The sequence below is a fragment of the Anser cygnoides genome, chromosome 5 (genome assembly GCF_040182565.1).
Source record: "Anser cygnoides isolate HZ-2024a breed goose chromosome 5, Taihu_goose_T2T_genome, whole genome shotgun sequence".
Classification (NCBI taxonomy): Eukaryota; Metazoa; Chordata; class Aves; order Anseriformes; family Anatidae; genus Anser; species Anser cygnoides.
Window position 1 is genome coordinate 45,843,614 of NC_089877.1, and position 144,179 is coordinate 45,987,792.

At 38.1% G+C, this 144,179-nt stretch overlaps 1 protein-coding gene across 4 annotated transcripts; it reads left to right on the forward strand.

Annotated features, from left to right (window-relative positions):
* Positions 1-30,652: 30,652 nt before the first annotated feature.
* On the forward strand, positions 30,653-83,319 carry LOC125182323 (uncharacterized). Of its 4 annotated transcripts, XR_010831933.1 has the most exons (11): positions 30,653-30,772; positions 39,706-39,767; positions 42,030-42,110; positions 46,369-46,480; positions 51,213-51,294; positions 58,554-58,740; positions 60,260-60,489; positions 65,108-65,252; positions 76,106-76,300; positions 79,314-79,454; positions 82,755-83,319. XR_010831933.1 is itself a non-coding variant. In XM_066998216.1 (4 exons), the coding sequence occupies exons 1-4, from the start codon at positions 51,148-51,150 to the stop codon at positions 76,220-76,222; spliced, it is 639 nt and encodes a 212-aa protein (XP_066854317.1). In that variant the 5' UTR covers positions 51,136-51,147; the 3' UTR covers positions 76,223-78,341. The 4 variants fall into 4 exon arrangements, 1 of the variants encoding a protein (XP_066854317.1); XR_007161811.2 differs by lacking the exons at positions 30,653-30,772; positions 39,706-39,767; positions 42,030-42,110; positions 46,369-46,480 and adding an exon at positions 47,082-47,667 and having other exon boundaries at positions 60,260-60,370; XR_010831932.1 differs by lacking the exons at positions 30,653-30,772; positions 39,706-39,767; positions 42,030-42,110; positions 46,369-46,480; positions 58,554-58,740 and having other exon boundaries at positions 51,136-51,294.
* The last annotated feature ends 60,860 nt before the right edge of the window (positions 83,320-144,179 follow it).

A 144,179-nucleotide genomic window follows, 5' to 3' on the forward strand; every position in this document is an offset into this window, starting at 1 on the left:
GTTTAATTATATCCACAAAGTGAACTTTGTTATAAAGCTTGAAATCTTATAATATACAGATCACCTGTTAGAGGATAGCAGGCCTAGTTGATTTGTGTTCAGTTCTTTCCCTTTTGGATTTTCTGCTGCCAGAAAAATGCATTAAGGCATGAGTTGTTCCCTCTCTTGTTCTTGGCAGGTTCCTGCAGAGTGGCTTACTAGTGCTTATTGCTTATCTTGCCCATGTTGGAAGTCAGTCATGAGTGTTTGAAGGTAGAATAAGAACCAAGGCAGATATAAACTAATTGCTTCTGATCCTGACTTGGAAACATGCCCTTGTGACATCCTAGCCTGTAGTATTAGAGATGATGGTGTACATATGGAAATATTCACTCAAGAAGATCTTCTGTTTTCAGTGTCTTGAATGTGAGAAAAGCATTTTCATCAAGGGATTTTAGTATGTGGATGTGAAGAGAGCACTGTTTCTATCAGGTTCTTTACCATGAACTGTATCTTCCTTCAGCGCTTTCATTTTATTCATGAAGCCTTTGGCTTAAAAGACTGTTTCACTCAATAATAAAGCTCAGGATTATTTCTTTAAACTTCTGCATTTCTCTACACTTCTAGATTACTCTAAAGTTTTCACTGCTAATTATTCTCACTTCCTCTTTCAGTTTTCATATTTGAGTGCCATGGTGAGAACATGAACAGTTCAGATGTTTTCTCCAAATGCCTTACGTTTTGAAGTCTTAGAGCCAGAGAATAGTAGCTTGTATCTGCAATATAGCAATGCAAACAGCTTCCTCAAACTGCCTTACTAGTGTATTCAAAATAACTCACAAAATAAGTCTTCGTAAAGATGTTATTGCTTTCAGTCAAAGGTAGTGCTTCCAGAAATGAGAGAATTGCTGTTTGACCCATTAATTCAGTTAACATGTTACTCTCTCAACAAAGTAATAATGAGTGACAGTCAGTGCAGAATTTTCTTCACTTGGATGGGTCCACCAGATAGCTGTCAGACCTTTTAATAGGAAAGGCTGTTACTTATGTGGACTGGGGGTAAAAGAAAAAAAAAAAAAAAAGCTTTAGCGCTTAAAGGCCATTCAGTTACCATGAACAATTTTGTCTATATCATATGACAGGAAGGCCAGACAATAACACCTAGAAGCTAACATAATCATGACTGAAGAAAATTGGAGACAAGTGCATCTCCTTCTGATATATACCTGTTACTTGATACCACCAAGTACTAAAAAGAAAGAATAATGTCAGATTTTTTTACAACTCTATTGTACTTAGATTATTTGCCTGGCTGCTGGCTGACTGGCTAGTTCACTCAGTAGCTTATGTCTTGTCCTTTTTCTAGGCTCTCTGATTTTTGGCAGACTCTCAAAGTCAATTTAGAATCATCTCATTAATCTCTTAAAACAACACATGAAAAAGAAAAAATAATTTAAGACATTATTGTCATTTATATTGATCAAAGACTAGTAGGCACCTCTTGTATCAAAGACATAGTAATCTGTTAAATCAAATTAACTTCTAAAATTTGCTTGCTTTGACTAAGATAATTAAGGAATGTTTCATGAAAACTGGGGGTTCTTAGTTCAACATCTGAATTAGAAGTTGTCATGTAAATGCAGTGTCAAAGTTCAGAAGACCATTATAAAACTGAAGCAAAAAATATTTCAGAGTCTTAGAGTCAGGATCAGAGATTTCCAGAATTAATAAAATTGCTTAGAAGTGTGGGGACTAATTATCTGCATTATGATATATATATTTTTTTTGTATTTTTTCCCCTAGAACTGTCATTAGTTTCAGTAAATTTATGGGGAAAAATGCAGAGTACATCACAAAAATTCTAGGTGGTCTGTGGACATATTTCTTATTTATTAGTACATTTTGAACTGATTTGTGGAATAATACTCTACTTAAGTGGATAGCATTTATTAAAGAAATCAACAACTATAAATACTGATATTCTCCACAGGATTTATTCTGGTGTTCTCTTTGCTAAGTAGGAACTATATACTATCTAGACTTCTGTCCTGGACTAAAAGACAACTGATGTCTGGTAAACGTGCTGGAGGTGAACATATGTGAATAATAGACTGGAAGGTACATTGTGGGTGGAGGACATCTAATACAATCCTCTGCCATTTCAAGTGTTTATCAACTGCTTCTTAGAAGTAGGTTTTATTTATTTATTTATTTATTCTTGCCTCTGGTACTTCTGTCTCTAATATTGTTCTAGAACCTCACTGTTTTTTCTGATGATAATATACTTATGCCAGCCCACACATTTATTCAGGTAAGAGAGAGAACTGATGGGTCAAGAACAATTTCTGAAAAGGATAAAGGTCAGATTTAATGTTTTGCACAAATAATTGTCCCACTTCATTCTAGTGATTCAGCTGTGCTGGCAAAGTTTCTTTGTAAAGTGCTTTTAGCAAAGGAAGTGGCTCTGTAGCTATTTTTGTTCAGTGTATTTCACAGATACTCTTCAACATAAAAACAAGAAAAGCACAAGAGGAAATTTTTATAGCTCTAAGATAAGGAGATGATCATCATTCCTTTTTTTTTTCAACTTTCTCTGGTCTCCTGAGATAAAAACAAGTCTCACCCTAATTTAGATATGTTTTGATCAGTCAGTTTTTAGAGGATTAACCTTCACTTGCAGAAGATTTCTCCTTGTGATCTCTCTTTCCTCCTTATGATCTATTAGGAAATATATAAAATATCCTCAAATTTGATATGACATTTTTCTTTTGAAATGATGAATTATCACCAGTTATTATTTCCTGTCTGGTGGAGAAGAATGCCAGGCATTATTTACTATGTATAAACAGTAAAACGTTTTGTGTACCTCACTGTCCCTTTGCAGCGTTTTATCACTCTGTTTATTAAAATAAATGTTAGAAATTAAAGAAATAATCAGAAAGTTCATACTCTTTATAATCTATTATTTCTTCTGTTCTATGACTTACACAATGTGGCTCAGTTGAGTGGTAGTGCAAATGAGCTAAAATCCAACAGATACTAAAGCAATCTTATGACCTTCATTTTGCCTTCAAATGTGAGGGACATGAGTGACAATTTCCTGTAAAGAACAGCTCTGCCTTGGGACCTCCTGATAAAATTTGGGATGCTACAGGCTGTGAGAATATCTTTAACATTTGTCTATGATATAAAATGCTTTAATACTATATTATACATACATTGCTGGGCCCAAAGAGTTGTGGTGAATGGAGCCAAATCCAGTTGGAGGCCGGTTACTAGTGGAGTCCCCCAGGGCTCAGTGCTGGGGCCAGTTCTCTTTGATATCTTTATCGATGACCTGGATGAGGGGATCGAGTGCACCCTCAGTAAGTTTGCCGATGACACCAAGTTAGGTGCGTGTGTCGATCTGCTAGAGGGAAGGAAGGCTCTGCAGGAGGATCTGGATAGGCTGGACCGATGGGCTGAGGCCAACTGCATGAAGTTCAACAAGGCCAAGTGCCGGGTCCTGCATCTGGGGCACAACAACCCCAAGCAGAGCTACAGGCTGGGAGATGAGTGGTTGGAAAGCTGCCTGGCCGAGAAGGACCTGGGAGTATTGGTTGATAGGCAGCTGAATATGAGCCAGCAGTGTGCTCAGGTGGCCAAGAAGGCCAAGAGCATCCTGGCCTGTATAAGAAGCAGTGTGGCCAACAGGTCTAGGGAGGTGATTGTCCCCCTGTACTTGGCTCTGGTGAGGCCGCACCTCGAGTACTGTGTTCAGTTTTGGGCCCCTCACTACAAGAAGGACATGGACGTGCTTGAGAGAGTCCAGAGAAGGGCAACGAAGCTGGTGAGGGGTCTGGAGAACAAGTCTTTCGAGGAGCGGCTGAGGGAGCTGGGGTTGTTTAGCCTGGAGAAGAGGAGGCTCAGGGGAGACCTCATCACTCTCTACAGTTACCTTAAAGGAGGCTGTAGAGAGGTGGGGGTTGGTCTGTTCTCCTACGTGCCTGGTGACAGGACGAGGGGGAATGGGCTAAAGTTGCGCCAGGGGAGGTTTAGGTTGGATGTTAGGAAGAACTTCTTTACTGAAGGGGTTGTTAGGCATTGGAATGGACTGCCCAGGGAGGTGGTTGAGTCACCATCCCTGGAGGTCTTTAAAAGACATTTAGATGTAGCCCTTAGTGATATGGTTTAGTGTAGGACTTGTTAGTGTTAGGACAGAGGTTGGACTAGATGGTTTTGGAGGTCTCTTCCAACCTAGACGATTCTGTGATTCTGTGATATATGTGTATTTCTATAAAATAGATGTCTCACTTTGTTCTTGGAAGCTGTAATGCACTGATAACCTACCTTTCTGCCCTATGGATTGTTTGTTCTTGGAACAAAAGGCTGTAAGAGAGAAGATTCTTATTGACAACAGTACAAAGATGTTGTGTATTTTAAAGTAGCAGACCAATGGCAGTTCCACATGTGAAGCTTTCCTATCTAATGCTTTTGCTTGTGTTCTCACCTCCAGTGATGCTCGCTGTAATGCTTGTCCGTCAGGAATGCTATTCATGGAGGTCTCCAATGGGCCTTCAGGTGGAAGACTTTCAGAATTAGTGAACTAGAAGTAAAAGTAAAATAACAAACTTTTTCATGTCTACACCAAATTTATCCTATAATTAGCCCACTGAAAACCCACATTTTTTTTTTTCCCCTTGCAACACAGTATTTTCACTTTCCATTTCATAAGGGCTAGAAAGTTCCATGATAGCCATTCAGTGTGATTTCTGGAATAATAAAAGAGAACTCTTCTCTGCTTCCCTTTGTTTCTCTGATGTATGTTTTAGATGACATTATATAAGTGCTTTGTAGTCAAATGGATTTATCTCTTTGTTTCTGAGACAGTTTTTTCCCCAGATAGGAAATCTCAAGTTTTTGCCTGGGCGAATAGTGTTATCAATATTACTTAGTACAGGATGGCATAAGATTGCACAGCCACAGCAAGAAGAAATTGCTGTAGCAGACAATTTACACTATGAGGGTTTGAGCATGACACCAAATCACAAAGACATGACTAATACAGAGGAGGTGTGATCAGATCTAGTCTCTTTTCCAATTGGAACAATGAGGATTTTAAGGTGACCCTCACTTGCACTAATTTAAATAATTGAGTGCACACTCCAGTACATAATTTAAGGAAGACAATTTTCTGTTACTGACAGAAAGCATGAAAAAAAATCACCTGAAAATAAGCAACTTGGGAGTTTCAAAGAATGCAATTTCATGTAAAAGAGGAGTAAACATGAAAAAAAAGTTAACAGGAGAGGTGACTGGAACTGGAATCAGTGACGTATTCAAGACAGAATTAGATAGGATTCATAGTGGACACAGCACAGGAAAGAAAAAAATAGGAATGTGAAACTGAGGGAAAATAGTGAGAAGGGCTACAGTCCTGTATTGTCAGTGTTGGTTTTTTCTATCATGTAATGATGGTATTATTATTCTAACAGCAGTTTACATTAAAAGAGCTTTTGCCAATGTTAACTATCAAGTCTTCCTAATAGAAGATTAGAAATTAGAAGTAAGATAAATTGATTTTTGTAAATTTCCACTGAAACTTAATGAATGCTGAGAAAAAGGAATGGGGGGGAAATGACAGTGGGGGCTTTACAGAATGGAACTTGGGGACAGAGACTGTGAGGTAACTTATAGTATTTACTGAGTATTTGTGCTGTTCAACCTGCCTCGTAACAGTTACCCTTTCACATTTCCCCTGGAGGCTGAAGCCAGGGCATGTCTTTAATCAAGAAGTAAGGCGTATTTTCCTAGTGGCTGAAGCAGAAGACTAGAAATTGCTTGATGGTTCTTCCAGATTACGTACTGACTTTCATATACCATCTCATCTCTGTGCCTTATTTTCCCTGTCTGGAATCTGGTGTTGATGATACCTACTTCACAGGGTTGTAGTGAATTCATTAACTTGCCCAGTTTCAAGCTGCTGTGTTGCAACAACCACATTTAATCCAGATGAAGAAAAAATATACACAAAAAGTTGTGGTTTTTTTTTTTGGGGGGTTTGGGGGAAGAGGTTTTATCGATGATTTCTGTGACTATTGTGATTGTTGTGACCGTTTTTCAGAAACTGGCCATTATAGACATTTTCTTATTTGCTTGTACGCACTCTCACTGATTTCTTCCAACAGCTGATTTAAGAAAAGTAAACAAGTGGTAGTGGATTACGTTTGTCACTTTGCTAGTGCAGCCCTTTGAGTTTCAACTGCCAGCTAGAATTTGTGATTCTTGATTTTTTTCTTCCCCTTACTTTCTGTCACTGGCACAAAATTTCTGACTATGGTTTTTAATGTAAGCATACTTTGATTGAATGTGAAATTCCTTTGGTTTTCAAAAGATGGACAGGGAACAGAAAACAGTGTAAGAAATACATGGTTTTATAGGGAAGCTGGGATTAACATGGTTGATCCTACTCAGTTGTATGCAAGTTCTGCAAGACTGAAAATGATTGGTAATATACAAGGAAAACGAGACCAAAATATTTATAATAATTAGTAATGATTAAAAATACTTAGTTACCCATATTGGGAGGAATTATACATCATGTGGTTTAACACCCTTTCATTTTTGCATAGCTTTGGGTCTTCTTTTTTCCCCCAGCTGATATGATACAATCAAGTCAGTGAAATTCTTGCTTTATTGGTTACAGTACTAAAGCTGATTAAAGAAGTACCAATTTTTCTTCATTTCTGTAAAGCAAAATGAAGAAGACCACAGTATAGAATATTATGGAAGAATATGCCAGCTAACAAGTCTAATGAAGGGCTTTGAAAAAATATGAAATATCACAAAATTCTAGATTTCCTCTAGAAACACAAACTGCGCTTAAATTATGCTCACCTTCTGTCAGATTAATCTTTTACTTACGTTCCTCCAGAAACTCTTCTCCTGATGGTATTCCAGACAGAAGAAATTCCACCTGACTCATTTCCTAGCCCTGCCCATGTCAAGATTTACAATATATTAAAAAAAAATGTGGGGAAAGCTCAAAAGCTCTTTAGTGAAGACTAACTTATTTCTTTATCCACTCTTGTCCTCAGTGGACACTGGAAAATTTTATGATTAAAAAGTGGGACTAAATATAGGTGAAGAATTGGTGGGAAAAAGGGTGGAACCTTTGGCATTGGCTCTACTTGAAATAAAACAATTTTTTTATTCTTTATGTGAATATTGTTAGGGAGCCTTGTATTGGCCAGCACCTGAAGTGCTGATTAAGCAACTGCCAGTGGACCCAAAAGCAGAAGAAAAAGATATGTTTTTCAGTCTGAGGCTTCATGTCAATTTTTTTTCCTCTCCCACATCAAAGACCTAATTTGTGTTCTTCAGTTATTTGATTAAGTTGATTTAAGCATGGATAATAAAGCTGTCTCTAGATATAATATTCTGGTATGGCTGTAACTGCTCAGGAGAGACTAGAATATGTTAACTATTGCTTTGTTTTGTGTCTTGCTGTATTGCCCATTATTGAGGCATGATTTCTTCTTCATTGAGTAGGTCTGGGAGACTAATAACATAGGAAAAAAAAAACTCTAAGGAGCTTGGGGAGAAGACTGCATGTGGGAAGAAAAAATAAAAAGAAAAATCCCTAAAGATTCAGTGTAATCCTGTGAGTTTAGTAAATTGTTGTGAGTGTAAAAAAAAAAAAAAAGAAGAAAAAGAAAAAAGCTATTTCTATATCTGCTGCAGGGAAACATGCAAGCCTGCATGTTAAAATTGCTACATATTTCTCCTTCAAGCTCAAGCTTTTGGACTGCTGTAAGGATTTTGGTTTTTATCTCTACCTGATCATTTTAATTTTTTTATCTATGTATTTGAATTACTTGATTTATGATATTTAGAACCCAATTTTATGATTGGGATTCAAAGCTGTACAAATACCATTAGAATCCTCTCATATAATCTTGGTTTTGCTAAGATATGGAGAGAAAAATTAGAATGGAGCAGCAAAGCAAGAGGTTAAAATAATTGGTTCAAGAGTGAGCAAGAGAGAATATGACATAGTGAGGTACTTGTAACATGCTAGTTCAGTAAAGAGGATTCCATTATTTTAGAGCTAATGTCTTGTTTTAGTAATAGAACTCTTCACAACAGGCATTCTGATCATGTACCACTGGCTTCTCCAGCACTTCCCCAGGCTCTGCTCTTGCACCTTATGTTGTTCCTTTCTACTTCATGCAAGATGTCAGAGTGTGGAAAGTAGACATATAAAATGAGTATATAAAGAGTTACAGACAGTTCAGCTACACAAAGAATAATCTGAATATACAAGAATGTCTGTTTTTCTCATTTATATTGGTCTAAAAAAACAATAATTACCTTAGATTTATGCCAACAGAAATTTGATGTAACATTAGGATCATGCCTTTTGCAACATGAAATCAGTAAGTATTTTCCTTTTGGTCATCCAGCTCTCACCCATACAGCCAAAATTGGACCATTTACAAAGGCTAGGCCTATTAGCATATACAGCTTTAGTAAATTTTACACAGAATAACAGGTCTTCTTAGCAATCATTCCAAACAATAAACAGACATTCTAGGCTATAATAATGTGCTCAGGTATAAGAAGTGGGTGTAGAGGTGGTACTTTTCCAAATGTTACCTATTGGCCATAAGTTAGAGTCAACCATCTCAACCAAAACTAATGCTGGCTGACTTCTGGGGTCTTTCCTCCAGCATTTTTGGAGGAGCTGCCAAGTTCATGGCTGTGTCCCAAATTATATAAAATATGAGGCAATCTAGGCATTGATTCCTAAGACTTTTGGAAAAAGAGTATTTCCAAAGTAAAAGCAGCATCCTTCAAACCTGCAAAAACCTTTTAGGAGGAGTATTGGCTCAATACAAGCAGTGATTTGCTCTGTAATGTTTATTTTCCTCTGTGCTTTTAAAAAGGTTTATAACGACAATAACCTTGGCACAGAACACAAGCTTAATGATGGCTCAGCTTTCTTCAAGCCATCATCTTTTCAGTTGGTCATTAATCCCCCACTGGTGCCAAAGGCTTTTGACTGTGGTGTGTTTAATTCATGGAGGTTACACAGGCTGCTTCCCATGAAAGCTGCAAATGTGAATTCAGGACCAAATTAACTTTACATTTTTTGGCCAGAAATCTTCAGCCTTCATGATATGGATGTCCATGGAGAAAAATGACTCAGACTCTAGGGACTTTGATGAGCATATCTTATGGCAGAAGAATAGAGAGTGGAATGGGAGGGAAGAAGAAAAACCCCGTCTCTTTTTGGTACCCTGGACCATCTTTTATTTGCCTACTCTGAGGCTGGGAAGCTGATTTTTTTTTTTACCTTCTTTACCTTTTTTTACCTTCTTTGAAACTGTGGCTCTCTGTGTCTCTCAGTGCGGCAGTTTTGTCCTCTGTAGCTCCCCATCAAGGCCACAGACCTGTATGGAAAGGGACAGTGCAAGTGCCATGGTGTCCTTCATGGCAGGTGACATTCTTGGCTGCTGGCAGCTGAATCAGAGATGAACTCAGTAAGGAGTGAACTCTTGCCCTCCAGTATAAAGTAACAGAAAGAAAGAGAGGGGCCTGACTTTTGGTCAGGAGATTGCTTTGTAAAAAGTAACATAACCCTCTAGTATCAAGGTCAAAAGCTAATCTTAACTACAGCAGTAACAAGACAGCAGGAACATATTCCAAAGCTATTTAGCAGTGCAGGGTAACACCAGAAAACAAGCATCAGGGTGTAATGAAGAATAGTGCAGAATTCCTTAACACCTCAGTGCTGTTTCTTGAGCAAGCACAATCAGATTTCTTGCTAAACCCTCTCTTCACTGATTTCTATACTGCTTACTTTTATTTTTAAGGTTACAAAAGGTATTTAGTATGTGTGATTAATAAAACGTTTCATTCTCTTTATTTTTAAACTGTTAACGTGTAAGCAAAAAAGATAAAGTATGTGACTTTCAGAGCTGAAAGTCTTCCATCTAAAGCTTGCTTTATCACTTTCTCTATATCAGTTACTATATCTCTCTGAGGAAAATGAAAATTAAAAATCCAGCATTTATCCCCCTCCCACTCCCTCCAAATCTGGTTCTTACATGAGAATATCAAGACTAGGTAAATCAAAAACGTCTCACGTTCAATTGACTATCTGACAATGCCAGTCTGGGCCCTTAAGTAGAACTCCGATAACACTGCTTATTCTTTCATGTTTCATTCTGCAGTTGAATGTGATCTCATCTGAAGCATTTGGATGCTGTACTAATGATGAAGTATGAATTGAGAGGTAGAGAGATTCTGTATACCTGGGATATAATTCCACAGCCACATTTGTAGCCATAGCATTGCAGATGGTGTGAAAATAGTGCTGATTAAAATAATCAGTCTAGCACTTAATAGCACTTTACATTTTCAAATACAACACATTAATGGATTGATCTTTGCCACACCCCATGGGGTATTTTCCTTTGCTTTTCTTATATACGTAAACTGAGAAACTGCACACAGAGGAGACAGACTCTAATTTAATTTGTTGTTATAACAGCTCTTGATCGCACTGAGTATTGCTCTATGAAAGGAATAAAAGCTTTCTGGTGATTTTAATTTCTTACTGAAATCAGCCAGCTCTGGGAGCCCTTAATTTTTTCATATGCAGGTTGGATAAAGTAGAAAAGGTAATGAAGAGATTGGTATTGTCATGAAATAACTCTTTTTTTAGCCCCTCTTTCTTTCTTAGATTGTTTTCTGATCAGTGTAGCAGCAGAGTATGTGCAACATGGGACAGTTAAATAAGGCCTAAGGAGTTTTAGCTGCTGTAGCTAGTGCATTCGACACAGACTTTACAGGTTACCCTCCTCTTCTTCCTTACTTCACATTTTGTTAGGACAGTTGGGAGACAACAGAACAGCTGTCAGGACTGAGCAAGGTCATTTGCAAGGAGCAAAACAAAGGGATATTGTGTTGCTTAATACCAGAAGAATTTTTGTACTGTGGCTAGTGTCTTAGGGATAAAAAATCAAACAAAAAACCAGGCATTATACTGTAGATGGAGGTGGCTTTCGGACTGTCAAGTGTGTTTTTATTACATCATTTATCTCAAATAAGTAATTGAGGTTCAGCAACTCCTGACAGGAAATGACATGCAGACCAGCCTTGTTTTAGGCTGAAGTAGAAGCATCTATCATGTAAATTAACTCTGAACCGTGCCAGCAGGCTACATACATTGAAGGGATAATGGGTGGATGATGTATTTCTTTATCCTAGGCCTTATTTATCTACTTTTTTTTTCTTTTTTTTTTTTTTTAATAACCAGCTGTAGTGATAGTTGCCAAATATCTATGCAATGTAAGAATGTGGTTATCTAAAGGGCTAGAGGATATCTGAAACCATAATCAGGTACTGAAAGATTAGCTGGGGGACAGTCTCAGACGTGCTTGTACATCTGTTTTTTGCCCATATCCACTCAGCTTTGTTTTCCCTTTCTCTGTAAGAAGGCCAGAACCAAACTCAGGATGCCTAGGATTAACACAAAAGATTAGTCTTCTCTGAGTTACTCATTTGCTAAACGTTATCTTTATTTCCTATTTAAATCATCAGGAGCAGATGGTCTACAGGACATATCCATATGGTATAGTCCAATGTTATAAAATCATAGAATATCCTGAGTTGGAAGGGACCCATAAGGATCATCAAGTCCAAATCCTGGCTCCACATAGGACCACCAAAAAATCAGAGAGCGTTTTCTGAACTCCAGGAGGTTTGGTGCTGTGACCACTTCCCTGGGGAGCCTGTTTTACTGCCCAACCACCCTCTCAGTGAAGAGCCTTTTCCCAATATGCAACCTGAACCTTCCCTGATGCAGTTTCGTGCCATTCCCTTGAGTCCTATTGCTGGTCAACAGACAGAAGAGATCAGCGTCTCCCCCTCTGCTTGCCCTCTTGAGGAAGCAGTAGGCCACCCATGAGGTTTGCCCCGCAGTCTTATCTTCTCTGAGATGAACAAAGCAAGTGACTTTAGCCACTCCTCATACTTCTTGCCCTCTACACCCTTTCACCATCTTTGTTTTCCTCCTTTGGACACTCTCTAATAGTTTTATGTCCTTATATCATGGCACCACAAACACAGTACTAAACATAATATTGAGGTGAGGCTGCACCAGTTCAAAGTGGAGTGTCATGTCATGAAGAGATACCTAAAAAAACTGTGTAGCTGTTACTAGAAGCAGTCTATCTGCACTTGAAGGAAGCTGCTGTAACAAAACTCATTGAAAGAACTTATGGAAGGGGAAGTGGGTAATTATTTTCAGGAGCTCTAAGTAAGTTGATTTTGTCCACTGACACTCTCAGACCCACACACAAACTCTAGAATGGGTGTGCCCAAGTGATCTGGCTAGGGTCACTTGTGCCACATGGAAGATGTGCCAGCTGTTGTGTGCTCATCACATTCCAGAGTTCTTGTCTGATGATGCTGAATTAGTCTGGGGACTGATCTTTTATACCTGTTAGGAGCCAACAGTTATTATAGTGTTGTTGTTAGATTCAGAATCTTGCATCAGTGTCCATGAATCTTAGGCAAGACTACTGATTATTTCCTTTTTTTTCCCTTTTTTTTTTTTCTTCTTGCGTGTAATATATGTTTGGAATATATACACAACTGTGTAGCTATAGCCTGTTTTCCTTGTGAGCTAACAAGAAAAGGAATGGCCTGTGACCTTGATGCCATCCTCCTGGTGTTAGTGTAGGATCTCCCCCTGATGACTCGTCTGTGCTATGATTTTACCAGAGTGCAGGCTTTCTGGTCTTGACATGAACAACACACTTCTCATTTTTATTGCTGGGAACAGTGTCCTTTGTTGTCAATGCAGACCATTCTTTTAACACTTGTTTTACTGTTTCTTCAGTTGCTTACACACACACTCAATTTAATTCATGCTTAATTTGTATGGATATTTCCATTACAAGTCTCTATATTTCTATTAGAAGTCTCTATACATTCATCAGGGCAGCTCAGATTTAGAGTAAGTAAACCTGAGCAGAATAGCAAGTAACACGGCCATGGACATGCATATCTGTTTATTGTCTGAGTGGGAAACTATGGTTTAAATCCTAACTCACCTTGAAACAGTTCAACATTCCAACTGTGAGCCATGAACTTGTTTCAAGTCTATTGCTCTTACAAGGTCAACAAAGCAGCAGCAAGAGACTATGCCAAGCTAACCAGTTCACTGTACAGTTAAGTGGACTAGCTTGGACGAGTACCTTCATTCTCAGATTCTTAAATTTTGTTTTCTGCTGGTTTCCCCTTCTGTGCATATATTCTCCAGACAATGCAGTTTCCATTCTTATAGGTGTTCATCATCACATCCACAAGTTCTTAATTGGCAAATCAAGCAAAAAGGGCATGTTTCCTCGTTAGCTCAGTCAACCTGACTGTTCACTGTCACTGAAATGATATGAAACATTTCTTTCTGAACTGGGTTAATACAGCACTATGTCAGAGGTCAGACACCAGTTTCTTTATAGAAGTACACATCTAGTAGTTTGTAGGTTCTATCAAGGATTAGCAAACACAGTATTTTGTGAGTGCGTAATTTACAAATGTAGCTGAAACTACAGAACCAGCATTTGGCAAATAGTGGTAGTAGCTGTATTACCAGTGTGTTAGCAGAGAGTTAAAACCCTTTACTTCTAAAGCTCACAGTTTATGCAGGCAGGCACAAGCTACAGGATTGCATCTCAGTGAATTATGCCTCATTAAGTGTATCTTCAATTTCTGTCCTCTTAAATAGTGTTCTATAGGACATGTTAGAAAAGTCTGTTCCAAATCCATATCTCATCTGTGCATTAATTCAGAAACAATAGCAATCACTCCTCCTAAGCCAAGCAAGAAGTGTTGCTATCCACATAAGAAGGGAGTAAAACTTACTGCCTTGAAACATGAGGAGAGTGAGAGAAGACAGCTGGAATTATTAACAGTTTCATTGACCCATTCATAAATTACTTGAAGGAATGTCCAGAGAGACCTTGATTTTAAGAGGTGACCGAAATGACCACAGGGAGCTATTATGAATCCTTAAAAGTGAGTAAATCTGTATTAAGTGAGTTAATAGCATCATGAGCTTGAGATCACAAGGCTGCTATTATATCCAACAGAACTAAAGCAAATCAAAGTCAGATCTGGTGTTAAATTTAGAAGGGGTTCCTTGCAGGGCTTTATCAATCTGTCCTGTGTTAAAGCTATCTATTTTGAGTTTATATACAGTGCCTGTGAGTAGTATCTTTTATATGGTGAGTGTTACTATTACTGATTTCAATGGGATTGCATAGGTATGAATGTAATTGTACACAGTAAATCAGACAGAAGGATTCAAACTAACTGGTACAATCTTATTCATCAAGAGAGGTACAGTATTTCTTATGGAGGTCCTTTGTTAGGATGTAGAACCATGTAATATTGAACCTGAGGTGTTAGGTATAATGAGTTGGGGGTTCAAAATTGGATTCTAGCAACAAATTCACCCTTTTGTTTAGATACTTTACACTGCTTTTGGTTAGTTTGTTTTATGTTGACTTTGGGACTGGGAAATGTGCATTTTGTAATTATGGTAAATAATTGAAATTATTTTGGTATTTAAAACTAGCATCTTAAAATTATCACTGAAAGCATTTTACGTAAATTTGTATGTGCTGATTTATTATCATTATCGCTCCTTGCTACTTCATAGATTGCCTAGCAATTTCAGAAAAAGAATTCCAAATTATATTGCAATCTATAGCCCAGCATCTGTGAAATGAAAGAGGATCTGACTGATATATGACTGGTATATGGAAGTACATGCATGCTCATAGAGATTAATTTACTGTTGAAGAGCAGCCTCTTGTTATATATATATTAAAAAAATAAAAAAGGTGTATATTCAGAAGATTCTAAACTTTACCCAACTTTATTATTTACTGATACTGGAGAAGTAAGAGAAAATTATTATTCAATTATAAGGCACAGAAATTGAGAGATACAGATGTCTTGCAGTTTTGAAATCTGAATCATCTTGTTGCAAATCCAACAACCACTGCTCTTGGGCGTGTGGATGGGTGGAGTAGAATGAGAAGGAAGAGATGGAGCCCATCCTTTCAACATGGGGTGTTCTGTCACCCCATCTCACATAACTGTTCTTTGAGATGCTAGGACTTCTATGAGAGGTTCAGACTGTAAAACTGCCTTTGCACAGTCTACCTGTTCTTCTAGAAGGTGATGTAGAAATAGGTGAGACAGACCATTAGAGCTCCAGAGAACTGACCAGCTAAGTTCCTGCCTTTGCGTTTCTCACACAGTAATGCAAAGCTGAAAACTACCTTCTAGATTTCTCACCAAGTCTCTTCAAGACATGATGCTTTCTTTGTGCCTTCCAGGATGTGTTCACCACAGAGATAAAAGCTGAGATTGACTCTTCCACAAGGTTTCAATAGGAAAGAAGACCAGGAGCCAGTGAACCAGAATGAGGAGGAAGTCAGAAAACATGCCATTCAATTCATCTTGTAGCACAAAAGCAGGTAAGTGTTTGTGACTCAAAGTGCTCAGAGATCCTTGATGAGTCATTTCTTCACGTACGTGTTGAATTTTAGCATACTATATATTGTAAATAAATGGAGTAGACAGTGATTGAAAACCTTTGGGCTTGTCAGTAAGAAAATGTAACCGATTGGCTCCCCAGTTGAAACCTTCTGGCTGCTGCAGTTCCTCATTGCTCATTAAGACTCTGGATGCTGCATTTTATTTCAACCTATGGTCTTGAGCAGTCACTGTTGCATATCTCACTTTGTGGGGAACAGATCTGCTTAAGCAAACACAACCTTGTTTTTGACAAGGTTGGGTGGTAAGAGGAGCTGTGCTGACATCTACCTGCACTTCTCAAAAACATTTGACTTAGTACCACATGACATTCCAATTAAAAAATTAGAACTATGTAAAATTAATGTAGCACATAATAAATAGATTAAAATTGGCTCATGAGTTTCAAAAAAAAGGAATTGTAAATGAGGAATCATCATCCATAGAGGGTATTTCTAGCAGAGTTCCATGGGGATCTTTTCTAGCCTAATACAAATCTGTGGTATTATTAATGGTTCAAAAATGAGGAAATCGGTGCCGGTAAAATTTGCAGAGGATACATTACTACTGAGAGTAAATAGTGATAAAGTTGGATCAGTTTGACAGATCAATCTAGTTCATTAGGGAAGTGGGGCTTGTTTAACCAGCATAAATGTTAATGTAGCCAGATGCAAGGTCATGTGTTTAGGAACAAAGACGATAGTGCACACACACAGAGCAGGGTACTTGCTTCCAGGGAAACGGTGACCCTGAAAGGAGTTAGAAGTCAGCTAATTGGCTGAACATCTTAGTGTAATGCTGTGACTGAAAACTAATGCGATCCTCAAATGAATAAGCAGAAAATTATTTAATAGGAGCAGGAAGACAGAGACTATGGCTCTACATAGTGATGTGCTCTTACAGAGTCTTGACTGAGACCATTATGTGCATCCCTGAGCTGGAAGTTGAGCCTATCCTGTGGGAGGTGAAAACACTGCACAGCACAGCCCTCTGAATATGACATGCTGAAGTGAAGACACCAAAGGATGTTCTCTGCCACCCATAGATCTGTTTGAGTTGCAAGCTTTCTTGACACGGTATAAACTGTTTAAATGGTAGCATCCAAGTTGCTTCATGTTTTTGCTCTTATGTATCAGTCCCAGCTAGAGAGGAGCAAACAGAACTGTCCAGCACTGAATAGAATGCTGCTGAATTATGAAAGTGCTGAAATGTGACTTGATTCATATTCCAGAAACCTCAAGACCATGGCCTATTTCATGGAGTGGGGAAGATCAAAAAGTGGATGGGGAATAAAACCATGCATTGGCTAAATAATTCATCATATTACCTTGCTAATCAGCTACCTGAGGGGATAACAAATGTATTGAGAGCCTTTTTCCTGCTCAGTACTGACTTTACTGGTCATTTAGATGCTAGCTTTTTTATTGAGTTTACAAATTAGATATTGAAGAAAACACTACAGATAGTGGCAGAACTCAAATGTGTTTCTGTATTTCCTGAAGTCTGTACCCTACTCAGTGTTTTGGAACCATATCTGCAAAATTGAGAAAAGGACACTTTCTAAAGATATGGGATTCCTTCCTTCCCTTCTTCCTTCCCTCCTTTCCTCCTTCCTTCCTTCTCCCTCTCCTTTTCTTTCTTTTCTTCTCACACTAACTTTATCTTCTAAATTAAATAAGTGTCACTTTTAATTCTTTTTAAATATTTAAGTACCCTTAATTTGATGTTGTATGTTTAGATTTAGGGCAATGCTGTTGAAGCCTAACCCCATGTGGAGAGCTTGGCACTGAGATGCTCGTGTTACTATGTATTGCAGAGACCTGGAGAATTTCTTTCTCTCTTACTGAATAGAAGATTTTGAATAACCATGGCAACAGTAAAACCTGCTGTGAAACTTACAGCATGAAGTGTTGCAGATATCTACCTTTGGGGACCAAGGAGTTAGTGAAGAGTATCGCTTCTGTGTTGTTGTTCCCCCCTGTCCCATCACTCCCAGGTTAATACTGGAGAGATGAACATAAAAACAAGTGAACAGTTTCAGACAAATAGTTTGTACTGCAATTTTCTTCTGTTTTCTTTTTATCAGACTGCTCTTGCATTGGTTGTGGATTTTTTCTATGACTTATTTAAAAGAAATCAGTATGAAATATTTAATTTTTAATATCGGGTATTCAGAGCAAACTGCACAAATGCTTGAAGTAGTGCGTGTTTTGCAGGGAGCAAAATGGGACATACAGCTTATGTGGAATGATTTGCCTGGCTTAATTCGATCCCCTTAGGTAGTTTCAGTGGGAATGTGATTGACCTGGTAAGGGGAAAAAAATCACACGTATGCTAAGGTTACCAAAGATCAGCTGGGCTAGATATTCTTTTAGCCTACAGCAAACACAAAATGTTTCAGAGTAGTTGAAATGTTCTTTTCTATGAGGTAAATTGAGCTGTGTTTCATTTGCCTTGAGCTGAGAGCCTGTATCTGAACAGCCACTGGGACTCAGGTGCTGTGTGGCAGCTTAAGTCTGAACTGACTCTGTGCCTAGGTCTTTAGATTCAACTCTCAGGACTTTTAAAATGGGAGCTGGACTGGGTACTAGAGTTGGAAAGTACCTTAGACATTTTATTATGGTTATTTTCTCTCCCCAGCCAGCCTGCTTCATTCACCCTCACAGGTGAGGGAAGAGAGCAAATTTTGCATTATTCCACATTTGTGAATCCAGATTATGTCTGTTGTTAGCCTTACAGCTTTAGCAGAGTTTCTCAGGTGTAACATTTACATAATTGAATTCAGAAATTGTTTAGTTGGTTGTGTCCTTATAGAAATTTCTTCATTTTAAAATGTCTAATTCTGTATTCTGTGCAGACTGAAGTCTTGGGGCAGGTGCTACCTGCCTACCCTCCAAAAAGGCAGAAACATATATAGACACATTCCTTTGGCAATGTCCTACTTGCTGAGGTTTAGTGTTCTGCTAAGCATTTATATGCAGCCTTGTGGCTCCACATGCCTTTGCTTGATTCAATCTATAGTCAGTATAAACTCAGGTCTGCTAACAATGCCCTGGCAGAAGTGCCAGAGTGGCTGCTGAGAAATGAAAATGCTTACTCATGATCATTGATATATTAGAAATCTTCCCTCCTTGTAGCAACTACAGCTTGCATTCAGTTGTTGTAACATCTTCCTTTCTGTCTGTATTCTGTGTAAAGGAAGCAAAGCACGTTACACCCCTGATGACAGACAGGTACTCGCTCCAATGGGCTGTTGGTCAGCTGCTTCTGTAACTTCTTTAAAGCATCCCAGTAGCCAGTACAGATGGTTTTGGATGTGGGAAAGACTTGTATGCTATGAAATATGAAATGTTGGTGTACATGTGCAAAGTGGAAGGACATGATTGACAGGGTAAGAAGTAATGGGCATAAACTGAAACACAGAAATATCTTTCTGAACATCAGGAAACACTTCTTTACCATGAGGGTGACTAGCAAAGTTGTCCAGAGAGGCTGTGGAGTCTCCCTCCTTGGAGATCTCCAAAAACCATCTGGACATGGTCCTGAGTAACCTTTTCTAGGTGGCCCTGCTTGAGCAGAACAGATGTTCAGGGTATCTCCAGAGGTCCTTTCCAACCTCAGCCAGTCTGTGATTCTCTGCTGATAAACCCGTCATGGCCCCTAGCAGGTGACTCATTTAGAAGAAAATCTAAGAGTCTGGCATGTAGTTCTTGTGCTTGGAAGTCCGCCATCACTGGTTGGAGGCAGGGACCAAAAAACAGTATTTGCAGTTGTATTTCAGCTTGCAAATATCTTTGCCTCTCTACATCTGTGCCCCAGGTATAGAAATGTTTCCTTAACAGTGATGCTCTGAACTTCATCAGAGATCTGTGTGATGTGTTTGGAGATCTGCAGATTACAGGCACTACGGGAACGATTGGTCTGTATTATGCTCTGCCATGGGGTTTTCATGTTAGTGTAACTGGTGTGTGGGCATTCACTTAGAGACAGGAGGGTATTTCTCTTTTGCTTGTGGCATCCATTTCCATACAAAAAAATGTGCGTGTGACAGTGCTGAAAAGCCTTTGCTATTCACAAAGCTATTAAAAATCCTTTTGCTGTGCTGAGAATTTTAATTGGAGTTGGATCTGCACAGTTCTTCCACAGATTTTAAAATGCTTATCTGTGCTTGTCTGTTTATGTGTTTATGCCCTTAGACTTCATCACCTAGTACTCACATGGCTCCAGGAAAAGAGGCTCGAAGCTCAGCACACCCCTTTCCTTGCAGGGTTACTGTGGCTGGGAAGGTCGGTGAGGATTTCATCTGCCACCAGAGAGCACTGTAACTATACGCTCCAGCCAGCCGGCCCAATTTCCAGGTCAGGTTCTACCTGATGCTGCCTGTTTCTTTCATCAGCTTTCCCTTAGAGCAAAAAGGTTCTTAAAGGAAACCCTGCAAAGGACAGCCCTGTGCTTTTCCATGCTGCTTTACCTCCATCCTTTTATTCTGTGAGTCCACACATACAGGGTTGAGTCAGCACCCGCCCAAGCGCTAGGCAAGAAGGGACTCCACCTTGTCAAAGGGCAGCTGACCACTTGCACAGCCCCTTGTGTTAAGCTGGGTGTACAGCCAGAATGCATCTGCCTGCAGGCTGGAAAAAAAAAAAAAACAGACACTGCTGTTATTCTGTTGTCTACTATTCCTTGCTATCCCTTGCTGTTGCTCAAACACAAGAAGAAAGGGCAATGTAGCAGCTACCCTAAAGCAGGGAGTTCACTTTGCTCCCTCTCCTCTTCTACAAAATGTTTGTCTGTTTGTTATTCAAAACAACCTTGTTTAAACTTAAAACAAATGTTCTCTATTTGTCATTAACTTGAAATCTTATTACTTCTGTTTCAGACCTGAAGGACTTGAGTGTATTTTCTACTTATTCCCACACCAATATAGCTTCACTTACATCCTTCAAACAGCATGGCTGGCAGCAAAGCTACCAATGCTTTGAGTCCTGACGTATCTAAGGAGCACAGCACTGCTGGCCTTCTGTGATCATTCATGTGGTTTGTATGCATTTTGCCTGACTGAAACCATTGTACCATGCAGGCCTAATGATTACTTTGAAATTGGGCATCTCCCTTTTTCCCTTTTTAGGGATGGCAGAGACCTTTGTAGATGGTACATGTACCTGGCCCTGAAATAACGTATCTGCAGATGTGGAGACAGCCTTTAGGTATTTCCTTCTTGAAAGGCTACAACACCAACAGATATTAATCCTTGGTTTTGTGCATAATAGTTGTGGGCTATTCATCACTGGATGAAAGGAGATCCCAGAAACACTGCACCAGAATGTTGTTGTTCTCTGTGCAATTTTTTGACTATTTCTCATTGTTACAGGCAGTGTCAGAGGGCTTCCTCCATCTCCTCAGTAGCAGGGTAGCAAGGGATTGGAGTATAAGGATTCCTTGGTTCTCATCCCTGGGTTTAAAGTATACATGGGAATAAGGCAGAGGGGTGAGCTGGCTCATTATATCCTCCTTTTTCTGCAGTAACTCAAGTGCTGTGTCTGAGCAATGCTGGCTCAGCTTTTCAAAGCAGTGACCTTCTGCCCTGTGGAGATGAGCTGTTGTCAGAGCTATTGTTTTAGAGTCAGTACACATTCAGGCAGCATCTCTAATAGCTTGGGTACAGTAACACCACAATAGGGGATGCAGTTCATATGGATGGAAACAGGCATTATGTAGCGTCTTTCAGGCTGTAGAAGGTAGAAGTGATCATTTATGTGACATCTTGACACCCCAATGCCTGAGCATATGCTGCTCATTCAGTAATACATGGGTTAAAATAGCATATGCTGGGATAAAAGTCACATCCTGGGTCAAATGGAAGAGAATTTTCCCTTAAATTTAGGTTCTGAGAGTTGAGACAGCATCCCTGTTTCCTACAGCTGTCTCTTTCATGTAACTCTAGGCCCAAATCCTGCTTAATTTATAGGCTCTGACAAGATCTTTGAGCAAGAATGATAGCATGGTTGCAGAGCACAGGCTATCGTTTAGTATCTAAAGTGCCAATTTTCTGACAAAGTGTGTAATCTAATACAGTGTTGTATCATGTCTATGTTTGATAGGGAACCTCTGTGAGTCACCTCAGATTAGGAAGGGGAGAGTTTAAGATGTTATATGGATAATGACAAGGAGAAAAGCAAATAATTCAGGCACAAATCTCCATTCTCTCCCCCAACAGAGATTAAACAAGACAGGAAAGCACAGTCTGCCTGAAATCTGACAAGTATTTTTACCCCGTTTGGTATCAATGTATAGTTCCCTCTCTTCCCCAGGGCTGAGAGAGCTTCACAAACAGGCGCTCGGACACATAACCCCCAAAAGTGTTTTGGGGGCAATTCTTTTAAAACTTTCACAGGGTCCCTTGCTGCCGGGGTTGAACATAGCTTCCTCCAAATCTCGAGCTTCAGAAAGGGTTTTAGTATTACACCGTGAAGATACCACGAGGGAGATTTCTTCTACTGGCTAAGCTAGGGACTTGCTAGGCTGTGATGACAAAAAGGCATATTGCAAAAAGATATGAAAAATGCTTTCTGATTCACTGCAGGCTGAGTCCCAAACCTGATGAAAGCTAAAAATTCTATTGCAGGATTTGATAACTCTTGAAGAAGTTCTGCTGGATGATGAGGGAGAGGGGGACAGGCTGAGATATACTCAATTTACTTGTATGTATAACTTGAAAGCTTAAAATGGGAGTCTTGGTTTTCTTTACAGTCAAAGTACTGCACAAAGCACCTCCTGATAATACAGAAAGCCCATGGTCAGATCAAGTGGAGCTGACATGGATCTGCATCGAGACTTGAAGAAGGATAAAGGACCCCACATTTGCAGCAGCAGAGCTAAAAGGCAAGAGCCAGTTTTATTTTCTCTCGTTCGGAAGCATAATCATATTGGAAATTCTGTCTAGACAAGCAGCAGACAGGCCACAAGATTCTGTTTTGGTTGCTTCTATATTAAATCCTTTTTCCTTTTTTTTTTTTTTTTCCCTCCTGAATTATGAGAAGGAGTTACAAAATCTTCACTTTGAATTGAGACATTTTGTTCCAAAAGCATGACAATTTCCATACATAATTACCTTTGCTTTCAAGCTACCTCCATTAAGAATAACCACTGAGTTGTAGACTCTCAAGATTGATGGAAGATACACAGTTTCTCATTTTAAAGAGCTGGTACATCCTCCAATTACTTTCTCTAATTCATATGACACGTTGCTCTGTTATACAAAGCATCCCTGTGCTACAGGGTACAAAACATAGATTCAGATTTCTGAAGAGGAGAGAACAACTGGGATTCTGATTCAGCTGTTTGTGAAAACATACAAGAGGCAAAATATTGACTGAAAGAATTTTTGAAACCCTCCACTAACTCAGAATCATTGTGATGGAGAAGAAACTTCATGAGAAATTTCATGAGGTAATGAGATACACAAGAAAAAAATGTAGTTACTTGTTTTCCTTTTTTTTTTCCCCCCTTTTGGCTTACTTAGGCTTTGAAATCAAAACACATTTAAGACATGATTCCTATGGATTAAAATAAACTCCTTCTTCTCCCTTGCCTCCACTCCATTTTTAAGGGGACGGTAGGACACTTTATCTTGTCACTATCCCACCTATAGCTTGTATCTGTATTTAGATGATATCTGGTAGATTTGTATGATGATCAGCACTAGATGCAAGCCAATTGCATTTTTTTCAATCTTCCAGCAGTAAATATTAAATCCTTGATGATTTCATATTTAAAGATGACACAAATGCTGACTGATTGGTGGTAAATACCAGAAAGAAGAGGACAGTCATGGGAAGTGGTCTGGATTATCTGGTCAGTACCATTCCCAAGAGAGAGAAAGTTCAAATAAGCTAAGTCAGTGCTCTATCTCTAAGAAACTGAATGCATGCAAAGGTTACAGAATCAGGACCTGTTCCCAGGAAAGTAGTGACACACGCAAAGACACGTGGCTTAAGAGTTGAAAAGCAATGTGACATGAGACTCCCAGAACACTCCGGGGGGTAGGGGGGAAGCTCAGACCCTGGAAATGTGAGAAGGGGTAACAAGTAGGATTGGGGAGGGATTTACTCTGTACACAGTATAGTAAGAGCCAATACCAGAGTATTGAGTCTAGCCAGAGCGTCTATGTTTTAAAGAGAACATTGAAAAATAACTGAAGTGCTGGAGAAAAACCTTATATCAAGAGACTTAAGAGCTCATTCTCTCTAGTTTTTCCTAAAGGATTGACTTGATTGCAGCTTGCAAGTACCTTCATGAGAAGAAAATGCGTGGTGGTAAAGGGTTCTTTAGTCTAGTGGAAAAAAAATATAATGAGAGTCAGAAAGCATTAACTGAAACCAGAAGAAGAAAAAGAAAAAAAAAGCAAAAATTTGAGCAGTAGGAAAAAATAACTCCCATAAAAAATAACCAAGGACAGTGGTGGATTTTATTTTTTTTATTTTATTACTCAAAAGCAAGACTATATTCCTTTCTGGAACGAATCTTTAACAAAAATATGTTTTAGTTAAGAGAAGCTGTTGAAATTTATTTCAGACCAAAATAAAACCATAAGTAGTAAAGGGTATTTGCTTTACCAGAAACTAAACACCTTGGGAGAAATAGAACAACCAGGTCTCTGTTTTGATGGGAGCTGTTTTGGTAAAAACACAAAACAGTTGTCATACACTGCTTAGCTCAAAACTACTTTTTCTTTCCTCTTAACTATTGACTGAAAGGAATGAAACCCTAAAGGGTTCAAGAATCTAAAGATGTTTCCATCTCCCATATTTAAAGGGTTCTGGTTGTCTCAAACAAGATGCAACATGACTCTTTTGCATTCCCTGATTTCTAATGCTACCCAGCTGCATCCTTCATACTTAAGCAAACTCATTTTACTAACTGACTGGTCCTGTTTTGTTTCTGATTTGTGGCTGGGGGTAAATCACTGGTACCCAGTGACTGATAATTCTAAACAACATGCTCCCCTTTCAGTAATGAACACGGATGCTCCAAAAACTTTGATTGTGCTTCCACTTCTTCTCTGTTCTTATTTCAGATGGTAGTGTTGCAGTGGATCCTAGAAAACATTTACTTGCAAGATCTGTAATATTTCTCTGTTCTTAATGGATCATTGCTAATGTTAGTGAATGTGGTAATCACTTCATTCTAGTTTCAGCTTGTATCACAATGTGAACATTTAAAACTAAAGAAAATAAATTACACAAGGAAGATACTCAACAAATGTTCTCATTAATCACATTCTAAATAAAATTGAGTTGTCTGCAGGGAGATTTTTATTTTTATTAAAAGATATTCCACTACTTTTATTGCAATTTCTATGTTCCTTGTTCCGATTACTGAGATAAAAAGATGAAAGTAGTGTATTTGTCTTTGACCAAAGATATTGCTGTACTTTTTAAGTGTAATGCTCAATTTATTATGTAACTGGATTTTAACATGACTGTATTTGCTGAACATGCACTTTCCATAGCTGGAGTTTGCCTGCTTTCTCAGATCTAAGATAGCGCTGAAAGTTCAACCAAACAACCCACCTTGAAGCTGTGCTTGTAATGCTCTATTGCTGCTGACAAACCAGGCCAGCTGGCTAATTAATTAAGGATGAACTAGTTGGTGATGTGCACCTGGAAGTCATTAGTTACCTGGAGGTTACCTATTCATGAGTTTTCCTGTGGAATTTGGAGGTTATTTGTTGCCTTACATTTGTTTCCCTAGATATCTGTTGGTAACGTTCAAAGAAAGTGACCTCTGAGGATCTCAGGCATCATTTTTCTCTTCTGGCCAGGTGCAAATAGTTGTATTTGCTGGTAATATGAGTGCAGATTAGAAGTTGACAGGGAGTGAAAGTGGAGAAAGCATCTTGGGTCACTGTATGTGGTTAAATATCTTCTGCAAAATAATTTATTTTGGGGAAATCAAAACAATAATAATACAATCAAATTATCTATGAAGGTTATATTCTTTTAGGTCATTCCAAAGATGGAAAGAAAAGGTCTTTACGGCGTGATACTTCATACACGTTTTGGTCTCTCTCTCAGAGAGCTACTCCCAGGCTGTCAGCTTCTGAGCTTTCTTTTTTAGTGTACCTGTTATACCTAGCAACCTTATGTTTATCCACAATGTAAGGTCTGATATGTTACCTCATCACAGTTTAGGGCTGAGAAGTTATGACACCAATACACAGCTGATCCGATACAAATCTTCCATTGATCAGAATATACTTATTCTTTTAGATGTAAGTTCTCATAGAAAGTTATCTGATTCATTGAAATTTGGAATGGGAAGCTTCCCAGGTCTAAAATGATACTTATAACTAGAAATAATGTTGAGAAGAAGTCACTTCAGAATAATATGGCAGAAATGAGCATGGGTATACAAGAAGAATGATCAGACTATATGTAGCGCAAATGTAAAATTTTTTGTTAGAAAGTAGTTTTTTTTTTTTCTGTAGTGATAATGTTCCTGCTAGATTCAGATAATGGGAATCTGTCTTAGGATCAATGATTTCTGAGCTGCATTGCACAGCATAAGAAATTAAGCAGACAATTTTAAAGGTATTTATCATAGATCAACAATCTATGATAAGTCATAGAGGTCAACAGAACTCCTTTCCTTCTGTTCTGTTCTAGTCCAGCACAACTCTGTGCATTAAAATGTTGAATTGAATTAGCTAATCTATGTTGGAATTTAAGCTCATGATTTAGTGCAGCTGAACAAGCTCCTACAAGTTATCTGAGCCGTGGTAACTCTTGCTTTTAGTCTGTGTCAAATCAGAGATCATTTAGCTTTGCCCACCATGAAACTATTGGTAATACAATGCAAACGTGCTACTACAGTGAACAATCTATTTTAGAGGCAGATTATAGGATTTCTCTTCTCTTCTCTTCTCTTCTCTTCTCTTCTCTTCTCTTCTCTTCTCTTCTCTTCTCTTCTCTTCTCTTCTCTTCTCTTCTCTTCTCTTCTCTTCTCTTCTCTTCTCTTCTCTTCTCTTCTCTTCTCTTCTCTTCATACTGGTGATTTTAACAGCATTTTTGCTCCCTTTTTGTTTTCTTTTACAGAACTGACTTCAAAGGTCTTGCGTTAGTCTCTGCTACCATCTGTTCTTCTGTTACAACAGCACAAAACATCAAATAGATATATTATTTCTAAAGTCATTGCCAATTTCACCGAAAGAAGAGAAATGCATGAAAAAGAGCAGAACAGAATAACTGAGAAAGTTACAGGAGGAAAAGTTGCAAAATGATGGAGAAGCTTTTATATTTGCTGACAAATTTTAAATGAAGGCTCAGATATGCCTTTCTGAGTAGGTGGCAGTGTTGCTTCCTCCCCTCCCCCCCCCCCTCCCCAATCTGACACTTTGAGTTTCACTTCACTGGAGTCACAAAACACATTCCTTGGGTGCAGAGAGAGAAGACACAGAAAGATGGAGAGTAATAGCACGCATGTAAGACCAGATACTTTTGGGTGACAACAGTTTAATATTCCCCAACGGGCAGATCATTATCTTTTGTATTCTTAATAACAGGAAGGGAAGAGAGGTTCTGATCATGAAATGCAAAGACTCTTCTGCCAGTTACAGCTGAAATATCTGGTTTTGTTGTTGCTTGTGACTTTTATCCTCCTGAAAGACAGAAGAAATGAGACAGACGTGACACCCATGACAAATACTGGTTGCAGACACAAGTTGGCTGCATCCATTTTTTGTAAAAGTCTGTTCCTATTGGTCCCCTGCAAGTAGCAAATAATGAGAGGCTGCACACAGGAGAATTTAAAATCAGTGCATACAAACAGGAAAACTGCATGGAAAGGTCCCTGGGGAGGTGTTAACTTGGGATGCTATAGATCTATCTGTGTGTCATATCAAATTATGTACATGCCATATGATGATGAAGATAAAGATAAAGGTTTATGTTCTTACAAGAAAATAAGTCTTTAAGAAAGATTTGAATGGTATTTGGTGAAGGCCCAGAGCTTTGGGAATGAATAATTATTTAGATATTAAAGCCAAGCTGTGTTGATAACAGTGGGTTAAAGAAGTGAGGGGCTGCTGACAGCAGCGTCATTTAGAAAAAGAGGATAAAGTGTGCAATAGCTTTGCTAAACTTTGAAGGCAGAGATGACAGAGTGGAGATGGTCAGACACAATTCCTCCATTTCTGTGGGTTTAGAGATTCTAAAAAAAAAGAATCCCCAAAGCCTTCATATAAGGATTTTACAACCTATACTTCTTGTTTTGACTGCTATTTGCAGAAGAAAGAAAAGAAAAAAAGCAAGTTCGCTTACTTTTGTGTATGAAGGTGAAGGCCTGTGAAAATTCAGCGTGAAGTTTAGGAAGAACTCTTAATGGTAAGATTTACTGGGACTGTGAAATCATTTCCCCAAATGATTCACCAGCAGCCCCATCACTTGGCCCATTTAAAACTGGACTTCTTAATACAGTAGGGAGTCTTGTGTAGGGACCAATCCTGCTGGAGCATAGAAGCTGTGATGCACCGGCAGCCCTAATGCACATTCCCTGTTTTTAGTGTCTCCCAACCTGCTAAAGCCCTGTGCGTAGCCCAGTTGGTTTGTGAAGAAGGTTTGAGTAATTTATTTTTCTGGCCTAACTAGTCTGGCCACTTTTAGTGATCTGCCATTTCATTTCCTAAAAGCAGCTTCATTCTGACAGTTGTAATCCATGGATTTCTTTAGTATCCTCTTGCTCCACAGTTAATGTATCAGGAGGATATATAGGCTTCCGGCACAGCTGGAAAAGAATAGTCCATTACAATTTCTGTCTCTGTTAATGCTCCTTTGACATTGTGAGAAATTATGTAAAGAGCCCTAGGATTCGTATTCCTGTTGCCAGCGGCCTACAAGAGAGCTTAGACAGGGAGTAGGAAAGTTATGATTTGTAGTGCCATGCTATGCCAAAAGAGGTAGGAAACAACATTCACTCACACTTATACTTGGTCCAAAAGTTGAAAAGGGAGAACTGGGTCATTATTTGCAAACCATTTTTGTTACAAGCCTCAAGTAGCTGCCTGTGCTTCAGGTTAGGTTTGGAAGAAATAAATGAATTCCCAGAGAGCTGAACCTTGTAAGAAGAGAGATTTCCTCTCTTGTTATGTCCTGACTAGGATCTGGCTAGTAATGTTCCTGCTTATTCCACTCAGTGCAAAAATGTAAATGTCAGCAAGGCTTTTGTAACAAGGAATGTACTCACTCCACAGCAACGCAGTACGCCAAAATGGTTTGCATATCACAGTGATAAGCATGTTAGAAAACGATGAGATTGAGAGGCTGTTAAATGCAGTGCCAGTCAAGGCAGCTGGGTCACAAGTGTTCAAACTCACGATGGCGGGTTATCTCACTCGCATCACTTCTTGCTATTCATGAATATTCAGGCCGCTGGATGTCTGAAGAAAGGCTGCTCTTACAATGATCATTGGTAGTGTCATTGATGGGGTTGTGTGTAAGAGCATGTGTGTGCATAGAAATTTTTCTATATTCCTTTGTTATATATTTCAACAATTTCACTCAGTCAGGGATCAGAAAGAATGCCATGAGATTCAAGTAACCCACCACATCTTGTGAATGACAAGCATCAAGGGAAATTTATGTACAACTCAGGTGCAGATTTATCTGTGGAATCAAGATCAGTTTAAAAAGAAGTTCCTACCTTGGCCAGTTAATGTATTCAGGTCAATTATGTTACTTTAATAAACATATTGTACGTGGAAAGAGGTCATATTAGCAGAAAGAAAGATAGCATAGTGATTTGTACAGAGAATGGTGTCTTTAATTAATTAAGTGCGCAGCGGCTTTACAAACCGTATATACTGGTTTTCTGTTGATAAAAAGCAGCTTCTTCTGGTGAGGGGTGTGCCTGCAGTTCAATCTTCTTTCTTTCTCTCAGTATTCTTCCTCTTAGAAAGTCTAGAGTTAAGCTGTCTCACATTCTCCTACCATGAAAAATCTGTGATTTTCCCCCCCGATTATTTAGCTACAAAATGCACCAGTAGCAGAGCACAGACTGAACACCTATGACAGGCTCAGATACCTTCATCTATCAACCCAATATGCTACATTGCATTCTGTATTCATTTTTAAGAATATATTTGTCCCTTAATAAAGCTCTGAAATGGAAATGAGCGCAAGAGTTAAAGGTCTATATTTGCATAGTTTCATCAAATGTTCATCGAGTGTACATTTTCATTTCTCTAAAGTATGTGTTCTCTGTCAGGAAGTCTGAGGTCTGTTGGTGCTGGTGAGCAGAAGGGGGATTTCCACTTTAGTGGGGAATGTTTTTAAATTTGATCTAAGACTGTAGTACAGCGATTAGGTGAAGCTGTATATGTAACCATATGTATGTCTATGGCAGCTTAAACAGATACAAGTTAGTGCTGCTGCAGTTCCTATTACCATTATGACACATATTCCTGCCTTTTCTCCCCTGCTGGCATATAGTTTTCCTGCGGCCACATCAGGGAACCAGAAGTGTTCTGACTGAAAATTAACAGTAGAAAATAAAATTAATTTTCAAATGAGGATGACTTGTGAACTGTGAACTCTAGGGACCCCAAATAAGCAAGCATAGTTATCTGCCAGGTCTTCTGCTTATATCTGCACCTTGGTCAGCCTGTGTTTCTGTCACTAACTTAAACATCCTCATATGGCAACAAAAATTCATTGGACAATGATATTACATGGACTTGAAATATTACTCAGCTACTTCTCAACAGTGCTTCCAGATGAGTTAGAAACACATCCATGCAGGATCAAAAGGAGGAACATAAAAAACTGGCAATTGCTAATGCAACAGTTGTTGACAACAGCATAACCCAGCTGCTTGTGTTGCCTGTTGCTTGATGCCTGAAAATGTCCCTGCTGAGGGAGACTGAACAGCCCCTGGTAGGTTGGTGACTTTTCACAGCGACAGCCACCATGCTCCTGGGGGACCAGCAAGCCTTGCTGTTCTAGCCCCCCCCATCCTATACCAGTTCTCCCTCATCTCTTCTCATATTGCATAATCTATGTCTCTGTTTTAAAGGAAGTGGCCTGGACAATCTCCAGTTTATCATTCTGGGAGGAGGGATGGACCACTAATAAGAAGCCTAGATTCAACATTGCTTCAGACTACATGACCCAGAGGACACCCAGATGCTTCACATAAGGTGAATCAAATCTGTAAATGAAACTGTTGAACTCAAGATGACTGTCATGATGTTTGAGGCCTTATAATTGGACTCTATTTTCCATAACATAAATACAGGAGAATGACTATTAAGAGATCACTAGCTGAAGTACACGGAGTCTGTCAAGCAAGTTGTATTCTTTAAATGTGCTGAGGGTCTACTGTGCTGGCATTTTTCCTTCAGTTTGCATTACCACTTTGAAGATGAATTTTAGTACTTTTTATTGGTAGGGCATTGAGTCTTGGCTGCAAGAAAGAGGGTCAACGTAGCCAGAAGCTGTGAAAATCAATTTTGACTTAACATCAACCCTGTTGCTTTAGCTTTGGGACTCTGCTGTTCCAGACACACATTTGTGGCAGATTGACTGGGGGGTTGTGAAGCAATTACAAGAGCACTTGGACGCTTGGCCAAAGCTGCCAAAGTCTCATTACTTTCCGTCAAAGTCAGAAACCCCAGGTGGGTTGCCACGGGCTTGCAGGCTTGTGGCTTGTCTCACATACTTCTCCATGTCCAGTATCTGCATTCCAATATGTTTGTACAAGGCAAAAGCTCATTAAATACCATGTTGATTTTATTTCTTTTATTGCTGGAATTACCAGCAGTATGTACTGACAGTAACAACATTTCCAAGCCTGTACAGAGGCTAACATTTAATGTTTCTGTGGGTTTCTGTTGAATATATACAGTGATTATCCAGGGACATCTTGAAGAATTGTTTTTGGAGAATTACATGAAAGCAAGCTGGCAGGTACCATAATGAATTGGCAAGTGTTTATATGCCTACCCTATATCACATGTGCCCTCCATGGCTAACAGCTGGTTGTGATCCTCCGTGTACATACAGACAACTGCAACACAGGGATATTTGCTTGAAGGCTGCTGCTACAAGAAATTTCCAGTGGACAAGATGTACAAGAATGATAAAGGGGAAGCTTTGAGTAGGCTTGAGCACATTGTCATTTATCTTATGAGAAGAGAACATGCAGATATTTGGAAAATTACTTACTGAAAGACATTTTTAGCAACATTTACCACATGCGTTAGGCATATGTGACTAAGTAGTTTCCCTACTGACATACGAAACAGTGCCTGCCTCTCTCTGCCACCATGCCCCGTGTGCACCTCTGTCTCCCACAGATACTTCACTATGAGTGTTGCCGTGAGGAGAGCTCTAATGTTTTTATGAGTTGAGAGATAATGAGAATGGACTAAGGCATTAACGTATCTGAGGCAGATGATCATCTCCTGCTGCTACATAACAGCCAAAGCAGTTATTGTCAGAACAGCAGACACTGATCCTCTGACAGTGCTGTATTATGATGTTATCCCAAATGACTGAGATAATTCCATCTGATGAATGCGGGTACATTAGAGTGACAGTTGCCCTGTGTCTTACCTCCTTTTTTCTTCCTTAAGAAAGTAGTGTTCATTCTCAAAAATACTGTATTTGCTTACATAACAGTATTGGTTCACTGCAAACAGATTTTGACCTTAAATTCTGAACGTATTGTGCATCTCTGTTCTCAGTCTCGATAGTGGCCCAAGAGTAAGTCTGCAATTTGTGCACTGTGGCTGTACATAAAAATAACAAAGAGATACTGGGTAAAAATCCTGGATTAGGAAGATTTTATCATCCACTTAAAAAGTTCCAAGTGCTAAAGCTTGGTTTACTTCCATGTGTCTGCTAATGTGTGGCATGTACCTCTGAGTGCCTTACTCATACCCTGAACAATGCAACCTTCCCTCTTTGAGACACTTTTTTTGGCACCTTACTTGAGAGCCAAAATACAACTAAGATATACAGAAATATTTATGGATAACACGCATAAGAGATAGATAGGGTTTACAGAGGTACTAGGCTAAATGTCAGCATGCTCTCCACCCTGAGAAAGCACCAAAAGCATCTTTCCTGTCCAAGCAGACATCAGTCTGCAGGAGAAGGGTCAGCTCCTGTGGCTCCCTGAAGCCAGTCCTCTGTGTTGATGAGATGCCATTTCCCTCTTTTTTCCCTAAGGATTTTGTAACTTTCCATTTTGGTGTTTTTCTTCTTGAATCTCTGAACTACCTGCAGTCCATGTCTCAACAATCCTGCTTCTGTCTGTAATTTTAGCTTTGTTATTCTGCAGGGCTCTGTTTTACAGGCTTTCTCATGGCTGTTTTTCAGAGGTTGCTGAGAAGTCCAAGCCAAGGTGAAACAGACATGTCAGATCAGAGTTGTGCCTTGAATCCTTGGCACACAGAGCTGAGCCATAGAGGAAAGAAGGCTACATAGGGAGTAGGTTACAGCAGGGGTGGCCCACAGATGCCAGGATCCACATATTATGGCAGTTCTTTATCAAATCACTGTTTGTGCACAGTCTGCCAAACCTGACAGAAGTGGGTAGCTGGGAGATTTCGTGAGATACTGCCCATACCAACTGATGCTGTGCATAATTCTGTACATTGGATTAATCTGCAGACCAAGACCAGTTGTTCTCCTCTGGTGCACTGGGAAGGGACGACACTTCCAAAGGCAACCTCTAGCATGGAAAAAGACAGAATATGCACCTGCAGCTGCCAGGGTGACATCTGCCAACCCTGGTTAGTAGAGTTTACAATAACATTTAACACACATATTTGGTAAAAGAGGTACTTCTCATTCATGGATATCTGGGAGGTAAGAGGATGTCCCTAACGTGGATTCTCTAAACTTGCCAGGGACATAGATGAGACCTAATCCCTTTGCCCACCTTGGCACTCCAATTCATTCTCACAGGTGAACATGGAAGGGAAACTCCAAATTGTAAGGGATGCTCTGGAAGATTATTCTGTGGAAATCACCTGATTATCAGCAGAGTATAGCCCTTGTATATAGATAAATGATTCTTTTGAAAATGTTTCATCTTGATCTTCATTTCACATAAGACTCTACCACCAGACTGCCAAAATCTGGTCTACCATCTCCCTACCTCCCCTCTTTCTATTAGTAGCTCAAAGGCCTCCGTTTTCTGACCACCATCACCAGTGTTCCTGATGCACAAATATAACTCTTCATAGTGGCTCACTTGTGAGTGCAGGGGTAAGGACATTAGCTTGAAGATATCGGCCCAGGTCAGGTCTCTGGAAAACCGTGAGAACAAAGTAGGGCAGTGGTGAAGTTGGCAGCTCTCCTGGTGATGAGTACACCAGGTTGGTTTGGTTCTTATCACACAATACATCTGACTGCCAGCAGAGACCCGGGTGTTATTGGTCAGGGTTCTTGTGAGTGCTTGCAAACAGGGTATGGGGAGAGATTTGATGTTCTAGTACATAGAACGGGTCAGATGATTGTGCCCGTGCTTGATTTGTTGCTCTCACATTAGACTAAGTTCCAGGGTGGCAGTGGTGTTTCTTCCTATTATTAGAGAAATGTGAAGATACATACTGCAATCAGTTTGTGAGCCATTCACATCCTGTGGTGATTTGGGTCTGAAGTATCTCAGTAGGGTACCTGCCATTCATGGCTACTGTGTGAATGTGTATAAGAATCACAGTATTCCTGCAAAAGCAGAGAGAAGTGTTGTATATATGCAAATATTGTAACTGATTTAATAGCAAACACCCGGAAAGATGGGCTGCTGAGATAAAGGTGAAAGCCTTGCACTTCCCAGTCACTTGTAGCAAGAAGACTGTATGTTACCTGCTATTGTTTGACCATCTCACTTGAAAAAAAGGGATCCTCTAGTAGGCTTTTGCTACTGCGTCATTACTGTTGTCAGGTGACACTCAGTTTATGTGCAAGCCAAAGTGTGACGTTACTCAGTGTAGGGGACCACCTACCAATTTCACAGCCAAGCCAAAAATCTAATGGAAAGCAGGCTTTGTAGTAAAATCTCTGACACCTTGTACAGACAAGTGTTGCTGGAACACCTGGAGAGCAACTTTCTCTCACGTACTTTTGCTTGTCTTTGTTCAACTGGAAGCAAGAAGGGATGAAAATCACATCTGAGCTTTGCACTTGTAAGTGAAGGTGAAATTTAAAGTCACCTGTCTTGATGGAACTCACTAGCACTTTAGCTGTTATTCAAGGAGCCTTGTTAGTTACTTGATGGTACATGGGCCAAAAGAGAGTCAAGCTCCCTTTCTCAGAGCTGTGTTGCTTCTTCAGCGTTCTTTTTGCCATCTTCATCAGTCTGGAGGTAAGAAGGTGCGGTGTGTTTAAAAGGCATGCATTTAAACAGATGTGCTGAACAAAATGACCCCCATTTTTATGATTTAGAATCATGTTCTTGGTGTTTAAAATGGTAAAGGCAGTGGCCTTAGTTCAGAAATGAAAGATTGAATACGTAGACTTGAAGATACCTGTGCCTTAGATTCATACACTGAACATTTAACAGGGTTGACTCAGGCCCTCTTCCCTTCCAGCATGGACTTGTTGAGCTTAGGGTAATGTGGGACTTTGAAGTATGAGGTGGTTTGCAGATACATGTTGTATATGACATCTGAGGTCAGTGTGTGTAATAGTCTCCCTTGGTATGTTTGGCCCAGGGTATGCTTTCCTGCTTCCCACTGCTGTGTTTATCTTACACTTTATGGCCTGATTTGTCTGTCCCAGATTTCCACCTTCCATTACAGGACTTTTTCTCTCCCTTTACAGTATTTCAAACTTTTTTTCAGTACAGCAAACAGTTTGTTCCCCCCTCTGTCCTTCAAATAAAGTTTTCTTTGGCAATCCTTGTCAGGATAAATTCAATAACTGTTTAACTCAGAAGGATCCCTGAGGAGGAAGCCAAGAGTCAAATGCTACAATTATTCACGTTTTGGTGAGAGGAATCAGACTTCTCAGGAATCATTTCAAACAAAGCAGTAACAGTTTATTCCTGCTGGGTGGAAGCAGGAAGTGTGCTGGAGGGAACCGGACGGCCTCCTGAGCACCATCAGGAAGCATAAAATGGATGGGCAAGGAGAGGAAGAGAGAGAGGCATTAAAGAAGAAAAATGTCTCATTTCCTCCCTCAAACTAATTGGAAAAATGTGTTAGTGGTTGTGGCAATGGTAATTTCTCAAGGTGGTAATAGCTGCAGGCTGTCCTGGAATGGGATTGGCCACAGCTTAGACCTCCACCCAGGAAGGCTGTGTTTAGTGCAAATGATGGCAGCTTTGCTTATAATATAAATGTACACATACATACATATAAACACACCTACATATACATATGTAAGGTTTATTTCTATTCAGGATCTACATATCATTTCTAGTACTTGCATATGCATATATTTGAAGAGTAAGAATGATAAAATATAGCAGAACATCAGCTTGTTTGTTTGTTTGTTTTGAAACTCTCCTTTAATTCACTGTCTGTTCTCTGTTCTCATGCCCACTTCAGGATTAGATCTTACTCCATGAGAGCACAGGGAGGCATGGAGGGAGAACAAAATCAACATGACCATATTAGTCACAATATTTTAGGATAATTTAAAAATGGAACTGCTTATAAATATTGATGGAAGTTCTGAGCAAAAAATGGAAATAAAGGGATTTCCTTTGACATGTCAAGGCATGCTCGTGTCACCCACCCTCTGTAATCTTACTGCAATGCTGGTAAACCACCTTGCATTTCCTTAAAAACAGCACCAGCCTAAATTCAGGTGTCACTCACCTGGGCTGCTCTGATTCCACTACTTAGCTGAAATCCCTTAATAGACTCTATGACAATGAAAAATGTGTATCATAACTCCTCTGTGTCATGGCCTCTAGCCCCAAAATATCACCTTCCCCAGACCAGGGAAGGCCCAGGGCAAGAGTCAGCTTGTGATGATAGTGACTTAAAGGGGGTTTCGTAATACTGGGAGAGCTTTCTGCTCATAAGCATTTTCCTTTATGCTTCCTCAGTGTCACAGGTCTCTTGCACAGGACTGGAGGATAAGAGGGATGCAGGACTTGGATGTTCTTGACCACTGCACTACATGGGAAAAACAACTCTCAAATTCTTATATAGGGTTTCTTATAAAAGCTTGAATCAAAAGTGTTCAATTCCACACCTCTCCACTTATATTTTCTATGCAGCTGAGGATAAAAGCAAAAGGAACAACCCAAATGCAATGCACAGATTCTCTTTTGAATAAAGGTATTGGCACCTGCAGCCATTTCAGCAATCAGATTTGAAATATTCAGCCACTCCGGAAGTACTGATTCATATTCTGTCATCATTTTCTTGGCTTTTCATCCTCCTGAGACAGATAAATGAATCTCTGTGCAGTTTTCTGTGTATGCATGTCTTTTAGGTGAAACCTTTTAAACAGGGATATGGATGAACTAAATGGAACTAGATGATTTTTAAGGTCCCTTCCAACCCAGGCTATTCTGTGATTCTCTGATTCTATGATTGAGTGAAACCATTAAATTAAAACTGAGTTGTGGGTCATGCCATACACACAGGAATGTTAATAGGAGAAGAGAATCTAAAAGTACAGATCTTGCAGAGGTTTGACAGAGGCAGCAGTATACTGAAAAATCACCTACCTAGATTCTTAGCATAGCTTTGCTTTTATTAAGTACAGAAAAGACATGTTAAGGAGAGATCAAACAGTAACTGTTGCAAACTTCCCAACTGCACTGAGAAGCCAGCAACATTTTAACACCGCTGAGCATAGCCCCTTCAAAGCTGAATGTATGTGCAAGTTAGAGAACCCTTTGCAGTAATGCATCACTTTCCACCTCCTTCATTCTCTTGTAAGTGTGAGTACATGGGCCTCAGTTCGGAACATATTCAAAAAGATAACAAGTCCTTCAAATATCTATAGAGAAGCCATATTGTGTAACACTGTGTAAAGAGAGTATCGAAGAAAACCCAGAAAGGAGTGTGAACAGCAGCTTGGGAATTAGCAAACTGAAACAAGAAGATTTCATTTCCAGGCCACAGTGGCTATTTCATCCAGTCTAGAACAGATTCAGAGATGGAGGTTGAGCTCTTCTAGGGTTTTATTAACTTTGAAGGACATGGGAGCTATCTTCAAGTCTTTAATTGAAACCAGCAGAGCATTGCTTCAACTTTGCATCTGAGTACCATACGTCAATAATTTGTCAGCCACTGGAACTATTTGTCTGGGCTGTGCACATTTCAAGGGTTATCTTGAGAGCAAGATGAATCATCTTCGTGGTACCAACTTCTTTTTGTCTGATACCTCTTTTCTACTCTTCCTCTAAATGTGTTGTGTCCTTTCTGTTCTCAGTGTTGGATACTATTTATGCAGTTTTATATTTTATATTTGCTCACAAATTATATCATTGTTTCCTATGACTCCCTTCCCTGGGACTTGCGGGCCAGGTCTTCTCTTCTACAGATTGCAGCAATGAGATCTCTCTTCTGTCACCCCAGTTCAGCCAGGAAGTAACCAGCCAGTTTGGGGATAGTGGGGAGAGTTTGACCTTTTTATATTCTTGGACAAGCTGTACAGTTACTCTTTGCAAGCTGAACAATTACTCTTTGCTCTCTGAAGCAGCTGTCTGGATGGTAAATGCGATGAGTAGGATGAACAGACAGGTGGAGAGATGTCTTTGAGAGAGGATGAGAGACATTTACCTTTACAAGTTTTTCTTCTTTCTTTCTGTGAATCACCCACCTGAGCTCCCTCGCAGAGACCTCACTTCTGCTTTTCACATGTGCTGATCTCTTTTTGGAATGCAGTGACTTTGTTAGTGTGAAAATACTCTTTCTGTATGGAAGAATATATCCAATATAACAAAATAATAATAATAGAGGAGGTCAGAAAGGAGGAGGGATACCACTGCTATTGTTTTTTGCTTGTTTGTTTTGTTTGCTTGTGCTTTTTTTTTTTTTCCTGTTGTTGGTTTGGTTTGGTTTGGTTTGGTTTGGTTTCTCTTAGCTGATGCTTGAAAGCTGCTTGTTAATTCTACTAGAGTTTTGCAACAAGCCCAGGTTTCCTGGGCAGACTCTGCTTTGGGATATTCTGCCAGTGTATGCTGTTTGACACACACGGTATGGCTCTGCTTAACTAGTCATGTTGTACATGCACAGAATGACACTCTGCTTCTGCTTAAGGGCAAAGTTTGGGGAGTGGGAAGTGTGGGGAATTGGAATTATTCAAGCGCATATGACATTTTGCATTTTATTTGGTGTTATTTTAATTTTCTCTCACCTATTACATTGCGGAACAATGGAAAATATCAAAACCTTCCCTGAGGTGCCTGTCTTTCTCATAGGGATGAAACATAGCATATACATTTAAGCAATAAAAATAAAAGTATGTATCTTTTAATCTTAGCTAGTACTTGTTCTGAGAAAAGAAGTGAAGATAATGATTAGGGGAAAGAGCATGGTTGATTTAGTTATGCTATCACTGACTTAAGTTAGGGTGCATGAAATATGGCAATTTGTTTCCCAAATCACTCATTTCATAACCTTCTGTTTTTCTTTCTTTACCAAATTAAAATCCAGCACATGTAGAAAATGCTTCTGTCTTGCACAAAACTGAATTCAAATGCTGCTGGCGAGATATCAGTGCATTACTTATCTGTCTGTGAAAAGTAGCAGGGGCTCTGAAATGCTCTCTGTGTTTAAGAGGGCAAAGTGCTAAAAGAAAAATCAGTCAAATTCTCAGATTCATTATGACCCATAAGCTGCCTGCCAGAAATGAAACACCCGGTAGAAGCCAGCAGTGTGTGTGTGTGCGTGTGTGTGATGGGAGTCAGAAGTGCATTTCTGTGTACACAAGTGGGGGAAGGAAAGCAGAAGATGAAATTTCAGTCATGACTTCCCCTCTATTACCAGGCAGAGAGGTTACATGTTGCCAGGTGAGAGGTAGAAAGGACAATCCTATATGCAGGGTAGAATCTGATTTCTTTAATCTTGAATGGTGTTTTTCTTATTGTATTTCAGTGCTTTAGGCAACTTAACCTGAAGGTTTTAATACTTATCCTCCTTTATTTCTTCAGAAATGTGGAAGCCATCTCCTCTCATGCCAATTGCCCCATCAAGCCTCCTGCACAATGCACAGGTAAGTTGTCCTCTCAGAAGTGGCTACTCACTAAAGAGAGGGATATCCAAGCCTCGGCTGCAGCCCTTCAGCACGTCTCTTCTGTACAGCTGGAGTGGCCAGGCACCCTCATGAGTCCTTGCCAGTGCATACACCTTTGGGTAGCTTTAGTAGGCACAGCCCTGCACACAGCATGGAACTGAAATGGGAAGGCCTACTCAGCACTAAAATCAGAACCCATTGCTCCCAATCAGTCACATGTAGGTTACAATAAAGCATTGCACGGGGAATGTGTATAGAATATTTTCTCTAGGCAACATGTATTTTCCATCCCCTTACTCTTTCCCAGGGTCTCCTCAAGAATTCAGAAAGATGCAGGAGCCCATCTCTACTGCTGATACAGCAGCGCTGCAGTCTGCAACTGAGATACTTCCTCAGGTCCCTGTATAATTATCTCTGTCTTGAGCCATGGCCAGCGTGACACATCTTCATTTCACTAAGGGGACAGGCTGGAATTGGGAATGGCAGAATACATTTATCACATTTTAATAGCGAGGCAGCTCAGGAAGGGAGGGACTAATGAGATATTTCTAAAGAAATTAGCCATCTACTATTACAGGGTTGTCTCCTGCAAGGCGGCTGCAGCAATGACGAATGGCTTATGGCATGGCCCTGTGTTCCCTCCCTGCCTCTTCCCTTCTTCCCCTGGGGGCTCCCCTGGGTGGACCATCTCCCTCTGACTGTTCTCCCACTGCTGGGATGGAGACCCCTTCCTGTGGGATGCTGCCGTCAGGCCTGGGATTCCCAGCAGTTCTTCTGTCTCTGCATTCACTCAGGAGCTGCTTGCAATTGCCGAAAGGTCTCTACTGAAAATTTAATTTAGAAAGGCACTTGAAGAAGTAAGTTCTTTTTCCCCTCTATTCAGTGAAGCATATTAAGAACATACTTATCTCAAGCAAGTGATTAAGGCCTGCTGCCTGTGCAGCTACAAGTGGGTGCTCTTGTTCTGTAGTGAATCAGGTTCTGTAGTGAATTAGGTTCTTGATTCCCAACAGAGGTGATAGCCTTGCATCACCTCATTTACGCACATTCAGATAGTTTTACCCAGAAAAGATTTTTATCTTTCTAATTTCATATCTTTGTCTCTAAGTATTTTCTGAACTTTGTTTCAAAAACAAATATGGAATGAAAAAAAGTTCTTGCAACCATTGAAAATTGTAAATTCATCTCAAACCTCTTACAGGTTTCAGATGTGGCACTCAAGTCTGCTGTAGAAATTCCTGTTTTAGGAATTTCTAAAATAAACAGTCAAAACAATCCTCAGTTGTGCTGCAGCTTGCTTACCTAAAAAAATGCTAGGCTTTCTCTTCAGTTTCAACATACATGTCCTACGTGCTTACCATATATCATAGACTGTATTACAGCATCACAGCTTGTACTCTCTTCCTACACCATATGGCATCATATAGAGCTCTTCAGATGTTAAAGTAAACAGATTTTTGTGTCTATAGACAGAGTAAACAACAAATGACAAAATGGTCTAATCATTTTAAAGTCATTAGTTTTAACTCTGTATCAATCATTCCATATTGCTGGGCTAATAATCCCTAATTATGAGCTGCTCCTGGTGTTAGCACTCTTTTCCATTTAAATGCAGATGTTCCCTGACCTTCTGCTTCCTGTGGAAAGGGAGATAACTCCTTCTTATAAAAGTCAAAGGAAGGAGAAAGTCTGTCCTTGTGCACAGAGCACCATGTGGCAGGCCATTTTCACCCTACCATGCCGTGTCATGTTCCCCTGAAAAGAGCAAATACTTTGACAAGGCTGGACAGTGCTGAGGGCAAGCTGGGCAGAGCACAATTCCTAGCTTTAATTAGCAATTGTAGGCACATCACTGTTAATGCAATGTTGATTGTGATGGCATTTCAGTAATTTGCTGGATATCTTTCTGACAGTTTATACAAGCCAATGGCTGAATGGTCAGCATGAGTGCATTGTAGTGGAACAGAGGAAAGGCCAAATGTCTTTTGCCTCAGGCCTTGAAAAAGCTGGAACTGAACTTATATTTTAAATTCAATTGAAATGCATTGAAGAACGGTATTTGTTACGTATAGATCTTGGTATAGCATGGCTTGATAACATACAGAATTTAATCTACCTCTACCTACAACTTTTCTCAGACCTAATGTGGAATCTAATTGCTTGCAGCAGACAAGCGAAAAGCAATGAAGGATTTCCATGTTGTCAGAGATTCCGCTGTACTTCATCCTCTCTTCTCTACAGGTGGGCTCATAATCCAGCCTGGGTGTGAATGATATGGCAGGTGCTGATGACTTTGTGTCACCTCCACAGGAGCCAGCTGAGGTCAGGAATCTCTAAAGTTGCCTTTGAACAATGCTGCTATGGGGGGGATTGCCAGCCCTGGTCACATCTGTACCTCTGTGCTCCACAGATAGCACTGCATGGGATCTCTAGCTCTATCTTCTCCACTGGCTCTTGTGAATTCTTACCACCTATTTCACATGTTTAGCATTATTGTGTTTGGATCTGTGTGAAGTATTATTGCTTTGTAAGAGTTATCTCATTCCTACATTATCATGGCTAGCTATGCATTGATTGTATTTCCTAATTTTCTCTCATTCCCAAAGGGAATAAAATATATATTGTTTTTATTTGTTCCACGAGAGAGAAACTGACTGTCTCAGGTTAATTTTAGTAGGTTTTTTTTTTCTTTTCTTTTAAATGTACACAAAAATATATTAATTATGAACTTTTTCCCTCTGGAGATGCTGAAAGAAATGGGGTATTCTCACATCAAACTGTGTCGGTTCTTTTCCTTTCAAAATGAAACCCTATTGAAATCAACATTTTTATCAAGAAAAAAGTATCACAGAACAACATTTTCTGCTAAATGCTTTAATGAGAATTTTTTTGACAAAGTAAAAGGAAGAATTGGAAAGATAGTCCAGTTGTGACAGCCATTTCACAGTGTAGAATGGCTTGTCACCAGGGTGCTGACAAATGGTCATGCTTTACTATGATATATACCTGTATAGTGGGAATAGTACTATGATAGTATGACACATTTCATACATTCCACCAAAGATTATCTGGGGGTGAGACCTGTGGTTACTCTGTGCCACATTTACCAGTGGTGTGATGATGGTGGGGTTTCTGTTTTCACAGCCATTGACTTTGTCCACAGAAGGACTGTATATGTATGTGGTTTTGTATATATATATGTGTAGCATTTATATTATTGTGCTGTGTAATCTTAGCCTCTGAAACTTCATTTCCTTACAGGTATAGTTCCTTCAAAAAGAAGCATTTAGATAGTTTGTAGAAAAACAGTTTGGAAAGAGGCCATTTGGGTCAAAGGAGTGGATTATAGGTGAATGGAAATGTGATCACAGTGAGATCTATAGTAAACTTCATTTTGTTTTATTTGCATGCATGTTTAACTTGCTGCTATACCAGGAGCATTAGAAATAATTTTAAACAGGTAACTCATTAAAGACAATTGTTTGACTTTTCACATATTGTTTTGATAAGCAAATGAGAAAACTTCAGGTAGAGGAGACTATTTCTTGTCTTTCTGTGCAGCCATTTGTAAGCTATAAAATCAACATACACATATACTTACAGTAGCCTCTGTTTAGGTGTAATCTGCAGTGTAGGACTGGCTAGGTAAATGAAAGAAATTTCTTCATTCCGTTATCTGACTCTGAAAAAAGCAATTAGAAACACCTGACTGTTTATGCTTCTTTCAGAAAGTGATTCCATTGGCAATTTTACTTTATTGCTTTGCAATGTTTTTCTTTGTGAGCTTAGTTCGTATTATACCATTCTTTTGAATAAAAAAGAAATAACACACTTTTGGAAAATGATCATGGTCCTCAATTAGTATTATTACCTCAATGTAAGAAGGGAAAAGAAGGTTTCCAACTTCACTATTTATCTTTATTCAGAGATCAATGAAATCTATTCAAAATAATGAGTTACTGTAAAAAATGCAGATAAGTAGATAAACTCTAAAAAACTCACATGCTTGTCAAGAAGTTTAAACATTTAGGCCCTCTCCTCTCCTCTCCTCTCCTCTCCTCTCCTCTCCTCTCCTCTCCTCTCCTCTCCTCTCCTCTCCTCTCCTCTCCTCTCCTCTCCTCTCCTCTCCTCTCCTCTCCTCTCCTCTCCTCTCCTCTCCTCTCCTCTCCTCTCCTCTCCTCTCCTCTCCTCTCCTCTCCTCTCCTCTCCTCTCCTCTCCTCTCCTCTCCTCTCCTCTCCTCTCCGTGATTTTTTTAAGACTTCTCGTACCTACTGTCTCCAAAAAGAATGAAAATATCCTAAGATTTTTTTTTTCTTTATAGATAAGTAAACAAATGACCAATTAAAATAATTTGCAGATAGATATTAACTAATATTTCAAACCTCAAAGAAGGGTTTGGGTCAGTTTCTGAACAGTTTCTGAGTTCTAGGCATACATATGAGATAATTTCTTATTTTACCCAGTGCTTACAGAGTCTACAAGAAGAGTAACTTTCTTTCAAATTTGACTTTTTTTCTCTATAACCACATGTACAGTGTGGCTTTGGGGATAACACTTCATTTTGACTGTGATGGTGTGTATATCTCTTAAAGATCAGGTTTTGTGAACCTAAACACAGTTAATGTCTCAGGCAGTTTGACGTTGCACTAGAACAAAGAGGACATTTAAAATGCTGTTGAAAGTGACATAAAATCTATGTTAAACAGAAAAAAAAGAAACCCGCTTAATGATGCAAAAACAAAGACCAAAATAATCTCTAATTTAAGAAAATTCAATACATACCACTCAATAAATGGATTCAAGAAAATTCAAATTTGCATGAATGTACCTGGGAATCCAATTAGATTTAAAAAGACATCTTCCTCTAGTTTAGCTATCAAACTTTCTTTGTTTGCAGTGGCACATAAATGGTAAAGAAGCACACCGAAGTTCATAGAAACATTTCCAGTGTCTTCAGTAGACTGTTCAACCTATTGGAGGCAGAAGAACTGGTTGAGAGAAATCTAGCTTCTCTGAATTAATTTTTAAATGATTTAATTTCAATGAGTTTTGCTAAGACTTAAAATGTTGAAAAATTCTCACTAGACAAATTAAATGCTTGTAAGTAATATTTATTCTTGGAATGCAGCAATTGTTCCTGAAATTACTTTGATAAATGTTGAATTGTACCTACTTTTACTGTCTTGTTCAAAGCTTTTTCAGACCTGTTCAATATTTATTCTTCTTCTAGCGGTCTTTTGACGTCCTGAGATTTTTTATGTCACACCATGTCAAAAGATAGAACAACGTAATTATTACATAGGATGTAAGTTTGTATACTGACGTGCTCAGCAGAAAGCACACTCATACTTCCACACTAGGTGGTCACAAATGGTAATTATTTCTCTCCTCATTATCCCTTTCTCTATTGAAAAAACAAGAGAAGCACTGCAGGGAGGTTGGCAAAGGTGAAAAAATGCCATGTTGTTCAATAACACTTGCTATTTCCATCTAAAATAATTTGCTGATTTTTTTTTTTGAAAAATTGTTTTCATTAAAAAAAAAAAAAGTAGTTTGTCTGGCTTCTTTACCTGGAGCCTCAAGCACCTTTCATTCTGAGGCAGAGTCACTGCCAAACTGGCTCAAGGCCTAGGGTTTCTTGGCTCCCTGTCACAGAGATGAGCTCTGACTTCCTGACTGTGGTATCCATCTTTGGATACAGCTCCCTGAGTTTGTGCACACCTGGGTCCCAGTCTGTTCCCTAGGTCCAATGGGGATGAAACTGGGAAATGGCAGTGAACTGAGAGTGCCCGAGTACGAATCTGGGTCCCCCTGGAAAACTGTATCACTGAGTGGTTTGATTATTTCAAACCATTGGTTGTGGACTTCACTTCCATTTCTCTCATTCTGGAAGCTATAACATTCATTCTGAAGTTAGATAAGGTATTTTTACAAGTCCACAGCTTTCCAAAAATGGAACTTGTGATTTTCAGTTACCTCTAGTTCTTATAACATCCTGTTCCTCTTGATACCTATGCTGAACTTAGGATGCTTTGAACAAGGGGCAACTCTAATCTGTCATTCTTAGCATCAAAGACAGATTTCAATGTCTGATATCAGTCAGTATTCAGTAAAACTGCCAACTGGTTGCAAGCCAGGTTCTTGATTTTGATGGGGTGACAATAAAATCTCTTAATGAGAAGGTTATGCCCCTGATATTTTTGCCAGATACTTCAGTCAGTTTTTGCCAGTTTCCTCAGCAGTTCTGTTCTACTAAATTGTGATGATTCATTGTTGTTTAATTTTTCAGTTTGATAGTATATTTTCTTTTCTAAAATCTCAGCTGCTAACAGCATCTTTCACTGTTATGAAAGGAAAATGTCTGACATAAACATCTCCCTGATGCCTCCTCTGGCAAGGACTAAAAAAAAAAAAATAATTCTGCAATGTCTTCATTTTCTGTAAATTATCCCTCTATTTCTGGGAGTTCATGATTCTTTAGTTCTTGATAGACTGAATAATATGAAGTGAACAATACTGTTGTTTGACTTTGCCTTCTTGTATAATTGCTTTTTAATTTCCCTTTGCTCTTCATTTCAGTTTTCCATGCACAAGTCTACCTCTTGGTAAACACATCAGTACATATGCGGTGCAGGCTGCCTCTCAAAGTGCAGGAAAAATAAGCAGAGAAATTTATAAACTAAAAAAAAAGGTATAGTAAAATTTGATTCTCTCTGATTCCTTTATTTGTGACTGAAAACATCTTTTAATAATGAGGGGAATGAGCTCTACAGCCATCTTCAATTCTTACTGATATATATATTTATCTAAAGGGTTTGGTGATTCTCTCGAAAAAGATTTTTTTTTTAATTTTTTTTTCTCCTCCTTCTAGTGCTGGCATATAGTCAGTAAAGCTGTCAGCCTAGATGTAATGTGAATAATGAGAATAAGCCTACGAATATATATGATTGTGAGAACAAAGCCCAGCAAACTAGGAGAGCCAGCTTTTGCCCTCCACCTTTGCCAGTATAAATAAGAAGAGCTCAGAGTAGGAAGACACAAATACTGGGTATCAAAATCATTAATAATGCAGTTGCCATACGATATATTACTTGTAAATTCCATTTAAAGGGCATGTCACACCATTTAGTACAATCCATTAATCAATACCTTACAGAGAAAGAAACCATCTATCTTGGTCTGTTCCTCAAATCTAAACTTTTAAACAAGGAGAGATTTGTTCAAGTTCAGTATTAACTATTCCAAAACAAAGGAGCTTGATCATCCAAAAGGGGGCAAGGGTGGTTATTTACTTTCAGCTTGGGTTGATTTCAGTATGAAATGAATCATCTGATTTATCTCTTCTCCACTACCACCATGAATATGTTATGGATCTCTGTTAAATTACAATCATCTTCTCCCCCACAAAAATGAAATTAAAATATAAATCAAAGGTTCTTGCTAATGGTGAACAGTGTTAAATAATTATCTTGGAAATATACTGTAACAGTTATCAGAGTAGAACAGCGTAATGGTCCATTTAGCCTCCATCAGACCCTAGTGATAGTTTTATTAGAGACTGGAGTAAATTTCTCACAATGCACCTTCTTGGGCTATATCAGTAAGAGGAAGATATTTTTCCTGACCAAACAGGACACATAAAAGTACTCTAGTAGTCACTGTGCTGAAGAGGATCTGCCATAATCTTTACATTTTTGGACTTCTAAATAACATTGCATGCTGGCATGTGAACTTGTTTGTCCTTCTGTGTTTTTCATGCCTATAATCTTGAGACACTATTCATTCTCTTTCATCTTGTAATCTTGTATACTATGATCATGTATGCACATTCATGAGATCACTGCAAGAAGATAGCTGAGCCAGCAGAGACTCAACTGGGTAAGTTACATTAGCATGTTACATTAGCATGTGATGAACGTTAACTTCTACCTTAGACACAGGGCTGGAATTTCACTGAGCTAATGTAACAGAAACACATTTGTAAGGGACCTAGTTTGTCCTTTGTGTTTATCCATACTTCTGGTTGCAGGATTAGTTGGGGCAGAGGAAGATCATGTCTGTGTGTTACTGCTGGTATGGATGTAGTCACAGTCCATCCCAGAAACAATACAGTGCCTAGTCACTCTTTTAGGCTTCCACCAGTCTGGTCTCCCAAAATAGCTCTGAAGTGAATATGAATTTAGGAGTCTGAAAAAGGAAGGAATGGCCTAACTACTTAGCTGGATCATAGAATCATAGAATGGTTTGGGTTGGAAAGGACTTTCAAAGATTGTCTAGTTCCAACCCCCTTGCCATGGGCAGGGACACATTCCACTAGACCAAGGTGCTCAAAGCCCCATTCAACCTGGCCTTAAACATTTTCAGGGATGGGGCATCCACTGCTTCTCTGGGCAATCTGTTCTTCAGATTTCAGTCTGAAAACAGACTGAGATACAGGAACAAGGGCAAGGACACATGCTACAATTTACTGCTTCCTATCTTCCAGAAAGAAAAAAGTTTTCATTTGGGTGATTCTTTTATTTATTTGTTTGTTTGTTTGTTTGCTTTTCATCTCCTTTGAATCCTCTTCTAAACCAAGAAAAGAGTGGGCTGAGTGGGAACGGGTCAAGGGTTTGTTTCTTTACTTTTGCCCTCTCCCACTTCACTGGTTGACTCCTGGCATTTTATTGAGAAAGCTGCGTAGTGTTTGAACTTCTTATTGATTAAAAATCAGAAAAGAAAAAAAAAAAAAAAAGAAGAATCCATACAGCAAGGTCTATGTATAGATACCACTGTGCATCAGCACAGGGAATACAATTAACCTTAGAGAGCAGTAGCAGTAAAAAGGAACAGAACAAACTGAAATAATAAAGCTGGCTCTGCACTCTACTATGGTGTCACGGACAGATTGTGCTGGAAAGCATCAGCTCTGTGGAGCTTTGGGGTGAGGGGGGTTAATTATCTCTCTGTGAAACATTCATTACAGCACCTGGAACTACACAGAACTCACCGGGCTGCAAGTTCATTGAGAGGTTCATGATCCTTTGGAGCAAACCCAGAGTCATTCTGGCATGAAACCTTTTCACTTTGCTCCCCACTCAACTAGAGCTCTGCCTCCTATATGCTGCAGTGCTGATGCTTTTTCTCTGCTATTCCTGTGATTTTGGCTTTGACTGTCATTTGCTGTGTCTGTGCAATATGTAGCACAATGGGGCCCTGATACTTACATGGAGCCTCTGGGTGGGAGTGTGATACAAATAATAATGTTTCTGAGAAGCCAGGACATTTTGGCTGTGCTGTCTTTCAGATCATGTAATTTCTTCACACCCTTCACTGACTGGCCATATTCCAGTGTGATTTTAAGCCTCTTGTCCTAACCTTTGAAACCCATTTTGCTTTTGCCCTGTCACCCATCTTACCTGTTACTAGTTTGCATAGCTCCTTAATGCTGGTTTGATTGTCCGATTTTTAACCACAAAAAATCATCTGTGCTTTCATTTACTCTCCTACTCTTCCACAGAACAATTCAAGCAGTCAGCAGATCCTTTGCTGTTACAGCCTTCTTTCAGTTTCATACTCGCTCTGATGCCTACCGGAAATCTCATACACAAACGCGGGCAGAGAACTGAGGCTGGAAAATCAAATTAATTGGTCAATATATACATAAAAGACCTTAAAGGATATCTGGCATTGTGCAAGTATAACTCAAACCATAGCTCTGGGGTGTCAGGGCTTCAGGAGTTTCTCACTTCTCCACCATTTCCTTTTCATTTCTGCAGCACAAGGGTCTGTCTTGCTCAGCTGGATATGCTAAGGGGCTGCACTGCAATGAGGCTGCATTGCAAACAGGACCAGTATTCAAAACAATCTCCATCTTTGCCTTTTCAGGCTTTGTTTGGAAAAGTTTTGAATCATCTCTTAAATTATGTAACAGATTGACACAATGGCAGGAATTAATTTCTCTTCAACTCTGAATATGCTAAACTCTGTAAGGGCAGTCTCTGAGGGCTGGGAAATGTAGCTTTGGATTCCTTGAGGTGGAGTACAAAGCTAAATTTACTTCTTCCACCTGATGGTATTATATAAAAGCTAGGAGAAGTCAGAATTTCTTTATTTAAGATAAAGTATTACAACCTGGAATTTGTGATCTGGTCAGTAGACCCTCAGAAATTCAAGTAGATCAGAATTGCTTGAGGAAGAAAGGTAAGACAAGAAATCCAGTATGCGAATCTTCCTAAACTTACCTGAGAGTTTTTGACAAGTCCACTCAGCTGAGTAGCATGAAGCTTGAAATTACTGGGAATCTCCACAGTTTAATTCAGAGGCACCAAAGGAGACTGTGTTCTTCCAAAGTTCAGTCCAAACTGGCTGGGTATTTTGGGAAGCATGTCTGAATTTAAACATGTAAATCCCCACTAATCTTCTCTGCCTGCATGTGAGGTCCTTGCACTTCCCCCCTGAAGTCAAGAATGAAATAATCAAGACACAACAGGGAGAGGAATGGCGACTGTGTCAGAACAGGGGTGAGATCTGCTATGTCAGTGGGAACTAGATTAGATGGGATTTAAAGTTGTAACTCCTGAGGACAGAGTTGACGGGTTTTTGTCAAAGGGTCAGAGAGACTGTATAAAAAGTAAGATGTGAGAGATTGTGAATAAGAAGAGACTAAGGATTAACAATAAGTGAGCAAACAGTAGGAAGGAGTAGAAAAACATAGATGAGAGCTGAGGTACAGAAAAGGTCAGAACTGAGCTCTAACTTGAAGGTAGAAGGAAAACAGGAAAGTCAATAAATATGGAGAAAGACTTTCACTGACAGCATTCCAAAGGGGTTACTTAATATCAAAGGCCACGTTGTGTGGCATTGCCCCATAAATAAGGCCAGTAATCTAGGCTGAAATTACAGGCCTTGGTCCACTTAAGAAAAGATAACCTTGAGAGCAACATGAACAGCTTCAGAAAAGACACTGTAACATTGCTGCAAGTTTGATGTGCATAAGATAAATGTTGAAAGGATTAATCCACACAACATGAAAGACAAATGCAGTGAAAAACTGAAGGGGATGGAGGAAAATGGGCTGAAGGAAAGTTCTGTTCCTTTCCATTTTCTGGAAAATTCAGCAAAATGTAAATGTTGCTATTATAAATAGCATCTTCAGCTAGTAACTGTTTGGGTTTCCTCTCTACTGCACTCTTTTTGTTTTGCATTAGTCCAGCAAGAGTTCCATAATCTCTTTCACTTTCTCTCTCTATCCCTTCACTGTTATCCCAATGTAATGACCTCTTTTTCTTCTCTTCGTGTCCCATTCCATCTTTCCCTTCTGATCACTACCCCAGAGAGACTTGGAAGGCAGTGGGTCAACCAGGGAGGGGTGGCTATATGAGGAGGAGGAGGAGAAATCTGGGACTCCAGAAGTTCAGGACCGCATCTTTTGTGTTTGCCAGGATCTCCCTAGCAGTCCAGCCCAGCTGTCCACTGCCAATCAGCAGCAAATCTCCCTCTCTACCCACAAACACAGGAGCTGAGGTGAGTGAGACTGTAGAATTTAGATAATGACTGCAGAAAAAATTCCATGCATTTGCACAGGAATGAAGAGTCAGTTAGTGGGTCAAAGACTGTGCTAGATAACCTGAAAGATTTTCAGAAATGCTTTAACAACCTTAGAGCCTCATTCTTACTATCTGGTTGTCTCAAAATGAAATTCTAAAACTTCAGCAGAAAACCCCAATGATACATGTGAAAGTTGCTTTGATGACATAAATTACTAAATAGAAATTAAATGTTATTGATGATTTCAAATATTATTACTGTTCTCTGACAGAAATTTAAATGACCTTAAAATACCTTTCAATGCAGTTCACTTTTTCATGAGGTCATGGAGAAGGTAAGCTATCAAAAAGGGAGACAATAGTATTAGTGGCATGGCTGAAATACTTTGGATTATGAGGAATAATTTGGGTTGTAGTGTCTGTCTTGAAAATGCAGACTAGATATTTTCTACTCTATTATTCCATCACATCTTTTTTTAAAGTTATTTCTTTCCTCAGGGTTGACAGTATGATCAGGTCAGAACTTGTAACCCTTCCAAAATGACTTTAAACAGGAAGTACCACCACAAATGAGAGGCAGTAGTAGACTAGGCTGGCATTTGCACTACAATACAGGAAAATAATGCATTTGCACAGCCCAGCAGTTAGCCAGTTCTGCTGTACATGGCAGTGGACTACGAGCCTATGTCTGAGCAGCTGATGAATCTCTGTTGAATTGAATCACAAGTTCTTATATAATGTAATCTGTTCTCATTCATTCATCTTGTGCCAAAAATGTCTTGAAGATGGACAAAAACAGGAGAAAACTAGTTAATGCAACTTTCTTAGCCCGTCACTGAGTTGTGAAGAATCTGTTTCATTGCTGTAAAGATGATGAGGGTAATGATATTGTTTCTAAGTGAGAAATCTTGGAACTCTTCACAGCACTTTTTTTTTTTATTATTATGAAAGGAAAAAATACTACTTTTAGTATTTGGAATGATTTTGCTTCAACTGAAATAGAATTTTAGAGGGCAATAGTGCAATTAAAAAAATAGAAAAAGAAAATTCTACCCTTTCTTTTCCTTCTACTCCAATTGAAAAAAGCAAATGACATAAAGATATACCAAGTGAATGTAGGTAATGCAGCCAGAAATTTCTGGAGCCACTCTGCTCATTTCAAAGGACAAATATTTTTTCTGTGCATTCTAAACAGTGACTAAAAGTATGTGCAAGCTCTTCCTTGCTTTCTCAAAGAATGAGAAAATCACATTCTTAGAGTTTTCTAAATCATGGTCCTAAGATCAGTTGATGACTTTTCCCTAATTTGCCACAACCCTAATTAGTTTATTGACTACTGTAATGCCACTGGTGAATGCCTTATAATTTCATTTAATTAGAAGAAAGCCTTTTAGTTAACAATGGAAATAATTAATCTCTTTTAAAGAAAGGACTAGAAAGGAATAGTTCGCTTGCTCATGTATTGTTTGAATCAAACAAAAAAAGAAAGAAAGAAAGAAAATAAATAACAGGCTCAAAAATAAAGCTAGAAGGGAAAGGAAATACTATCTTCCTCCTCAGTTTTCAAGATTACTTTCTTTTGTTTACAAATCATTTCTGTCAACTTGCTGGTTAAACCATCATTCAGACAACTTGCATTTTGAGTAAGAATCAAGCTAAAAGCATTCATTCAGTCTGGCCTGGTAAATCAATGGAGTAGAAGGTGCTTAGCAGATAAGTTGTGCCTCTCATCTGTCAGTTTGCCTTCTAAACCTCCATAGGCTTAGCAAACTTGTTACAAGCTGAAGTGCTGATTCAAAAGTGTTTGAAATGTTGCTTCAGATGTAAAAGTAGTTTGGATCAGGTTTTAGGCACAGCATCTTTATTTAAGGTATAGAATGGCATTTTCCCTCTTAGATAGGTGCAGTAGTGCTCAGTATGAGGAGGAAGTCAGGGCTGATCTGAAGCTGAACTAACTGCTTCTGCTTCCTTTAGGCTTCTATAAGACAGTTGGCTTGTCTTGAAATAAGCTATGATTGAACTAGTTCTTGTCCAGCTGAAGTATGTGCAAGAGATTTCATCATCAGACTTCTTTTGACCAAAACCAAATTGGGTCAGTTTGTGTGGTCTAGGTTTCAAGTTTGCAGGTACAGAAAATCTGAATAGGTTGGTCAAAAACAAGAAGTCCTATCTCATGAACACCTTTTATTCCAGAGACTGAGGATTACTGGGAACTCATGAATGCACTAGAGACTTTGCTGTTCCAGAGATCTAGATTATCTCCAGAAGGGGCACAGGTTACTGTGACAATATAAAATTCTAAAATTAGAGAAGAGTTCATGGATTTGTGTTGCTTTTCCTAGAACTGAAGATGCAGAAATCTCTCTTCTGTAGATCAGATAGAAATGTATGTGAGCTCTCCAGCCATATTCAAAAGTGTTTTCTTCACAAGCTTCTTCCTTTAATTAGAATAGCAAATGGCGGAAAAGGACCCTTTTACAAGGCAGTATTCACAGATATCACTATACCTGATTCCTTTTTCATAGTGAAAGTCTGTTTTGTTTCCATGTTTAGGCCTAGCTCTTTTCTATACTCACAGGGATAACATGAACCATTCTGACCTCAATTCATCAGTTAATGGGGCTCTACAATAAAGTGAAACTCTCCAGCAGAGAAGAATGCTACAGCCACTGTTTGTGATGTGCAGTGCTGTGGCTTATTCTCTGTTGTCAAGCAGAGAAGGGGATGAACTCTTCGTCTGATCTGTAGGAAGCAAGGTGCTTGGAAGCCTCTGGTAAAACGTTTATTTTGATGAGCTCACTTTCATCTGAGCCTGCAGCATTTGATATTCTTCAGTTGCTCCCTTACTGAACACTGTTGAGTCTGAGGGTGAATTGCCGTTCATATCTATCAAGTGATGTATTTCTGCACTTGTGTAGCATCAGCAATCAAGGATCTCAAAATACTTTACAAACTTTAATGAGTAGGGCTTTACAACACTCCTGGGAGGTGCAGAAGTACTGTTAACCCAATTTAATAGATAAGGAAAGAAAGATGCAGAGAAATCAGCAGTTGCATATTCAGACCCCTGCCTCCACCTGCATGTATATTTTTTCAGATTTATGTTCATACATATAGAAAAAAAGATACCCCTAGAAATGAAAATTAAAAGTTGTATTTACTGGTTCCTTTGGGAGAAAAGGATTTACTGAGAGTACATTTCAGTTTTAAGGCATTCAGGAATGTTCCAAATTTTTGAATAGCCGTAGAGGTACTTACAAAACAAAGCAAAAAATTGTCCCTTGTCATTGAGGTCAGGGTTCCTTAGGAAATTGCTGCTCCAGTTAGCCACTGAGATTTTCTGTTAGTGAAACATAACTTTTTGGGGCAGTAGTTTTCCCTTGAAGCACCACCTGTGAGTCTCCTGGGGACACTAAGTGTTTCTATTTTTCCACTCCTGCTCCTGCAGTTCGGCTGAAAAGCCTGTGACCGGTCTGGGCTGCCTTCCTCCTGGATGAGAACCGCGTGAAATTGCCTTTTAAATGAATCAATACCATTCCTAAAAGCAACAGTAGGGGATGCTGTGGGGTAAAAAAACAATCCTCCCTGCTTCCCACCCCCCCCCAAGCTCCCTCCCGGCCTCTGCATGAGAGCACAAAGCATTTTTAGGAGAAGAAACCCAGCATAAAATTCAAACCAGTTGTGTTTTGGGCGAACATAGAGCATTAATTAAAGGGCCATCCAGGTCACTGTTGAATAATTAGTTTCCATTTCTATTTTCAAATTGGAAATGATAATTTTATTTAATTCCACTGCAAAAGTGATGAGGAGAAGCCAGGTGGCAAGCAGTTTGATTGGATTGTTTCTGATCTTCTAAATGGAAAGATTTGAAAAGTTCAACACCATGGCAAAATGGATATTTTCCACATTTGTATCAGTTAATTAGTTCAGACTGAGGGACGACGCATCACATAAAAAAGACCTTCCTCCGGGCATTTACCGAATGTCTGGAAACCATGAACTGAATGTTTCCGAGAAGTTAGGAGCACATCTGAAAGAAAATCTTTGTTGACAGAATCCCAGAAAAATAATCTCCTGAAAATCAAATATAATTAGTTATTAGAGTCTACGTATTTACAAATGATCAGGGGTAGGAGAACATATTCCTTTATCAAGCTCTTAGTACTGAAATCTACTTCATCTAATTCATCTTACTACAGAGGCTTCTGAATGCTTTACTGTTGCCTTATCATAATCGGAGATGTGATAAGGCTGTAGAAATCCTGGAAGAATCTCTGATAATGGTCCTTGTAGCTATGATAAGGGTAATCAAATGCCAGGTTTCAGGGCTTAAACTAACTGCCTGTGGAGGTCGGAAGGAAATGTTTCTTCCCACGTGCTGTGCTGCAACAGTTATCAGGGTACATAACACACATTGGAGTGAGATGGTGTCCCAGAATTAAACTTTTCTGTGAAATTTTGTTTGCCATTTATTTATTGCCATCTGGCAGGGCACCAGACCTGCTGGACCATGTAACTAACTTGGTATAACAAATCTTATGGGAAAGCAATTCTATTCAGACATGCAATACAGTGTTAATCCTTAAATTTTTTGACAACAGACAATATGTTCTGACAAAGGCTGTCTTATTAACTCTGCTAATAAATGTGCCTGTGCTGGAAAGGATAAATAGATTACCTCAACGTGAGCTACTACTAGAGAAGAAATATACATTTCATGCATGCACTGGAACTGCCATGCCCTTTGAGAATGATGAGGTGTTTTTTTTCACACTGAATTCATGCTGCATGTCATGCCTAGTTGCTACATACACCTGATGACTGGGGAAACCTGTACTCTTTCCTAGACAGTTTCCCAATACATATTTTAAAGTCACATCTGCATGATTAAAAATGTCATACCCTATCATTTACATGAACGATTCATACCTGAATCAAATTTGTTCCTAATATAGGTCCAGTGATAACAATGCAGCTTAATCCATGCATTCAGATAGCTGATTCATTCCAGAAGATAAGGTGCTGAAGAGAAAAATTAGTGTGCTGTCTCCTTTTAAATTGGTTGAATCATGTAAGCTTATGAAACACCCAAGACTCAAAACCCAGTAGCAGTAGAGGGACGAGGATTTCTTTTTGACATGTTTTTCTCATGCAACGATTGATTTGCTTGCTGATCAAATCTGTGTGCTCCCATTGCTGCAGGCATCAATTTCTCTTATCAGTTGGCTGTGCATCTATCCACAGTTTATGCAGTGGTGGCCATAGGCTAACATACGTGCTGCCTTAAATCCCTGTAATGTTGGTACTTCGCTGGACTGAAGTCATTGAACACTGAAAAGAAAATTATGAATGACAGCCATTAAGTAAACTCTGGTTATAGTTTTAGCTGGATGATGTATGTTTTTTTTTCCTGCTTATAATAGACATGGTAGCAGGCTTGAGGCAAACAGAAATAAAGTGTTCTTTTACATGGCATGTAAAAATATGCTGGTTTATGTATGACCCAGAAGCCATTGCCATATACTGTGTGTAACAGGCCATTGGAGGACAGGCCCCCTGCTGGCTGTTATATGAGGGCCTGAGTGTGGGCCCTTGGTGAAGAAACCCCTTTCATTCCCTAAGCAATGTGTGTACGTGAAAGGATACAGGATGGCATGAGTGGCTCCGTGCATGCTCCTGTGCTGTGGAGGAGTAGGCAGAAGAAGCATGACCAGGGGTTCCCCCTTCAGTCCCTAGGGAGATGCTATTAAATTGTGCCTCTCACCCTTGGTCCCTGCCTGAGTTACCTTACATTTGCACTATTTTCCTATGAAAAAAAAAAAAAAAAACCAAAACAAACAAACAACAACAACAACAAAAAAACCACATCCATTTGCTACTGACCCAACTACAAATAAATTTAGCAGAGAAGTAACTGAATGTATTATAAATAAACCATTACTCAGGTTTTAAAAGCGTCCTTTTATAAGCTCCTTCAAAATGCAGATGTTATCTATGGGCTGTGGAATGATGGAAAAAAAAATCTTTTGAATAGGAAGAATGAAATAAAAGGAGGAAAACTGAGAAGAATAAGAATATAAATCAATAAAAAGAAAGTTTGTGATGGGCAATACTCTGGCTTGGAGCAGAATTCAAACAATATCATATCAAATATGTGTTTATTCCAATTAACTTTATGACAGGCACATTCAGGCAGATTTAAATGCAGCTTTTAATTGGTGTACTTTCCAGGGCATGGTAGGTGTTTGATCATTTTAGATAGCAGAACAGCAGAAGGGAAAATTAAATTGACAGAGTGCAGAGAGGGAAGATGAAAGTTACGTGTGGCGTGGAACAATAAACTATTACTACAGATGTTAGTAATTAGATCACATCTATTTGTTATTGATTTTTTTCCCCCTTTCTTGTTACAGTTATTTATTTTGATTGGAATTCATTGCCAATTCCCCAAAGTGATACAGGCTGAAGTCTGACTCTGACTCCTTGGCTGTACCGATTTTTCTCTGGTGCTGGATGCAAGACCAAATGAGCGACCTTCCCTTTAGAGCTCTCTAAAAATGGGGGCATTCCCCAGCGAGTAACAGAAGACCTGAGCACAGCAAAGACCTTTGCTAGCTGCCTGCCTACCCTGGCAATCACAGTGCATGTGCCCGGCTTTACCTGCTTCTTAGGTGCTATTGACTTTGAGTAACCCAAGGTTAAACACGTGCTAAGTGCTTTGCTTTACATGCTGAGCCTGAACCAGGGGGAGGGAGTGGTGACAGGTTCGTTAGTTCTGATACCAGCCCTACAGTCCCCTCCTGGTGCTGCGCTCGTATCCAGGCTGGCAGTGATCAGAACAGCCGCACTGTCAAGCAGCTATGCGAAGTTCCTTAGGACAGCTCATTACCAACAAGGCATCCTCTCACGTGCCTGGAAAAATAAAGGCTCCGTATTTGCATTTTCCAAAAGGCTGTTTGCTGCAGAAATTTGAGGCAATCCACGGACCTTGCTTGTTGATGCTCACTGAGAACATTAATTGTCTCCAATCATTGTTAGAGCATCTGTTTCACATTTTGACAAGTGCACTTATCTCCTCCTTCACTCCTACCCCTCCCTTTCACATTCCTCGACTAAAGATAATGAATAAATTACAGAGATATGACAAACGTGTTGATAATCAAGATGAAAAACAAATGAACTGGAAGTGGCTGTGTTTCTACACGAAGCTGTAAATTACTTTCTTTTCTTGTGCAGTGAAACTTCTGGTTTGGCATCTAAAAATACCAGCACAAGAGACGATTATTAGAAGTGTTCTGGTAGAGTGCTTTCAACAGCAAAGCCTGCTGGCCTCTCACCTTGCTGAGGAGAAGATGAGGATCCAAGGAGGAGCCAGGAAGGGCTGAAAACAACATGAGAACCAGACAGCTGGAGGGTCAGAGTGGTGAGGAAGGAGTTAAAGCATTTAATTCTAATTAGAATTTAATGAGTTGGCATTATGCTTATGAAAGCAAAGGACTGGGCAGAGGCAGCTACAGTGACAGAAGATAAAAAGTGGAAAGTTTTGTTTACCCACCTTCCCCAGCAGCTCAGACCTCCTGCACAAGACCCCAGGCATTTCACAACCCCTTTCCCTGAAACAGCTTTTCTACAGCAGATTCATGCTAAATGCTCCCACTGGTGCACAAGGCAATGAGTGTGGCAGCCTGCCTGCTGCTCATGTCTATGGTGTATGTATATCAGTAGTGGGCAGACAGTGAGCAGCTGCACCTTGGACGTGGTACAGCATCTTCACCGCACTGGGCAGTACCAGTGGTAGTTGCAGTCCCATCACGTTTCGCCCAGTAAACCCACATTTGGTACTAGTTGGAAGCACAGGTTATTTTGACCGTCAGGCTCCAGACACATTTAATGGACTAGAGTGCTTCTAACCTTCACTATCTTCTCCTATTCCAGCTGTAGGGTCTGCACACAGCCCAGGCAGTGAATTTGTCCCCTTATCTGCAGCTTTTTTCCTTTTATCAGCAACTGAATCTGCTCACAATTCTTCTAAATGATGAACTTACGAAAGCTACAATATTAGTTTAGTTTCATGTCTCTCCAGGACAACGCTAAAGAAAAAAGAACTGTGCATGTGTTGCAAGACCAGCTTCTGCATCTACAAATTGGCATAAAATCAGGCTTTGCAGCAAAATTATGTTGGTTTATACCCTTTTAAAAATTGAATTGCTTAAGAATATATTGAAAATTTGCATGGGGATATTAGAATTCCCAGCCTCCGTATTTTAACCACTATCCCTTTTGAGCTGAAATGGATGCACTATACCGTTAAATAATTAAATTAAATTAAATGCTATTTACCTAAAAGTTTCCACAGCACCTTTTGCCAGAATATGGAGGGTTATGAAGCCTATTAATCTAATTCATCTTTTGGTTTTAAAAATTTCATAAACTTGTGGCATTCTTGCTCATTAAAATTCAAAACTGGATAAAAAAGGAATAATTTCAGCTCACATTATTTTTATATGTGGAGAAGATTGAGACATATGTAGAAAACAATCCCTACATAAATAGATTGTGCCATTATTCCAGTAGAATTACTTTATTTCTGCAATGTAATAATTACTTGGGGTGGGCACAGTGATGGGGATGATTATAATTAGCATTTTTCAGCATTGTGCCATTTTAAAAGACCCTTGCCAAGCTGTTGGGGGATATATTTCTAAGTACCATCAACCTCATGACACAGATGAGTAAACTCAAGCATACATGAATTAACAGCACACTTACAGCAGATAAAGACACTGAAAGAATTCATCTAGGGACTTCCCAACTCAAATGTAACATTTTCGTCCAGGCCTGAAATAAGTTAATTACCTTTCAAGTTCATTAATAACATAAGTCTATAATTTGAAGGCTATTCCAGCATCTCTCTGTGTTATTCACTGAACTCCTATCTGCAGTTCACAGGAGGATCCTCACTGTTGGTGGATGCAGGCACGTCCCTGCTGCAGACCTGGCTGGTGGTGGGACAGGAGATGGGGACACCCGCAGAAACATCACTGAAAGCCCAGGTGTGTAGCCACCCCCAAAACCCCACTGTCTACAATGGTTTTGCTAACAGTACCTTGGTTTTCCAGCCTTCACCCAGAGCAAGAGCAGAACTATGGCACAGTCGTGTTGGCCTGTTGAGGTAATGACATGTTGACATATTGAGAATTACATACAGTCTACTTCTTGAGCACACTTTGCTTCTTCCTAGCTTATAAATTCTTATACAGATTGCCCTGCGTTTTCTCTTTTAAATTCTTGTCTGGGCTGTAGCTGTTGGCACTCTAGGAACACAGATTGCTGCCTTGATCCGAGGTGACTTTTGAATGTGTCAGGCACAGGAGCCGAAGGACTCCACCAGCTTTCAGCAGTGCAGGGTCTCCTCTGCCACTGAGTGCACCTCCTGCTCAGCAGAGTGTTTCCGACTCAGTTGTTCATTTCATTCAGCACCTTTTGGGTTTCAACACAGAGCTCCTTCCTGTGGAACTCTTTGGCTTTCAGTAATAGCTTTCTCCCACAATGTTAACGGATAAGAAATGTAGATGTTATTATAAACGCGTGGTGGTTCCTGAGAAATCTGTGTGAAGCTCTTTGCCCTGGTGGCTATAGAACATCCCTGCCTGGGAGGGAGACAGGCTTCACTGCACTGGGGCTAGGAAGTGGTAAGATGGGCTATTTAGCAGGGACAAAGAACTGTGCAGATGGGGTATTGCTCTGGCGCTGAATGTAAGAAAACTAGTTTTGTAGATGATCATAAAACACCTTCTCGCTGCTGCCTGGTGCTGCAGTAGAGCTCTGAGTGCAGTAATTGTTCTACAGAGGTGGGCAAACAGCACAGCACCACAGCCATTGTCCCTGAAATTTCCCTTTTCATTGGAACAACAATGAAAACTCACATTGTGTGGTGTGGGGAGCTGCAAGCCAAGATAATGTCCATTGTAAACACAGTGCAGTATCAGCAGAAGAGGTCTCCAATCACCTCTGAATTCTGACTAGATCTGGAAGTTTCAGATAAGAGTAACCATGTTTTCTTTGAGATAATCCCCTTAATATCCAGCCAAAGAAGTCTGCTAAAACTTTAGAATACTTGTTTGAATACAGTATTTTAGTCCTTAAAGTTCATAGATACTGCACTTCTTCCCCTTTACCCTAGGATAATACACCTCGATGGCATTTGCGCTACACAAATATTTTTCTCTTGAGCCTCTTTAGGAACACACAGGAAACACAGACTCCATTAAAATTGGTTAACCAAACGTGTATAGATCAAGACTTGTTTTCCCATGAAAAAAATACTAAGGATCTCCTCCTCCCTTCCTGTATGAAATGAGAGTTCAAAGAAGCTATACTTTCAGATACTATAATTAGGTTTAACTTAAAAAAAAAAACAAAAACTCTTTCCTCTTAGTTAATATAAGACTTCCTCGAGAAAATTTCAAATGCATTAAAGAGTGATTTTCTTGTTCATTTCAAAAAGCTTCTCTTTAATTTAAAAGTTAAAAGACCTTTAAGGCCAATATTAGCGATGGAAGTACAGCTGAACTTTTTTGAGGGGAGGATAACTGTAATATCAACAACTTGTTAGACAGGAAGAATGGTTCAATGGGTAGGAACCTGTCTTTGGACTCACAGAACAGTGAATTTTCTTTAGAGAATACCAAATTAATGATTAATCAGTTTTAGGAAATGAGAGTGTTTGTGGGTACAGCTTCCTGTTTTAATAGGTTTTCACAAAATTAAAAAAAAAAATCAAAATATTTCATTCTGACAATTTTCAAACAAAAAGTTTTGGCATTTTAAAATGGTATTTTTGTTTTGAATTTAAAATTAGCTGAAGTCATAAAATATGGTAAATAGCTTTTTCTTTGGCAGAAAAATTTGTCTTTCATTGAGAGAAAGGTTTAGGTCAATGAAAGATATGCTCCATCTCAACATACATGCTGCACACCCCTCTGTTTCCCTGGAAGTCTTTAATAACTATTTTTGCTATCAGGATAAACTGAAAAATATGTTCAATTTTCCAGCTACTATATCCAGTATCTCCATACAGTTTTTAGAAGCTTTGGATTTAATTACTGGCTGTGCAGTAGAGTCCCTGGGTAACATAGGTGGACTCTGACATGGATTTGCAAGAACATTCACATGAAATTTATATCTGATTTAGGCAACAAAGTTTAAAATCTAATCCTTGAAAATACTTATGAAGTTTTCCTGAGGGAGTTTACCTCCCTTTCCACTGCAGTGTGGGCATCTGTAGTCCCAAAGAACTGGGGATTATTCTGTTTTCTTCCAGAGCAACGTAAGTCAGACTATGTTGATGCCTAACACTAAAAATGATCTTTTGCCATATGCAGCTGGTGATATTCAAGATTTACACAGGAAGAAATATAATCTTACAGAGACCTGCTGAAATCTTCTCATACATATCAGAAAGTGACCCAGTGGCCTCCAGAAGAGGAAGACAGCAGAGTCCTAAAACAGCATGACTAAAGCTGTCCTGTCCAGTGGACAAGTAACCAAGTCCACTATTCCATATTCATGATTACGTGGTGGGTAATTGATATAGGATAAATACTTGGGCTTAAGCTCTGCTAGCATGCTAAATAGTAAACAAGACATTTAAAGATAGTCCTTTCTGAAAACATTTACTATCTAAATGAGGCAGGAACAAAGTATGTTCCATATTCTCGATAGTGAGGGTCTTCTTTTCTTTCAGTGCTCTCCTTGGGATGGATTTGAAAGAAGAGGGAGGTGTAGCCTGAGGCATGTTAATTTGAGAAGAACTAGGAACTGGTGCTCTTGATCCATACGGGAAGAAGGGACCCCACCCGTACATAGCATCCAGCAGGCAATGCTTTTTTTTCAGGAAACTCTGGCATAAAAATCAAGATCAAGACCAAAAGATAAAATTTCTCAACTCAGAAGTGGTCCTGTTGGGAAACATGATGATGTGGAAAATGTTTATACTGCACTTACATATATTGTGTCTGGTCTGGCAAAAGAGAGAAGCTTTCCCTCTCCAGGACTATCCATAAAAAATGCTTCACCTGTATACAGGTGACTTGAAATTAAAACAAAATGCCTCATCAAATAGAAGTAACACCATCCCATATTGTCAGTGACTAAATTCCAGTTGTTAGGTCTCAGTTTGAAGTGCGTTATATTTTAATTGCATCCAGCATATGGTCCAGGTTTAGTGGAGCAAAAGAAACATAAAATCCTAGGAAAAAGCTATTTAAACACAATAATATCCAAAGTTAATTCTATGTTATAGCCAGTGTGGGGAGATGGTTTTCTACTTTTTAATATTAACCACTAAAAATTTTCTGGCAAGATTTTTCTATTTAAAATAGAAAATATTTTTAAAAGTGAGCTTTAAAAGAGACTATGTTGCTACAATAAACAATAACTTACATCTATATAATGATTCTTAATGCTTTACAAAAAAAATACTGTGAGTTTTAGTATGTATTTCATATCTTAATAAAATAATTTAGTCATAATACTTTTTTGGCTAATATTACCTCTGCTAATAACACTTCTTAGCAGTTCTTGCTAACAGTACTTACATGAGGTACCTACAGCTTTTATATCCTTTTATTTTTATCTTTTCTCAGCATTTTTTTTTCCAGTTGTCAGTTTATTTTTTTTAGGTAGTAAATTCTGCTTTATTTTATTCTAATGAGAAAAAAAAAACATACTCTAAGTAACTTAAAAAAAAGAGAGAAATCTGAAAATGAGATGAAAAGATCTTTGTTGTTCTGTCTTGCTTGCCCACCACAACTTTTCCCCTTCTCAATAGCAGCTGAAAGTTATAGTTGTTGAAATGCTATAAGTACGTTTGAAGCTCAGGTTCAAAACATTGTTAGCCTGTTCATTTAATGATTTATAGTTAATGACTGGAACTTATGGCATTAGCAGTTCATTGAATTAGTTACTAAAACTTGGCTAAAAAAAAGGGTTGTATAATGAATTTACATTTTCAAGGCAAAATCTTCTGGCCATTCATTTTGAAGTAATGTATTGAGACTAAATACAGATTCGTTTTATTTTTAAATAGAGACATATGAAAACTCTGTGTCAAAAAGTATTGGCTTTATATAAAAAATATTTCCACTGGCAAATTTGGATCAGAATCCAAAACCGTAATTCAATTCTGTTCCCAAGCAGTATATTTCTGCAGGAGTAATCTAAATTTACTGTTACCCATCATATTGCAGCATTCTTCCATGAAAAGGCACTATCAGAGTCATTAGTGGAGAAGCTGTGAAAGATAAAAGGAGAAAAAGCCCTTTGCAGCCAACTGATCATTTATTGAAATTACGAAAGGATGTTTGACCTCTTATTACATAGCGGAATTAGTTCAGAACTGTGCACTTTGTTCTATAAAATGGAACCTCTATACATATATACATATATATATATACACACACATTTTCAAAGCCACAGTTGGTGAAAGCAGGATTCCAGATTTGTTGTGCAGAAGTTAGAAATTCTGATCACATTTACTTCAAAGTAAAATCAACGACACATCCTCTTCCGTCACCAGAAGGATTCTGATAATGTTTAGACATTGATAAATGTTTAGTTTTCTTTTATTTCATTCTATTTGAAACAATCGATTTTGCTAATTTTTGTATAAAGAGAAGTGATGTGTTCTCAGATAAAATTTTTCCCCAGAAACTTCATGTCATGAGTGGGTGACCTTGTGTCACTGCCATTACCAACTCAAAGACAGTCATATAAATTTTTTATCCTAGATCAAAAAAGCAACCCCAAGTGTACTCTAGGAATGACATCCTCTGGAACAGGACCTTTCCTGAGGGAAATAATGCTTGGAGGAGGTTGCTGGCCTGGGGCAAAGCTTCCAGCATTCAGATTTTCCTACCAGTCATCAACTTCCAGGTAAAGCCTTTTGCTTTGATCAGTAATTCTCAGTTCTTTCTCTGCATATTCCCTTTATGTCTTCTGTAATATATTTTCTTCTTGACAGAATATTTGCTGTGCATTTTAGGAAGACAGGTCTAGTTCTGAAGATTACAATACTTTATATTAAGCTGTAATATTAATTGTATGTTTTTTAAAATTTCTTATTGTTGCTGATTGCTAACGGTGGTGTTACTCATATTTCAGTCTGCACTGCGTAGATGTCCAAAGTCCAAATACAGTTATCAGTTGCCTTTTGCAAAGCATTTTACAAAGATGACAGGGAAAAAAAATCTCTTCTCTTACAACTGACAGTTAAGAAAAACATTTCCTCTCAAGACAGTATTTGTAAATATGACAATATTTAAAGCACATGCTTAAGATCTGTTGAGGAGTAAGGCTCATGATTTGAATGTAATAGTATTTAGCCACATATTGAAAGATAAGTGTGAGCTCAAATGCCATCCAGAATGGGTAAAAATTGAAGCTCCTATTGACAGGCTAGACGACCTCAAATCAGGACAAGAACAAAGCTATCCTTGAGAAAATTAGGTTATAGTTTTACCTGCTTTTGAAGATAACATTCCTAGTGTAAGCACTCCCCTTCTCCCTTTACATCAAAGTCTTCACTGTGCTAGCACAGTAATTTGGGCACCCGTGTCATGAATCAGCTCTGTGTTTTTCACACATATGGATTTTTTTTTTTTTTGAGGAGAGATACTATTTTTCTCTTTGATCAGTATTCTAATCTGTTTCATCGTGTACAAGTAAGAGCAACATAAACAACAGTACTGGAGGAAGATAATGGAAGTTTCGTGTTGCTGCAGCTAAACGTCTGCTTTATACTGAATGAGCTTCAGTGACTTATTGAAGAATTGCCTTAGAAGTCTGTGGTAGATTCAGGGAATGAATGCATCTCAGAACTTTGTAGAAAACGTCTCACTGGCTGCAACAAGCTAAGTATTTTATCCAAAGTTTATCGGTACAAAAAAGACAGGGAACTCCTGGAAAGAGTCCAGCAGAGGGCCACAAAGATGATACGGGGCCTGGAGCATCTTCCCTGTGAGGAAAGGCTGCGAGACCTGGTTCTGTTCAGCCTGGAGAAGACTGAGAGGGGATCTTATCGACGTGTATAAATACCTGAGGTGTGGGAGACAGAGGGATTTGGCCAACCTCTTCTCAGTGGTTTGTGGGGATAGGACAAGGGGCAATGGCCACAAGATTGAGCACAGGAAATTCCGCACCAGCATGTGAAAGAACTTCTTCACGGTGAGGGTGACAGAGCACTGGAACAGGCTGCCCAGGGAGGTTGTGGAGTCTCCCTCTGGAGATATTCAAGGCACGTCTGGACGCCTACCTGGGCAGCCTGCTCTAAGGAGCCTGCTTTGGCAGGGGGGTTGGACCCGATGATCTTTTGAGGTCCCTTCCAACCCCTTTGATTCTGTGATTCTGTGAAGTTTTCCTGTGAGCATTGATTATGTGCAACATAGGCTGTCCTCTGTTGAAAATAATATTATCCTTGAAATTTATCTTGGTTTCACAGACCAAAACAATTCTACTCAATTCATTACTCAGCAAGCAATTCTTCATCTTGGTTGTTCACCAAATCATTCATTTTCAAGGTACATTAACAATCTGTACAAGACTGAGACAAAAATGCCAACATCACCATAGTATCAGTTGAGGATCATTATAGAACAGTCCAAAACCCAAGTTTTTTTCATTTGTTAAACTTAGTTACAAAACTTGATGTTAAATATTTTGTAAATTTAGTTCTTTGAGAATAAAATTACTGTCCAGTTTTCTGAGAAGTTAATTAAAATTCCACAGACAAAAAATTGCAGCTGATAACAGGTACAGCATGGCATCAAAATGACTGTTGTGGAGTCCTTTAAAATGATACACATGCTCAGGCATCTTGTAGCAATCACATTTTAGAAATAGAAAATAATTTACTAATGAGGAGAAAAGGAAGAGGTGACGCCAAATCATGAAGTACCAATTCATCAGAATTAAATATTTTACTAGAGCATTTATAAGAGCCATGCTAATCTGAGTTAGCTTTCTTTCACATTTTGAAAGGAAAAAAATTAATAATGCCCTTCCAAAGATTAATAAATTTCACTGAAGGTCTTAGAGAACTTATGGACTGTTTGTCTCTTTCTATGACTATAGACAGAGCCTAGGTGTTTAAAATTCAGTTTCTCTTTAAATGATGAATTTCTGCTGAAATAAAAAAAAATACTTTGTAAGTCTGTTCAGTAGAAAATTTGTCTTTTCTGGGAAAAAAAATCAGATACATTTAATTTTAATGTATTAACCCACAACTATAATAAAAGAATAGGAAACACTGACATTTAAAAAAAATTATAAATGAACAGGAACACTGGCTCCTTAACAATTCAGCTCTGTCAGGGTACAAGAGTAGACTGTTTGACAGCGATGAAGATGCTGACTTCCCCAAGGTCCTTCTGATCTTCTCTGCCCTCTAAAAATGCTGCTTACAAAAACCCACCTTTAATCAATCGATAAGCAGATTGATTTGTTCCCACTCCTCCCCAAATGTGAAATGATCTTTCCAGAGAGTGGCAACTCAATAACAGGATTAATTTCATCATTATCTCCTCCAAGTAGGGTGGTAAAATACTTTAAGAGGGAAACTAAAAATGTGAAAAAATAAAACTAGGGCTATATGCTAAAAAGTTCTAATGTCCTACAATTTAAATACAGCTAATACATCCTCTGAAAAGGTGGGATCTAATTTGTTCTTTGAAATCTTACTCAAGTCAAGAGTTACTGAAAATGAGGTACAGCAATGACAAAGCCTCAGCATGTGTCAGTTTCCCATTTAGCTTATCCATAGCCATACTTCCAAAGAAATTTATGGAATATGCATCATATGATGATGCAATTGTATTGATGATTAGTGTTGTGACAAAGAATCTTACACCTTCCCTCCACCCTTCTTTTTTTTTTTTTCTTTGATGTTTCCTTTCTGTGTCTCTTTGCTCACTGGTAGACTTTCAAGCTTCTGTACACAGAGAATGAGAAATTTAAGGATATTGGTTGGGTATATAATAAAAACAGGCTAAAAAAAAAAAAAAAAGGCTTTGTATCCATGCTTGAATCATAAAATTTACTTTTCTTCCTGCAAATGTGGTGATTTTGTCTGGTCCCACCTATACTCAACACCAAAAATTTTGAATTACAGTGAACTTTCCAAACTATTTCTTAAATTTTCTTTTCATATTATCACTTGCCTTGTTGGGTATAATACTTCACCTTTAATTCTCCTGGGCTGCACTGATGAAAAGATGAGTCCCTTCCCTCTGTCCTCCTTCCCACTGACTACCTCTATTGCTTCACCTTCTCTGTTGTCCTAGGACAGCACATTGGTGTGGAGTAGTGGTGAACCAGGCTGAGAACTGAGCTGGCCAAAAACTAATGCAGCAACAACAAAACCAATTGACCTCCAATGCTCAGTGCTTTTTCAGAAACGGAGAAGAGTGGTAAATATTCTTTCTGTTAAATGAAATGAGTGTTGTGGAATGGGAAAGCTACAAAATGTCTATTGCCCAGGGGGGCAATACTACTTATGTTAAATTTGAGCCTGTCTACCCTCAAACTGTAACCATGTGTTCCCATGGATTCCCTTTTGCCACCGTTGATGGTTATCTAGCCATGCTGTAAACTGATTCAGGAATCCAAAATGGCAGAAAAGTAGAAGAGGAAAGTAAAGAGAGTTTTCTACTGGTTTGACTCCTTGAACAGTCTCACAGTGTGGTTGGATGAGTGATGGATTGAGTGTAAAGGAGGGGTGAGAACAGACAGCTGGAAGCTGGAAGTGAGCGAAATAGGACCTCCTTTTGATGGCAGCTAACTGTTAGTTATATCAGCCTAGCTGTGTTTTCCAGATGCATTTTTTTTTTCCTGGGACTGGCTGAGAATCCCAGAATTTGGGGAGTGCTTGGCGAGCTGTGAATACTAGGAACTAGGAAACTGGAAAGAAAGGTAGCAGACAATTTGAAGTTACAGACGTACATGTGATCCTATGTGTGTCCAGACCTCCTTAGGCACAAGCTTGTGCAGAGCTCGAAATCATAAGCAAGACATAAATAAAAGAGTAAAAATCTGAAAGTAAGCCCCACACTGGCCTTCTTTGCTACTGTTTTGGGGGAAATGGAACCTGGTGTGCTTCCCTTGTAAATAACTGTCCTTCTCTCAAAGAGTATCTTGTATCATTCACTTCAAACAATCCCATGTTCTGACTAATTGCTTAAACCGAAGTATTTATGAGACTATTGTCATCATCTGGAAAAATTAGACTGCATTGGTCATCTACTTTTTTTGGTGTTGTCATACAATAGACAAAGGTTTGTTTTAGAGACAATGAGTCTCAAGCAGGGAAAGCTTGCTGCAGAAAAACTGTACTGCAAGTCAGCGGTGAGCACTTACTGTTACCAGGGGAGACCTTACTATTATGGCAATTATAAATCACGTTAAACAAAAGCAGCAGTAATTACGGTTTTATTTGTGGGAATCACGACATACGGTTATGAAGAAAAATTAGAGAGAGGGATGAGGTGGTTCATAATGGATGACATCTAATTCATAATATACAGAGATAAAGAATGGTTATTATACCTTACTGTCACCCCAGCCATCACTTACCAAGCCAGAACTAAAGATACAGGTAAACATAACATCTGACCAGCTGTGCACAGCTGTAGAGAGCTATCAAAACCCAACTGCAGCTTACTGGTTCTCTCTGAAATCTCTCAGGAAGCAATTGCTGAAGCCTGTATTGACATCTCTTTTGACAACTGCCTAATCTCTTACAAGTTGTTGGTAAATGCTGCTTTACATCATCTTGTCACAAATTGTCAGAGGGGGTGGGAACAAGGGGAAACAAGCATATTTTTCAAAGTCTAGTTTAGGTGCAGTTTATCCCCAAAGCTTCCTGCACAGATTTGTTCCTCTCTCTTAGATCACAAAGAAACCAGCAGTGGGGAGACCTCACTGATGTTTCAAATCCAGAGAATTAATCTTGTCTAATCTAACCCACAGTGTTTGCAATTAATCCCACGCTTGACATTAAGACACCAATGTGAATTTTAATGGTCGTTTAGATGCTTATCTTCCTTCTTCCATTTTCAATAGAAGCGTTGTAAGTCACCAAATATGTGTATACGTCCAGGACCTTGAATGAACTAAAAGGGTATTTGTATAGGGATTTTGGTTACGGCCCATTTTCTAGATTACTAGGTCCAGTCAAGCAACCGAATCAAATTCTGAGTTTCTATCCACTTTAAAGTTTTTGCCTATTAAGCATTTTGTTTTTAATATCTGTGCACAGCCTAAGTCTCCCAGGCACACAGTAGCTTCCTACCCTATCATTTCTTCTCTAAATAACACCATCCTCTTCCCCCTAGGTGCCAGACATCTTTTTGTGTCAGCCTGCCTCATTAAGTAACATAACCACATTAGAAGTTGTTCCCAATTATATATCTTCACATATATTATATCTTCACAGTCCTCAACTCTTTGCTGTTTCAGACCTGAAAAGGGAGTTTTGTATACCTGAAAATGTCTGTCCTTTCTGCATTTTGCTGATCTAATATCACTTCTCCTTACAAAATCTTATCTTGCTTACGTGTACATAGGCACAGTTCAGTACTTAAAAGGAAAAAAAAAAAAAAGCTTACCCTATGGTACCCTATGGTTTATCACATTTGCCAGAATGTCAGAAAGTTTTTTTTTTCTTTTTTTTTTTTTCTTTAGCTGTCCTGCCTTGCTAATTTCTAATCCAAATTTACTTCTCCACTGCAGGAATGGAGTACAGGGTTACCTCTTACATACCAATCTGTGCTGATTTTAGCATGCAATAAAACTTCAAATTCCTGCTATTTTTTTCTTTTCAGTGTAAATGTACTCTTACAGTATACTTAGAAAGACTAGTTAAGAAGTATTAAAACCTCCTGAAAAAAAACCCAAACCCATCATACTGGCTTATAATTTAATAACTCTGTGAGACACTGCACACAATGTGCTAAAAGCTGGTGATAGGAAGGGTGCCTTTTCTCTATCTGATCCCATCACTGGACAAATGGTAGTGCTGCTGATATTTGTGATTTACCTAGCTGTCAGAGGAGAGCATCAGCATAAACAAGACACTGATACTGCTATTGTTGTAGGCCCAGAACTTTTGATTCTTTCACATTGCCCGAGCTTTGTAAAAACAGAGATGCAATGGCAGGACTGTGGATGTATACATAACTCCAGAGACTACCTGGAGCCACCAGTTCATCTGCTTCTATTGGTACTCTACATTTTAACACAATAATCAGATTCAGCTCTAATTCAGACATGCTGACAGACATGGGAGGGGCTGGAGTCAGAAACAGAAACGTGTCCTTTGCACCCTTGTAGTTAATCCAGTCAGTGTTTAGATTTTTAAGAGCTTTAGAACTAAGTTGTTAATAACCCTTCTGGCCTGAAAATGTCATTTAAAGCCTTGGAAGGAGAACAGAACAACTCCCCAAACCTCAAGCATTATAAGCATTATGAATCTGTTCTTTTAAAGTGCTTTTTCTCATGTGTCTGTCAGTTTGTTTGTTTTTACGGTTTTACAGTGATACACTACGCTGAAAAAGAACAGGATTGGTCAGGTTTTAGTAAGTGAGACCATTGCTAAAATCCCTTTATAGGAAGTAAAAGTTTATAAGAAGAAGCTGAACTCATTCAAGTCAAGTAGGAAACTGGTACTGTCCTATAGATTCTCAGTGATACAGGTTTCCTTGCTGGAAAAAAACTCCAAACCAGAGCTGCAGCCCCTGCAGCTGCTTTCTTCAGTCTAAAAACCACATCAGGATACAGCCTTCTGTGCTTTATGTCAAGCATTTTGTAAATGTGAAGAGTCAAATTCACAGTTACTTTTAGTCAGTAAGCCTATTTGGAGAACTTTATAGAAAATTTCTCATGTGCTTGTCTGAACAAAGCAAAAATATTAAATAATATTAAGAGCAGGAGAAACCATATTATTTTTAAAATTCTGGCTGATATGTATTTTAGAAGTTAAAAAAAATAAAGAGGAAAGATGAAGGATAAAGAACAGTTCTGTTGAGCTGCCTGAAATGATGTTGACATTTGCTTTTTGTAGTCACAAAAAAAAAGCTAATTCTGGGTCTTAGCTATAGAAAAACTAATTGGGAAAATGTTAGAGAAAATTCAATTTTTATGTGGTAATTGGTGTTTCTATATCACACACACACAAAAAAATGTAACGCCACAAATTCTCTGTCTTAAGAACATGACAGACACACAGTTTCTCTACAAGAAATTTTATCAAAACATCTTAGAGCCTTTTTTTTTTTTTTTTTTTGAGAGAGAGAGAGAGAGAGTGTTCAAAAATAGTTCCCTGTTTAACTAGGAATCTTTCTCTGTGGAAACCAGAGGATTATTTCTATTGCAGACATCTGAGTGTAAGAATACTTTCCAGCTTCTGACAAACCAGGGAGAGAAGTAAGTGCAATAGCACTGGATATGTTCTCTTTCCCTGATGGGAAATGCTGTCTGAAGGAATTTGACCTTTATTTATTTATTTATTTATTTATTTATTTATTTATTTATTTATTTATTTATCCAGGATTTCTAGATGTATAATTACTGCAGAATAGTTCTAGCCCATCTGAAGGTCTCAGATGCCTGCATTGATCATACATACATCAGCTTAATGGTGTGAGGCAAGTGTAAAATAGAAACCAACTATAATATTTCCCCAAAACATTGAATTTACTGGACAAGTAGAGATCATCGAAATAGAACAAGCACAGTAGGTCCAAACCTTCCCATTGTAGGACATCCTAGCTGACTGGGATGCTTGTCCTTTAGAAGGCATTTTTAGGCTGAAGTGGACATTCTCATTCAAGAAGGCTTGTCTTATGCCTTGCAATTGTTCTCAAAACAGTGTAAAAAAAAATAAAAAAAGAAAAAAAAGAAAAAAGAAAAAAAAGGAAAGAAAGAAAAAGGAAAAATCTTACTTGATAAAATAAAAAAAGAGGACATGAAGAAGATACATGGAGAAGAACAAAGAAAGAAATAGAAAGGAAGACAAATTAGGATGCATTTCATCCTTATTCTTTGATGAAGGTTATCAGGGGTCTTCAGTATCTTAGTGGTTTAGATTTTTTTTCTTAAGACTTTTGAGTACATATAGTATTGAGAAAAGTGATAAACCAGTTGTGTCATCACCAAAGGATCCTCCAAGAATTGCTTTTGGTTCTGATCACTTTTCCCAGTTTCCCAATGGTCCACCCTCTTACCCTTTCAGTCCCCGTTTTAGTGTAATGTCTGATTGATCAATTTTTTACCCTTGTTTTTGAGTGCCACCCCACTCTTTAAACATACTTTGGATTGCTTTAAAACATTCTTTTTTGTATTTCGGGCTTTTTGAACCCTTCCCATCCATACAAAATAATGGACTGTGCTGTAGTAATGAAAAAACCCAAAACATTGTTTTCCTTTCCAACATGGAGCACATTACTAGAACATTTTTTTTTTTAAACATTATTCCAATATTTTCTAAACCTTAAGAATTTCATCTTATTTTATGTTCAACAGTGAGGACAGACTTAGACTTATTTTTGTCTTATCTAAACCAGTCCTCCCATTTTCTTTTGGTAGGCATCAAGCATTAGGAACAAAACAGTGTACTCAAGAAAAACATTAGACGATAGCCTATTGTCCATTTCTGAATGCTGCTCAGCCATTTCTCTTTCTTATACATGGATAATATTTTGACTCATTCAAAATTCTTCCTTTTGGGAAAAGTCATAATATTTTATTATCTGGGTTACAAGTTCATTGGGAGAACAAATTGGAGGACACTAAATCTGGAGCTCTTAACATTTTATGTTATATCTTCAAGTATTTAGGAAAAATAATTCCCTGTGTGAAAGAAAAATGGGAACAAATCTGACTAGAACAGCTCCGACTGAAAACATAAACTGTTGCTATTACTGAGGAATAGGTAGTGGCCTGGGAAATCTCTGCCGCTGTCACATTTCACATACCTTTCCTTTTTCCATTTTAATCCACTAGTGATACAGTTACACAGAAAAATTTAACCTCTGTCAGAAAAGCTTGTACCCTGTATCTCATGTGAGGAGCTGACTGCACTCCTGAAAAAGGAACCTGGGTTGTCTAATGAGGCTTTTTTGTCTGAATGAATGCTTTTCAGCAACTGACTAAAACTATGGCCCCATTGACTGTCTTGTGCAAGTCCATCTCCCCTGTTGTCTGAAAATACATATTGCCCTGCTGCAAAACAAATTTTACACTCTGGAAAAGACAAGGGTTTATCCTGACAGCCCTGAGCCTGGTGCTGATGGTCTTGGGATGGTAGGGATATAAGGTAGGTTTAGATCAGGTACCTGCTTCCTATTTTGTCTTGTTTGGTTTAAGGTTTTTGGAAGATAATCTTTAAACTGTGTATTTTAGTACATTTCATAGATGCCTGAAAGCTTAAACTGTAATGACCTTTATGTGATCTTGGTCAAAATCCAGCAACCATAATTTTAAGCTCAGTGAGATCAGGTAATTAAATAACAGCAAAGCAGAAACTATGCAGCTCAGATTTTTTTTTTTTCTTATTCCAGCTTCATAAATGTTTTGTTTAGTATACTGAAGACCAAGGGAAAAATTATATTTACAAATTAGGAAGCATATTTTAAAAATATATGTTTGACATCTGCTATGCTAATCTTCCAAACACCAAGTCTTCAAAGTGTCCTGTGTGAATGCATTAAGACATGTATTGGTCTTTCCCAGTTTCCATAACTTGAAAAATTTACCTCCACAATTAGACACTGGCAGATTGTTTCTACAAATTGAAATGCATTTTGACTACCTTTGTCAGAGTAAAACATCACAGGGAACTGCACATTTCAGCCTGTCAAATTGGGTAGGTGGCTTCTGGGGTATATAATTGGGGCAAAGGAAACAAAAATAGTACACAAATCACCCTACCTGAAATGCCTTTAAAATGAAGCATTGTGTTCTAGCACTAAAATTAACTACATCAAAAACTTGAATGGGAATCCACCCTTAATGAATTGTAATAATACAGTGTATTATATGACAATGATTATTCAATTACTTGTAAGTGCTGTACTAGTGCCAGATCAAATTCTGGCCTGGCTGTGTTTTTTTGCATAGGGCAGAGTTTGTGTGTGATCAGCATCAAGAATAACCATTGGCTGTAATAAAGAAATGAAAATGCCTTTTATGTATTTAATCTAGTTCTGATTTCAAATATAGAATTCTTCCTTTCTCCTCCTTTCCTCTGATTCCAGCCATCTACCATCTTGGTTTAAGCTCAAGTCTGAGCTTTTACAGGTATATGGAAAAACAAAATATTGATTACAACACTGTCAAATTGTATCAGTGTTCCTGTGCTAGCAGATGGACAAAAGCAGAGACTGTGCATAAGATTTTACATGAGCAGAAATTAATACTGTATTTAATAAATGGGATAAAATATTAAACCATAGCAGAGAAATCATGATGGAGTTATTGTGAAACTATGTGGAGTCTACTGAGACTATATTCAGCAGAAATGGAGACAAAGTATGCCTAGTCAAATATCATTGAATTAAGATTTTCATAATATATTTAGAAAACAAAAGGATTTTTCCTGTTGATTCTTTTTCATATGGGGTTTTCATTTCACTAGGGATTAGCACAATGCTTTCCCCTGCACTATTACATGAAGTATTCCAGAATTCAAATTTGCATGTCCAGGAGTTTAAAGACTCTTCTGTAACATTTTTCAGGGTGAGATGTCCTACTGCCTTAGCATTCTTACTGATGTTGACTGGCAGCTGAAGAGATATCTTCAAAACGAAGAGAATGAAGTACTTGAAAATATCACATTGCTGTTTGAAAAATAATGGTTTTATTATTGAAAAGGACGGCACTAAATGAAACCGACTGGTTGGTAAACTGGGTCATGTAAACCTACTCTTCTTGTAAGTACTATGGTGTACTGGCTTACTGGCTGGTAAACTGGGTCTTAAACCTACTCTTCTTATCATCTTAAGAAATACGCAAACTCCTCTCTCAGCTAACGCATCTCCCTGCTGAAAATGAAGTATGCTACCTGGGCACGGTCAGACAGCTTTCCAGTACCTACTGTTTAGACAAGTTTCATTTGCCTGTAAGTAGGATCCAGGATAAATTAAAGTTACTGAGAAAGTATCACTCTATGTGGCTTGAACAAACACTGGTGTTGAGAAAACCTGGAGAGATTAAATTCAGCCCGAAACAGCCCGAAACAGACAGTGAGATGGAAAAACTTTTGATTAATCTGATGGTCACGTGAATTACTTTTGAGTTTATGCTTGGGAGCCTAATTTCCTTCAAAGTGTTTCATTTGATAGCTTCTGATTCACAACTCAGTGACAGCAACATACATTTATCAACAATTATAATCCAGCTTCTCCAATGCGCTTCTGGTCCTGAAGCTGAAAGCCATCATGCTGGTAGAGAAGAAAGCTGTCTTTGGAGAAATCAGGGTTGGGCTGTAGTTATTTAGGAAACATAACCTGCTCACATAATGTGGAGTGAGCTCTGGCCCGCACCAATATTGGTTATGTATTTAGGGTTGTGTGGCTATGGTGTACTCAAATACTTATCATATCGTGCAAACAGGGGTAAACAGTCAGGCAACATCAGGGGCAGCATTAATTGGATCATCTGGTGTACAGCTTACTGAGTGTGACCCTCTGTCAGATCCACAAGTCCCCAAAAGAGTAAAAATGTCTAAAGGGTAAGTTTGCAGAGAGATCCTTTTTATAATCATATGGGGGGGAACAGAAACTGCCTAGGCTCCTTAGAGGATCGATATCTGCCTGTCCCGAGATCAGCCTTATGAAGTTTTAGAATCTTTAGATATAACATTACCCAAGAATTATGTCAACAGTACCAACTGTTTCTTTATTATTTCTTTATACCAACACAGCAGCTCTGAGAAATGAAAATCTTGACTGTTAAGAATATTAATATCTAGGAGCTTGGCATTTCATGTACATTTCTGGACAACTCTAAATATGAAATAACATGCAGTTTTAAACTGGTCCATAAAAATTTTTACTACAGTGAATTTGCTATGTTAATTCTCCTCTCCTTCTTAATATCATAAATTTTAATATTCATGTAGGTTCTTTCTTCGTATTTCATGAATACTCTGTGTATTTGGACAATAAAAGCATTCTACAGACTCAATCACAATAAATACAACACTATATATTAAAAATAAAAAAGATTCCAGACTTGGCAAGTCATAACACAACTGCATTAATTTGGTTAGCCTGATTAATAAGGGTGCACTTTGATGTGCAACAATGGTGAAATGAGTCACCAGGTTGGGACTGTGGGATAATCTGGTATCCACTAGAATTTTATCAAAACAGTGGTTGTTGAAGCCTCATACAAGGAACTTCCAAAGACTTTGCTGTTATTTTATCTATTTTTTTTTAAATTTTATTTTTAATGAGTATGGTAGTGTATTAGTAAGAAAAGCAGTCTGGCCACAGTACTCTAAAGTGAAATACAAAACACATGGATGATGTATAGATAGAAAAGAATCTGCTTTTCTTAGTGGCATGATCCTGAGCTGTTAACAACAGGAAGAAAGGCACTGAGTTTTTGATGGAAGCCCATGGCATTTCAGCAGCAGCTGGGGGTCAAATCTTAGGTTCTGAATAAAGTCACAGAGCAGCAGCCATCTACCCTGGCCCTCTAGTTTGTGTGTTTTATCTCCTGTTCCAAACTCCTGGGTCTGCTAAGTACTTGCTGCATTTTATCCCTGAGGCTATTGTTTGTGGAAGGCATCTGACGACCAGTCTTCAAAGTCATTGAGAGCTTTCAGGAATTCTGGAATGAAAAGTTCTAAGAAGTTTTTTATGGCTATCCCAATAGTACACATTATTTGCCTTTATATGACTAGGTAAATCCTCTCAAGTACAGAACCTTATGAAAAGGAATCAGTGCTAAAAGCACAGCTCTTCACAAGCATCACACCAGCACAAATATAGTCCAGTTTTTCATTTCAGACTGCATGACTCTGCCCCCACCCAGAATACATCTCACTCTGGGTTTGCCAGAAGTTCTAGACCTAATGGAGCCATCATTTACCGATCTTTGAAAAACTCTTCAGCTGAACGGTTCTGTGCTTAAATTGAACAGTGTTAGTTCAATATTTGGTGCTTAATTGTTCCCAGAACAAGCGTGGGAAGTTCCTCTGTTCATTCCTTAAGCCTCTATGGTCTGTGATTTGCAGGAGCTAAAAATAGAAGACAGAATTGTACAGTTTTTATTTTTCTTTCTCGAAAGAAATAGAACTGAAGAAGAGTGAAGAATGAGCTGATAGAAATCATTTTTTAGAGTTAAAATTTGATATGCTTTTCCTCAGTGTTTTCTCACAAGCCCATGCTTAGATAAAGCCAAGGATACTATGAGGTATGTAAAAACAATGATCTCAAATCCCTAAATTTCTTTTTGGTCCTAAGCCATTTTTCATTTTTGGAAATACATTTGTGGTGAATGTTTCTGAGAGCAGTTTATAGTGTGTGCTATAAACACCCTTATATGCTATGCATCTAGGGTGGCCTTTTAGCACAGAAAAAAAAAATGTTGAATAGCACAAGAAGCATTGCTATTCAGGGATATAAACCCAAACCTCCTCTATTTTTCCCTGGTGTCTCACATTCTCACATATCCCCCTTTCTGTTTTGGTCAAATCACTTCAGCTTACTATCGTCATCTCCAATTATGTTTGTTTATTTTAAATGGATCCAAGCAAGCAAGGCTGCAAATATGCACCTATACTCTGGGATGTCCATATACGCCCATACACATAAAAAATGTTTTTTGAAATGTGGTTATTTGTCATACAGTAGTTTTACTAGTTTTCTTTTTCATTGTCAGGTTGGCCTTGTGTGCAGTAAGAAACTGTTCATTTTTATTTTTATTTTTTGCTAGGGAGAGCAACAGAGGAGAGAGCAAGTTGTTGATCTTTAGATCTCTGCTGTTTTGAAAGTGATAAGGCTGTTAAACATCACACAGAGAGTTCTTCCATATTACACCTGTACCATACTATCGTCACAACCAAAGTCCATACAGGTGGGATGAATTTTCAGTTGTCAGCATGAATTGCTACTTCACCTCTGGTCTTTATGTTTCAGGGATGACCAACAGCAAGATACTACTCTTCCTTTCAGCACTTCTGTACAATTGCATTTTAATGCATACTTTTTGTAGCAATGTCAAGAACAAGAAGTACATTTATCTCTGTGATGTTCCAAAGATGAGACCAGCTATCTTGCTGCAGAATAAGTATTTGATGATGTTGTTTTTGTTTGATTATGTTTTGTTTGATTCTGTTTTGTTGGGTGTGTGTGTGGGGGGAAGGTGTTGGTTCAGCATAGGGATAAAAGTTACTTTGGTTTCATTTCTTCCCATTTTTTTTTAAATTTATAATTATGACAATAACAAGTAGTATGGAGCACTAACAATATCAGTGTGAAGTAAGTACAAAGCAAAAGCTATATAATCAATCTTAGTTGAGGATGATATGAATCCTGAGACCTTAGCAATGGGGAATAATGGGAATATATGTATGGGAAATACATTTGTGTACCAAAGAGCACAGAATCAAATCATAAGTGGCCAACACACTAGCAGGCTCCATATCTGAATATATTTGTTTTGTTTCTTGATTGTGAAATCTTGCTCAGCTGATGAGGCAACTGAGAATTTGAAATCAGACATCTTCTAAAGCTGGTGGAATACAAAAGCAAGTGGGCCACATGCTTTTAGTAGACTGGAAAATACTCGGGAGAAAAACATCATCATCTTCTTTACTTTTGGAGATGTATCAAAGCATTAAAATAGTCTCTTCTGAGCATTCTACTTTCCAAGCTAAGTTACCAAATCAATCTGGACCAATGCAGAATTTGGATAGGCTTCTATTGCTGCTGCCATATCAGGATATTATAATTATTGTTATTATTTTTTAATTTAGGATGAACTTGAGACCACGGGCCTGAATACCATCTTGTCAGTCTCTACTGACCTCAGAACTGAGGGAATAATCGATTCCTTTTACTGAGCTTCTCCTTAGGGAAAATAAAATATTGTTTTACACTTTCTAAATACTCTAGTCCTAGAAATGCATATAAATTTTCTTTGACTGTTCTTTGGCTTTTACACCTTTTTTAGCTTTATGACTGTTTTAACACTCTAAGTGAGTAAAAGTCTAAAACACAGCAATTAATTCCTACTGCTTGTCTGCAAATTACTTATAGCTGAAGGAAGTGACAGTAGCTCCTCCTTTAGACAGAGAAAGAGGAAGAGCAACAACAGTCTCTTCCCTTTCAATCTCCCGGTAGATTCTACACGTTCTAGGAAAAGATATTTTATTATTTGTACAGTATTTGAAATGCAAGAAGTTACCAGTAAATTAAGTTTCATTGAGTGTAAAAATGGTAAAACAAATTATTGCAGGTTTTTTTTTTTTTTACTTGTTTATTCTTGTTCATTTTGTCTTTTGCCTGGGCAAGAACTTACTAAGTTGTTGTTGTTGTTGTTTTTGGCAGTGGAAATTAAAAGTCAATTTATAAAGCGTTCCCACAAATTTGAGTCAGTACCTGTGGAAGATAATGAAAAGACAGCCGTTGGTTTTGATGGGACCTGGAATAATTCTGTATCTTTTTGGCATTTTACAGCATATTATGTGTATTATGATAATATTATCGGATTCCTTTTTTGAAAAAGTTTTTGTTGGAATACATACTCATACACCTGTTAGCAAGGCTAAAGACTGTGTGAAAATGAAAGTCTAGCACTGCAGAAGTAGTCATAGGACTACGTGAGATATGTCAACTGAATTTAATAAAGAGATGAAATAAAGGAAAATGAAACCTCATGCTTGAATAGCTGTTTTATTACAAGGCTTTGGAACAACAAATAGGAAAAAAAAAAACCACACACAAAAAAAACCACTGACTAACTCTCATGCTTGTAAAGCAAAGAATACTACTACTCCCTTCTAGTGATGGAAAACTGAAGCACAGAGGAGGTGAATAACTTCAGTGGTTATACCATGCATATGAAATTCACAACTCCTATCAATAATCACCTAAACGTCCTCTATAGCAAATAGCCATCTCCAGAGGGCATTGTATTTTAGGATGGGATGAGTCTGCCATCCTTCTATGGCTGATACAAGTACCTTCTTACTTCTATTGAGTACTGAGACGTTTGGCAGCTAGGTTAGAAGAGGTGTATACTTTTGGATAGCAAAAATGAAGTGATGTGAGTTGTATTGTTAATCTTTAATAAAGCTAAGCACAAAATCTGGGAATACTGGCAGCAAAGTGTCTGTGTCTGTATTACCCACTAAACTATTTTTCCTGTCTAAAATATCTATTTTATTTTTTATGAGCTCCATTTACTTTATACTAATTAATTGGAGATCTCTACCCTGGACATTTCAGAAGGTTAGTTTTTGTGATTAAGTAGTTATAGTATTGAATTAACTTTGCAAAAATATCTGAAGAAGAAAGTCATTTGTAATTTAAGGATCAAAAAAGTCAAGCTGTCTCTCCTAAAAGGCAAAATATTTCTGTTTCCTTTCTTATTATAACAACTTCATTAGTGCCTAAGGAATAGCCACTAAGTATACAAAATAAGTCACTATTTTCACTTCTGTAGAAATAATTAGTAGCAAAGAATCTGAATGTAATACCAATAAAAATATGAACCTGTGTCTCCGTTGCAACTCCTAGCTGTATCTAAACAATGCTCTTAAAGGAAAGATATAACTGTATGATTTTTGCAAGATTTCTAGTTCATCCCTTCAAATGTATCACCTATGGCTTCTACTTCATTGGTGACTTATTTAGTTAAATTTCAGCCCACACACAGCTTATGTTCCACTTCTGATTTTGATATGGTATTTATTAAAACTATAATATGTTTGGTGAGTTTTGGACTTTTTATGGTTAGCTGGTCATGGTGTGGTCATGATAGCAAGTATGACATTAAGTTTATTAGAGAAAAGCAGCTCAAAGATCATTTCTTAGCATTTCCTGAAAGCTTATTTATATATTGTGCACTTCATTTTTTTTGTAAGTAGATATTCTTATTAGAGTCAATCTCCTTTATGTTATCCTTCCAGGGCTTTTAACCAGATACATGTGAAAATATATTATTACTTGAGTTTTCCTGACACATTATAGTCCCTGTGTTTACAACTCATTTCTCCCTGTCTTCTTTCTTCTCCACCCTCCCTGTCAAGAGAATAAACAAGCCTTTTAAAATGCAAATATTGATATTTAAAATAATAGAGTCTTTTGTGCAAGAGAAATGTGAAGCCTGAAAGGAAACTGCGATTCGCAACTTTGGAATCTCTCTTCGTAGGAGCCCGAGGCTGACAATAAAGCTGGGTTTGTATGGAGAAACAGTGATGGGAGCAAGAAGATGGCAAAGATGTTCCATCTATTGTTTTCTGGACTGATAAAGATAAGTAACACCTAGGTTCAGCTGACTTTGTCTATATTCAGTGTTACTAAGCTCTGTGTTCCTTCTCCAAGTGTCATGCGTCTGGCAATTTTATTTAGTAGGTGAAGTGTCTGTCTAATGTAAAATTTGCAAAATACTTTGGATTTGGTTAGAGCAAGAACACCCTAGGCATGCAAAGTGGTTTGTTTAGAGTGTACACTGATCAGTGTTTTAATGAGGTCACTTGTCTGAAAATTTTACTTCATTTTTCCCAGCCTCCTTGTCAAAATAAATTTTGAGTTGTGTGATAATACCACAAGTCAGCAAGAGTTCTGAAGTAAATGTTTTTCTTAAAATGGGACAACCAGAAATAAAAGATGGTGTTTCAATCTCTAAACATAAATTTTAGTAGAATACAAACCAGTGAACTAAAACACAACACAGAAATTCTTGGAAGAAGAAATAAAGTTTTCAGGTTTGAGGGGGTGAGACAGGCATAACTAGAGGATCTGAGAATCCATGTTTCCCCTTCTGTCTGTGTCCTTGTTATTTGGACCTATTTTTTTCAGCCACGCACTTGCTTTCAGGAGCTTTCCCATTGTGATAATGTTCATGAGGCCACTCTGGGTCCTGAAGAAAAGTTCCTTTTCCAGGTGACACCCCAAATTTATATTCTTCCCAGTCTTAGGAGACTCCTAGTCCTGGTGAACCTGCTGCATGTACATCTTCTCTTTCAACTCTGTCCAGAATCCTCATCTGGTCCTTTGGTGGAGCAACCTGAGGATATCCCTGACTCAATGTCTTTCTCTTCTCTGCAACCTCCCAAAGAAAACTCTTAGTAACCAGAGGGTATTCTGGGAACAAAAGAGTGAAACAGATAATACTCTTCAACACAAGTAGTAATTTATTTTCAGGTCAAGTTCCAAAATTCATATTTTTTGACAATTATGTTTTAAACTCAGTATGCATATTTAGGATTAATATACAGCAAACCTCAGTAGCAACTGATAATTTTTTGGTGACGAGAAACTACTTTCTTCATATGATCTCCGATGAGTTCTTTAATATTAATCTTTTTTATGACATCGGTGCTAGAGTGGCATGAGGGTCATACATTTTCTTTGATTTTATTATGATGGATGTGTTATTAAGGCTTTGTAAATGACGTAAACTTCCCAATGACATAAAGAAGAAGGGCTTAGAAAGTTTATTGCCAAAGATCCATATTGTGTCTAGACCAAACATAGTAATAAAAAACCACAGAGAATAAAAATTAACCTGAGTGGAGTTCAATTCGCAGTAAACACAAATTAAATTGGGACAAATCAGTACAGTTTAAAAATATTGAATGAAAGAGAATAAAGTGCAGTCTTCAATTACTTTTTCTGCAGTCTGCAATTCAAGTTATTACACCTGAAGTCCACTTTACAGTAGGAAAATGAACCACAGCTGGTGATGGCTTTGGTGTGTGTAAATAAGGAATGCACAAAGACTGAAATGGTAGCGTAGGCTTAGATTGCCTGCCAAAAGCAAGGTAGGAGTTCTTTGCTACACATGTTGTGTAACTCAGCTCTGGACTTGTTTTAAGGCACTAAAAATTGAACACAACTAGAGATAAGCTAAAATGAGAAACACTGTTACTCTTTTTGTATTATTATATCTTGGTTGTCTGGATAATATTTTTCATTTGTGTGTTGAGGGTTAACACACCACTTTCTCCAAAGTCAGGCTGGCTGGCATAACTCAGGTAATTTTGTTTTGCTTTCCCCTATAGTGTTGTTTTTTGTTAAAGCCATCTGGGAAATCGACTGTCTCTCGTAGTGTAGGAATACAGGGGACGAGATTCTTGTGTTTTCTCTTCATGGCTTGGTTACACCTTTTAAACTTTTACTATAATTCTAGATTTTGTTAGAGGAAGGGTGGAAATGCATTCTGGGTTTATGAACAGCAGATATTTGTGGACCTTCAAGACCTTCAAGACTTTCTTTTTTGATGATTTTTTTGCTTCAGTAGTTCCTTCCTGTCTGACTTCCTTACATACTTGTTCAATACATTCTTTAGTGATTGGCAATTTTGTATCTTAGGTGGATGAAGATCTTCCTAACTTTCATCAAGCTTTGGGAGAGGTTGAATTCAAAGGGTTGCAGGCCTTCAGTTGTCCACTGCGTTCTCCAGACATCAGTCTGATGCATACTTCAACAACAAACGGTATGAGACCTGTTCATATAATGGAAACACTCAATTTTCCCATTTTCAACGCTAGGACTTGTAAAGGCTCTCCTCAAGAGTTGACAAATGCAATTCTGTGATCTTTCTTGAGTTTGTTGCTTTAGTATTTATGTTTTCTTTTAGGCTGCAGAATCATAATATTTGAAATATTATTCGTTGAATTACAAATAATATTACATAATATTGCAAATAAGATTTTTCATTGGAAGAAGAATCACATATATTTTAAAATATTCAAAACATAACTTGTTTTTATTTCAATTGGAATTAATGACTTCAGGGGCATGAAAAATCAGACCCTGACCTTAAGTGACTAGAGACATGAATCTTGTTGTTATGTCTCTACAGACCAATACACTTCACTATTTGCAGTACCCCAGCCTGATCCGAGTAAGCTGGAATATGTACAAATTTGCAGAGAGACTGAGTCCTATCAACAGAAGAGTTGCTTTACTGTGCCAAAGTCAGATGGCACCACCTCCTCTGGGCTCTCTGGTGTAACTCAGTACCAGAGCTAGGCTGGCTGATGGTGGCACTAGGATCCAGCCTGTAGTGCATACACATGCTTTGATTTTTCAGTGGAATGTGCATTTGTCAGGAAGCGTTCCAAGTACACCCAACAACTGTTTCCAACTCTCAACCTCTTTTTCAAGCAACATTTTTGTTCTCATGTTTTACTGCATGTATTAGCAGATTATTACTGTTTTAAAAAAAAAATTTGTGGATAGGCAAAACTCTCTCATTTACTGTTTTTGATTACGAAATAAAACTGCCTTTGAACCTCAGTCTGGTCTAATTACTGAATTATGCAACCAACTGATACAAAGCTTATTCCTGTAATAGCACATGCATTTGATGGGACAGAGTAAAGACATGTGAAACTACCATGCTTAAGAAGATTATGTGCTTAAGCAAAATGCACTTGCTATGAGTAGAGTCCCTGCTATATTCACCACAGGTAGCAACGAGCTTCATCCTTTAGAAAAAGTAAAACAAAAGCCAAGTCCTTCAAGCATAGAGAAAGACAAGGGGGTCTTTTTCATATGGCTTTCTTGACTTTGACTGCCTTCCTACAGCTAATTCAGTGCAAAGGACAGAGGAAATGACCTTCCTTCTCCCCAGCAAATAATAGTTATGAGATACTTGTACTTACATAGAGCAATTCCAAGTATCTGGTAAGAACACTTCTATTTGAAGCTCAGTGATAGATTTTTGGGAAGCATAGGGATGCAAAGAAAAGCAGTTTGGGAGGCATCGTCATCATTTTAGAATTTAGACAGACCTCCCTCCCATCCCAATCAACTGGATGTGAGTCAGGGTGATCATCTGAGTATTTAGGCAGAACTGCCTCTGCTCACCAAATAATTTGGATATGTGTCAGTCAGAGTGATACGGAAATCATCCATCAAAGGAGTGCAGCATGCATGCAGTCCTCACTGCGCCAGCTTGAACCTGCCAGTCATGATTTCTCACCTCCTTATGAAAGTGATGGGACTTTCACTGACTTTGATTTTTCTGAGCCAAATTGTCATCTGGTAGAAATCAGAATAGCTTCATTAAAGTCACTGGCACAATACCAAGTTACTTCAGCTGAAAATCTTCTCATAGCCCAGAGCATTTAAAGGCTGGGTCTGTAACTGTCCTTCACACACAATGGTGAGAAGAACTGGAATAAAAATCTGCTGAATGTTCTCTCCTTTTAAACCACAACTGGCACCAGTCACTAGCTATTCCTTGTAGATGAAGGCTGGAAATATCAAAAGCCTGTTGAAATGGATGAACCGCTTTCAGGCTTAGACTGCATTTAGTTAGATTTTGGTGGTGCTGCTGGCAAGTTATTTGAGATGTTCCTACTTTGCAGTTATTCTAATGACCTCAGGGTGCTAAAATATATAAACATTCTTGTATAGCTCACAGTTCCCTCTCTTTTACCCTGTCTTCCCCACATACTTCCTCAGTGAGCATGTATTAGACATCAAATAAAGATTCTCAGCTGCTTTTCATATATATTTGTAAACATGAACTATATATTTAATACATATACATTTACTTATATATTTTATTTTATATTTGACAGACATTATATATTTAATTTTCAGTAACTGTCAGTGTGCAAACAGCACGAACACATGTCTTCTTACTACGATTATAAGTTGGAAAGAGGGACTTTGCCTGTATTGGGCATGTGTCATGAGATCCCTTGGAAATGAGCTCTGGAAGACAGAGACAGCTATTTTTACACTACATTTCACAACATGAGACAGTTTTAATCTCTAAATCTGAAATATCCAAATGACCCTGGACTGCTTGTTTTAGATTAAAGCAGTAATTATCCTTTTTCCATGCAGCAGTGATATTCTATCCTTCATCACAGTGTGCATCACAGTCATAAAGCGGACACAATAAATAGTTAAGGAAATTTGTAAAAAGAAACTGGCATTACTAAGTAAACACATTTAGTGAAGTGAGATTGGTGTTGACATGAAAGCACTCATCAACTGCAAGAGTAGGTATAGGGAACCAGATTTCTCCTGTGATCTCGTCTGCCAACGACCCTTGATACCAGCTGGAGACATGGTGTGCAGAATTCAGCAAGTGCTTGGTAGTCAAACTGCTGGCACCACATAGTCAAAAGTACCATCTGAAACCTGACAAGTGAGAACAGAAGGAGTTCCATGCCTGCATGAATTATACTGAAGCTCCTTGAGATATCACCTGAAAGGTGTGGAAACAACTATCATTACTCACATGCAGGCAAATACAATTTTGCCTTCCTGTGCTGGAGCTGTGTCTGACATTGTCTCCTCTGCTAGGGGTGTACTAAACCACTAGCCATGGCTGAGCATGGAGTAGAGGCCAAACACACTCTATTTTGACATAATGAACTTAGTTAAAAGATAATTTTCAGATTCCAGGAAAGAACAAGAAAAGCCAAGGAGTTTGAGGAGTTTCTGATAAACTGTTTCAGTTGAGAGTCATAACAATATAAATAACTGAAATAAAAATATAAACACAAGTATTTTAGCAGAAGAGTGATCCTTTTGGTGAAACCACTGTTCAGCTGTGTATCTGATTTAGTATCAGGTGTCCTTCTGCTTGTCTTCTGGTACGAGAGGAAAGGAGAGAACTTTGTTCATATTCTGGGAGTGAAAACACTAGTGAAATGCAGCAGAATGCAGACATTAAAGTTAGCTAATAGTCACGTGCATGAAAAGGAGCTTTATAAGAAATTGTTCACCGTGGATTCTGAAGAATGAACAACTATGTGAATCTACACAAAAAAGAAGCAGAATTCAACAAATTAATTATTAAATTTCGATTCTTTCATCACTGTATTTCACTATAGCCTAATTTTTCACTTGAGCTGCAGACGTCTTAGAAGTCCTTTGGGAATCCACTGTTAAGAGTATGGAGTATCCAGAACTGGTATGAGTCCACAGGTTTTCTGAGGCTAGGTTGTCTGGGATTCACTGTCTGCTGACATACAGATCTGTCTAAGCCAGTAACCAAAGTGATATGATGTTAAGCTAAAATTAAATTATCGAGTACTATCTTCCTCTTTAAAGTTCCTTCTGTCTGCAGGACTCTGTGTTTTCTGTAGGAGGCTTTGTCAGCTATAAATGAACAAACTCACATCTCCTGTTCTTTTTTTTATGTGACAGAATTCAGTGTGAGACTGTTAGCTGACCTATGCCATATTTCCCATCATCTAAAATCATTCCCTTTACTCTGTCCTTAACAGATTTTAAATCTTAAGTTCTCATCCAGGAGTAAAAAACTTGAAATTATCCCAGACTTATAGTGGGGCAAAAACATGCTGTCAGCAGCAGGTGGATAGCCTTTCACTGCAGGGCATGACTCCATAAATCACCTTGTATTACAGCAAGATAAGAGGGTACATTTGAGTGGTAAGAATAACAAGCTTCTCTGTACAGTAAATGCAAAGAAATTTCAGGTAGCTTTCCTTGTATACCTTGTTCTGTGGTTTTATAACATGGGAAGAAACAGCAGTTGAAAAAAATTTATCTACCAAGCCTCTCTAATCTAACAATTTGTTAATCTTGATTCTTGTACGAAAAATTAGTATTTTTGTGTGTTTCAAAACAGATTTAATACAACTGTAGTAGATAATTACATTCCAAAATGGTAGGCTAAATCTGTCCTAAAAGCAAATTGCAACCTTTTCTGAACAGCACTGGTAAGGGTGTGGCTTGCAGCAGGAACCAGGACAGGATCTGGTATACTTCCTACACTCGTGCACACATAGGCATGTGCCAAGGAGGCCATGGCTGTTTCTACCAGGACAATGTCGACCAGACATACAAACTGCACAGCACTCACATGCGTTCTGATAACAACGATACAAAATTTGTGTGCTTCTTTTTTGTTACTGAAACTTAGCTACTGCTATAGCAATTCATAAGAGTATAACTGTGCACAACTGTTCATGACAGAATGAAAAATAGCAGTTTAAACCATAGGAGCAATTTGGGCCAAGAGTACACTATAACTACCTTGGCTGCTCATATACTAAGAAGGTGAATGAATATCCTTGTTCTTTTCAAAAGTGCTATGGATATTTAGTTGAACAAAAGTTATCTGAGCTGCTAAAACCTATTTGAATAACATTTGCTTGGATCACAGCCTATGAAGATGCTATTATACAGGGGTGAAGAGCCCTTCTTTGAAACAGGCAATATCACTATGATCTCTCCTTTTTTTTTTTCTTTCTTTCTTTCCTTTTTTTTTCTTTTTCTGTCTCTCCTTTTTTTTTTTTTTTTTTTTTTTTTTTAATAGGTGCAAATGATATTTTCTTTTCCTAAATTAACTGTTAATTTATGAGATTTTAGATTCAGGAAGCTGGGTAAAAGTAATTTCCATAAGCTAGTTGACAATTAGTTGACAATTGCTCTGCTGCCAACATATCTTTATAGTCTTCTGTAGATCAATTCCTTGCCAGGCATTTGTTACACTGGAATTAGGCTTTTAATGCTCAGCAAGAAAAATTTCCAGTATAGCTTTAGCTAATGAGCGTCTCTAGTAAATGCTAGATGCCCTTCTTGCCCTACTCTAGCCTTCTGGCTGGTGCATACTGTTCTGCCTGGATCCTGGATTTTGCATCCCATGCCTTGCCTTTTTCTTTACTGCCTGACTTTTGCTTCCAGACTGTGATTCTTGTTTCTGTCTTAGTTCATTTTTTTTCCTGAGCTTGGTCCCATCTTCTCTCACAAAACCCTTCCCTTTACCACACTGTGAAAATTTTGGATTGTTTTTCTGGCTAACAGCCAAACAAGGCAACGCAGTGTCCCCTGTAGATTAATAATATTCCTTACACTCCAGTTGGACAGAAAGAATGTAAAATGGTCCTGTATCTTGCCTACGAAGGAGTGAGATGTAGGGAGCTGGAAATGATACAGATTTCTTGCACCTTATGTGTGGGTGCAGGAGGGGAAATAACTAGATGCCTGGTCTGCATAGTAGTTCCAAGTCCAGTCAAGTTCTTCCAAGGTATACATTTTCAGTGTAATGAGGGAGACTATTTACGGAAGAGATTATGTCTAAATTGTTCTTTGCACACATGGCTCTGCTCTGACCACCTGTCCTTCAATGCCTTCCCTCAGCATGCTTAAAGCATTTTAACAAACAACAAGAACATCACACGTGTTTGTGAGGCTGCATCCAGACACAGTATTAATGGAGCTGTGAAATGAAGGGTGAGAAAAGACAAAGCATACTTTCCTGCTCCTGAATCTTGTAAATTTGATCTTTTCTTGTATTTAGCAGAACAAACTGTTGAAGGATGTGCTTTCTGCTATTCAGTAGTATACCAGCCTCTCCCCAACCCAACAAAGCCAAACCTCATAAGCCAACTGTAAAAAAAATAGCAACTACAGGCATTAGTCCATTCTGGATTTTTTTTATTATTATTTTTTATTATTAAACTAGACTTTTTCTAATAATAAGCAATATATTTCACATATATTTTTCACTCTCATCTACAACTAATTCTTCCCTAAAGCCTCTGCCTTATGCAGATGAATGCTAAGGTTGCACATGCAGTACAAGAAAGTGCAAGAAAGCTCTAGTCCAAGTGTGTTATCACATCATAGTGAGCTTCAGTAAAAACACAATATAATGCTTAGATCTGCATGGAGGCATACAGATATTTTGCAATCCTACAATTGAGGTAAAGACATTAACAATATAGGATGTAATTGGCTGTTAATACAAGCAAATAGGCAAGTCCAGAAAGCTTTGTACTTTCTGAAGGTTTCCCTCAACAGCCTTGGGATAGGCTTTGCAGAGAATATGATTTTCAAAATAATTTTCCCTGAAGAATTCATATCCTTTGGAAAAACAGATTTAAAAGCTACTTTAAAGTTAGTATGATTATTTATGTGCTACACACCTGCAGTGAAATACCAAAGAGACCTACAGGTACACCTGGTGTTCACCTCAAGGCTCTAATTTGATATGATTTCTCCAAGGCAGCTTGATTCTCTTGAGAATTAATTACAGCCTGTTTGTTGCAGACTCTGCCTCTCAGTCAGCGTGTGACAGCTTGCAGTGACCTTCTTGTTCCCTCTCCAACAACCAGCTCTTTTCAACATATTTGCATCTTTTGGTCACCTAGCTTTGTCATCGGGATTGGCAAAGCAGGTTCATGTTTTCCAACTTTTCACGTGGCTATTTTTGTCTTTCTGTGTTCTTTGTTCTTGTCATGAAAACACTTGGAAGATCCTGGTGTTGTTCTAAACCAGAAGAAAAACAAATATAATCACTCCTTTTTTATCTATGGAAGACTTCAAGAACCTGTGGATGGCCTAGGAGTGACTGTCATTCAAAGGTGCTGTGTAAAGGACCTGATGTGAGTTATTAATATTATTTCTTTGGAATTCTATGAGGTCCAAGAGCATTTTGGACCAAGTCTACACAGTATTAAGGACAGACATATAGAGTTCACTGATACCAGTTTTACACAAAAACAACCTTAGTGATTTAAATAAATTATAACAATTTAATATAAGGCTCATAGTTAATGAAAATCTTTACTACACGTTAGGATGAATGGCCAAACAAATTCCAAATTATCAACACTTCTTACTTATTTGGACTTGTAATCAATTACTAGATATAAAGAAGTTTCTGTAGTCTGTTTCTTTTCCCACATTACAGCCATTTCTATTAAAATAGGAATGTATCTAAAGTACACAATTCAAATTTTATCTGTATGCCTTTATACCACATATGGTGTACTGACTTATTTCCAGGATTATATTTGTATTCCTGCAAATGATACTGCTAGGCAAAAACTTGCATCACTGTCTTAAAAGCTCTAGCTTAGTTTTATTTTATTTATTTTATTTTATTTTATTTTATTTTATTTTATTTTATTTTATTTTATTTTATTTTATTTATTATTTTATTTCATTTTGAATTATACTTCTGAGTGTATTAGAAAAAACACAATAACCTTCACTTGCTTTATGGTTGTAAAATAACAGGATTTATGTTGTAGGATGCCGTTTTACTTTGGTAATAGCTTTAGCAACTTCTGGAAAAAAATTATCATATATCACTTGAATTGAAATATTTCTGGATGCTGAACACAAGAACTGAGATATACTCCACTGATATTTAAAAGAGAAAAAAAGGCTTTTAGTGAAAGGAAGCTAAGTAATGTCTGCTTTGTTCTTAGACACATTGATGATAAATATCACAGACTGAATAAAGCACATAATCTAAACACAAGAAATCGCTGATACTTCTGACAGTGTATTATAATCTTATCTATGTTAAGGGCCCAACTGAAAAAGACAGGAACTTATGTGTTATATTAATAGGTGTTGTATTAAACAAACAAAACAAAACAAAGAAACTCCGGAAAGGGTTCTGAAGAGTCACCTACTTCATTCCTTATACCAGGCATCGTCAAACTGTACCTCTACAGCCTGACTGGAACAGCTGGTCAGGCTTGGAGGACTAGTAAAGAACTTTAGCATTTTTCCTTTTGGGCAGCACTTTGTTACAGGGAAAGGGACAGAATCTGCGAAAGCTAAGAGGTGGAAAATATGGACTCCCACATATAAGATAAACCTTGGGACATGTGTACAGAGAAATCCTCTCTTTTTCCCTTCCCTTCCCTTCCCTTCCCTTCCCTTCCCTTCCCTTCCCTTCCCTTCCCTTCCCCCTTCCCTTCCCTTCCCTTCCCTTCCCTTCCCTTCCCTTCCCTTCCCTTCCCTTCCCTTCCCTTCCCTTCCCTTCCCTTCCCTTCCCTTCCCTTCCCTTCCCTTCCCTTCCCTTCCCTTCCCTTCCCTTCCCTTCCCTTCCCTTCCCTTCCCTTCCCCCTTCCCTTCCCTTCCCTTCCCTTCCCTTCCCTTCCCTTCCCTTCCCTTCCCTTCCCTTCCCTTCCCTTCCCTTCCCTTCCCTTCCCTTCCCTTCCCTTCCCTTCCCTTCCCTTCCCTTCCCTTCCCTTCCCTTCCCTTCCCTTCCCTTCCCTTCCCTTCCCTCTCTGCTCTGCTCTTCTCAAGGTGTTTCAGCTTGCTTCGAAACAATGTCTTTTCTGAAGTGGAATTTCTCATACAGGACTAATCAATGTCATCTAGCAGTTGAGGACAGACATGAATCATCCTCATGACCTCATTAAGGATCACTTCACTCATAGTGTGAAATTAACAGAGTTGAGATTTTGTAATTGTTTCCCCTTCCCTGTATTACCTAGACCTTTGCTTCTGATTTTCAGTGGATTCTTGTGAATTTACTTGTTGTCCAAAAAAGGTAACTCTACTGTGATTTTTGATTTCTCAAAACTTTTTCATGTGTTTCTTAATTAATCCAAGGAGCAGATTGGCTAGTCTCATTAACTTGCTGAGAAAAGATAATGAAGTATCTTTTGCTTTAGCAAGGAAATAGTAATGTGTAAAGAAAATGGAAGATGTTTTTGTTGCAGGATTTTTTTTAATGTGAGGGACAAGTTCTGAGGTTTCTGTGATTAATAGACATAATTAGTTTACAAAGGCTGGGAAACAAGGTTATCTGATTTTGTGATTTACTCTACACCATCGCTGGCCAAAATCAATACGATAATGATCAGCTTTTGCCTCAATGTGGGGTTGGAGAAGAGGGGCAGAAAAGAAGTTATTTATAGATTTTCCCTTTTGTCACCATCCATGTTATAGCTGAGGATTGTTAAGGTTGGCCTTAGATGCTGCAGAATGTTTTCCTTAGAGTACCTATTGCTCACTGTTTTTTGAAAAGTAGCTGAAAGTCCCTCTTCCAAGGCATACTTTATCACCTGCAGTAAGGTGACATATCACTGTCAGCCTTGCGGATCAGTGTTATATGATAGCTACAGAAAATATTTAAGAACAAAAAAGGCCTATATGTCTCTGTGTTTCTTTAGGAGCCTTTGATAGCAGTGCAGCTTTAAAATAACTGCTGAAATAGGAGTCTACACCATCACTGACAGAATAGAACTTCTGGAATAGCTAGCCCAAGATGAGCAAGCTATCGCTGAAGGAACTCATATTCAGACATAAAGGTCAGGATTATCAGGCTAAGCATCGACAAGAGAAAGAGATCTAGCAAAAGAACTTTATGTATTTAAAAGGTTCAGCTAACAAGCGTCACATCACTATCTCAAAAAATGAAGACTAGAAAGGATCACTAAATAGAGTCCTTCATGATCTGGCTAGCATATCATATTCAATGGTTGATGGAATTGACCTGAGATCAGTTTGAATTTTGTTTTTACTAAGTTTTATTTGCATTTGATTTCAGGAAAAAGGCATCAATCATTACAGATCCTGAATTTTTACCTGTTTGATACAGCATTTGATGTGGCTGGGAAGAAGACTGAAAGACAGTAAAGTTTCACAGATTTGTCAAACTTAAAATAAAAGCCTCTACAACTGGGTAAGTGTCAGTGTCTGAGGATCAGCTTTATCATGAATAAAGGAAAAACGTGTCATATTTGACACTCACACCATATTCCAATCATTCAAAAAATGTTCATGTTACATGATATCTCTTACCTATGCTGTTTACATATGCACCATGCTTCTCTGCTAAGTGATGAGAGCTTCTTTTCTGATGCATTTCTATCCATCTGAGTATCTTGGGTTTGAATATCTCTGGGATATTTCAACTGTTAAAATAAGTTATTTTTTAAACCATATAATATGCATGGGAAACATCTAGCATGCATGTCTGCTGTTCAGAGTACTGCCGCATAACCATGCAAGCTCTGAACAAACTCACAGGGTACTGGAAGTAGCCTTCTAGCTACTGAGTTCTGAGAGCAGATTCCCCATGATTAGACAGCCATGGTCAGCCATAATACCTTGCTTAGAGAGTGCTCAGATTTATTTACATTGCAACACTGTGTATAGTGCTGGCTGGTCTATTTTGAAAGTTTTAACCAGAGTCAGACAAGTGGCAAATAGCCTTTGGAAAGAAGGCTTTGAAAACCAAAGCCTTCAAGGACAGGACCTTTGTCAGCAAGGGTAAATGTGTCCACAATAAACTGCCTGCTCAAAGTACTGCTAGGTTAAGTGTACATTGTAAAGAGCTGTATTGTCCGCTAATAAAGCACTCCATACATGCGGCTGTCCCATGAAGCTTTTTTTAACAATCTTGAAGACTGCTTAAAGTATTTTGTAGAACAATTCTTGCAATAGTGAGAAATTTCCCTTGAATTATTCACTTGACAGCTGGAGATGCAGCTGTTAAAAACAGCTCTGTAGGAAGAAAAGGAATTAAAATGGGTAGGGAGAAAAATAATGATATACCAAGGAAATGGAGAAAATGAGGAGTTTGTTTGAGTGAAAGAAGCCTGCACAGCGGAAATGTGCTATGGAGGGTGCCCAGCAAAGGCACATTTTTTAGCATTTTCTCATCATTTTTTTTCCCCTCTGTAACTTGTACACATTCAGGGGAGGGGAAGCAAAAAGCAATTTATGCAGCTCGATATCAGATTGCGCTTTCCTGACGAGGTCCATCACCCTTAGAAGCTGTGAGTGTTTGAGAAGGTGGTGATGCTTGCAAATCAGCGAGCAACAGAAGAAACAGTGAGCAATCTGCTTTCTTTTTAATCTGAAAGGAAATACGAGGCTCCGTTTAGGATGTTTTTATTTATTTATTTATTAACTAGTGCATTACATAAATAATAGTCAGGTAGCATTTTGTTAATATTTCATATGATATCATTCATTTATAGGTTTTGCTACTGACATTATCATGATACTTCAGAAATCAGTCAAGGCACTCTGTTGTGTCAGGAATTTTACAGTTAAGTAACAAAGCTTCTATTCCAGAAAACTGGCTAAAAGGCAGGATGTGTTAGGTGTACCAACCAGGCCAATGGACAAAAAAGCGGACTAGGATTAAAAAAAAAAATAAAAGAAAAAAAAATTAAAAAAAGAGGACATGGATAAAAGACATAGAACTGATTAGAAAAGCAAAACTCCAGCAAGGTAGCCCAATACAAGGCTTGGTAAATCTCATAACCTGATTCATATTCATAGGGAACTACAGCAAACAGGTGAAGGGCATTGCTTAGGACACATCTTACTTATTAAAATGTAGAGCTTGGATCTCAGTAAGAAAATGAGAACTCACAAATTGTTTAAGTTTTCAAGTGAAAAATAACAGGTTTGTAAAGAATTGCAGTGAGAACATGTTGCTTCTAGGACAGGTGCAAGAAGGTGAGAAGTGTTTGGATAAGAGATCTACAGCCTTCTTCTGATCATGCTGAGCTCAGTCACTAATATCATTAGATATTAGTGATATCTAATCTTCTATCAGTGGTTGGAGAGAGGGAGATGTTTATATCCTGGTCACTCAAACTATTCTTGAGTTGTTTTACTTGGAGTTTGGCTTTAGTTCTCTATATTATTGTAGAAATGACTCTGCCATGTTAAGTAGAGGTGCAATGGCATACCTCTGGTATAACAAAAGAACTGAGCTTGACTTTGTGTAACTGAGTGTTGTGTAACATACACTCTTTGCTTTTGATTTGAACGGATTGCTTGTTGCTGCTGCAGAGGTGTCTTTTCTCAGCACGTAGATGTGATGTATTTTCTGCAAAATAATATGTATTTGCAATCTGAGCCATTCTCAGAAATCTCTAATTATCAAACCCTGAATCTATGGGCAACCTCTCCACCCTTAGGGAAGAACTCTGACATATACATGCCTCAGCACCGTACACAAGCAGTGAGCCTATGATTAAAAGCCCTGCACCAACCACTGGTTGCAGATGGGGTTAGGGTAAAAGAGGAAATTAAGAGATACTCCAAAGTCTGGCTGTTGAGGCAGGGAAACCAAATAAACCCCTGCACCTTATTATAATGCCCTGGATGTTTTCACTGAATATCAGTAAATTGCTCAGGGGAATGTGCCCATTGGCAGTCGTAAGCTTTCAGCAGTAGACAAAAGAGTTCCATCCCACTCCAGGCTCACAGTGATATTGCACTCTGCCATCTGTCTCTCTAACAGCCTTTGTGGAAAGTCTTGTGCAGACAGAGGGGACTGCTTCTCCAGCCAAAATATTGTTTGTAATAGATAGACTTAGTGGGAAAAATTGGACACTTAGGCTTTGCTGGTGAAACCTAGTCCTTTAATCCTATAGCTTTCATTGCTTCCATAGCTTCCATTGATAGGGCCAAGAAATCATACTGTATACAGAAGACTAAGGCTGTCAGCAAATGTCAGATGTTAGACCTCTACCTTTCAAATTAGGATAGACAAAAAAGGACCTGCTCAATGTGAGGTTTTTCCCACAGTGAAGGTCCCAAAGGAGAGTCTTGGTGGAGAATTCTGCATTCCATTCACTGGGACATTTGGTAGGATTCAGCTTTGCCTCTCCTTTTCTTCTTGTGTCCGTGAATTTTGATTGCATTTTTTATTAAAGGACAAGGTCTAATTGCTACTTGAAAGAATGTTGAATCATTATTATGTAGCTCATTTAGACATGTGCCTTTATTCATAAATCCATTGTCTCTTCCTTTACTTCTTCAATCCTTATTTGTTGCTGTAATTTAATCTTATTGTTCCTCAAACCAAACTGCTTGTTTCTTACAACAATTGACCCTTGATTCATTTACATTCCTGGTGTCCTCACAGGCAAAAGGATTGTATGGTATTTACTTACCAGCTACTAAGTGGATCTCAGGATGTTTCTTGAGCATATGGTTCTGTTCCCACAGGTAATCAGCCAAACTCACACTAGTTTTAGTGAGGCAGAATTGTTTCCCAAAGGTATCACTTAACTTTTCAGACCAACCGAGGATGATTATCAACCCAAAGAATGTAGGTCTGATCAACCTGAAAGTGTGGCACAGAACTACGTTTGAAAAGAAGCAAGGTATATCTATGCTTCAGGACTAAGACTTCCCCAAGAGTGAGATATATTACACAGATTTTTAAAACCTAACATTATTACCAGTCTTTTGAAGAATGCTTGGGATTCAGAATACAACTTCCCTAAAGAGGAAGAAAAACAGTTTCCTTTAAAGATTTTTTCTGTCTTTAAAAATTCTGGTTCTTGTGAGTTAAATGATCTGTTACTAACATTTTAGCAAGGGCCTTGAGAGAGTTAAATCTATTTTCTTGAACTTCAGCTATCTTTGAAAAACAAGCATAGTCTAATTCTAAAGATGAATCACTAGAGGGAAATTTGCAAAACATCCAATTCACTAGGAGTTGTAGCTTCTACTTCTGGCAAATATTTAGAGGAGACACTCCTATTCCAACCTCTGGAATTGGAAGACACTTTCTAGTTTCCTAAAATTTTAGTGTAATTTCAAAGTGTTTTACAGGAATAATAGACAAATAGAGGCAGTGCCCTGGGAAATTCACAGAGACCATAGTTTGCTAGGCAGTGATGCCAGTGGCAGTTGGTACGATGCTGAAGTCAGACTGGGGCCAAAACCTCAGATAAGGAGCCATGCTGAAGAAAACAGAAGAAAGCATTCCGGGAAACAAGACAATGTTCATGCTTATCATCTCATGCCCTGCCCCCACCCCTGATTAGAGGAAGCATAGGACGAATCTATCCCAGATGTATAGAGCAGACTAAGTAGTCTACCAGAAAGCTGAAGAAGGGTGTCTATCAGGTAGAGGGACAAAAACAGTTCCCACATGTTCTTCACCCTTTTCTTCAGCTTATCCCAGGCCAGCTCTTCATTTTGAACAGATTAGCACCCAAACCTCTTTTTCCTGTCTGGCACTTCGGTGCTTGTTAAGACTGTTCCCTCTGCCTCGCTTGCAGTTGGGCCAGCTGCAGTCTGTGACCTTCTGGTTCTGCACAGGTTGCTGCATTTGGAAAAAGCTCATGCTTTGGCATCGGTTCATCTTGCTCCCTTCTGGTTTGCTCATAGGCCTAGGAGTCTGGCAAATCTCCTTTGTAACTCACACCTCCAACTGTAGCAACTGTAACAGATGCAAGTTTTACTTTCTCTGCCATTCTCAACTGCTGAATTGAATTTAGTTCGGGTTCTGCAGAAGTTGGAACACTTTTTTTTTTTTTTTTTTCTCTTGGTTTGTGTGCATCTTGCTTTCCTGCTGATACTGACAAGGCAGCATTTATTGGCCTCAGAAGGGAAAAAGGCATTGCCTTTTCCCTTTCAAGGACAGCAGCAAGACTCTGAATTCAAATTTGCTTGAAGGGGTGAATGAATGTGTGAATTCACATTGGAATCAACCTGGAACTGTTTTGCTTGATAGACCAGATATTTTAATTAGGTTTAAATTTACTGCAACATTTTTAATAATAGGGAAATGTAGAATGATTTTGTATTCTATTTTTTTATTTTTGGTTGTCACAAAATTGTATGATTATCACTACAGTTACATTTTGTGTGCTCTCTAAATATGTATGCTTAGCATATGTTTTTATGCATTGACATCAGATGATGTGCTGGATAGTGAGATAAAATAGTGGATAGCTAGATAAAACCAGCAAGTAAGGATCTGTTGACTTTTTATTATTATTATTATTTTTCTTAAAACACAGATGTTAAATCTAGTGTCCTGGGTCAATTCCAGCTTGGAGAGCTGATCTGTACCAAGTGAAATTCTCCTATTCATTCAAGGCATCTATCATATTATTTATCTTCCTGGCTTAATCTGTAGTTATGTTGTTTGTGGTTAAAGAGTTGCTTCTGCACCAACACAGATATGACTACGTTTCAGCAACAGATAAACCAGTTCTCACCTAAAGTCTGTAAATCTGCTAGTGCTTGCCTTGCCATTCTCTTGGATCAAAGCAAGTGAATTGATATGATGTTATCCTTCACCCTCATCTGAACCTTCACAGCAGCAGGAGTGCAGACAGCGATTGAAGGGCTCAGCAGGTGCTGCTATAGAACATCTGGTGAGCTGTGTTGAGACAGGCTTCCAAGTGGTGCTTTCTGGGGGAACTGCTAGAGGTACTTGCACAGGTTATTTTTATCTGAATAAATAATGAAGAGAAATTATTTCGGCAGGAAGGCAATGTGTGCACAACGACAAAACTGATCATGTCTGGCTGCTGAGGCCATCTTTGGATCTGTTTGCAGGACCACTCTCTCCTATGCTATGTATAGGAGCACACTGGATGTACACTCAGCTGGACTGGTGCATGTAGATGCCCAAAGAGGAAGACAGATGTTGACAAATAATCTCTGAAATGGAGGGAAAGTAGGGAACTTCAGAAACGGGAAGGGAAGGGAAGGGAAGGGAAGGGAAGGGAAGGGAAGGGAAGGGAAGGGAAGGGAAGGGAAGGGAAGGGAAGGGAAGGGAAGGGAAGGGAAGGGAAGGGAAGGGAAGGGAAGGGAAGGGAAGGGAAGGGAAGGGAAGGGAAGGGAAGGGAAGGGAAGGGAAGGGAAGGGAAGGGAAGGGAAGGGAAGGGAAGGGAAGGGAAGGGAAGGGAAGAAAAATAAACATAGAAAAGGAATTGTGTTAGTTTCTGATATCAAAAATATAAAAGCAAACACTGATTCTGTAATTTTTATTGTTTTTACAGTAGAATTACACTCCGTGTTGGTATGCAGTCTCAAATCCATAAATGTTATCATTGTGCAATGGGAAATCTGTATCTCAACTGATTTATGCTCTGGTAGAGAAGGCTTAGTATGGAGAAATCTCATTCAAATCTAGTCACATATCTAAACCATGTAAAAGATCAGCTTGAAGAAAGCTTGGGTGCCTGAAAACTTTATTGTTTCCCTTTTCTACATTTCCCAGAGTTTATTGGGAGGATTAAAAAAAGATATTGCCTCTGCTTACAGATCCTGCCTTGCTCAAATCACTTATAACTGGTAAAGGTAATTGATGTGCACGTTTGTCAGTGTTGTTCAAGCCCTGAGCTGTGCTCCATTTCTGAAGCAGTTGCATCACAGTTGCAGTTGCAGTTGTAGTGAATGACACAACTGATGGCACACCACTGGGTGGCAAGCACTGGAAGATTGTCCTTAATATTTCCCAAGTGACGTAAATCAGCACAGTGATAGTTAGATCAACAGAACTATAACGATTTGCACTGACTAATATTTTAAATGGCCTGGTAAGTTCTTTGAGAGGAAAGGGACTGGGGAAAAAATTGAAGAGTTAAGTCATCAAATAGCAATATCATAATTTTCCCAAGTTTTAAAACTCCCAGTGGAAAAGCTATATGGGAGACTTAACAGCAAGAAAAAGCACTAAAAAGCTTTTTCTGTGGAAGATGTTATGCCTGTTAGAATAACTTAATTAACTGTTTAGAGCCATTAAAAAGCCTACACAAGAGTGTAATGAAAACTGCTCCATGAGACATTCTGGAGTTGGATCAGAATTCCAAAAATCTAATATGGCTCCTGTCTGTGCTGCAAAATGCAATTTATTTAAGCAATTAGTGGTAAGGGATACTAAAAATTAGATCAGTCTGACAGCAACAGAAAGTTAATGCTTCTCCTCCACTGCCTCTTGCCACTTGTGTTTTCGGAATAGACTTTGAAAGAAGGCATAATGACAATAAAAAGGTTATAACAACACATGAGGCTGAATTCAGTTATTGCAGCACAAAGCTGTTTGAATTCAGTATTTCTCAATTGTCATAATGAACGAAACAACTTTAAAGCTGCTTTTTTTTTTTTTTTCTACATATGATTTTAAATTCAGTTATAGATAAAAAAAAGAGTTGACAGCTAACACTGTTGGGATAACAGCTATTATGACAGAAGAAAATAAACAGAAGAAAATCTGTACATGTTGTCTTTGGTTTTACAATGGTATTTGAACCCTTATGTTTATTTAGAGTACCAGTAAGACCCTTTCCCCACTAAACACTTCTCTGCTACTGTATAATCTGAATACCTTTAAGTTGTTGGATATGCATGTGCCTCTAGCTAACCAACACTGCTGTTTCATCAGCAGATTAAGTTAATAAACTCTGAAATTGCTGTCCTACCTTTTACTTCATCCTGGGTACTCTGTCTTATTTCTGCATCCTTCCCCCCCACTCCCTTGTGATCCCATTCTGGCATTAGCATTTGTGGCCATGCAGTGAACTAGAGCAAGTTATGATTAACTTTTTTTCCTGAGGCTCATTTCCTCGGTCCAGCTCACTCACTGCTATACACACTGCTGTGCTGGCACAAGAGAAGAAGATATGGGAATGAACAATTGGAAAAAAGGCAGCCAGAAAGACCCTTCTCTTGCAGCAGCAGTGATGGCAAATATCAGCTCAAACTCTTGGAACTACAGTCTAAATTAATTTCAGTAAGTCACATGAAGCACAGTTATAAGGCACAGCCTAATGCATCATTGGCATTGCTAGGGAGGAATCCTACTCCACCCTGCTGCTTCACCCTTTTCTTCCTCCCAGGCCCAGCCATGCCACTTTCTTGAGCTGGCTTCGGTTCTTGCCAGACTCAGCAGTGAGCTGATTTGAATTCCTAAACCAACAGTCACCTGCGCACAAAAAAAAAAAAAAAAAAAAAAAAAAAAAAAAAAAAAAAGGAGTTCTGCAGGTTACAGAGTTTAATTGCCTCAAAAAAGTCCTTGACAAGGACCAGAACTGGTATAAAGGAGGGCATTGAATCATATAGTCAAGAGAAGGAACAGGTACTCCCCTTTTTGACAGTGCTGAACTGCTACATTGGCTTAGAAATAATGGGTACAAATAAACCATTATATTAAACATTCCCAGGAACATTCCCAGACAATTAGGCCAACTGGCACACAATGGCCCATTGACCATGCTAACAAACTCCTGTAAACTCCAAAACAGGCTGGCTGCATGCAAACTGCCTATTGGGAAATGTCCCTGGAATGAGCTATCCTTGGGAGAGAGTTAGTTATGACCTGCCAGAATTGTAACAGGGAATGTTTTAATAGTTTTCTAGTGTGGATGGTTGAGTTCCAGTGCTTGGGAATATTCCCAAATGCTTTACATGTAGCCAGTATGTCTGACACTATAGGAACACAGATCTCTAAATGCTAGAGATTTGCTCAATAGTTTAATGCCCTTAAACTTTGGTTTTTAGTGTACTTTCTTGGGAGTGCTGGAGGTGCCTGCATTTGAACACATACATGCACTTTGGAACACTTTAGGCACTGGGCTTCTGACAACATTAGTGGCCCTTATTCTGTTTTTCCTATGGATTTTGCTTATATTAGACATTCACAAGTTTAAGCTTGTTTAACTCCAGGAAAATAGTCCAAATACTGAAAGAAACCTTTCTTTGACCATCAGTGTCCATATTTTCCTTTTCTTTTTTTCTTCTTCTTTTTTTTTTTTTCCCTCCTACCTAATCTAAGCAATTGTCTGGATTCTGAGTGTCTTTATCCTTAAGTAATTAAATATTCTAATTTCTGATCAGTTAAATGTGGAGATGGAGAGTGCCAGGTAACATCAGTTACCACAGATGATCTGGGGTCTTCCTACATTCTGCGGGGTCATTGAGACACCTATAACTTAGTTACATGTGAGTGAACTATGCATGCCGTAGGGTATTTCCCACTAATTTTCCTGAACGACATAGATCACTGGGTCCCCATCCTGCTATAGAGGAAGCAGAACTGTACGCAGATCATTTACAGAAGACGGTGACCTTCTACATGTCTCTTTAATTCACACCCCCACTACTTTTTCAAGAACCTAAATATCATCAGCTGCAGGTGCAGGTATTTCCAGGTGTTTTCAAATGTGAAAGGAAATGTTAGATTACAAAGGGGTCCTATCAGGATGAGAAGGAACAGCTGCCTTTCATTTTAAGATGTCTTGCTTTATCTGGTATCTGTATATGTTTATCCAAATAATCTAATATTGAAAAACAGAGAAGATTCTTTGTTCCAGGGCTTGACTCAGCACCTTTTCTTTATCACTCAAGTGCTTCCTTTGTTAGATTCAAGCCAGCATGGGATGTAAACTGTCCTAAGCTAGTGTAAATAGAACAACGCAGTAACTTTCATCAATTTGTGTGCAAAACTCACACAATTTGTATGCTCATAAAGCTGGAAAGATCAGCCCTGGAAAAACAAGAGAACAACGAAGAAGATGGTATTAGCCATTGAGTATGTCTACTGTACCTGTCTTGTGTGAGAAGGACAGAGGATAACTGTGTGTTACTGCTTCCCCTGAACAGGGACTCACAGAGCTGCTAGCTCTTACCATTTCAGCATAAGTCTCGCACAGGAGTCTTGCCAGAAGCAGAAAGGAGCATATGAGGGGCTGGTACATGTGCAGTCCAGAGTCAGTTAGGGATCTGAAGTTGTCTGTGGGCTGTCTAGCAAAGACTACCACCACCTGACTGCAGTTTCCCAGAGGCTCATAACAGTCCTGCATGTCCTTAGTTCGGCCTGAGGCTACCCTCTCCTAGTCTCCCACCGGTGGTAGTTTTAGAGGTCTCAGATCTCTCTCCCCCCTCCCTCTCTCTCTCTAATCCCCCACCCCTGAAAGAGAATCTGGTGTTGGATATAGGAATTTGAAGTGGCCATTCTTTCAATTTCAGTGACTGACATGGCTGTCAAAATCTCTTATGAACTGTATGACCTACCTTGACTCAGACTGTGGCTGTGTATTTTAAGGGTCTAATGAGGAGCTGTTATGTTGCACTGCTAAAGATAGGAGCAATCTCACATTTAATACTGTGGGTTAAGCTAAATGACAGCATGTGCTGCCTGAAACTGTGATCCCGGTTTTGCTGCAGAGAGTGATCTTATTACTTTGCCTTTCATATTTTTAAAGAAAAAAAGAATAAAGGTGACATGAAATTCTGATAATTTAAATGATCTTACCCATTTATTCTCTCCTGATGTGCCATAGATTTTTCACTGATAATCTAGATTAGTAAAGCAAATTTAGGCATGCATGTCTCTTTATCACCATGTATGTTTTTCATGTATGTCTCTATTTATAAGGAGATTTCTGACAAAATTAAATGTAAGATTTTTTTATTAATATTATTTTTTAATCCGATTAATAGGAAAATCTTGTAGGTAGCACAAGAAGGATCCTTGGAACAAAAAATTCTTTCCTAAATAAGACAAAGTCAATATGGTTTACAAACTGACATGTTCAGATTTCAAAAGGCCAGGAGTGTATTTAACTTTATTTCTGTTGTAATGTCAAATGAATTTGTCATGTATTTTTCATTTGACTCAGAATTTCAGAGAAGACACGCTGATGTCAACAGCAGTCCTTTTTTCACCCTCAGAAGACAGGTCATGAGGCTATAATGTTACCATTTCATTTTTCATCGAACACTGGAACTCTTTTTGACAGCTTCATTTCCCTTCTTAAATATCCCTTTTGCTGGATTCAATTCTCAGTATAAATCATTACTCATAAACCTTGTATAATACCTTAGTCCCTTGCTGAAATGAGGCTGTAGGTATGATCTGGCTGGTAGAAGCCATAAGACCGGTTAGCACCAAGCTACTGTGATAAAAACACTCAGAAAGAAAGATAGTTTACACATTTAATGATGTTGCACAGACATGGGACATACAGAGCAGAGATTCTAATATTTTTCATACTCCAAATGTAAGGCCCTTTGACTGCCATAGGAAAACAGAAGAATGAAAAACATCCAGGACTGCACATACCACTCATTTGTGGTGATATTCAGAAGAATTCAAAGCACAATGCAGTCAGTTTGTCAGCAGAATTGATGTAATGTGATCACAAAATCCTCTGTCTAGCACAAGCAGCTGTCTGTGAGACAGAAGGGATTTCAGGAAGTGTAATGGACCAGACAAGGTCTCTCTACTTCTCAGCTTGCTGCTTGGCTCAGTATATACAATAATGTATCCATTAGATCAAAAATATAAGCAGACAGCTGTAAGAGGAGCTAGAGGCTGTGTTATCTCTCCAGAAAACCTACATCAGTCACTCCTCAGTCAAAATGCCAAGCTCATCTCCAGGAATGGATAAATTTAGATCTTTATCTTTTAGATGATATGTAAAACTAGTTTTGGCTCTGATTTTGCAAGATCATTTGACCTCACGTGCCAGGCTAAATTCTCAGTGGAGTTGCCAAAAACCTGTCTTTCAGATTCCCTGTGCATCTGGTGAGAGATATGGCATATTTTTTGTTGTTGTTGTTTGTTTTTTCCTTTCCCAAACTTTTGTGTAGTGCTCCAGGTTGCTGGCCGAGAGCTGCTGTCTTTTTGCATCTCAGTAGCTGCATTCCAAGCTTGGGAGAAGCAATTTACATGGTCTGGTCTACCAATTGCACACAGTCCTCTCTTTAGGACTACATATGTAGTCAGGACTATATATGTAGTCAACAACTCTGAAAATAAACATGACTGACTACATGTAGGCACAGATGTAATGGAGAAATAAGGTGTTAGTTAGAGTGAACTTCCACCCTTGTTTTCAGCTGACATGATAAACCTTTCTGCTTTGCAAAATGGTGACTTAGGTCTGGAGCTCTGCAGGCAGGTTTCATTTTCCTCAAAATAGCACAGTTATTCCTCTGAGAACAGTTTAATGTTTTGCACCACCAAAGTTGGGAAGGCAGATTTTGTTTGTCTGCTATTCATGTAAATTGTAATATGACCCTTTTACTGGGAAAAAATTAACAAAGGTTAACTAACACTAACCCAGGTTAAAATCCTGGTACAGACAGGGCGTCTGTAGGTGTGGTCGCTTCTAGCTGACTTCTGAAATAGTGTTCAGTGAAAAAACAGGTGGCAAGGTACTAGTAGTGACACTGGAGCAGTACTAATATGATCAATTGGAGCTGGCCTCATTTTACATTTTCTGTCCTTTCTTCATAGCAAAGCTAGATTGAGATGTTTCAGCCCTTCCCGTCTGCTAGCTGCTCTGCACTCAGTTTGCTGCCCTTTCAGCTAGGCTGACAACAATGTTGGCAAAGCATGCTATAAAGTGGATAAGCAAAATGCTCTCAATCATAAATGCCTTCCACACCTCGCAACTTGTTTTATTTCTAAATTATAAAGGAATAGAGATGCTTTTCTAATCATAGAGCCACTGTTTGAGGAAGTATAGTTTGTGTAAGGAGCCCTGGTAATGCTGGTCCTTTAGGTTGTCCAAGATTATGGAGAATTTTGGAAAGCGGAGCCAAGATTTTGGTGATCATGCTGTTTTCTGTTGGGGAGGTGGAGATGTAGGTGACGTTGCTGTCTAGTATGGCTTGGGCTGCTGCTTTCTGCATTAACAGTACCTTCTGAATGGTGGCTCCTTTCCCAACTATAACAATTTGCTAATCACAATTAACTTATTCTTGTGACCTCTGACTTTGTGACTCTCATCCACAGATCAATGTTTTCAAGAAACCTTGGCCAATCTTTTATCAAAGTGTCATACAGTTCCCTGCATTAAATCCCCAGGTTATCCAAATGTAATCACAATCTTTGGAGCAGGACCCTGGACCACCCCTACATGGTAACAGAGATAGAAAGCATCTGTAATGAGCAGTGAAGTGGTTTCCTTACTGCTGTCTTTAGATGCAGAAAAAAACATGTGGTGTTTTCTGTCTTTTGCAGAATCAGGCTAAATATTAAATAGCCTATAATATCAAGTTCCACTCAGTGTCTTCTCTTAAACTATACAGTCAAAAAATGAAACTATTGACACGGACCTCTTAAGGTAACATCCCAGCCTGCCATGCTTGCCCTCTTACTTTTTCACTCTTTTTTTTTTTTTTTTCCATTGTACAGAATCTTTCTTTCTGTTTGCTTTCTCAGAGCTAGGTGCAGACCACAGGAACAAACACAGCCCAAGGCACTCTTGAAACATTTGTTTCTTTTAGATATTCTTGTAAATGAGCTTGCAAACAGGGATGTATGGGAAATTATTATTTTCGTGGTGGAAAAACGGAAGGTAAAACACAAAAGGCAAATGATGTCATTGTGAATATGAACATTAGCCCTAGAAACCAGATTTTAAAACTCCTCTATAATGAAGGAACAGAAAAAAACAGTAATTGTAGGCTTAGTCAAAACCAGCCAACGCTTCTACAGCTTTGTAAACTTGAGTGCTTACAAATGAGTTAAAGTACATGAAATAGTCATATTAAGTCTGCAGCGAATAAACCTACACAACAGATACATTTGAAAAAATCATCAACTGTTCCTGGGAAAACTGGGAAAGAAAAAGATCCACATTTTTCAAATAAATTGACATTAAGAATTAATTAAGAATTGCCTTCTTATTTCTCCTTCCTCAGCATAATGGTCTGCTAGCTTTTCTGATCTATAACTGTCCCTCATGCATTCTTCCTGAAGGTCTTCCCTCAGTGAGCAGTACAGCAAAATTTCTTCACAGTGGGTAAAAAAAAGCTTGTCCAGTTTAAGCCACCTGGGGAATATAGGTAGTCGGACTGTAGTTTTCTGATCCGGAATTTCTCCAGGATACCGGTGCTTTTTATCTCTCTTCTCACAACATGACAAAAGAAGGCATCCAAGAGCAGAGAAGAGAGAAACAAAGATACAAGATATTGTAGCCTTACCCCTGTACACAGTGAAGCAGTTGGTGTGATGTCACTGTTTTGTTGTGCTTTATTTTAGCTGTAGGTGGTTTAGAACATTAAGAGGTGAATATTTTTGTTTTATATATGTGTATCACAACTAGCTAAGAGAGGCCATGAGGAGTTAAATGGGCAGAGAAGGTGTCTGTACATTGAGCAGAGCATTTTGGCCTAAGTGAAATCACCTAACATTTCAGGTTGAAAGGATTAAAACAGCCAGTTCTCTGTGTTGTTGTTCTGGACAGTGTGTTCTGCAGGAAACATTGAGAAAGGTGAGAGGGATGCTGATGAAGTAGGAGCTTCCAATGCAGAGCAGTGTTAGGTGCTGACCGCCTTACTGTGAAAGGGGTCTCAGAGGTAGTGTGCTGCTTGTGTAATCAGCCAGTGACCTTGTTAGAAGAACTTAATTGGCCTCAAACTTCAGGGATTGCTTTTCATTTTACTGCTTTGCTGACATATGATGTGTAGAAATCATGTGAATATCATATTGTCATTACTTGGAGCTCAGGCAGCCTAACCAAGAGAACAGGTAACTTGATTCCTTATTGTCTTCCTCTAGCACTGTACAATACTGAAACTTACACCTACGCCGAGCCATATATTGTGTGTAGGAATAAGGATGTTTGTTGACATGCTGTATGCAGTTTGGAGTTTAAATTTAAAAGGGATGAGACAAAATCACACTGAAATTACAGAATGGTTGAGGTTGACCTCTGGAGGCCATCTGATCCAACCCCCCTGCTCAAGCAGGGACATCCAGAGCAGGTTGCTCAGGACCATGTCCAGATCTCCAAGGGTAAAGACTTTACAACCTGTCATTCTTCTGGATGGGACTAAAGCTGATCTAATTTGTGGGCATGTCTACATGCTTCACCTGGAACTTGGTGCAGTGATCCGTATTAAAAAGTTTGGAACATCCACATCCTTTGCAACAAAACATTTTTTTGTGCTCAGAGTCAGCCATGTTAGTGAAACCTCCTTATGTCTGAACCAGCAAGACGAGGCTGTCAGCAAATCTAGTTAACTCAACGACAGTTTCACATGTTTCAATGTGAAACAGGACCTACAGGTCCAGGACTCGTACAGATGTTACTTAATATTTACTTACTGTGTAGGAACACTCTTTAATTTTGTAGGCATGTCTAGTCTTTACTGATGAGCTGCTGAGGATTCTATTGCATTTTGTGTGAAAGGGAGTTACCAGTTCTCTTGTCTTAATTTTAAACTTTTTAATTTATCACATACAAAGTAACATGCCCCTCACACCCTTTAGTCTTCCCAAGAAGAACTGTCATTGATATCCACATTTTTTAAGGAAGGGAATTGTAGTTTTGTGCATAGTTTGTTCTATTTTAGTGCCAGAGATAACATTTATCAGCAATGTCATTCACAAGATGCCTTAGTGGCTCTTGCCTGCAGTTCTCAATTCTGTCTTTTTGTCACAGGAACTACCAATTGGCATATTTCTGTTTTTACCTTACAGACTTATTGATGATACTATCAATCTTACTTAGGCAGGATGACAGCTCAAAATTAGACTTACTTGTTTGGCAGCTTCTTCAGCAAACTGATAGCTCCAAATCTTTGTCAAATGACCAGTGATCTGGATCCCAAAAGACAACGTTCAGGTTCTAGACCCAAAAGTCTTAAGTATCAGGCTATGAAAAAAACCCTTACGTGCAGGCAACACGTTGGGAAGCCTTTTTCTAAGAAGGCAACTACTATTTAAAGCCAGACATAACTATTAGACTAAACTGTACTGCCTCCCTTTAACACAACTGTTATCTGGCATTAGATTTTTCATGCTTGAATTATTAATATTAGTGTTTACTCATGTATCCAAGAGGTAGAAACAATCAGTTAGGACATAAGATATGTCTATCTGCCAATTCTTCTATATTGCATAGAGACCAATATTTAGTTCTAAGTAACTTAAGTAAAGCAACTCCAACCATTTTCTTACATGATTATTTCATGGCATTTAAAAGGCACTGGAGCTTTCTCCACAGTCTCTTAATAGCAAAGACAGAAAAAGCAAATATCTTTAAGTATTATTGAATTTGTAGGGCCCTGATTACACAAGGAAATTATTTAGCTTCAAACCACAACAACCTTCTCAATTGATTCTGGAGAACTTCAGCAGCATTTTCAGAAACATGCTTTCCAGACCATAAGTCACTTTTTATAGACCCATATTGTTTGCCAGATTCTTTCTTCCCCCTCCTACTGCTACACTTGAAAGCTTGTCGACAATAAAGAAATTCATTCTCACTAATCTGTAAAAGATGTTTATATTAGTAGTGTTTAAATTAACATATATGCAAGTAAACTGTACTTATGGATGCTATATATTTACCTAAAGAGTATTACCTAACAGAATTATAACTGAATTTATAACACTGTAAAATACATAACAATACCTACTTTTAGCAGTCAATCTCTAGATGATAGACCAACTGACAGAGTCCAGAGAACAGTGAGGCAGAGGTCGAGGAATGAGACAGGTCTGTGTAAACTAGAGGAGTAAAGACCAGAAAAAAAAGTGATAGAAAAGTTTCAGCTTTCATATACTTGAGAATATATATTCTTCAAGTATCTAGCAAGATGTTGCAAAGAAGTGTCTACCATGTCTTGAGATGAGGTTTAAATATTGGTTTAGATAAGACCTCTCTAACTGCAAAGATTAAAATCAGAATGGATTTCTTAAGGAGACAGCATAATTGAACATTGGACATCATTAGGAACATGTTGAACTAACTTGTATTGGGAATGGTTTGGGGATGGTTGACCCTTCAAAGAACAAAGAGACAAAATATCCTCCCAGTTTCCCTCCCTCCCTGAACATCCAGTTCTATTTTGAATGATCTTTTGCTTTCTTTTACAGACATTTAAACATGAAGGACCTAATATTCATGAACAGTCAGTCTTCACTGGTTGTTAAGTGGGGGGTATTTCAATTTTGTGTGTTGACTGCTAAAGTAACTAGATCACTACAAATCTTACTGTGAATGTACCACAGTAGAAAGGTTTCTTATGCTGCTGCAATATATTCTGCTTACCATGGGGAAAGTGTTATGATGGGCTACCTATCTTTGCACCATTACAGCTGTACCCATGCTGGGAGTGAGAATATTGCCATTTAACTGACTGGTGTAGTTAAAACAATGTGTTCTTTGTGTGTTGAAACTTGAAGATTATTTTGGTACTGCCTATTTTATGTAGAGGGATGATAGTAGAGGATTATGTTTTTCGAATTCAGGGTAAAGCTGAAAAGAAATATGGCGCCTACCACAACAAGTGAAAAATATGAATTCCAGCTTTCAAGCAGCTCATGGAATAGTTGGTAGGGCTCATATTTTACCTTAGAAGTGAAAATAGAAACTATTTGTTGAACAGTTTTTAATAAAAATTGTTAGTAAAAAACATTCTTCTCTTCATTCTTTTGCAAATTCTATTCACTTAAAGTGGTAGGTAAAAGTCTGAGAGTGAATTGTTCAAGCAGATCTAACCTTAACTATGGAAAAACCTGTCTCTGTTTAAAAACAAAGACATAAAATTTTTGGAAGGAAAAGGGAAATAATACAGCTGCAAAAGAATTCAGTGCAGATTTTGTCTTGAGAACAGACTTATTAGCAGATAAATTTTAAAATAAAATTTTATTGGCAAATGTATTTGATTCCAAATGGAAGCTGATATTGAATTACCAGAAGGAAGTATCTGGCTTGGCTGTATCTGAATTCTCACATACTTAAACTGTGAATGGCAAACCAGAAGTCAGATGCTTCTGCCTCAGTACAATGTAAGTGAATACCACAGCATTAATCCCAGCTGTTGAATGTCCATTCAAAATTCCTGCTGGAATGGACCAAAACTGTATTGTTCCTTACTATGAGTGATTAACAACTAACATGGTGTTTCCAAAACATGTCTGAAGATAATTTCCTACTGTATTTAGTAAAGATTGAAAGAACTAAGGCCTACAGGCTACTGTGAATGGAGGCAAACTGTGATATTCAGAGGAAGAGATGGTACCACATGGTACCTGAGTCAGCGCTCATTTTAGTGGAGTATACTGTAGCTAAAGCTTGCCACCAGAAGTCACCTTTGACCTCAGTGGACAGGATCAAGTCTATGAAAGTCCATGTCTGAGAAAGAAAATCTAAGGCACTTTCTGCTCTTGACTAGATATAAGTAATGATCTCAGTGTAATCTTTCTTAGGAAAAAATATAGTGGTACGAAGGATCCAGCCTACCTGAGCAGATAGTGAAAATTGTTGACTTAACATCTCCTTTCACAAATCTATCAGAAAGACTAGTTGAAAATGTTATTGAGGGATGGGGAGCCCTCACAATGCAGGCAATGTGGAGATTTTAGGCTGAGAAGGAGGCGTTAGGGAGCATTTTTTGTGAGACTCGGTAGGTGGAATAATCTGGAACTGCTATTCCACCCCCCATTGATTATAGCGAGTGGCTAAGCTTCTGATGTGAGTATTTCAGCTAAGAAAAGGAAGTGAAATGGGATGAATCCAAGCCATTATGTTCAGCCAGATAGAATTCAGTGTGACCACAGGTGGCATAATTCGTTCTTTAATTTGCTAAACTATCATCGTTTGTTGTAGTTCTTAAGTACTACAGCAACAGGTTTAGAAAAATGACTTATATAGACAGATCTATTTAGTCACTGGTGAAAACATCTGGGGGAATAATTTGAAGTGAATAATTTATTGGATGATTTTTGCCTTTTTCTCTGCTCTGAATTATCCATGAACACAACATTGTTCTGGAAGATGGTAATGACTGTCATAGTATGGGCCTTTGATTTATTCACAGTTACAGACCTGGTTAAAGCTGAAAAATGTGCTAGGCAGCTTTCTTTCAGGATCGTTGGAGGATCAGTTAAACTGCTTAAGTAGAGATAGAGTAAAACTCTGGAAGGCACCATCCGAAGTAGCAAGCAAATGTCCAAACTTGGGCGGTATGTAATGTTTGACAAATACTATGGAAAAAAAATATAGTAAGAAAGGAATGTACTAGAAGTTAAAGGCAAAGAAGAGTGGGCCCTTGTGAAGGAATAGAAGTAATTTCTGCCCAATTTATTAGTTGGTAGGCTTTGAAGTTGTGATAAATAAGACTGTGCTATTTCTTTTTACCTTTAGTTTGGAAGTGTAAGAATGTTGTTAAGTAACAGGTCTGTACTGAACAATATTTTGACTGTCTTCTGTTTTTTTCATGTGAATAGGAATGACTTAGCAGAATTACAAAATCCAGTGCTTGGAACCAGCAGAACAATATTTTCTCAGACACAGATTTCTAGTAATTTGTTGTTCTTAAGTTTTTGAGGAGAATTAAACTGCTCGAAGATCAGTTTTCCATTTAAATATTTCCATTTAAATATTTGGTGAATTATTTGGCAAGCTGTTTTCAGAGGTCAGATTGTTTTTTATTTTGTCTGTGGTATTAATGATTTTAGAAATTGTTTGCTGGTGCAAGCACTCAGAATTTTTTATTCTGATTTGCATTCTGTAAACATTTATATCCATTTAAAATTCTCTATTTACATGAATATTTCTTGCAGTAAACTCATTTCCTAGAATGTTTGCAGGAGGCAAATGCAACAGGGTCATGAAAAGTATACAGACAAGTTTACTTAAAAATGAAAACAAATACAGAACATGCCTGGCCTTGTTTTCCCTGTGCTGATGAAGTTGCTAAATGAGAAAAGTACTAATAGTGATCAATGAAGTAATTGCTAGATCCATCCTGCTCATTGTGATGTACTGATGTTTATCTGAATTATCACTGACCTTTGTTTATGGCCTTTCTGCCAGTTTCCAGTACACATGGAAGTGCTTCTAATCCAGAGCAATTGAAATTAATCTTTCTTGCAAGATTTCTTGAGCCACTGAAACAAAAGCTGGCCTTTTATGATCTTGAGAATATATTGCAATATATCTATTACATTCCTCTCATCTGTTAATTTCAGCTAATTTAGATAATTGTCTACTTCATGTGTTGTGATTTGAAAAATGTAAATATCTACACAGAGCACTGTTTTATGGGGTCAGACCCATTACATTTTTGCAATGCTGTGACTCAGACAAATAAATATTTTTAAGAATAATTTCATATATATGTGCATTATATGTGCATATATGTGCATTTTACCTGTGAAAACAGCTGTCAAAGCGATCAAACAAAACCCAAACAAAAACAACAAAAAAGAGATTTAGTCCTTTAGTTCATCCTTAATCTGATAAAGAAAACAAGAACTGAGAAATGACCTGGAAGTGTTTCTGAAGCACATGATAATTGTTAGTGTGGGAATTAATGAAACAGCTAATTAAGAGTAGTAGGAAGAGAAGTAGGAAAGGTTTACGCTGCTCAGAAAATTCATTCACACAAGCCCATGTGGTCTACATGGCCCCAAACATGGGTTTTTCTCATTGTCATAATGATTTAGTTCTTTAGGGTTTTTTTTGTTTGTTTGTTTGTTTGTTTGTTGGCATTTATCAACTGCCTCTTTGGTCAGCTTTCTCCATGAGCAACTTTCTGTCTCACACACTTTATGTTCACTCTTGGAAAATTGGTCTTCTCTCTTTTCATTGTTTCTCCAACTCAGAAGAAAATCCATCCGTTGTATAAAACTTTATTTTGCTTTGTTGTGTCTTAAAGAAGAATAAAAGCTGCAGTACTCACTGAAAGTGCTTTTACTGTTGCAGAAAATTATCATAGTTACTCCCTTATCCTCTGGAAAACAAACACAAAAACATAAATAAAAAACAAAAACATCACAAAGCTCTTTTTGAGAATGCTTTTGAGCCAGTGAGTTCACCCTCATTTACTATTTCACTTTCTTTCATATTTCTTAGCAAAAAGCTTAAATGTCTCCATGTGGTTCAATGTGTGTAATTTGCTTTATTTTTTGTTCTTTTTAGAAAGTTGGATATAGGTATAAACATAGTCTCTGGATAGTCCTGTTGCCAGCTTTTTGGCTCCGTGTGTGCCTGGCCAGTTCCTATATGGCTCTCCTTCACAGCTTATGTTAAGATGGCTGATTTTAAAATGGTCAACATGCAGCATGTGCTCAGAATGTTTGAAATGGCTTCTTTCTGCAACAAACATCTATTTAACAGGAACTTAAAAAACTCTTCTGCTTGTAAATGTAATTTTCTATGCCGGAGCCTGGCTTATGCCCTGGATTAAAAATGTGCTTTTCTGATACTGGATCTCATAGATTTTGATTCAATTGACTTGTGGCATGTAGGCTGTCCATTTTTATTCAGAGTAGATTCACCATTGCCCAGTTCCTCCAACCTGTATTCTCTGAAGAAAAGCATCCTGTCTCCTCTTCTTCCCACTCAGTTCATCTCTGAAGCATACCTTCCTTCAGTTTAGTCCATCTTCTTATGATAGTAATGTCTATTTTTACTGAACAAAAAGACCAGGTCCGATTAGCAACAAAATTTGGTTGTGAATATAAATTTAACACCAATCTTAAAGCTCATCTTTTTTTTTTTTTTTCATTTGTCTGTTTCTTTCTTCTTTCAGGCCCTGTTCATTCTTAAATATGTTTTTTTTAATTTTTTAATTTTTTTTTTTTTCAATTGTACGAGCCTAGACCAGCCTCTTCCCATAAAAGCCATGGAAAAGTTTTATACAGTCAGGTCAACAGCAATCTTTCACTTTTTCTCTTTGAGCTGAAATCCTGCAGGCTAGATGTTGATTAACATATTTTGTTCTCATTTAAAATGCTTTGGCAGAGGATTTTACATCAGTCTTTTTCCACAAAGGAGTTCAAAAATATGCAGAGAAGCAGCCAGACATTTCAAAAAGAACAAAACCGTTAGTGCATTGAGAAGTGTCCCTGCTACATATTTTTAAGGCACCATGCATACATTTTTTTAAGTCCAATAACAGCAGCTTCATACTGCTACCTATCCAGAAAGGAAAATTTACATACAATCAAGAAAATAAAACAGGTAGCTTCCACTTTACTGAACAGGACATCTGAATCAGTCCCTGATATAAGTTTAGGTCTGATCTGTTCCCATTTGGCTCCTTTCCCAGCCTTCAGGACTCACAACAGCAGGCTTTATTTTCCAGATTACATCTCATACTGAATAGACTCATATGTTTATTCTCCCATTTGATCGAAGAGAAAGCAATGTTAGTCACATGTCTGCTCAGCTGGAAAAGAAGAAAAGGAAAGATTTACAGGAAGTCTGAAATTGTTCATTGTAAAGGCAATGGATTTCCCAAATTTGCTACTTTCTTCACCTCCAGCAAATAAGTTTGTTTAGGTTGCTTTTGTTTCCCTAACTAAGAAACTTAAGAAAGCATGGGCCATCTCTCTCACTCATCCTGTAGGTATTGGCATCTGATTTTCTTCATTATCTCCTATGTTACAGTGCATGGTTGATCCAACTGAAATCCTTGCTCACTGGCTTCCCAGTGTGTTGTGTGGAACTATAATTAATTTGTTGGGGGAACCAGACTGAGAACTGCGAAGTTCCTCATGTGAACCTTTATTAGTATCATCACTCACACGTTGTAATGAAGCAAAAATGAATCTTCTTGGAAATTGTTCCCAGTGAGATCACAATTATTAAATACCATCATTGCTTATAATAATTAAACTTTTATTATCTGTCAATTTTGTCTCCCCTGAGATCCCATTGTTTGTCAGCCAAAAGCTGGGGGGGGGGGGGGTGATAGACAAGCACTGGAGACATGGATGCCTTGAAAGATGCCATGAAAGTTGGTCCCTTTGTGATATGGATATTTTTATTCAAACAATGTTGTGTGTAATGAAATGGGACACCTTAAATGAACTCATGCACTCAGTTTAACAAAGCAGCCTAACATGGACCTTAATCAGAGGTGAAGAAAGACCCTGGAACCTGGAAGGGAAAGAAAGTCTTAGAGGAACCAAAGGTAACAGGATTGTCCTAGTAACTCAGCAAGGATCCATGTTTAGCTTTTGGTTGGACTAGTAAAAAAGATTGCCATATGGTAATTGCCATATTCAAGAAATAATCTTTTGCAGAGTCCCAAGATTAGAACAGCAATGGATTCTGTCATGAAAGTTAAGTTGTGTGGACATTAGAAGAGGAGTATGGTTTAAGAGGAACCAGAGGAAGTTGCATTACAAACCCAGCATTTGCGGGTGCAGGTTATAATTGATAAAGTGGTTAGGAATTCCAGGTTTTGTGCAGCCAGCAAATCTGTAGAAGAACACTGAAGTGCACTGTTAAGTCTATGGGAAATGTACATTGTCTGCTTACATTAGAGCAAAACCTATGTTTGCTGAAACCAGGAAATGACTCATGATTTCAATCTCACTTAACCATACACTGTTGAACTAAAACAGCTGAGTAAGTTTTTCAGACAAAAGCATCAAAATGTTGCTTTTGTAACTCTGAAGCAAAACTAAGGTTTCTGAAATCTGAACATATTGAGGTTGATAGCACTGAAATAGACACATTAAAATAACATTGAAAATGTATCAGGATGGAATTACAAACTCTTCTGCTTCTATTCTGTGTGCCAAAATACAAGGCTAACCAAATAAATAAAAAACTAGGAATAAATCTATTAAAGAGAAAAACAAGCACTGATTTCATCTGTTTTCATGGCTAACCTGAAAAATATAAATACCTGGCCAACATTTTTAAACGAGGTTTCAAACTTTTTTTTTCTTTCTTTTTTGTTATTCATTAGTTACGTTATTGTAAAATTCATGTCCTGAGTTTCTCTGTGTGGCCTTGTACAGATCTATCTGAAAATGAAGATTTTTGCCTCCCAACAGTTAAAGATCATAGATGTTGCCTCTTCATTTTATATAAATGAATTCAGTTTCAGTGGAATTCCATGCAAAACTATATTTACAGGGGAAAATCTGAAGAATCAGGACTTAATTTAAGAAAAAACATGGGGAGTGGCTATGAAAACCTAGGTTCCCTAACACAGCTGTTAGCTGTGCACAGTAGAAAACTGTAGGTTCTGTTGGAGAACAAAATATTATTACAGGAAAAAAAAAAAGAAAAAAAAAGATAATAGTTTTCATGATTTATACTTTCCTTTTGGGATTTAACCTGTAGTTCTCTCCTACACATCTAAGATCACTAAATTAATAAGTCAAGTATTTCATTCTAAGGCTTGTTGAATTGTTCTGCTGGGAAAGGAAAGGTACCCCTAGAGCATCAGTTTGGCCCTGGACTAGGTGTTGAAGAGCACTTACATGTAACTTGCATCCAAAATGATCAAGGTGGTGTGAGGCAGCTGTACTTACAACGTTGTTGTATTTAGTTAGACACAAGAGGAAAGTGGTATCCTGCTTGAGTCTGGGGGGTTGCAGATAAAAAGGAGGCAGTGGCATTTTTAGTGTCTTTGAGCTTGTGATTACTGAACTACTGGTGTAGCTGGGTGTCAGCAGTTTAGTTTTCCTTTATGTTCTTCCTGTCTCATACTCTGATCATTTACAAAAAATGGAAGCAGCTCCTTATCTCAAGAGCTTCCATTTTTCGAAAGAGACAGCAGACCCTGAGCCTAGGTAAGGCTTTGCAGTTAGAGCAAAACCTCTGAAGAAGGAAACCTCTCTTGGTGTGTGACATCCTCTGTGACGAACTTTTCTCTATACATTGTGATTTCACACACATCTCAAAGAAACATGTACAATAGTTCAGGTCCCTGCCAACACAGTTCTATTCCTTGTGGGATGGTTTCCACTATTTTGTCTTCTCTAGTTTGAAATTAGTACTTTCCTGGAAACTGTTCACCAGTGGAACAGAAACTATTTTGGGAACTTTAGCCTGATACCTAAATGAACCTAACATCTGTCCTTTCAGGGGATTTGATGAAGGACATGGACACTTCACTTACCCTGTAAAGGCTGTTTTAGGTATACTATTTCAAATTTGGGCTTATTCAGCTCTGTTGCCCCTGGGATATTCTTATATCTTATAAATACTACAGGCAGTAGTTTTATGGCACTTGAAAGTCTTGCTTCTTTTTTTTGTACAAAACCTCTTCAGTTTGACAAACCAAGCAGCCTGTGATATATAGTACATGCCTAAGCCTAACTAGAATTGACAAACAAGCCACAGTTCTAGCTTTCATCTCGATTTCAGATCTTTTCTGGTTGGGGAATCAGGTTGCTGTTCACTTTTTGTGCTGAGCACACTTTGTCACTGTGCACACTTTGAATAACTGTGGGATCTGGTCCAGGGCCCTTTCAGAGCATTGTTTCTTACTACAGCAAACATGTCTCTGACATCTCTCACCATCAGCTTTAGACTGCTTTGGATACATGTATGCTTTATCTTTGCTACTTAATCCATATGAATAATTAAACATTTTAGTTGAATAAAGTTCTAGATGTTGCATTCTGTGTGTAGATAGACACTTTTCTAACATCCTGAAAAATCATTTGAGTGAGAGCAAGAAGGGCAAAATTTGAGGTTCTCTCTCTGCTCTGTTGTATATTACGTTGAGATTACTTTTGGTCATGATGCTGGATCTTTATTCTCAGGTATTTAGCTCTTCCTTTTTACTGTGCAGAACTGAAATTGTGGTGCACAGGATCTTACTGAAGCCAGCACCATCTTGCAGCTGATCTCCATACCTTATCAATTTCAAACAGGGTAAGTCCATCGTCATTGAGTTGTGATGCCATGTAGAACATCAGACATAATCTTTTATCTAACTAGATGAAATAGAGGGATGAACAGCAGTAGAAGAGGAAGTCTCTGTAATTCAGGTTACTAAATTCAGTTCAGCTCAGAGCTGGTCCTAAGGAATATGAAATTCAGCTGTTTGTATATTTTGACAAATCTGTCTGTAATGCTGCTAAAACACTGACTCACTCACCATTACCACAGTGACTTAAATACTGCCTTAATAGCTAGAGAAACCATAATCAGAACATATAGCAACAGAGTTTTCCTCTCATGTTTGAAGCATATGTTTTAAAGTAGCTTGGACTACCTAGGAGCTCTGTTCTCCTTTGTGTATCAATAAAGAACCACCACAGTGCTGTCAGTAGAGCCATTTTAATCAACACAAATTTTTGTTTAAAAAGAAAAGTATACTTCTAAATGAGAAGTGATGGGAAGACAAGAAGAAAAATTGTCTCTAGTTTCTTTCCCAAAAGGCAGATAATATGGTAAGACTACTGCAATTTCAGCCTGATTCTTGCAACACTAGGAAAAAAAGATAAAAAAGAAAGAAAAAAATACCAAAAAAACAAAATTCCCCGAGATCATTAAATGACTTTTTAAAGCTATTAGAGAGGCATCATTTAGCTTCATTCTCTGCTCATGGTGAAAACTCAGTTCAAGGCTGATTTAATGCAGGAGACAAGACATATGGTGAAACATATTGAAACAAATGCATATAATTATTTCGTTATTAACTTTTACAGTTATATAGTTAAAAGAAAGAAACAAAAAGCCAAAATAAAAAGAACTAGATAATTAATAAAACAGAACTCAAATGAACTTCCAGAGGTGCATTTTCACAGCTCAGGCTAAATCTTTGAGGTAAACAAACAGCAGGAAGAAGATGAGAGCTGAAAAGTGTGTGCAGCTTTATTTCTAGATGTGGGGAACTTATTGGAAAACACAGAAGCATTTGAAGTTAATTAAAATAATTAATAACATAATTAATGTTATTTTGAATGTGTCTATAACTAAACATTAATTATCTTGTAGCCACTGGAACAACATAATGATAGCATCATTCTTACTGATCAGTGTAATACTGTATTCCTTTGGTAGAATTTGCATGCTGTCAAATGAAGATAAATGGGGTACCAAACTATATATTTGCTCAACTAAAAACAAGCCTGTGCTACATGATTTGAGAGGTCTTGAGAACAAAACCTCCCGGTGAAGAAGTTCAGTTGCTAGCTTTGTGTTCATTAATTCAAGCTGGCAAATGACATGCGGTAAGTGAGAAAGGGAATGAGAACAATAACAGAAAGAAATAATGATATAGGACTGACTACTTTTTATAGTCCTAAGAGGGTCTTAAGTCCCTGATATAAGATAAGGAAAAAGGAATCCTCAAGACTGGAACTACTGGTTTCATAGTTTTCTGTCTCAGAAATTCTTTCGAAACTTTCTTTGGAAAGATAGCGAATTGGTATGAAAAAGTTACAAGTCTTTAGCATTCAGCTTCTTTCATGGAGGATCTCAAAATTAGGGTAAGCCTCACATTCACAGAGCCCGAGCATTTGTAACTGCAACAAAGGACCTTTCCAGAAATAGGACTTCCAAACTTTAAAATGTCTCTCCCAGGATCCAGCACACTTAGAGAGGACCATGCAAATGCCAGGCATGCATCAGCTTTGTTTCTGGCCTTATTTCCCAGGTGAACCCTATTATGGTAAATACCTCAGCCTTGTACAGCACAAGCTCTCTGGCAGTCGACCTCATAACTATCTTCTATACTCTCCCTTGGAGGAAAAAGACTTCTGCTACTGATGGGAGACTGAACTGTGGCTTGTCTTCATATGGCTTAACTGTGACATTCCCGAAAGAATTCAAAATGGATGTCAGTCTCTTTCCCTTTAAAACACCAAGCCTATCTCCATGATTCAGCTCCCACTACAAGCCTATTTTGTACAGCTACTGGAGTCAGGAAGCTGTGAGGGGCTTATATTTATCAATTCTGTGAAGAACTGTGAAAGTCTCAGGCTATATCAGTTAACTTGGGAATATAGCAGAGGTTTCACATGTTACAATAGAGAGAAACACAAATATCATTAAGCAGTCAAAAAACTGAAAGCATTAGCCTTGAAATAAGACCAGACTCCTGGGACTTGGTACATTTACAGAAGCCTGTGACATGGCATTACCTGTCATTTGTAGATATAGAATCTGATAATTTATAATTTATTTATTTTCTTAGTTATTTATTTATTTTGGTGTCTGTGTGTAAATAACTAACTAAATAAACAAAAAGCTGAGTGGATCTAGCATGAGTAAATGTGTTTCTGTAAGAAATGTGGGAACTATAACCCTTTCTGTCCATATATATCTATGCAAATGAGTTATTTATCAAGTGGTTTGGAAATTTAAAACGTCTTTATGCTTTAATTTGTAGCATTTTAATTCCTACTGATTTTTCTTTTGCCAGCTGCTCCTTGGGCTTGTCCCTCATTCCTCTTGTTCTCTCATCCAGCTGGCAGCAGCTGTAGGTAGCAAAGTGACAAGAAAAACTGTTGCTCCAGAGCTTTATCCATGACTCAGGAGAAATATATGCATCACTCAGATGTTGACTACATTTTGTGACTTATGTACTCCCTCTCCTCCATGGGATGCATTTAGGATCCCATTGGAAGCAATTAGATATGAAATATCAACATATATTTATTAAACAGGCACTGTTTTCATTGTTCCCTCATGTGTGATTTAGCAGCACTACAAAGTCAAGTCTTGGTGTAATGTATATCCTCTCATTGTTCAAACAAAAGGAAAATAAACACAAGCAGTAGGTACAGATTGTATATTGCTGCTGAGCTCCTCTGTCAGTGGCAAGCTAATGAGAGAAAGTGTGATAGTCTGACAGGAGGTATTGCTTTTGATTGTATATGAAGTGGATTCTTGGATTTATTTATTTATTTTTTAACTCCAGCTAGCTATCTTTAGGGAGAATATGCAGACCTGACCATCTGAGAAATTGTCACATGGAGAGTTCCCACCCTGTACATCAAGCTGCCTAGTTTCTCTATAGCTTCTCTGCCAAACGTCAGCCCAGCCTGTCAGTCACAGCTTCTGAGGGTAATGATGAGCACAGACTGGAACTGATAGTTCAGCTGGAGATGGAGGCAAATTTGATGCTTTCTTGTGTATTTGCAAAGTGGCACAAAACTTTGTTCTACACTGTGGGCCACAGCAAACAAGGTGGTGAGGCATGTGCAGAAATTCAAATGCAAAGCCACAGATATAAATGGAGAAAACTCAATATTGAAACATATTCTGTTATCATAGACATTAACAAACATTGCACTCTTTCCCTAATAATGCAGCTGAATAATGATTTGGAAGAAGCCTGCTTGTAGGAGAAGCTGGATCTTATTGAAAATGCATACATACATATATGTATATGTATGTATGTATACCTATAGTCAGATAATAAGAGGTTACTGTGATGGCAATATTTGGAGGACTGAAAAATCTGGCCGATTATAAAGGTTAAAACTGATATTTCCTAAATTTTATCACTAAAATCACATTGTGCTAATAGTTAAATCTCACACAATATTGATCATCCTATGTATAGAAAACTGTTAACAATGATCTTCCAAATTAGCTATAACTACACAATGCCACGGAGCTGATGCTGTACAGTTACCATTGACAGCTGTGGTCCTTGGTGGGTCGTGGCTGCCGAGGAAGGTGATCAGCTCAGTGTGATTGTCTACAGGTCAAGTTGAAACTCAAGTGGACTTGTCTTCTTTCATCTCCTTGTTTTTTCCTTGCTTGATGTTTTAATGTTGTCCCCTCCGAAATAAAAGGTTCTCCTCTGCTCTTGTTACTGTTTATATTGTTTTCTTTGGTCCTGCCTGTCATCCTTCTTGTGTATTCTGGAGGATTTGCAGTCTCTTGTACTTACCTTATCCTGTCTGGCAACTTTTTGTTTCTTGGATGGTTTCTAGTGCAATTACACCCATGCTCGTCCCTTTGGTGATCCCATTGCTTGCATGCTTACGTAAAAAGCTTATTTATTGTGTCTGATATTGCCATCACATTGTTATAAAATACTTGCATACTATTGATAGTTACACTATTTACGTCATTTGTATTTGGGTTCAAAGTGAGTAAATATTAATTAAATCCTGATTAATACATTTTGAATTCACAGGTTTACATATTTCTATTTTGGTTACAGTATGGCTTAGACTTGGTTTCCTTTGGACATTCTTTGTTTTCATACCAGTATATCTCTGCTGAGTTTGGTTATGTGTGATTTTTCCATGGCTCAGATCTTTTACCTATAGAATTAAACAATGTTTTTAGTTTAGAAGTGTCTCGGTTTCCATTGGCAGATCTGTTACTGTTGGGTTTGCCTATTGTGGAGAGAAGATACATTTAAACTCTCTCCATTTGCCTATTCATACTTATGGTTGGAGCAGATGCTAATATTGCCAGTTGGCTAAACATACCCTCTGGCATTCAGATCCTACCACATTGCTGCAGCTCTCATTGGTCTATATTTTTTTAGTGACTCGGTCCACGTTAAAGATGCCACTTACTTTTATGGAAGTAACCTTAATTCCTGGTTTCTGCTGGGCTATAGTTCATTCTCTTTCCAGTAGCTGGTATGGTGCTGTGTTTTGGTTTTAGGATGAAAATAATATCGATAACACAAAGATGTTTTAGGTGTTTCAGAGCAGTGACTAAGCAAAGGACTTTCATACTTATGCTGCCCTGCCAGTGAGGAGGCTAGGGGTGCACAAGGAACCGCGAGGGGACAGAACCAGGACAGCTGACCCAGACTGACCGTAGGGATATCCCATACCATATGGTGTTGTGGTGAACAATAAACTGGAAGAGTTGGCTGGGGAGAAGAGTGGGTGGAAGAGTGTTGCTGCTGCTTGGGGACTTGCTGGGCATTGTTCAGCAGGTGGGAAGCAGTTGCATTGTGCATCACTTGCTTTGTATATTCTTCGCTTGGATCATGTGATAAAAGTGATTCTGTGATCATCATTATTGTTATTAGTATCTTCCCTTCCTCTTCAGTCCTATTAAACTGTCTTTATCTCAACCACTGAATTCTTTGTTCTTTTTATTTTTTTTAATCCTTTTGTTTGTTTATTTGTTTGTTTGTTTCCATCTCACTGTATGTGTGGAGGGTGTGGGGTGTGTGTGTGAGAAGTGTGTGAACTGTGTGGTACTTAGCTGCCTGCTGTGTTAAACAGCACCTTATGATAGGAAGGAACACCCTGCCATCTCTTTTGTTTTATTTTTATTTTGTTTTGGAAAGAAAATTAAATTCCCTGCACGTAATTTGCTCTTGACAAATCCACATTGACCATTAAACCTTTGCTTATTAACATCTACATACTCAGGAGTTTTTAGCTTTGCTCGGATAAATTTCCCGTGAATCAAAATTAAGCTGACTAATCTATAAATCTTCACCTACATTTTCTTCTTTGGATTGTTTGTTTAAAAAGACCAGTTAAACAGAATTTGCCATTTGCCAGGGTTTTCACAGCTCACCAATCCTTCAAAAATTTCCCCATCCTTCAAAACATTCCACAGATTAATGATAATGTTTTAGAGATTTCTGTCATTTTTTTTTCAATCCCAATTGATATAAAACTTCTCACATATCTAACAGCTATCTAAATTGTTCCTTTGAATATTTAAGTTTGAGATACTACTCTTTTATCATGGATATAGTGATAGTCACCTGATTGCAACCGTCCATGAGAGCAAAATAGTCTTTGGAGAATAAGAGAGCAATCCCTTCCTGGGCCTTCGTCTTAATAAATAAATACTTAGAATGATTTCTTGTTGCTTTTAGTGTTCTTTGTAGTACCTTCATCTTCTGTCTTTATCTTTCTGAATTTTCCCATATATGTTTCTGCTGCAATTTTGTACTCTTCCTTTGTAACCTCATCTAATTTTCAGTGCATGTGTGTCTCTTGAAGTCAGGTCAATGAAAAACTTCTAATTTTTCCAGATGGTTGTGTTATGATTCCAGTTTCTCACTTGAGATGAGACAAACTTATAGTGCACTTGTGGCTCCAATATTTTTTCTTTACTGAATGTCCAGCTTTCCTTAACTTTTTTTTTTTTTCAGACCAAACTCTTTATGGAAGGTTACCTACCAGTCATGTAGTCCAGTAAAGTCTATTTTCCTGAAGGTCATGACATTAATTTCTTTATATTCTTCTTTTAAAAAATCACAAGTATTGTAATTTCATTGCTACTCTGAGCTGCCTTCTGGCAATGTTATTTTCCGTCAGTTCTTTCCTCGTAGTACAAATAAAACCTGCAAACATTTTATTTTCTTCTACCTAAATCCACTGCTGTCAATAGACCCGTAACCTTGCTTTTGATCTACCCTGATTCCTCCCAGAGAGTCTGCAGACTGTGTGCCACTCTTTCGTATTCAAATTTGTGTAATGGTTAATTGTGATTTTGGGGGAATAACTGTAGAATATACTGCTCTCTGCCTCCTAATCCACAAATAAACAGGACAAGGGGTGGAGCTATATAATATCCCACACCCGTGTGGTCATCAGCAGGGAAAAATTGTTGGATTTTAGTGAGAGAATGCCAAGTACCCTTTCATTCAGTTTACATGAACAAAATACATTATGCAGGCTTCCCTTTCTGTAAAGCTGAACATGTTTTGACAGACAGGCTGAGAACTGAAACCAACTATGATTTTGGTAAATGAATCCATCTGCCAGTGCTGGGGAAGGCAGATGTGCCTTCCAAGATGTGAATACATGGATTTTTAGACTATGACTTTCTGCTTCATTTCCTTGTATACAGATGATATTAGGAGAAAGATGAATGGGAAGAGGGAGGAGGAAAAGGTCAAAAATGACAATCATATGGGCTCACACCTTGGCACGTTTATGTTGCACAACAGTTATAGAGGAAGTGAAGAACATGCTGTAAAACTTATATGTCAAGAGTAACCAAGAGCTGCAGGAAAAATAACTGCTTAATATTTCCCCTTCTGTGGCAACCTATTCTTAAAAATGCGTCTCCTTTAGTACTTTTCAGTACCCTGTAATAGTATTAATATATCCACTTGCATAAATTCCATGCATAAGTCTCCTTATGGAAATGAGAACTTCTGCCTTCATATATCTATAAGGTAAACATTCTTCAACTGTAAACAAGTTACAAAATGAATATAATTACATCATGTCATTGCCTATAATATATGGGTGCTTTTACATTTTAGCCTTTTAAAATACAATTGGAATGTAACTTTATTTATAACTGTCCTTTGATGAAAGTATCCCCTGAGATGCCATCAGTAAAGATAAACATTCATTATATAAAAGTGACATAGCAGAAAAAATTTGTACAGCTATGTTAGAAATGAAATATTGTATGACATGTTCCTACAGCGTCTCTTATTATGTGGACCATTTTCTGAGGCTCTGAAATAAAAAAGCTCTTGTTAAAAATGTTATTACTACAATTTCAGCAATCATCTCTTGAGTAAAGAGCTCTAGTACTGTATACCGTAGTCAGTCTATAACAGAGATAGAATTCAAAATCATAGCAATAGGCACCAACTTAGGTACTTCAATGACCTCCCACAGGAAAATCAGGTTGGCCTGACAGTATCCAGACTAAACAAAACATTGCACATAAGCAACTAGAGTGAAACAAACACTGAAGGATGAAAGGCAGAAAAATATTGGGAAGGGGATAATTAAAATTTGTCCATGATAAAGTTCTCTCAGTAGTTGATTGTTCTGGTTTTGCACAAACACTTTTGCTATAAAATTATTCTTAAAAAAAAAAAAAAAAAGTTCTTAAACAACAGATGTGGTATGTTATTCAGAAATTTAGGTGGAATTCTATAACAGTGAGAAACCTCCCACTGCAGCTGGTAGTAATATACAATTTTTTCCTTATTGCCTGTTGGAAAAGATGGTGCTATTGGGCTGGTCTCTTGAATCTCGAAGACAATGTGCCTGCCCACGGTTTTCTGCACTGGCTGTGTCTCCTTCCCTCCAGAGGGTTCTGGTGTGGCATTTTCAGAGGTCTTTGACTCATTTAAAAACAAGGGGCCTAGCTTCTGAAAGCCCTACTTTTTTTTTTTTTCTTTTTTTTTTTCTTCCCACAGTTCAGCTGCCAAAGTACAATTCTCTAAGAAAATAATTGAGTTAATGAGTTTGAACAGATACATTTTATTTTGTATTCATCTCAGAAAAATAATCTTGTAACTAATGAGCCTCATAATAAGCAATTTGCAGGCAACTGAACCTGGGACCTTGAAAAACAGAGCAGAGGCTTCTGCCATTTGATTTGAAAGAGTACTAGGCTGCATTATGTGGATGCAGCAGAAGATTGTTTTTCTCTGTTGATGACTTGCCAATTAGAAGAATGGAAAACACACCAAACTGTTGGGTGGATATTCTCCAAAGCATTCATCATTGACTTTAATGGGAGAGGAAGCACATAAATGCTAAGCCATTTTAAGTATGCAATCTACAGGTCTTTGCAAATGTACTCATGCATATGCACTACTGCTTGTGTGTGCAAGAGTCTGGCATGACGGACACCAACTAAGTAAAAAGAAGAAATAATATCTCAGTAGTACTTTAAATAAATCTGAATAAATAGAAGATATACATTAAGTGTTTGGCTGTTGCAGAAGTTCTGCGCTGTCTGGACATACTGAATACAGTCTGGCTGCTACTGCTTAAAATAAAGGTGCCTCCAATTTCTTGAAAAAATTAATCAGATTCTAGTAGCACAGCATTTCCATAGACAAATGAAGAATTATTTATGGTCTTACAGCAGCTTTAAAACAACAGAAAATATATAAGAAAAAAGGCAAGAGTTACAAAAGCATATAGGTGAGAATCTGAGATTGTCTCACTTTGAATAATACAATAGGAAAGGAATCCTTAGCTTCCACTTTAAGTTCCTAAACAAAACTTAAAGACAAGGAAAAAGCATTCAAAACATGTATGTGAACATTTCATTTCAGGAAACAGAAAAGACAGTTTAGAAATGAGACCTTTTCAGCAATGGTGATCGTAACTGAGTATCTCCACTAAGACAATGTCACCATTGGCTGTGATGATTAAGAAGGAAAATATATTTGGGGTATATAGATTTATACAGCAAATTTGTATGACTATGAAGTCTGTTAGGTCCTTTCATACTACAAAAAATAAGTAGCTGTGCTTTATAAAAGTTAGAGCTCCCATGACCATAGTCAACAAATTTAATGCATATTTCCACTTATCCACATTCTACTTCTTGGGATATGTTAAATAGAATCATATGAATTATTTGCTTGGAATAAATAGTATGGTACACTTAGCATTTTCTTTTTCTTGTAGAATAATTTTCAAAGTGAGCTGTGTTGGTAATTACTAATTTGTAAATATTAATCTTATTTTGTAGTGTATAGAACATATTAATTGATAGGTTTATAAAAGAACTGAAATTTTTATGTAGTCATAAACATGTGACTGGTCACTTTGGCAAATGCTGTATTGTTTGTTTCCACATTGGCAGAATGAAATATATTAAAAGAGAAACAAATGATGAAGAATGAATAAAGACCAACCATGCTTTCTGGTAGGAATTTTTGGACAGATTACATGTGTTAAAATTTATGAAACTTTCAGGTTTTGTGAGCATGTTTCATGAATAAGCCATCACAGCACGCATTAACCTTGAGCGTTATGACCCTATGAATAATAGTAAAGTGAAATTGCCATTTATTTCTGCAATGTGTAGCCAGTAGCAGGAAGTCTCCAGGTTATGGAAGAAGAGCAAACAGCTTATTTGAACCATGCCAATAAGCTTTAAATTCCATTACAGTCCTTGAAAGACTAGTAAATTGCAATAAATACTGAAGGACCACTTGAGAGCACTAAAAGAAATGACGCAGAAGCATTTCATTTCCCAATTGTATAAAACCAATGTAATATTGTATCAGACTGCTTAAACAATAGTTACAGAGATATATTATCAATTTTCTTTAATAAAGTAGCAATGTTGTCGGCAGTTTTTAAATAAATTCCTTTTAATTGTGATCATTTTACAGTCATTATTCCCCCTCCCACCAAAAAAAACCACATTGTTATCCATTTTTTTTCTAAGTGACTTATTTTTGGTGGAAAAAAATAAAAATAAAAATTATTTTAAAGGACCATAGAAGTTGTGAATAGATCACTAAGATGTTTGAATAGCTGTTTGACCTTTAACAAAAATTCAGATTTGAAAAATGCCCTTTTCTAAAGCTTTATTTTATTCAAGAAGGACAAACTGAATTTGGGGTGGTAGGTGTTTGGACAGAGAATTTAGTTTTAAAAACTGATGCCATTCAACATCAGTAGTAAGCCCAGCTGGAAAAGGTAATTAGATAACTATGTTGTGGTATAAACAGAAAGTAAACATTGCTTTAATTGATTTTACCATTCTTGCATTTTAGGGCCTTTCTTGAAGAAAAAAAAAAAAAAAAAGGCAGATTATGTGAATCTATTCTTCTCTGGGTAGAAAGAACTAATTTAGATCTCTTCAAAATGAAACATTTAAAGAATAAATACTAGAGGTGGTGTCCTCTAGTGTGGTGGTGTCCAGCTTTGAGGTTACTTTCCCTAATAAATAACAGAGACAAGGACATTCTGCCAATCTATACAGCATTCAGACTTTCTACAGTCCATTTTAACAGACTGTGTCCAACTTACTGTATGATACAAAGTGCTTCTCATTACTTCTTGCTTTGCCTCTCATTGTGTCATCTGAAAATTTAGCCATAAAGAGCTTCATGTTTCTCCCTAGAAAAAAGGCCTTACAGAAACTCACTGGGGATACTGCCTTTGATGAGAATTCTATATTAACTAGTCAAGTTTAGACGTGTCACTTAGCTAATTATTAATCTGCTGTGTGCTCTGCTGATAACTGGATATTGTGAGTTTTTAAATCAGAAGTCCATGCTGTACAAAGTCAACCCCCTTACAGAATTATATAACATATATCTCTGCATTTAAGTTGATTAGCCAAAGAAGTAATCCCTCTCCCCACAAAGTTCTCCCTTTTCCACAAGTTTTCAGGAAGAATAATTGAAAAAATAAATATTTTAACAATCTGTAATTCTTTACTGATTAAAGTCCATCTCTACCCTTCTCTTTCTCTCTCTTTTTCTTTCATATTTTTGCTCATGAACGATACTAGAATAACTAAAATGAAGTGACCTAAATCATGTGCCTTTTCACAACACTGGCACAGCATTAACAATTTCCCTTTTCAAATATTCCACACTTGCTCCAGTTTCTCCATGAAACAATTGCCAGATTTATTTGCCAAATCTACTTGAATGCTAACTTACCCACAGTTAGTTCAGAAATAGAAGAGGAGGTGAAGTACTTAGAATAAATTATTGCTCATCTCTGCATACAAAGTATGCAGATGTTTTATACTGCTTAAGAATGAATGTATAAAAAGAAAGGCAGAGGACAGAACTCAGCTTTTGTCTTTCATCAGTAGCACGGAATCCTGGGCTATGAGAAAAACTTAACACTAACATTTAAAATAAAAATGACTCTATTCTTTCTTCAAGAAGCAGAGAATATCCAGTTATTCAATGGAGCTGTGTGTTCTGATTTTCAGAGGTGCACAGGTGTGGATGAAGGGGCAGGGAAAATAACAGCTAAGTCGCCTTCCATCGCCCCAGTCAGACACAACCTCCAGATTGTGGGCATAACCTTGGTGATAGGCCTAAGTCCCAAGTCTTTTTAGGACTCACTGACCAGCAGGTCAGTGGTGGTGGAAAGAGAGAGAGAAGTTTGACAAGAGGTAACTGAGAGCCAAGCTGGTGGGAAGCAGCTTTCTATGGGCAGTAGAAGGCGATTAGTCTCTTAGGCTAATCTTAAGGTTTAAGTTTGATATTGCCAAATATGTTTCAATATAATACTGTTTGAACATCTCAGTGTAGAAACACTATGGTATGCAAGAGTGGACTTGAAGGAGTAAGGAAGCAAATAATTTTTCATCTTTGGGGAGAAGATAGAGGACAGTTTTTTTTTTTTTTTTGATAGTGGGTTTGCACATTCTTTACTGTCCTATTACAAAAGAAGTACTTGATAATGTGGCTCAAGTCACTGCTTTGAGTCTTGTTTTTCTCTGTGCAAAATGAGAACTACAACATCCATTTCCTGAACCTGGTGAGAGACCTGATTTCTAAATGCAGTACAACTTAGAGAGTACAGAAATCATCCAGAACAGCAAATTTCTGTTTTGATTTAAATTTTAAGCCATGTAAGATGATTTGATTTATGTGTTCATGTAGTTACCCTTTGATATGTAACACAAGAATAAATCATAGAATATCCTGAGTTGGAAGGGACCCACAAGTATCATTGAGTCCAACTCCTGGCTCCACACAGGTCTACCCAAAAACCAGAATTCAGACCATATGACTGAGAGCACAGTCCAAACGCTTCTTAAACTCCAATAGGCTTGGTGCCATGCCTACATCCCTGGGGAACCTGTTCCAGTGCGCAAAGACCCTCTTGGTGAAGAACCTTTTCTTTATATCCAGCCTGAACCTCTCCTTGCCATAGCTTGACTCCATTCCCTCAGGTCCTACTGCTGGTCACCAGAGAGAATAGATTGGTGTCTGCCCCTCCACTGCCCCTCGTGAGGAAGCTGCAGACTGCAATGAGGTCTCCCCTCAGCCTCCTTTTTTCCAGACTGAAGAGACCAAGTGACTTCAGCCACTTCTTGTGTGTCTTCCCCTCTAGGCCCTTCACCATTTTTGTAGCCCTTTTCTGGACACTCTCCAATAGTTTCACATCCTTTTTGTACTGTGGTTTCACAAAAATCCTCTGGGGGAAGAGAAAAATATGAGTTTGTTCATTATTGTGCTTAGCCTTATGGTGATGAAGTCTCTATTGTAATCTGAATAGAATAATGCTATATATAAATGAAGGATTTGCTTTACCTACAGGGAGCTCCAACAAATTCAGCTGTCCAGAAATGTGACAAATACAAGCTATAAAAAGCCACTCTCTCTGAGCTCTCTTTCGGCATTCCTGAAGATATGCTAAGAGAAGGCTTACAAAGAAGAGTGCAGATATGTATAAAAGGTGGCTTTATAGAGTTTACAGTCAGGGCTTTCTTAGTGCTGAACATCTCCAGTTCTTACTGGGCATTCTAACTGGTTGAAAACTTTATCACAAGAGCACCCTGCAGGCAGTGTAGAAGCTGGTAGAGTTACTGCTGAGCCACAGGACACTCAGGAACATTCATGGGGTGTCATTCTAAGCAGATAAAGCTAAACACGTCTGTGAAATGTATGATGATTTCTCCCTCTTTTAGCTCGGGTTCCTAGGGAAAAAAATAAACAAAGCAAAAAGCCCGATAAATTGTAGTTTCTTCTGTAAGCATCTTTGAGTACATTTCTCCTGAGATCTCTGTTCCAAAGAGGTGCTGTAATTCAGTAGGGATCTCAGCAAATTTCCCCCTTTTTTTTTTTTTTCTTTTGGGATAGTGTTAGTGAGAAGTTTATAGTTATCTCACATTCAGATGGCTTCAGCAAATAACCCTTGATATGTAGTTTATGATAAAATTCCTTGGCAGCAGCAATCTCTGTTAAGCTAGCCAAGTGTTTCTTTTCCTCATTTTCTTCACTTTCTATTTTCTGATTTTTACAGATATTTCTACAAAATTAATAAACTACAAAACAAACAAACAACAAAATAAATGAACAGCCCACAGCACTAACAACAACAATAAAAAACATAAATCCCGTCACTTTACCTATGGATAAGGATTATGGTAAATTTGCAATTAATTATTTGATTTCTGTCATAGTCTCTTTACCTACTAAAGGGCATAGATTATTAAAATGCATTATCCATAAAGAAATAGGACATCTACTTAAAAATGGTTTGTAAAACTCTGTGGCAATCAGGGACAGGAGGTGACAGGAACCCAGTCAAAACAGCAAAATGCTCGTGAGCTAATATGACTTTTCTAAGTTTTGGTCTTTTGCTATGTTTTTTTTTCTACAGGAGTTTCTCTTCTACACAATCTACCTTTTCCTGTAGCTGCCACATTCCAATTCCAGATCAGAGCAGCTTAATGGATTCAAGGGATATAAACCCAGAAGTACAGCCACACACAGAGGTACACACAATACCGTTTGACTTTTAATGGAATAAATGCACCTAGAAAGTCAAAAGTGTTATCATAGCCCTGTTATTGTATTGTGTTTAAGCCTTGGGTTTGAGACGATACATAAGTATGCCTAATCCTATAACAAAAACAGCACTAGTGCCAAGACTGGAAATGTATGAAGTTGTACAAGAGAAAAAAAAACATAAAAAAGTGTATGTTTTAGCTAGAAATTGAAAGGCATTTTTTGTTTGTTTCTTTCTTTGTTTTCAGAACAAATGTATTAAAGACTTTTGGAGACAATTTTGTTGGAAATAGTTCTTAAAGCTTCTTATTTTCTTAAGCAGTTTTACGCAGTAAAGAGTTATTATTTTCAGTTCTGAATTGTGCATAGGATTGGTATTTTCCCTCGCACTTATAAAAAATACCATAATGAATGTAGGGATAAGTTCTAAAGACTACATAATGGACAAATTGTCCTTGTACTTACACACAATCTTAATGCATGCACAGGCAGCTTCTTCACTGACAGGTACATCATTTTTCGGCACATGCAAATACATTAAATTTTGTCTCTTGATAGGAAAAATAGTTACCTTTCCTTTTTTACTAGACAGGAACATGAAGGAGGTGGATTTTGCAGAATATATCCTTATTTTGGTTAAATTACCAAACATTTTTTGTTTCCAGTTAACATTTCTCAGAAGAAATGCTATAGAAAGTAGATGTGCACACACAAACCCATTTATACTCTCAGTTCTACAATGAGCTGCAGACTGCACTGATAATTTTCAACTGTCACTCATTTATCTCATTAGAAGAGTGAAATCCAGGTTGACACAGTTCACCTTTGAATCATGGTATGGCTTTAGTACTGATTCAGAGCAAATGGTGACATCTGCTTAGTCGGTACTATTACTCTCTGCAGTACCTCAGTTTTTCCTTGGAGATTGCTCTAACTCATCTTTAGGTAGTTTACGTACTCAGATATTTTTGAAGACAAAACCAATATGGCTACCAGCAGCAAGAGCTGTAGCTCTCAGGTGGGACTTCCCCATTTCTTTTCTAGACCTGAAATTAAATATATGCTGTAGTGTACAAGTTAGCTTGCTACTGTAAATATAAATATACAGCAGACGGGAAGAGAGGAGAACCATTTGGGGAAATATATTTATATAATTTGGAAATGTAAAGCACACATCTGGTACAGATGAACAGCAATCAGGAAGTTATGACTGGGGAAAAAGAGAGGGAGAATGTTACAATCAATTGTGTTAAATGTATTTTTCAAACAGCTAAATTTATGGCCCTCTGAGCCTGGGGAAGTGGTTTGTTTAAAGCACAGGGGAGGGTGTGCTGAGCCAAAACCAAAGACTTTGCTTGGATCAAGATGCTGCTTCGTGAACATAAGGAAAAGGTCATTCATGAACCACTGAATTCCAAATGCAATGGAATTGTGGGCAACATTATCTGGAAACCTCCAAAACAACCTGAATGAAATACAGCTTAGTTTTGGAAAAAGGAAACAGTGAAGGAGGAGGTGGGCATATATACAAGTTGTGAGAATGCTATGTAAAATCTTTCCCACTATGAAAACACAGATTTTTGTGTATTTTCTTTCTTTTGTTTGAAATTCTCTGCTTTGTTTTTACTTGAAAAGTCTGTTTGCTTCTCTTGGATGTGCATTTATAGAATTCTTCTTGGATATTTCATTCCTTTGGAAGGAATAAAAGGAAGGTAAAATTTCCTGACACTATTGGCCAAGAAAAGGAAAAACAGAAGTTCAAAGCAAAACTATTTTGATGCTGATTCCAGTTAGCATAATGAGGGTTCAGCAGCACCACCACCAAAACCAAAATGTTGTAGTTGTCTTCTTTAGCAGGCAGAAACAAACCTTTTTATTTATTTATTTATTTATTTATGTATTTACAGAATGATTTAATTTCTTGGCTTGTATGTTTAGTTGCATGAGATGCAAACATAAATAGTTGGAATGGTGTCTACAATTCAAATGTCAGAATTCAAGGTAAATTTGATGAGAGTTGATTGCAAATTTATAAGGAAATGTTATTCTTTCAGAATATGACCTTTTGATTTTGGAGTACTAAAAAGTATACAAACAACAAATAGCAAATAGCTATGTTTCAAAGGAAAGACTGCATAAATAGGACCTTGGGGCATCAGTCCAGACAAAGTGTCAAAGCAAACATGTGAAATGATGGTGGTAGTGCACAATAGCAAAAAAAAAAACCAACAAACAAACAAAAAAACCCTATTCACTCAGAAAATACCTATTTATGTGGCACGAGGCCCTAGGGAAAAAGTGAGGTTATCATAAAATGAAAAACTATATTGTAGTCTATAAGCAGAAGATGACTGAGCTAAGGTTGAAAGGGCAATCAGATTCTGGCATTTCATGTATTATGAGCTCTGATTTTATGACTATAGCATTTAATAGATTTTTAGAAGGATTTTCCTATTAAAAAGAAAATGAAGACTTTGAATTCCATCCTCCCTTATTTCCCATTGAAATGCTACGCAGTGTATAAAGATCTGAGACACAGAAATGTAAAAGAGCAAAGCTGCAGCTGGAAGGAGGGGGAAACAGATGTTTTTTCCCTCTTAGGAAAATTGTCCCAATTAAAAGAAAATATTCACCACAAATAAGGCTTAGAAGTTAAAATGTCACATTTGTCATAGTCTGAAAGTTAAATGCATGATTCTTATTCAATTGAAGTAGGCCTTCTATATAATTTTCTGTTTCATTTTATTTCTGATCATTTTAGTCTCTTTTTAATCATAGTTAGCTTGCATTTTCAAATGAAAGCTTGTTACATTCCGTAAAACCAAGATTTTCAATTTTGAAAATGTCAGTATGGGCATTTATCATTCTGAAGCTTTTTTCCCCAAACTTTTTGCTTTGTAGGAATCCTCTGAAAGCAAGTCCTGTTCCTGTGAAAGATATTCTATTCAACAAATTGGCCTTTGTCAGGAAAACAAAACCAACCAGAAATGCCCAACTAGATATTTCACATTCATAACATGGACCTCTTCTGTATCTATTGGCATTCACTATTGTCTGCTACATGGTTTTTTCATCTCTTAGACCCATTCTGAGTGTGGCTTTCAAAGCTGTTGCTGACAGCAGAGTGCTGCTGAGGTGTTGAATAGTCTTTCCTTTCCTTTCTATCCCTGACTTCTCCAGCAACCATATTTCCTTCACCTTTTCTCCTTTTCTCCCCCATCCATCCAGTCCATGTAAGATATTACAGATCTCACAGTCTAATTGCATTGTTCCTCTTTTTTTTTTTTTTTTTTTTTACCCTCTATGAAGATGTGTCTCAAGGGGAGAAATAATGAGAATAAGGGGAAGCAGTTTTCTTACTTTCAGATCTGGCACCCTTACATCGTAACGAATTGTGCAGAAGCACAATTAGAGGGGAAGTTCTGCTCACCCCTGAAACAGGCCCAGCTACTCTCTGAAAATGTGCGCTTTTCTCTACTGTCTGTAGTGATATAGAGGATTTGTGAGATGATGGAGCATGCTCAGCACAGAGGAAAATTTAAAAGATTTAGCCACTGACTTTTTAACAAATGCATTTTGAACCAGGGACACCACTGTTGTATGGTTATAGTAGGTTTCTTGGCAAAATCTGTACCACAGTCATGTCAGCACCTCTGTTGAAATTTCAAAGCCAAGTTTCATGTCTTTTCAGAAATACGGAGTTCCTGTTGTAATTTTATGTCAGACTCAAAGGAGCAATTATTTGTAGATAGACTATAAGTAAACTAAAGTGTTATGTGGTTGATTTATGAAAAACAAATGTATTAATCTGCAAATTCTATTCATTCATGAATGAATATGAATGAATTGAAATCAACTCGCATAACACATACAGGACACCTAATCTTTCAGTGTACTTAGTAACTTCAAGATAGCACTGATGTTAACACCAATTTACTGACTGAGAAATAAGAGATTTACCTTACTACATATATCATATGTGTACCTTACAGTGGGGACTTTTTAAGCAAATTTTCATCCAAAATCCTCCTGTAAACTGAAAGATTACATCATATTGTCACTATAGTACACATTTGTATGCACTTTTCCATACACAGCAGCTTTAGAAACTGGAAGGTTTACAAGATGAGTAAATGCAATATTTTGTCATTTAGCAAATCGCCAAAGGGCATCTCCTCTGTAAGAGGTACAGGTGTGGGCTGAGACAACTTCAGAGGCATGGTTACCAACCCAGTGTTTTGCTCCTGTTTAATACCAATTGGCACAGAGCTTGACTGTATTTAGCATTATTCTTTCAGTCTCCATCACTCTGTACATTCACAGGGACAAGCCAGACCAGGAGGCAGCTGAGATAAGCTACATGCCGTTATCTCTGCCTTCCCTGAATTCTGTTCTTTTGACTGTTTTATTAACATTATTATAACTTGAGATTTTTTTCTCTCTCATTTTCTTTTTTTTTTTTTTTTTACCCTCTCATTTCATGAATATTTTATCACTCATTTCTATTTAGACAGGGAGACAAGGTGAAAGAGGTGATTTTTTCCTGTCAGTCCACATAAAATACAGCTACGGGGGAGGGGTAAAAACCCTTCGAGGTTATTAAGGGGCCTGCTGTTGACAGAACATGCCATTCAGGGTTTCCTGCTGCTGTTATTAACAGTGGCCAAGATCTCTGCCAGAGAAACCCACACATGCTCTGGAGCCAGCCTTTCACAGGCTGACAGGGGTAGCATGAGTTCATATCACTTTATTACTAAATCACTGAGGCATTTGGGTGCTATGTGGAATAGTAGATCTCTTGTTTGGACAGGATGAAGGAAGATAGGAACAGTCCATGAAGAATGACATACAAATCATTACTCACCTTTATCATAACTGAACGCCTGGTAACTATTCCATCAGTCATAAACATCTTAAATGCCTGCTTTCCTCAGGTGGAGGGGTCGATTCAGATCTTGCTTTCTTAAAACCTCCACTCACCTAGAGATTTACTTCTGCTTTACATCAGAGTGAACGAGCTCCAGCTCATACTTTCCTCATGTATTTCTCTTTGTATAACCAGATATGACTGTATGCTGCTCTGTTTGCTAACCTGTGCTAAATATGTCCTTAGTGCAATTGATTTCACATTTGTTACTGAATTTGGTTTCCTCAGCTGACAGGAACAGAAGCTGAAACTAATTTTCAGGTACTGAGTCAGCATTAGAGGGGTAAGTGATGTAAGGTGGTTGAAATCAGTGAGCCAAAGAAAGGAAAAGATGTTAAAATCATTGTTGTCTCATAATTTGCATGGATTTTATAGAATGCACTTTATCAATAACATGAAGAAATTACTTTATAGAGATGTTTTCCCTAAAAAAAAGTCATGCTACAAGCTGTTTGAATTTCAAAGAGCAAATCTTTCGTGGAGAATGTATATAGAGATGGTGTGAATCTAAATAGCCAAGGGACTGATCTGGAACAAGCCAAGACTTTAAGACACTATCCTAAACTTAGAAAGAAAATCAAGAAAGTTAAAGGCAAGATAGCAATTTTAAGTTGCTAGAGTATATTTTTGGCACACTCTGAGACATTGTATATATGTAACATTAGTTAAAATGATCCACTTCTGTAATCTCTGTACACTAAAATGTCTCTGTTGCTCATCTCTGAATCAAAGCATTAGTAATTTTTGAAACTCTCATCTGGGAGGTTCTGCAAGGACAAATAAGAAAATGTGTCTGATTTTTTATTTTATTTTATTTTATTTTGCGTGGGAAGTAAGTCAAAAAGACTTTCCTGGTCATAAAAACAATAATCCGTAGAGCCACTGGTCAGATTTTTGTCTAAACTCTTGGTGACCCTTTCTGTCACTTCACTGTTTATTCTGGTTCAATATCCAAATAATTACATTGTGAGATTTTGACTTTAATAATAACCTTTTATCTTTTTTTAATTCATTTAATCTTTTTTTATAGAAATGAACACTTCTGCACTTATCTCATTTTGCTTTTAATTAATGCCACATTCCTAAATATTTTTTATCTCATGTATTTTAAGTCCAAAATTATGCTTTATAAAAATGTTGTCATTGTTAAACATTAAAATGTGTTTATAAAAATGTTGAATTGAAGGGAGGAGGGAGGAAGGATTTAGATGACAGCTGGAGATTTGAGGGGGAGGTGAGGAAGCAGCACATGGTGTGTAGTCAGATGTCAGTGGAGATAGGAGGTAGGAGACATGCAGAATGGCAGGGGAGTGGGCACCAAAAGGCAAGGCTGAAGTGAAGTGGCAGGTCAGTTTGCAGTCACTTGCTTCATATATCTGGTGTGCCTGAATTTAAGCCATTGATTTGATATATTAATTCCTTCACTACATATTGAATTAAAAAGAGAAAAAGAAGAGGAATAACCCCTCACATGTGTATAACAGTCTTCATGGCTCTACTGCCTCTATCCAAGTAAACAAAATACAGCAGTGTATTAGCGCAATGCAGCAGGTTCCATCACTGCTGCTCAGATTTAATATAAGTAAAGGTGTAAGGTCAGACCTGTTAGAAAAACATTAGCTTCTTCTTCCATTATTATGCGCTGATCCTTCTTTCAAATGAAAGTCATGGCTTTGCACAGGGAAGAACAGCTTGTATTTTAACAAGGGATTCTCAGAATTTCCATCTCCAAGAGTGATTTATTTGTAATCAGTCTCTGGGTATTGCCTTCCCTCCATACAAAGTAGCTATCAGTTGGCCGTCTTTGCCTATGCCTTCATGAAACATAGGTACTTATTAAATGAACTCCTCAGAACAATCTTTAAGTTCAATGGTATTAGTATTTTCTCCCAGTACTGCCCCTTATGTCTTTCTCCAGATCCTTATCAAGGCCTTGCGATTTAGTTGCTATTTTTCACACTAGTAGCAACAGCTAGTGAGAGTTTTCATTTTCCTCCAGCAGAAGTACTGTGAAGGCACTATCCCATATTCCCTGTTGGACACAAGATTAGTGAAGTTCTGATTCCTGACCACAAGTGAATCCCAGCTACTCCCATACAGTTCCTAGATGATGTCCTTCCCGATTCAGAAGGAGTTAATGGATATCTGAGCTGTCCCAACTGTCCTTCTCCTATGGCTTCATCCCAGTATTTCCTTCTACTGATGAAACACACAGATCCTCCCTAGCTTTTCTACCCTGATCTGTCTCAGTACAGTGACACAGTTTATGTGACTTGTACCCTACAACTTCACTCTTGGTGTACAAAAAAATCACTCTTCCTTTTTAATCAGGTACCAATTCTGCATGGATTATGCCCAGTCTAAATGCAGTGCGGAAACAAGGCATGTACTGGAGGAGCTTCCACTAAAGCTGATGCAGGATTCAGAATAAAATTCACTTCCTTGTGTTATTTTAATCTCATCACTGAGGGTTTTTTTTGCTTTCTTCCATCTCCTTGTTCTCCCTCCTCACAATGGCTGCACAATTATGCTTATTGGAATGTGATGTGGCAGAATATCACTGTGAGAGGGAAGCTTTGATGGAAGGGAAGTGATGACCTTTCATTTACTCCTCTTCAGAAAAACAAAAATCATAAGAGTGGAATTTTCAGATAAAAGATGGGGTAGAACGAAAAAGAGAGGAAAAAAAACAGCAGAGAGAAATAAAATTAACCTGATTTTTTTTGAGGAATGTTACAGGAATATGCAAACCCACAATGAAAACCCACCCCTTACCAAGACAGTTTTCTAGGAATGTGTAGTTGACTTTCCATTCTGTAGTATCTCTTTTCTTCCCATCTGTTGCATATAAAACAAAAAGGTCTCCTAATACTTTGCAAACAAATAGGCTTTAAGAGCAGTGTGGGTGAGACTGTCGCTTTCAGCATATTGGTCTCAATAACTGACCTTTTATATTCCGCAATTAGAGCACTTTCCCTGATATGGCAGGTTGTGGACCTAGCCCTTTCTCCCCATCTCCACAGGGGTATTTAAATGATTCAGTCCCTGCAGAAGGTCTCATGAACTGCACTGAAATTAACAGCTTCAGTGTTAACATCCAGCTCACGCAACACCATTGTGGCAGTAGGCTTTGGAAGCATTATCTGTAATTTTTTAATCTTGGAATTTTTAAAGTGATAGTGTGAAAAGCTTGCTATATATTTTTTCCTTTATTTTTTACATGGGAAAACAATTCCCAGACAGGCTTTAATGTTCTGTACATAGCTAAAGTAAAGTCACAGACTTGGAAACAAGCTAAATTTTGTGGATACCTTGCTACAGGATCCTTATTTAATCCAGTCTTGCTCGACTGATGCTTTAATATAGATTTGAATTACTCTCCAATCAATTAGTAAGATAAGAGAAGTGTAAAGAGTGCCAAAAACAACCTCTGCCTCTTTAATTTTACACTAAACAATGCTCTCCTGATTCAGATTATTTGCCATGATTTTCCTCAGCTTTACAATTAATAATTCCAGTGGTCAATCCAATGCCTTCACCATTAGCAGAGATACATTAATTTATAAGTAAGACTTGGTCTAGTATCTTTAACCCATACTAGTAATAATTAACCTCCTGCATCAGGCAACTGGTTCAGTCAATCAAGTTTTGCATACTTCCAGTTGGAAAAATACTTTGCATTTGACTTCTAACAAAAGTTACTTAGAGAATAATTTTCCCCTCCAATTCAAAGTGCTTCCCCACCAAAAAGCAACCTCTCCTTGCGTTCTTCTTCTGTCCTGTGATGTCCTAAGCTGACTGCAATATGTTGATGTTGGCCAGCTGTTCTGGCTGGCCCACTGGGCTTTCAGCTGAGATTTAGCTGAGAAGCACATAGTTCTTTCCAGTCTTTTTTCAAACTGGCTGAGGTCTTTGGGAAAAAAAAACTGAAAACACAAGTGTATGCAGTCATTTTCTAGATTCTTTAGAGGATATAGTTTTATTTTATTTGATTCTATACCAGTAAAATAATTCAGCCTGACAAATATATGTTGTCTCCTTGGGATGGTCTTTGAAATGGAAATCCCATTGAGAAAATTAACCTAAATTATCCCATGGTAAAGAATTACTTATGCCTCTTCTCTATTCCTTCTCTTCTCACCCCAATCCTTAATTATTGTGGATAAATCACTGTGTTAAATGAATATGTTAAAAAAAAAAAAAGCTATGTTTTTTGATTGCCACTGGTCTCTAGAGAAAAAAACAAGAATTGTTGAGTTGTGTTACATAATCTTTAAGTCTCTAATAGTTAAAGCTAATTTCCTTTAGATCAATATGTAAGGGTTCCCTGTTGTTTTCAATATGTTTTCAGTCCACCCC

Bases quoted from the DNA above. Each gene is read 5' to 3' on its own strand.
- LOC125182323 (XM_066998216.1), top strand. From the start codon at position 51,148: ATGAGGAGGAGGAGGAGAAATCTGGGACTCCAGAAGTTCAGGACCGCA. The intron at 51,295-60,259 runs GTGAGTGAGACT...TCCTATCTGCAG, and splicing joins CCACAAACACAGGAGCTGAG to TTCACAGGAGGATCCTCACT. The intron at 65,253-76,105 runs GTAAAGCCTTTT...AACATTTTTCAG, and splicing joins TACCAGTCATCAACTTCCAG to GGTGAGATGTCCTACTGCCT.